Here is a 109152-nt window from a genome sequence, read left to right as displayed (position 1 = left end):
ATAGAGAGACTATATTACTAAGCCACACGTCCAATAGCATTCTTCATTTTTGTGCTTTATTTTGCACGCACCGTCTACCCGTTCAAATGAGGTATATCTCCCTGGAAGGTAAACAATCATAACTCCATATTTCTCACATTTTCATAACAATGGTAAATTATTTCAAAATGATATTTAAATAACTTTCAATGCATTGTATCGTTGGTTGTTAAAGAGTAAAATAAAATACCTCGGTTTCGAATAATTTAAACAAAATTCGATTAATCGTCTAAACGATCGATTAATCGATTCGATGAAAAGACTTAACACTGATCCAGGAACAAACAAAAGTGAAAAGAAGTTTGTACATCACACACCTTTATTTGTACTATCGAGTTGCAAGCACGCTTATAAATGTTAAATATCATGAACATGAAAATAGGCCGTTACATAATCTCCAGAGGAGAAGCAAATAACACAGGGGTGGGGAAGTTCACCTTCCTGGGTTATTTCCCTGGCGCCATGAAGCACCGCTAGAGGCACTTATGCGAGTTGCCTAGCCAACCTTCGCGTGTAGTGAAGTAATTTATGAGTTACTATATAGTGTTGTTCAAGTGCGCTTGTAAATCATTTATTTTGCACACAAAAAAACATAACGTATTTCTTGAAAAACTTGCAAGTTGAGGTGTTTTTGCTCGATGCCAATTAACCTTATCCCATCTGTAAATGGAGTACTTCATCCTTTGGGTTGACATCTATAGGCGCGCTTCGCGTTTCCACGGAAACGAAACGGGAGTGTGTGGTCACATTTCAACGAGGGATTCGAGTGAGTTTGTCTTTCTTAACTCTTAATACATTGCCAGAGATAAGACTGTTGTATAAACAACTATTTTTTCATCGGAGAATCCAACAAGTCCTTTTCGAGATGATACGTGTTCGTGACTGCATCCCACCTTATAACCGAGAAACCCATTACGTAAAGTAAGTAAACTAATTTTATCTTAATTGTTTAAAATATTGTTATTATTTTAAAGCATGTATGGCATGCTGCTATTGATTATCTACTATGCAACTGTATTTGTATAAACATGGTATAAATAAATCTTCTTGAAAACTAAATTTTTGATAACGCTATCAACCTAAATAAACATTCAATGGAAAACACCACAAGTACCTAAATGTCAACCATCGCTGCGTATAATTCAGTTTCGTTTATTGGTACACGTGAATTGTAGTTCCTTAAAGTGGTTATGAAATGGGCAGAAACTGGTTTTAAACAACTTAATTACACCTTATCATGCTTCATTTAATTTTATATTACTTTTTATGGTGCTAAGCGTAACGGCGTATCGTTCATCACATGAAACAAATGTTTTAATAACCAAAAGTTTATAGGATATGTTTCATAACTATGACAAATAACTATACTTCGAAATGCTAGAGGCTTATTGAGAGCTAGTTCAAGAACGACAAGCTACTCTCGGTTAACATTTGAAACTTTACGAAGTCATAGAAATTAACGGATATTCTTTGATGAATTTTGTTTTTGATTGAAATGATTTTATTAAATGGTTGTCTTGACATTTCATTCTCCATTTAAACATAAATCAAGGTCACTAGCCACAATTTAATTCGAGTCACATCTAACTCGCATAACAGGTGACAAGGTGACAACTTTCCAGGAAATTAACATTTTTAAATAAACATGGGTGCTGTAACTCCGACTCAACCATATATTTCATCTACCCAACGCAATAAGGCTCATTTCTTACCTGGATTTCAAACTTAACGGACATCCCGGCCATTTTGAAAATTAGGCTTAAGTCAAAACGGGAGTGGAGGTTATGGCGAAGAAAAAGATTAAGTACATCATTTTTGTACTTATCATAATTGGCAAAGATTTGCCATATCATTCCCTGCACGATCATGGATACAATTCAACTGACGGATATGGTGTCACTAATGAAAGCAGTACAATGTTCGTATCGGCGTCACCCACGCTTAAACCAATCAGAAGAGCCGTTACTAAACCACGCCCATATCCGGAGGTGTCATTCCCGCCGTTTCATTCAAATACGTCGATTTCGAAAAATGATGTTAGAGTTCGAGATCCTTCGTTGTTAGAATGCGCCGGAACTCACCGTTATTGCATCAACAAAGGGTTTAATCTATCGAACGTGAAAGGTTTATATTGTTCGTGCCAAATGGATTGTCACAAGTACGGAGATTGTTGCTGGGATGCGCCAAAACCGGAATTCAAAGGAAAATTTCAGGTTTGGAAAATTGATAGTTTTTTGGTTCAAACGCGATTGCTAATGTTGGAAAAGCAAATAATACTCTAATGTTAAATTATGCATAAGAATAAATACTAATAGAAGTATATAATACTTCTCTTCGAGAGACATGTACCAAAAAGCGGGGTACTGTAACATGATTCTTCCCTACATCATTTTACATTTGGAGTGCACAAGGTTACTAAACCGAATCACATACGCGATAAATAGTTCCCTCGATCGTCATTACTCAATTAGCGCTTAACTATTTGCCAAGGCGCATGCGCTTGTGTGTTTTTGTCCCATGTCAAGACAATCAAGGTTTGGGGTTGATTGCTGAGGATTTAGAACCAAACAGTTATAAAATTCACCCTAGCACGGTTGATGAGCGGGAGAGCAAACAAAAATGGTGCCATGAGCCCGGGAAGAATCATATTACATAACTAAAGTATTAAGAGAATATAGTGTCATCCTTTTTCCATTATCCCCTTTTGATAATACATTACTATTTATGCTATCCTTGATAGTACCACAATTCGACTTTGGTTTAGTTTATTTTTAACCATAAACTTAAATTAATTTAATTTAGGGTAAAGAATACCTTCTTCCGGAATGGGAAAGAACATGCGTTGAAATTCCCACTGGGGCGTTCAACCGCGAATCGTTTTACATGACAACTGGTTGTCCGAAAAATTACACTGACAATGAATACAAAAAATACTGCCAACAAGGAGTCTACCCCGAGAAACATCACGAGATGACCAATCACGAGCTAGTAGTTTGGGTTTCGAGACGACTTCCGGTCATTTCACTGTGGAATAACGTGACGTACGTCAATGTCTTCTGCGCTATATGTAACGACGCAAAGAAAGTGACACCGTGGGAACTGGTACCAGTTAATTGTTCGTACCCCAATGAGACGATGCCTCTTCAAGATTCGTGGTCCGAATTTGCTCAAGCTAACAAAAACCCGTCATTGATGAGCTTAATAAGGTTGGTTTTCATATTATACCAGGAGAATATAATAGAGAGAAGTGTACTGCACAAAGCAAAGTAATTGTAGCATGTCGCTTCTTCTAGGTACTGTTCAATTGTCTACAGAAAACCAGAACCACTAAGCATAACGAACAAGAAAATCCGACAATGCGACAAGGAAGTCAAACAACAATGCTTGTACACTGGAACTACCAACAAAACTTTACGACATCAAGCGAAACAATGCAAGTATTACTACGCCCCTGTTGAAGCCCGGTCTAACAACGTCAAGGTGAAATTCAAGAACAAATTCTGCGCGTTTTGCGCCGGATTTTCGGAACGAGAACTCAACTGCGTTACAGGAGGACACACTCTCAATCGTTTCAAAGCGCCCGGGGTCAAGGTACCAGCCATGGCTTTATTTTTCGACTTCTCTTTGACGTACAGTGGTGATAACCACGACCTTGGATCAAGCATAAGTTGTTTGAATCGAGAAAAGCCCGGAAATTTGCCTGAACTATCAGTTTTACTTGGAAAACACAAGATAACGACCAATTGGAGGAAACGCTGCTTGTTGGGTTCGAGTTTGTACGAAAAAGAGTGTTACTCAGGGACAATCGAACCCACTCCGCCAATTTCGAGGGACAATTGCCTAAGAATTGATAGGATTTTGACCATCGTTTGTTTGGGAGCGTCATTGGTTAGTGGATTTTTTTTCTGAAACGATTTTGCATGGACATTAAAGGGGCTCTAAAGAAGGTATTGGCTGTTGGGTAAAAGTTTTTGAAATACGTCATTGGCACAACGTGACGCCAAGAGATTCAAAGATTCCACATGGAATTCCTTGTTTTCGCGAGATTGCAGCGCCAAATCCCTAAACTAAAACGAACTAAGCTTCTTTGACCACGCCTTTGAAATACGTCAGAGGCACGTGACCGATGAGAGGCGTGGTTCAAAGAAACTTAATCCGTTTTGGTTTAGGGAAATGGCGCTGCAATGTCGCGAAAAATAAGGACTATGTTCCTAGTCACACTCCATACGAAGTCTTTGTATGTGCGTGTGACGTATTTCAAACAAATTTACCCACCTTCGCTGCCTCTTTGGAGCCCCTTTAAAACTAAACAAATCTAAATTCTATGATGATTAACCTTATTGTAAAACTAGGACAATGTTGACTTCCCATTCTAGGTGGCCCTATTGGGAAAATTCATTTGTTACCTGGCTATGAAACGATCTGTTAGTTTGGCCAGTCGTTGCGTTTTACTTCTGGCTGTATCCGTCTTCGTTTATCAACTACTGTTCCTGATGGGCTCAACCGGAGCTCACATTCCGAGCGTATGTCAAGGAGTGGCCATCTCCATACACTATTTCTTTTTAGCATCATTCTTTTGGATGAACGTATTGGCCTACGACGTTCACCGCACTTTTTCCTCGCCCTACGAAATTCAGAAACCGAACGCAAAGAGGAGGCTGATTGGTTACAATTTCTACGCTTGGTTAACACCCGCCTCGATCGTCCTATTGGCTGTGGCTATGGATTACGCGTCCGATTGGGATTGGTTGAAACCGAATTACGGTCAAGGTCAATACGGAGTTTGCTGGATTTCAAATAATCGCGCCTTGATATTTTTCTTCGCGGCACCTCTAACACTACTTTTACTGATTAACTGGGCATTCTTCATCATGGCTTCATTCAAAATTGCTTCTACCGCTAAAAGCACGTCCAAAGCCAGGGAAAATAACAAAGGTACGCCTGCTCAAACATAAGTGCCACCGTGGCAACCCCACACTTAAAACGTTTGCTCTGCACCCCTACCTACAGCACCATAGTCCTCCCAGCATCCTCAGGGGCGTTTAGGTAGGGTCGTACGGTACGGAAACGTAAATGATGCCCCCTCTGTCTTAAAAATAGAAGCTAGTTCTCATACAAATACAATGGCGCTACGCGGCAGCACTTAACCATCACCTACCGAAGGGTAGGGGTGTGCGCGAGGTACACTGGGAGTTTCGGTGCCGCGCGTCATCATTTCGACTCCATCTTACCTCATATAATACTTCCCATCAATTGTAATTCTAAAGGTGATAGGACCGAAGTACGGTGGGTTTTATATGGGCGATTTTGAGTCAAAAATGTCCTATGACCTTTTGCCCTTAGGGACATCCTACCGACTCCCATCTCTAGGCATACTTACTATTGTTAGGTTACTTGACAATATCAATTAATAATTTCCTAATGAATGGTAGGAAAGAAAAAGGAGCGTCTACGTTTGGCTCTTTTCATCAAATTGGCTTTGCTGATGGGTTTGACTTGGATACTGGGGATAATCTCTTCGTACGGCAACAGCGACTCGTTGAGGTACTTGTACATCACGGTGAATGGTCTACAGGGAGTCTTCATTTTTTTGGCTTTCGCCCGCGTCCCTTGGAAGACGGGATTCGAGAGAATCCATCGTTTCGTCGGAAGCATCAACTTGGAGAGATCCTCTTTTAGTCGAGGACACCGATCTTCCGATGACTCGCGAACTACTTTCACGCATTCCGCCAAGGTGTAACATGCGGGACCCATACACCATGATACAAAGTAATCTATTCTAAATCAACGTAAGTTCATAACATATGTTCACCATAAGTTTGTCACTGGTAACTTAGAAACTGGAGCTTGTCATTAAGTGATTGAGGTAGGTAGGTCATAGATTCAGGGTAAAGCGACCCCTGGATTGGTGAGGCGCTGTCAAAGGCTTAGTACCAGCGCCGGAAATAAGGAAAAAATTCTTATAGGACATGTGTCCAGTGACGCCCCCTTTAACTTAAAAAAATTATAGGCCATTGTCCACTGGAGTATGCAAAAATACTGTCGCATCTTCCTAATCAAACCACCAAAAACTACGGAAACTTTATTGGTCAAAATGTCCAGTGACCCCCCCCCCCCTTGTTTTTAGAAAAATTATGGGACATTTTAAAATATTATTCGACAATGTCCAGTGTCCTATGCTTATTTCCGGCCCTCCTTAGTACAGACTAAATAGGAACACGGACTGTAAAACCGTGTGTAGTCAATTCTCGAACTAGTTATCTCGAGCTGTAAGTCCCTCAGTAGCATTATGAAGTATATTTGGTGCCATACTTAAGGAACATATAAGCCTTTGTTTCGAACAATACTCGCTTAAACTTCGAAAGGAACAATTCTTTAAGCAGACGAGAGTCTAGCTTTTCGAAATCTTCGAACAGCTTACGTCATTATCCCGAACAATACAATACTCACTTAAACTTCGAAAGGAACAATCTAAGCAGACGACAGTCTACCTTTTCGAAGTCTTCGAACAGCTTACGTCATTATACCGAACAATACAATACTCACTCAAACTTCGAAAGGAACAATCTAAGCAGACGACGGTCTAGCTTTTCGAAATCTTCGAACAAATTACGTTATATAGAACAATACGCTACTTACTTTGGTCAAATCAACAGCTTATTGCAGATTGAAGTACTAAATCCGTACATTTTAAAGTTGATTAATTGATATTTAAAAATATAATTTTTATTATACACAGCATTCCGTACTTATACTTATTTTCAAAAAGTGAAATTTGGTTTTGTTTTTTCATTAAATTCTAAAAAGTGACTTATTAAAAACAACCAAAAAATTTACAAAATAAAATTAACCATAATATAGTTAACCGTTAATGTTAATTTACATAAAAGTCAAAAATTCAAGTAATAAAGTTTAAAACATATCCCGTTGGTGGTTTTAGTAAGGATGTTGTGGTAATATTAATAATTAATTATGGTTAAATTTACGTTATTTATTTTACACTAAAAAGTAACCCTTTTGGCACTGTCTTATTTATTCCGATTTAGGTTAGAACTGAACTGAACTGAAAATCGAGTTTGCAAAAACGGAAGAAAGTCAAAGTTCAAATTCCGCAGAACGGCAACAAAATAGATTTTTTTGGCCAACTAAGGTTTTCATGATTGGCCACTTACCTATAACTGAAATTAAATTAATATACATTAAAATTAAACTTAAACAACGTGTTAATTCATTTAAAAAAATATCGTTGTACACTATATTAAAATTATTGTGCTATTATCAAGGGCTATCTGTAGTGCAGTGTTTCAGAAATAAATTTCGGTGAGAAATTTAAAGTAACACCTTCGACCAATCAGGTAATTTCCCGCCCTTTAAGGGGAGGGTGAAATGGAAAGTCAAGTGATTTTTTTAATGGGCGTTGTACACTATATTAAAAATATTGTGCTATTACCAAGAACTATCTGTAGTGTTTCAGAAATAAGTTTCCGTGAGAAATTTAAAGTTACACCTTCGACCAATCAGGTAACGTTCCGCCCGTTAAGGGGAGGGTGAAATGGAAAATAAACTGAATTTTTTTTAATGCACACTTACCAAAAAGCTATGATCTCGAGGTGGTTAGTCTATTTGTTAAATTTGACCATAGGAGTTGAGGCAACTTGTTTCTTATTTTGTTCAATGGACCTTTGAGGAATTGACTTGGATAATAAATCATCATCAGCTGCAGCCACTGCGGCGGCATCTTGACCATTATTGACCACCGCTTTCTTTTCTTCCAAAAGATTTCCTTTCGCTTTTCTCAAAACTCGCTTCGTTTTAGACACTAAACAATATTTCAAATATTTATGTTAGATCAAGAATACAAAAGATTTCTTCCACTTGGAATCATAAACAGGTCATTTTCTCTGATCTTTCTGTTTGAATTAAAGGGGAGGAGTGCAGGGCGTATAAAAACAGTCGCCCCTGACGTCATGCAAGCTGTATTTCAATTTAGAAACCACGTGATATTGACGTAGCTAGCTCTACAAATTTCCCTGAATTTTACTAAAAATTATAAATTTTCCCCGAGTTTTCCCTGAAAGTTTAGTCAACAACTTATTTCCCTGACATTTCCAGGTTTGTATGAACCCTGAATAATTTAACATGAATCCCGAGATAAGCCTAACTTCCGGCCATAGGGAATAAGGTGGATTAATGGAATAAAGTGTTAGCTACTCAACCAAGGCTTAACAAGAAGTACCTAAAACATGCAGCCAACTTACATTGTTTCGAAATGGCCTTCTCGACGTTCTCCTTTCGTTTCTGATACACATCTAGAGCTGCCAAGGCTTCCTTTAACTTTAGGCTTTGTTCGTCGTACAACAACCTCAGTTTTTGTAATTCTAGTTCTTGTTCTCGCGCGTCTTGGTTGTCCAAAGCTAAATTATTTTCAGCAGAGATTTGCGCGTTACTTAGAGAAGGATCTGAGGGGGTAACCAAGTCACTTGGTTTCTTTGGCTCCGAGGAAAATCCGCTTAAGATGGTGATACTTCTGCACAGGCACACTTGAAGTTTGTAACAACTGGAATCCACTTCTTTCAGAGTACTTAACTCCAAGCTCTACCCAAAATAGAGGTCAAGTAAAACAGTTCTTAATAGAGCCGGTTTCAAAATTTGCAGGGCCCACCCACAGCCGAATTTCCAACCAAAATATTTATAGGAATTATAGGTATTTTTCATGAAAATATAGGATTTTATAAAAATTATAGGTATTTTTCATGAAAATATAGGATTTTATAAAAATTATAGGTATTTTTCATGAAAATATAGGATTTTATAAAAATTATAGGTATTTTTCATGAAAATATAGGATTTTATAAAAATTATAGGTATTTTTCATGAAAATATAGGATTTTATAAAAATTATAGGCATTTTTCATGAAAATATAGGATTTTATAGGAATTATAGGCATTTTTCATGAAAATATAGGATTTTATAGGAATTATAGGCATTTTTCATGAAAATATAGGATTTTATAGGAATTATAGGCATTTTTCATGAAAATATAGGATTTTATAGGAATTATAGGTATTTTTCATGAAAATATAGGATTTTATAGGAATTATAGGTATTTTTCATGAAAATATAGGATTTTATAGGACGTTTTTCCAGAATTATAGGATTATATAAGACAGTAAAATATTAATTTTTAGTTTTTTTAAAAACTGCGACCCTTTAAACTAAGTAAGAAAAAAAATTTAAATAAAACTTACCTTAGCTGGGCTCGAGTTAATCGTTCTCTGCGTAAGCGTGGCAATCCTATCCTTGACCCTTGCTTTAATACCTTCCAAAATGGCCACACTTTCTTCGACCTCCTTCTTCAACAGCACCAAATCCCCCAACTGACCAACGACAACCAAATTCGACTCGTGCGTCATTGTTGCATTCTCCGACATCATCGTTTTCGTATTAGTCGTCAATGTAGTAGCAGACGAGGTCGTCATTCCTTGACCAAAATGCACGGCCGATCTCATAACACTTTGAACCGAATGAGGGGCAAAATTGCCTTTCGAGAGTTGATTAGGGTCACAAGAAGAAGGAGAGGCACTCCAGCCTCGTTCACGGTTCGGGTCAGATTCGATCCCAAGATCAGGTGAAGAATAAACTGATCTAGGTGATGGCCTCAAATTGATACCTGATACAGCGCCCGATATAATAGTTTGAATCTCTTCGTTGCTGCTTTGGAAATCAGACGCCATGTTTCTCAAGTTACAAGACGCGGTGTCGTTGTCTATGTCTCGTACAGGGACTTCATTGCTGATGCTGGAAAGGGGGATTTTTTTAATGAAGCTTTAGGGGTCACGGGGGTCAAAATATATAGGTGTTAGCCGGCCCTTTCCTGTACTAGTTATGTTAATTTAAACATTAGGAATTCATTATTTTAAGGCCAATTGCACAGCCATCTAAATTAAATACTTTCAGGGGTCAAGGGATCAAATATATTGGTGTTATCCCTTTCCTGTGCTAGTTATGTTAATTTAAACACGGGGAATTCATTATTTTAAGGCCGATTGCACGGCCATCTAAATTAAAGACTTTCAGGGGTCAAATATATTGGTGTTATCCCTTTCCTGTGCTAGTTATGTTAATTTAAACACGGGGAATTCATTATTTTAAGGCAGATTGCACAGCCATCTAAATGAAATACTTTCAGGGGTCAAGGGGTCAAAATATACATCAGGATTTTCAATATACTCTGAATGCATTTAATATCCATGGGCAATTGTTGAGTCCTAAATTTTCTATGACATTTTGTCATAACTACGTCATTAACGCCTTTTCAAACTTAGAAATAGAAATTACGCACTGAAAACCTTTTGAAGCGATCTTATGTGTTTCGCGCCTTTTCTAAAATCACGAATAAATTACGCGACAACCGTCCACAACGCATCCGATTTTTGGAAGAGTCGGTTCATAGCGACGCTTTATTTGAAGAGAGACCAATATCTTGGCCTTTGACGACAAAAAAAGTTAGTCACTTACCATGTAAAGCCAGCAAAGGATCTCGTATTATTAACTTGTCCACCGAGTTGTTCGATAACTCGCGAATGAAGCAGGCTTTCGGAAGAACTTTGAATATCTCGCTCAACAGAGACTCTCGCCAGACTACTGCCCGACTTATGATTGCCTGCAGTGTTGGAGGAAACTTGACCCCATTCAAGGTGCGATGGCGTAGTATTCATTTGGTGCATCACAGGTGCACTTATAAAATCCTCAACTACCTGAACTGGCCTTTCAACAAGCGGATCTATAACAGACAAAAAATGTCTTCAGCCAACGAACAAAAACTGACGCAATTTTCGTTAGGCCTTGGCAAAAGTCACACGTGACTTGGCTAAGTAGGTTTTCGCGTTCCTATCTATCATTGGCTGAAGGCTAAGTAGGTTTTCGCTTTCCTATCTATCATTGGCTGAAGGCTAAGTTGGTTTTCGCGTTCCTATCTATCATTGGCTGAAGGCTAAGTAGGTTTTCGCGTTCTATTTATCATTGGCTGAAGGCTAAGTAGGTTTTCGCGTTCCTATTTATCATTGGCTGAAGGATGAGTAGGTTTTCGCTTTCCTATCTATCATTGGCTGAAGGCTAAGTAGGTTTTCGCGTTCCTATCTATCATTGGCTGAAGGCTAAGTAGGTTTTCGCTTTCCTATCTATCATTGGCTGAAGGCTAAGTTGGTTTTCGCGTTCCTATCTATCATTGGCTGAAGGCTAAGTAGGTTTTCGCTTTCCTATCTATCATTGGCTGAAGGCTAAGTAGGTTTTCGCGTTCCTATCTATCATTGGCTGAAGGCTAAGTAGGTTTTCGCGTTACTATCTATCATTGGCTGAAGGCTAAGTAGGTTTTCGCGTTACTATCTCTCATTGGCTGAAGGCTAAGTAGGTTTTCGCGTTACTATCTCTCATTGGCTGAAGGCTAAGTAGGTTTTCGCGTTCTTATTTATCATTGGCTGAAGGCTATGTAGGTTTTCGCGTTCCTATCTATCATTGGCTGAAGGCTAAGTAGGTTTTCGCGTTCCTATCTATCATTGGCTGAAGGCAAAGTAGGTTTTCGCGTTCCTATCTATCATTGGCTGAATCTTTGAGGGCTCAGATCGGAATTCGTAGGAAAATTAAAATTGCGAAAGGCAGAGTAAAATTTGTCTAATCAATTGGGGTTCTTTTAAGCCTAATATAAGCAACATTTAAAATGAACGCAAATGTATTTGGGTTTCATTAATCTAATAAAATACTTTTATGCAAATTTGAGTCTTACCTTTGGCACTATCTGAATGTGTTTCGTAAGCTTTGATTTTTTCTGACAATTGTTCATTGGCTTTGGTAGTTTTATCAAGTTCCGATTTTAAGCAGTTCATTTCTTCGAGAAGGCTCTGAATTATATTTTCTAGGCTTTGCCTATCAATAGACTCGCCTACAAACGCACAATTAGTTTAATAATAATAATAATAAAAAGCTAGAGCTGAAAATAATTTGATAGTTTAATAGTTAGACGAAACGTACCAGATTCGTCTTTCACGGACCAAATCTGGGGTTCCTTTTCAATGTAACCAACACACGTTTGAGAACTACATTCGGTGCTTGTATGGATTTTAGAACTATTTGGAAAGTTTAATCGTAATCTTAATTAAGTTTCAATAATTCGAAATAGCAACACAGTAATTTCCTAAATAAATAGGGGCCTGGGCCGCTTGACTTGGGACATTATGATATATTTTATAGGATGAACGAAAACCGTAGTATTTACAAGTCTCGAGAGTATTAGTAAAGAATATCACTACGCGCTACGCGGTCGAAATAATTTATGGCCAGGGTCTAGTGGATCCCCTTCGAACTCCGGTTTTGTCTTGGCGAAGGCATTTGTGGACGGGATTTATAAGTGCACTAATAAATCCCGCCCACCAGCCTTCGCAAAGCTAAACCCGGAGTTCAAGAGGAAAGTTAACTTGTAGAGTCCGCGCTTTGTTTTAACAGCTACAATAATCCTTAATATATTACAATACATGCAAAGTAATATACCAATCTGGGAGCACGGCAGTGCTCCCAGCCAAGTCGAGCACTGACATCCTTTTCTCGAAGCAACTCGTGGCTCTTTTAAGCCCACTGTAACTTCGCGATGGGTATAGGTAAAAGTCTGAAATTTTGCTTGCCGCGAGGACTGTCAATTCTAGCTATAGTTTCCAAATTTCAAGTTCCTACCCTATATACTTTTCGAAATATCACAGGTGAAATTTACCTTATTTTGTCACTCACTCACTCACTCACCGATCATCAAAATTCTAAGGTACTTCTAGGGTAGATAGAAACTTAAAATTCAGGATTTAGTTTTCATTTATTTTATAAAGCACAGAAAAATTAAAACATCCCGAAATTTTTATAAAATTGTTCTTTAGTTCTTTATTTTAAAACTAGATGGCGCTGCCGTCTTTTTAACAGTAATAGTGTGTGTTCTTGATGAAAGGACGTAATGGGCCAAAGTTAACCGAAAGTTAAATATATATTAAAGCTAATTTAAAAGAAATGTGTCGTAACTGATGCTACATTCTTATATTAGGATATCGCATACAATCTTTATTGCATATTCTCTGCGGGTCGAAAGGGGTAATTCAGCGTAAATATGGAAAAACGTTAGCGATTATATTGGTAAACGAACTACCACGAGAGGGTCTTCTTTTAATATAACTACCGAAGTATAACGAGAGGGTCTACAAAAAGAAGTGAGATCCTATGAAAAACATTAACATGTACAAAAATGGGCCAAGCCTCGCTTCGTGCCCTTTCCGCCGTAAAACGTTCTGAGATCCCATGTAGAGCCAAGTCTGCCTTTTGTTCTCATTCAATCGCCAATTGAACAATTATGTTATAAATTAAGTCCTTTTCCTAATTAATAACCAATATTCTTTGACTCTATCATTATTATACATCTTTGTTCGTATCAAAAATATCGTGACTTGGCAAGCGCAGGTAATTACCTTATAAACGTGTACATAAGGTTATGCATAACTCACCTAATAAACATGTAAATAGGGTTATGCATAACTCACCATATAATTTGTACATAGGGTTGAGCATGACTCATCTTATAAACTTGTACATATCCCCTATACCATAAACGATTTAGTGAACATCCTTTCGATTATTTTAAAATCGGCAACGATTTAGTGACTTCCTTTTAATATTACTTACCTGCGATTGCCAAGTCACGATATTTTTGATACGAACAAAGATGTATAATAATGATAGAGTCAAAGAATATTGGTTATTAATTAGGAAAAGGACTTAATTTATAACATAATTGTTCAATTGGCGATTGAATGAGAACAAAAGGCAGACTTGGCTCTACATGGGATCTCAGAACGTTTTACGGCGGAAAGGGCACGAAGCGAGGCTTGGCCCATTTTTGTACATGTTAATGTTTTTCATAGGATTACCTTTTGCCGGAATCCTTTGGAATTACGTCCACTTGATCAAGCGTTTCATTTGACTTATAATCCAAGTTTAATCCCGACGACATCGAAGCGGTTTTAAGCCCGATCCCTTTCTGTTTCAAAAGTACTTTAGCATAGGCCAGATTCTTCTTGTATCTCTCGGCCTTTTCTTTCTCATGTTGCAACGCTTGCTTCAACGCTTCTTCATTACTCTCCAGAGTTGCAACCGCAGGTTTATCAACTTCTCCCGAACCACTTGCAACACCTTTTTCCTGCGCATTGGCATCTTTTAGACTTCTGCGCATTACGGCATCATTCTTTTTAAGTTGTTCTTTAGCGGACTTAAGTTGTGACGCCATTTCGCGGCTTTTCTTCTGAATTTCGTTTAAACGTTCTCCCAACAACCGGCAATCATTTTCCAGAGTTACTTTAAGTTCCAGGGCTTCATGTAGACTCGCTTCCAAATTAGAGCGCTTTAAAACCTCGGTCTCATTAGCGGTAATTAAACTTTCGATTTTTTTGGTCTTTTCATCGAGTTGTTTTTCCAACGTTTTCCAACTACGTTCTTGTTCCTTAAATTTATCATTTTCTTTCCGAATTGCGTTTAACTCCGTAAGCAATTGCTCTTTTTCGTTAGCGAATTGCTGCTGCAATTGCGTTAAATTGCAAATTTGTTCTTTGAAATCCCTTACGCGATTATCGTAATCCAATTTTAACTGTTGTTCGAAACGCTCACGATTACTGCCATATTCATTTTTATATTTATCAATTTCCTCATAAGCCTTGGTTAATTCCGCCTGAAATTCTTCGTTTTCATTGGTTTTTAAATTCAATTCATCTCTAAGTTTATTGCAAAGTTCTTTCATAGCGCTTTTATCAGAAACGCTGGATTCGATGGAACTTTTAAGCATTTTATTTTCACCCCATATTTTAGCATTAGCATCCATTTTGGATTTAATTTCCTCGGAAGCCGCGTTAAAAGCATCTTGAACGGAAGCTAATTTTTCTAACGTCGAAGCTAAGTTAAGTTTTTCACGATCTAATTCGTTTTGAAGTCGTAAATTCCAATCTTGAACTTGTTTCAAGTCTTTGAATTTCGTTTCGAGGGTTCGATTAAGCATCGCTACTTGTTCGTCGCGCGCCTGAAATTGTTACCCTCCATTAGCAACACGGCAATTATCTTAATTGGATTAATTTTGAACACGTGGGTGGCATTTGTTCAAACGGAAATTCAAATTAGGTTTGAAACGTTTTGGCCAAAAATGGTGGGATTGTTCTAAAAATACAGAGCCACCTATTTGTGCCCAGCCTGCGAGGGTCAGACTAATACTTTTGCAGCTCTAAAGATCGCAAAAGTAAACAAGGGCAAAGAATCATTTTGCAATACTCCGTGTGGTTTCCAATGTGCTAACTGCTAAGGTAGTACAGCACCCAACAGCGATCTAAGGCTATACAGTGGCTCGCATACACTATAAAGTTACGAAGAGTGCAACATAAACATGAGAAATGCCTGCCCAATTCAATACTCGCGGGATACAGTGACCACGACACTATAGGGTGCCATTTCTAGTTTAGCATACATTTTTTCCTCTTTCGTAAATCGTAGCAAATCAACACAATCATAAATAAACCCTTGCAGCAACAAATTTCACAATTTCGTTTGCAAAAAAACGAAAGCCATCAATTTACTGGTCTATTGAAGGTGTTCCCGATATCTATGTAATTTCGAAAGCAACCTCACCGTGACTAATCGCCACCCAATGAGGGAAGACTTTATATATATATATGTAAACGAAAACTGGTTCTTAAGTCGTAAAACTCGTGGGTCAGGGACAATATATACTCACATGGGACTATCAAACAATGCGAAATTCGACATTTCCCGGACGAGTTTAAAAATGATTCTACACTTCTACAAACTCATATAAGATACGTTGCACAATTCCTTTTAGAACCTGAGCTTTATACTGAACTTCAAAACTGTTCTCATGCCACGATTTTTGAACTAGTTATCGTTACTGTCACTTTTACCAATCCCCTTTACGATTGAAATATTCGTGGAATCGCGTGCACTGCCTTTTCGCGTGCATGACACTAAATAACTAACTGGGTATCAGCGCATAACTATGTTGGTTATTGCACAACAACACGCAGTAAAAATCTTGCGAAAATAATAAAAATTTGTCAAACTTACCTGAAGCATTTGCTTCTTATCTCGCAAACTTTTAACCAGAATTTGAAATAGCGATCTATTGAGTCGCACCCAATCGGGTAGCATTTCGTTAAGTTTCCGCAATTCCTCGTTATAATTGGTGCTGGTTGAACCGGAAATGTTCTTATTAACAGAGTAGCTATTGTTCAATAGATGCTCGACTCCTTGTTTTTGTATGACTTCATTTAGTTCACTGTCGTTGATCGACTTCATCCAATCCAAGGAAGAGCACAGACTTTCGACCAATTGATTGTAACAGTCTCGAAGAGTGGCCAAATTCTCCTGAACTGGTACGGGTTCCGAGTTGGACAAGGAGTGTTTGGTGCTGTGATAGGAAGGTGGTTGTACTCGACCTTGAGCGTCGTAACCTTGACCAGATAGAAAGCCTTCGGCAACGGGTGAAATGTTTTCGTTGTTCGTTGAAATGTTAAGAGGGGAAGTCGCTAGTTGTTTGGCGTAAGTCATCTTTTGAGCGTCTGATGAGAGAAAGTTACTTTAAATTTTAATTACTGAATTTTATGGAAAGGTTGAGTGATATTAGTAGCTAAATATTTTCAACCGAATTTCTCGATTTTCCCAAATTTCCAATTTTCAACCGATTAATCCAATTTCCCAAATTTTCAACCGATTTTCTCGAATTTCCCAAATTTTCAACCGATTTTCTCGAATTTCCCACCGATTTTCTCAAATTTCCCAAATTTAACCTATTTTCTCGAATTTCCCAAATTTTCAACCTATTTTCTCGAATTTCCCAAATTTTCAACCGATTTTCTCGAATTTCCCAAATTTTCAACCGATTTTCTCGAATTTCCCAAATTTTCAACCGATTTCCTCGAATTTCCCAAATTTTCAACCGATTTCCTCGAATTTCCCAAATTTTCAACCGATTTCCTCGAATTTCCCAAATTTTCAACCGATTTCCTCGAATTTCCCAAATTTTCAACCGATTTCCTCGAATTTCCCAAATTTTCAACCGATTTCCTCGAATTTCAAAACATTTTTTAGCGAATTTCCAAATATTTCCAACAAATTTTTAATAATTTCCCACCATGCGATAATTCAATTTAAAACCTAACCATTTTAAACCACGCACTCTAGCAAATGACCAAACAGTTCACAACATCATAAAATTAGTAACTGTACTTACTGGACTTGGGGCTGTTATCATCGTGCAGATTAAAAAACTCCGCGAGTGTTCTCGCAGCTACGTTGACATCATTCATCGTAATCCCCAAGGAATCCATTTTCCCTCCCAGAACCTCAAAGGACTCGAGAATCTGTCCTTCCAGAAGACTGGGCAGCAAGTTACCATTCCCTTCCTTCAACATATCCAACAGTTGAAGAATCAGATGAGGATTTTCATTCTGAAATTTGGCCAATTCGCGAGACAGCGACTCGACGGTGGTTTCGATTCGAAAAACAAGTGGTTCCAAGTCCTTGCAGTTCCCGACACAAGTCGCCTTGTTCCTAAGGCCTGCAAAATGAAATTACAAGAAAACCAATCATTAGATACATTTTAAGGAAGAAATTTAAATACGTTACGATCACCAAGAGTAAATCAAGAAGTACAGATACTACAGAACAATAGACTATTCCATAATTTACTTGCAGAGAAACCAACCTAAAGGGCGGGAGGTAGCCCTATTGGGTTATTTCCTCAGGAGACGACAGACGGAGTTCACTAGCTCAAGATGGTGACCTCCGCGCCCCTGTAATGTTTGCTTTTCTTTTGGATTTAATGGAATGGTCTATAACCGGGTTATTTACCAGCGTTGCCACATAACTATTTCATTAAATCCCCTTACAATTTTCCACCTTGTAGGGGAACCACGTGACCGCGCTTTGCTTTAAACCCAAGGCCAAATTCCTTGCCCCTGTAACCGATTCGCTTACATCCTTTAGACCCAATTTTAAATTATCTGACTTTTGAACTTTTCCAGCTTTTTCCCTGACTTGTGGCAACCCCGGTCTATCTTCAAGGTTCCGTTCCCAACTGGTAGGTAATTACTGTGAATTGATTTTCCCTTGGCAATAAGCCCTTTAGACGAGACGTTTCGAAATTTTGTACATTAGTCTAGACCATTTATAAAGGTCTATAAAGCTTAAATCGAGATTACCCCAATCAAATTACGTCCCGTCTGAAGATGCACTTAACCACAACAACAATTTATCAAAATAAGCTAATTGACATTAATTGTCCATCATTTGGTGTATTTTAAGCCATTTCTGAATGTATTGGCTTGCCATGATTTTTGGTTAATTTAATAAATAACACAGAAGCTTACGAACAATATAAACTCATGCAGCGTGCCGTCGGGTTTTCTATGAAAACCGATATTTACAAACGGTAAGTTATTATTGTAAAAAAATGTTCCAAAAGTAAATTAACAATAAAATAAACATTTTTGTACCTCTGTTCATGGGATTACGCGAGAAAAATTGATAATGTTAAGTTTCATGAAAACATAACATGAGCGTTACTCTGCTTGAATTGAATGGAAGAATATACCTTCCACAATAAATTACAAAATATTTCAATAATTACAGTCCCAAGTTTTCCACGCACGAAGCCCTGTTATTCCTAAAATTCCCTCCCTCCCCCCTAGGTCATAACTTGCGCTTTGGGTCCAGAGAGTGCGCAGAGACCCCCCCCCTCTTGCGCAATTGCCTTTTCAATTAAAAATAAAAGGCCTAACGCTGATATCACAATTAATGATAACCCAGACTAAAATACCAACGCGCTCCAGTTTATCAACTATTTCAACAAGTTGTCTCGACCCCTGAAACGTTTTTGTTAAGGCCTAATGGCAGAGAGCACGTATAAGGAGAGTAAAAGAGGGAATAGGGGTGTTGGTAACTATAACGGCACAGCCCGATATCTCCCTCACGCGCACCTGCCAGACGTCACGTGATCCGTACTGACCGATTTTTTCCCTCTATCGCGTCAAATGCGCATGTGCCGAACTCTAATACCGAGCCACACACTCGGTACCCGTTTTGAAAGGGGGGGGGACTAACTGCCGGAGAATTTGGTCTCTCAGAACCTTCTACTTATCCGATGTATGCAAGCTTTAAATTCAGACCTATTGTGCTCAGCATTTGAGCAAGGATGATCAATGAGCTATTGTGCTCACTGGGATGATTGGGGAGAAATATGCGCGCTAACTGTGAGCAGAGTAAGGCTTTCATGTTGTTTAAAAAAACCGTAATACAAACAGTGCATTTTCAGTAATATTAATAAGTTATACATAAAATCCTTACTCAGGCTTCGTGCTATGGATAAAAACAATCCTACACTAAAGCATGCAAAAAATATTTAAAACATGTAAATAAATAAATAAACGCTATAAAATAAAATAATACACAAAATAATAATAATAATACAGTGCCGGTATATCTTCGTAAAATAAATAAACGCATGGTGCAGCTAGTAAGACGTTTAACAGGTTGCTATAGTATTTACCGACGGCTCCACATCCTTTCAGATGATGCTGATGATGATTTCCAGCGCCTTTATTATGATTGTGTTGTGACCGCGCAAAAATGCACACTGCAGCGCTTTTGCCGTTATCCAACACTACGCTATCGGAATTGGTGCTAGAAGTCGTCGACGCATCGCACTGACGATGCTGGCACAAGTTCGAACCACCACTAACAATTTTAACACTTGCATTGCAGCAACAATTGCAAATATCTTGCAATTTAGTTGCAGCGTGGCAGCAAGCAGTACGTTTTGAAGTCGACTTCTTCGGCTCAAAGAAGGGGTTAATGGAACCATCCATTTCCAACCCGACCCCTGATTTGCTCATAACCGTCTTAGAATCGAGTCCCATTCTTTCCATGGATACAATTCTGTCCGGTTCGGACCAAATATCGGATTCCGATGAAAAATTGTAATAGTAAGGCAACACTGCTGAGCAGTTAACGTTGTGATGGTTGTGGTTGTTGTTACGGGGGAAAGAGGCGTTTCCATCATCATTATCAGGGGGTGATTGGTTAACCTCCATCCAATCAGAACGGTGGCAAGTCAATTGCCGTTCAACAGCGCATGTTTGACCGCAAGCGTAGCATTTATTGTTAATGTTATTTGAGTTTGAAAGTAGTCCGCGAGTAACCGAAACTGAAACTGGGTTGTTATTGTTGTTGTTTACGGAGGATTGTGCTACGTTGTTGCTGTTGGCAACTGGTAAAACTAAGGGGCGTTGTCTAGAACTGGGTAGAGGCGCGTCTTGGTCATTACGTAATCGTTCTCGCAACAAATCAGAGTTGCTAATGCAACAACCGTCATCGCTAATTAGGCTTAAGGGGTTGCAGGAATCGCTGCCATTACTACACGCGTCCGAATTGTTGTTGTTATTGCTGTGGTTTTTAAAGCAACCGGTTGGATCGGGTAAGCGAGAAAAGGGTGACGAAGACCATCTTCGTCTTGCTCGACCGCGATCGGGGTTTTTAAGTAGTTCTGACGATGGACAAGGCTTAGTATTAAGGTTACTACTACAACTACTAGTACTAGTACTTTCTTCCGAGCTAATATCTTTAATAATAACATCTTGGACGTATTCAACGCGTCCGCGTTTCAGGTTCTCACCTTTGTCAGGGTTAGGGGCTCTCTTGGTGAAGAAGGAATCGTTTGATGGGCCTTCATCCACGTCAGAGTTGTCTTTGTTGACGTGTTTGGCATAACTGTAAGAAAATTAACACTATTGACCTAAAATCTGACTGTCTAACTGCGCCATAGACACCGAAAACATAATGGTTAGAAGACGGCAACCTAAAGTGGGGTGTGGCTTAATATGGCTGCTCCCCATTCCTCAAAAATGGTGGCAAACTTGACAGATTTGTACAACTATCTCTTTACCATAGTATCCCCTTTACTATGGATGGTGGTTGGGAGCATGCGTAATCCGAGGGAAATCGATCCACTAACTGTGGAACGACTCAGGTCCGGTGGGACGTTAGAAAATGAGGGAGAGATACTCGGAAAAAAATGGCGGGCGGTCTACGTCAGACGAATCGGGAAGACCGCCCGCCATTTTTCCGAGTATTCCTCCCTCATTTTCTAAGGTCCCACCGGACCCAAGCCGTTCCACGGTTAGGGTACCAATTTCCCTCACATTACGCATGCTCCCAACCATCATCCTTGCCTTTAACACCTTGGCGCAACAACTAGATCCATACCAGTACTGTTTTCTTCAAAATGTTGCCAAAGATTATTTAAAATCGCAACATTATTTAAACCACAAAAGGGGTGTGGCTTAATAAGGCTTCTTCTTATAAGAACTTGACTTATAAGACTATCTCTTTAACATAGCATCCCCTTTACCACCTTAGCCCAACAACTAGTACCGTTTTCTTTAAGAGGTTGCCAAAGATTATTAAATCGCAATAAAGAAAGGTTAAAGGGGAGTGGCTTAATAAGGCTCCTCCCATTTTCGCCGAACTAGGTTTTCATCAGTGACGTTTTCTTCAAGACGTATATAAAGATTATTTAACCCGCAAAGGGGGAGTGGTAAAAGGGGTGTGGCTTAACAAGGCTCCTCCCCACTCCGCCAAAATGTGGGTGTACTAGACTAAAGGGAGTGGCTTAATAAGGCTCCTCCCATTTTCGCCGAACCAGGTTTTTATCAGTGTTTTCTTCAAGACGTATATAAAGATTATTTAACCCGCAAATGGGAGTGGTAAAAGGGGTGTGGCTTAAAAAGGCTCCTCCCCACTCCGCCAAAATGTGGGCGTACTAGACCCATTTATACGCTAATATTTAACATAGAATACACCCCAACTAGCTATATATCATAAAGTACTAAGAAGTATCGAGAAAACGGCCGGACTTACCTGTAATTGACAGAAATATCGGACATGTCTCTATCACGACTGGTTCCGTCACTCTCGGTCGCAGCGCCATCTTTCCGATCCTGAGGCGGTGGCTCATCATTATCAAACATGGATGCCGGAAGTTGTTGAAAGGTTCGTTCCATCAGCATTAAAGAAATACCGCTCTGACTAGCGTCTAAAGTCCCTTCCCCGTTAACCATGGCTTTTCTCAAGGAATCAACGTAAGACGGAGTAAACGAGCCTTGACTTAAAAGTTCAGCGGGATTGTCGCTAGTCAATAATCGGTGTAGAAACTTCTCTAATTCGTAGATGTGATTAAGAAGTAGTTGGTTCGTATCAGTTCCCTGAAAACTCTTGAGGAATTCCCCGATTGAGCTTTGCTCCATTAAGTTGTGAGATACGTCAGCGACGGAGTTGTTCTAAAAATTATAGAGCAACCAGGAATTTTCTTTCTTTACATCGATTTAAGATTCCAATAATTTGACGTAAATAGTGGTACTGAGGGGAATGAGCTACATGGACGTGACGCGTTTATATTGTTTGTCTAAATTGTATGGCCTGCACTGACGACTTATGGCAATATGGTCGCCAAAAACCGAGGTAAGTGATAGGAGGGTGTGACGTAACGTGAAGGTTCGCGTTAGCAGACTATAGACATCTCCATGAGGATAATTATGCAAAAATTAATTCACAGGGTTCTCAAACAACTTTTCGAAAACAGATTTCCCTAATATTTCTTGGTGCAAGTGTTAATAACTGCAGGAGTGGTTTTTGGAGAAATAACTACGCGATTGGGTATTTTTGGTGGAGCAACTACTACAGGGCAAACTTATTCAAGCCTCACAAATTTCTCTTGAGTTCCCTGAATTTTATTAAAAGTACTAGTACTTTCCCACAGTTTCCCTGAATTTTATTAAAGTACTAGTACTTTTCCAGAGTTTCCCTGAATTTTACTAAAGTACTAATACTTCCAAAGAGTTTTTCCCTCAATTTTAATAAAAGTACTAGTACTTTCCCAGAGTTTCCCTGAATTATATTAAAAGTACTAGTACTTTCCCAGAGTTTCCCTGAATTATATTAAAAGTACTAGTACTTTCCCAGAGTTTCCCTGAATTATATTAAAAGTACTAGTACTTTCCCAGAGTTTTCCCCTGAATTTTACTAAAAGTACTAATACTTTCCCAGAGTTTTCCCCTGAATGTTACTAAAAGTACTAATACTTTCCCAGAGTTTTTCCCTGAATATTACTGAAACTTATAATTATCCCCGAGTTTCCCCTGAAGAACTTTAGCCTTGGTCAATTTAGGTAAGTACTTACATGAATAGAAGATGCATCCCAAATAATCGAATTTGCCGGAATCTACAAAGAATAAAGATTATTGTTGACCTAAGCTCAAAACAGAAGAAATCCCTTGCAATTCCTCTACTCTAGCTCTGCACAATTCTTTAATTGAACCCAAAAAGTGTACTGACCTCCTTCTGAACCGCCTTTGATTGGTTCCTCAATATTTCCAATTGGTTCTGAGTTTCCTTGAGTTTTTCTCGCAATTCCATAAGATTGCCTTCTTTGTCGTGAGCATCGTCTACCGTTCTTTGATGCAATTCCTGAAGGGAGCTCAACTCGTTTTTCAGTTTGGCAAGTTCTTGACTTTGTTCATTTTGCATTTGATCTAGGACTTCCGCTTCGGAAAGGATGCGGTTTTTCTCTCGCATTTCCATCTCCATGGCTTTCTTCATTTCGATAATTTCGTTTCGCAACTTAGAGATCGAACTTTGACTTTCTTCCAGGGATTCTTTGGCCAATTCGAATTCTTTTTGCGCTTCTTGAAGTTGAACGTTAAGCCTTTGCGCTTCTTCGCTACGTTCTTGCGCTACAGTGATGATACTTTTGCACCGTTCTTCCGATTCTTTTAGAATGGCGCAGTTTGCCTTAATAGCGTCCTGAAGAGAATTCATGGAGGAAACACTTATCGTTTATCTCAGTCTTTTCTACCGGTTTCCCCGCCCCTCTTTCTGCAAGTAGTCCCCGCCCCTTTTTCTGCAAGTAGTCCCCGCCCCTTTTTCTGCAAGTAGTCCCCGCCCCTCTTTCTGCAAGTAGTCCCCGCCCCTCTTTCTGCAAGTAGTCCCCGCCCCTCTTTCTGCAAGTAGTCCCCGCCCCTCTTTCTGCAAGTAGTCCCCGCCCCTCTTTCTGCAAGTAGTCCCCGCCCCTCTTTCTGCAAGTAGTCCCCGCCCCTCTTTCTGCAAGTAGTCCCCGCCCCTCTTTCTGCAAGTTGTCCCCGCCCCTCTTTCTGCAAGTAGTCCCCGCCCCTCTTTCTGCAAGTAGTCCCCGCCCCTTTCTGCAACTTTAATCAAATTCCCTAACTTTGTTGAAATTCTTAACATTCCTATTAACATTACATTTTGAAATTCCCTGATTTACCCAGGTTTCCTTTGACCCGCGACAACCCTTGTTAGTAAAGGACGAAGCCACACTAACTAACCTGATAAAGACGATCCTTTTCAATAACTGCCTGATGAAGAGACCGCAATTCTTGCTCGACCTCGTGAGAAACGGGCATATCTCTGGTTGGAATGGAGGAATCGAGCTCTCGATACTTCTTTAGTTCCAATTCCAACTCCTCAATACGTTTGTTCTTGGCTTCGATGTTCATGTCAAGGGAAAGATGATTTTCAAAGTCGCCAGTAATCTAAGAAGCCAAAGCACCACGTTTTCATAGTTATGGGATCTTATAGGACGCGTTCCAAGCTATGGGATTTTACAGGAAGTATAAGACACGACAGGATTTTATAGGAAGTAGAGGACGCGTTCATATTTATGGGATTTTATAGGACGCGTTCATATTTATGGGATTTTATAGGACGCGTTCCAAGTTATGGGATTTTACAGGAAGTATAAGACGCGACAGGATTTTATAGGAAGTAGAGGACGCGTTCATATTCATAGGATTTTATAGGAAGTATAAGACGCGTTCATATTTATAGGATTTTATAGGAAGTAGAGGACGAGTTCATAGTTACAGGATTTTATAGGAAGTATAAGACGCGTTCATATAGTTATAGGATTTTATAGGAAGTATAAGACGCGTTCATATAGTTATAGGATTTTATAGGAAGTAGTGGACGAGTTCATAGTTACAGGATTTTATAGGAAGTATAAGACGCGTTCATATAGTTATAGGATTTTATAGGAAGTATAGAACGAGTTCATAGTTATAGGATTTTATAGGAAGTATAGAACGAGTTCATAGTTATAGGATTTTATAGGAAGTATAGAACGAGTTCATAGTTATAGGATTTTATAGGAAGTATAGAACGAGTTCATAGTTATAGGATTTTATAGGAAGTATAGAACGAGTTCATAGTTATAGGATTTTATAGGAAGTATAGAACGAGTTCATAGTTATAGGATTTTATAGGAAGTATAGAACGAGTTCATAGTTATAGGATTTTATAGGAAGTATAGAACGAGTTCATAGTTATAGGATTTTATAGGAAGTATAGAACGAGTTCATAGTTATAGGATTTTATAGGAAGTATAGAACGAGTTCATAGTTATAGGATTTTATAGGAAGTATAGAACGAGTTCATACTTATAGGATTTTATAGGAAGTATAGAACGAGTTCATACTTATAGGATTTTATAGGAAGTATAGAACGAGTTCATACTTATAGGATTTTATAGGAAGTAGAGGACGCGTTCATATTCATAGGATTTTATAGGAAGTATAAGACGCGTTCATATTTATAGGATTTTATAGGAAGTAGAGGACGAGTTCATAGTTACAGGATTTTATAGGAAGTATAAGACGCGTTCATATAGTTATAGGATTTTATAGGAAGTATAAGACGCGTTCATATAGTTATAGGATTTTATAGGAAGTAGTGGACGAGTTCATAGTTACAGGATTTTATAGGAAGTATAAGACGCGTTCATATAGTTATAGGATTTTATAGGAAGTATAGAACGAGTTCATAGTTATAGGATTTTATAGGAAGTATAGAACGAGTTCATAGTTATAGGATTTTATAGGAAGTATAGAACGAGTTCATAGTTATAGGATTTTATAGGAAGTATAGAACGAGTTCATAGTTATAGGATTTTATAGGAAGTATAGAACGAGTTCATAGTTATAGGATTTTATAGGAAGTATAGAACGAGTTCATAGTTATAGGATTTTATAGGAAGTATAGAACGAGTTCATAGTTATAGGATTTTATAGGAAGTATAGAACGAGTTCATAGTTATAGGATTTTATAGGAAGTATAGAACGAGTTCATAGTTATAGGATTTTATAGGAAGTATAGAACGAGTTCATAGTTATAGGATTTTATAGGAAGTATAGAACGAGTTCATACTTATAGGATTTTATAGGAAGTATAGAACGAGTTCATACTTATAGGATTTTATAGGAAGTATAGAACGAGTTCATACTTATAGGATTTTATAGGAAGTAGAGGACGCGTTCATATTCATAGGATTTTATAGGAAGTATAAGACGCGTTCATATTTATAGGATTTTATAGGAAGTAGAGGACGAGTTCATAGTTACAGGATTTTATAGGAAGTATAAGACGCGTTCATATAGTTATAGGATTTTATAGGAAGTATAAGACGCGTTCATATAGTTATAGGATTTTATAGGAAGTAGTGGACGAGTTCATAGTTACAGGATTTTATAGGAAGTATAAGACGCGTTCATATAGTTATAGGATTTTATAGGAAGTATAGAACGAGTTCATAGTTATAGGATTTTATAGGAAGTATAGAACGAGTTCATAGTTATAGGATTTTATAGGAAGTATAGAACGAGTTCATAGTTATAGGATTTTATAGGAAGTATAGAACGAGTTCATAGTTATAGGATTTTATAGGAAGTATAGAACGAGTTCATAGTTATAGGATTTTATAGGAAGTATAGAACGAGTTCATAGTTATAGGATTTTATAGGAAGTATAGAACGAGTTCATAGTTATAGGATTTTATAGGAAGTATAGAACGAGTTCATAGTTATAGGATTTTATAGGAAGTATAGAACGAGTTCATAGTTATAGGATTTTATAGGAAGTATAGAACGAGTTCATAGTTATAGGATTTTATAGGAAGTATAGAACGAGTTCATAGTTATAGGATTTTATAGGAAGTATAGAACGAGTTCATAGTTATAGGATTTTATAGGAAGTATAGAACGAGTTCATAGTTATAGGATTTTATAGGAAGTATAGAACGAGTTCATAGTTATAGGATTTTATAGGAAGTATAGAACGAGTTCATAGTTATAGGATTTTATAGGAAGTATAGAACGAGTTCATAGTTATAGGATTTTATAGGAAGTATAGAACGAGTTCATAGTTATAGGATTTTATAGGAAGTATAGAACGAGTTCATAGTTATAGGATTTTATAGGAAGTATAGAACGAGTTCATAGTTATAGGATTTTATAGGAAGTATAGAACGAGTTCATAGTTATAGGATTTTATAGGAAGTATAGAACGAGTTCATAGTTATAGGATTTTATAGGAAGTATAGAACGAGTTCATAGTTATAGGATTTTATAGGAAGTATAGAACGAGTTCATAGTTATAGGATTTTATAGGAAGTATAGAACGAGTTCATAGTTATAGGATTTTATAGGAAGTATAGAACGAGTTCATAGTTATAGGATTTTATAGGAAGTATAGAACGAGTTCATAGTTATAGGATTTTATAGGAAGTATAGAACGAGTTCATAGTTATAGGATTTTATAGGAAGTATAGAACGAGTTCATAGTTATAGGATTTTATAGGAAGTATAGAACGAGTTCATAGTTATAGGATTTTATAGGAAGTATAGAACGAGTTCATAGTTATAGGATTTTATAGGAAGTATAGAACGAGTTCATAGTTATAGGATTTTATAGGAAGTATAGAACGAGTTCATAGTTATAGGATTTTATAGGAAGTATAGAACGAGTTCATAGTTATAGGATTTTATAGGAAGTATAGAACGAGTTCATAGTTATAGGATTTTATAGGAAGTATAGAACGAGTTCATAGTTATAGGATTTTATAGGAAGTATAGAACGAGTTCATAGTTATAGGATTTTATAGGAAGTATAGAACGAGTTCATACTTATAGGATTTTATAGGAAGTATAGAACGAGTTCATACTTATAGGATTTTATAGGAAGTAGAGGACGCGTTCATATTCATAGGATTTTATAGGAAGTATAAGACGCGTTCATATTTATAGGATTTTATAGGAAGTAGAGGACGAGTTCATAGTTACAGGATTTTATAGGAAGTATAAGACGCGTTCATATAGTTATAGGATTTTATAGGAAGTATAAGACGCGTTCATATAGTTATAGGATTTTATAGGAAGTAGTGGACGAGTTCATAGTTACAGGATTTTATAGGAAGTATAAGACGCGTTCATATAGTTATAGGATTTTATAGGAAGTATAGAACGAGTTCATAGTTATAGGATTTTATAGGAAGTATAGAACGAGTTCATAGTTATAGGATTTTATAGGAAGTATAGAACGAGTTCATAGTTATAGGATTTTATAGGAAGTATAGAACGAGTTCATAGTTATAGGATTTTATAGGAAGTATAGAACGAGTTCATAGTTATAGGATTTTATAGGAAGTATAGAACGAGTTCATAGTTATAGGATTTTATAGGAAGTATAGAACGAGTTCATAGTTATAGGATTTTATAGGAAGTATAGAACGAGTTCATAGTTATAGGATTTTATAGGAAGTATAGAACGAGTTCATAGTTATAGGATTTTATAGGAAGTATAGAACGAGTTCATAGTTATAGGATTTTATAGGAAGTATAGAACGAGTTCATAGTTATAGGATTTTATAGGAAGTATAGAACGAGTTCATAGTTATAGGATTTTATAGGAAGTATAGAACGAGTTCATAGTTATAGGATTTTATAGGAAGTATAGAACGAGTTCATAGTTATAGGATTTTATAGGAAGTATAGAACGAGTTCATAGTTATAGGATTTTATAGGAAGTATAGAACGAGTTCATAGTTATAGGATTTTATAGGAAGTATAGAACGAGTTCATAGTTATAGGATTTTATAGGAAGTATAGAACGAGTTCATAGTTATAGGATTTTATAGGAAGTATAGAACGAGTTCATAGTTATAGGATTTTATAGGAAGTATAGAACGAGTTCATAGTTATAGGATTTTATAGGAAGTATAGAACGAGTTCATAGTTATAGGATTTTATAGGAAGTATAGAACGAGTTCATAGTTATAGGATTTTATAGGAAGTATAGAACGAGTTCATAGTTATAGGATTTTATAGGAAGTATAGAACGAGTTCATAGTTATAGGATTTTATAGGAAGTATAGAACGAGTTCATAGTTATAGGATTTTATAGGAAGTATAGAACGAGTTCATAGTTATAGGATTTTATAGGAAGTATAGAACGAGTTCATAGTTATAGGATTTTATAGGAAGTATAGAACGAGTTCATAGTTATAGGATTTTATAGGAAGTATAGAACGAGTTCATAGTTATAGGATTTTATAGGAAGTATAGAACGAGTTCATAGTTATAGGATTTTATAGGAAGTATAGAACGAGTTCATACTTATAGGATTTTATAGGAAGTATAGAACGAGTTCATACTTATAGGATTTTATAGGAAGTAGAGGACGCGTTCATATTCATAGGATTTTATAGGAAGTATAAGACGCGTTCATATTTATAGGATTTTATAGGAAGTAGAGGACGAGTTCATAGTTACAGGATTTTATAGGAAGTATAAGACGCGTTCATATAGTTATAGGATTTTATAGGAAGTATAAGACGCGTTCATATAGTTATAGGATTTTATAGGAAGTAGTGGACGAGTTCATAGTTACAGGATTTTATAGGAAGTATAAGACGCGTTCATATAGTTATAGGATTTTATAGGAAGTATAGAACGAGTTCATAGTTATAGGATTTTATAGGAAGTATAGAACGAGTTCATAGTTATAGGATTTTATAGGAAGTATAGAACGAGTTCATAGTTATAGGATTTTATAGGAAGTATAGAACGAGTTCATAGTTATAGGATTTTATAGGAAGTATAGAACGAGTTCATAGTTATAGGATTTTATAGGAAGTATAGAACGAGTTCATAGTTATAGGATTTTATAGGAAGTATAGAACGAGTTCATAGTTATAGGATTTTATAGGAAGTATAGAACGAGTTCATAGTTATAGGATTTTATAGGAAGTATAGAACGAGTTCATAGTTATAGGATTTTATAGGAAGTATAGAACGAGTTCATAGTTATAGGATTTTATAGGAAGTATAGAACGAGTTCATAGTTATAGGATTTTATAGGAAGTATAGAACGAGTTCATAGTTATAGGATTTTATAGGAAGTATAGAACGAGTTCATAGTTATAGGATTTTATAGGAAGTATAGAACGAGTTCATAGTTATAGGATTTTATAGGAAGTATAGAACGAGTTCATACTTATAGGAAGTATAGAACGAGTTCATACTTATAGGATTTTATAGGAAGTAGAGGACGCGTTCATAGTTATAGGATTTTATAGGAAGTATAGAACGAGTTCATAGTTATAGGATTTTATAGGAAGTATAGAACGAGTTCATAGTTATAGGATTTTATAGGAAGTATAGAACGAGTTCATAGTTATAGGATTTTATAGGAAGTATAGAACGAGTTCATAGTTATAGGATTTTATAGGAAGTATAGAACGAGTTCATAGTTATAGGATTTTATAGGAAGTATAGAACGAGTTCATAGTTATAGGATTTTATAGGAAGTATAGAACGAGTTCATAGTTATAGGATTTTATAGGAAGTATAGAACGAGTTCATAGTTATAGGATTTTATAGGAAGTATAGAACGAGTTCATAGTTATAGGATTTTATAGGAAGTATAGAACGAGTTCATAGTTATAGGATTTTATAGGAAGTATAGAACGAGTTCATAGTTATAGGATTTTATAGGAAGTATAGAACGAGTTCATAGTTATAGGATTTTATAGGAAGTATAGAACGAGTTCATAGTTATAGGATTTTATAGGAAGTATAGAACGAGTTCATAGTTATAGGATTTTATAGGAAGTATAGAACGAGTTCATAGTTATAGGATTTTATAGGAAGTATAGAACGAGTTCATAGTTATAGGATTTTATAGGAAGTATAGAACGAGTTCATAGTTATAGGATTTTATAGGAAGTATAGAACGAGTTCATAGTTATAGGATTTTATAGGAAGTATAGAACGAGTTCATAGTTATAGGATTTTATAGGAAGTATAGAACGAGTTCATAGTTATAGGATTTTATAGGAAGTATAGAACGAGTTCATAGTTATAGGATTTTATAGGAAGTATAGAACGAGTTCATAGTTATAGGATTTTATAGGAAGTATAGAACGAGTTCATAGTTATAGGATTTTATAGGAAGTATAGAACGAGTTCATAGTTATAGGATTTTATAGGAAGTATAGAACGAGTTCATAGTTATAGGATTTTATAGGAAGTATAGAACGAGTTCATAGTTATAGGATTTTAAAGGAAGTATAGAACGAGTTCATAGTTATAGGATTTTATAGGAAGTATAGAACGAGTTCATAGTTATAGGATTTTATAGGAAGTATAGAACGAGTTCATAGTTATAGGATTTTATAGGAAGTATAGAACGAGTTCATAGTTATAGGATTTTATAGGAAGTATAGAACGAGTTCATAGTTATAGGATTTTATAGGAAGTATAGAACGAGTTCATAGTTATAGGATTTTATAGGAAGTATAGAACGAGTTCATAGTTATAGGATTTTATAGGAAGTATAGAACGAGTTCATAGTTATAGGATTTTATAGGAAGTATAGAACGAGTTCATAGTTATAGGATTTTATAGGAAGTATAGAACGAGTTCATAGTTATAGGATTTTATAGGAAGTATAGAACGAGTTCATACTTATAGGATTTTATAGGAAGTATAGAACGAGTTCATACTTATAGGATTTTATAGGAAGTAGAGGACGCGTTCATATTCATAGGATTTTATAGGAAGTATAAGACGCGTTCATATTTATAGGATTTTATAGGAAGTAGAGGACGAGTTCATAGTTACAGGATTTTATAGGAAGTATAAGACGCGTTCATATAGTTATAGGATTTTATAGGAAGTATAAGACGCGTTCATATAGTTATAGGATTTTATAGGAAGTAGTGGACGAGTTCATAGTTACAGGATTTTATAGGAAGTATAAGACGCGTTCATATAGTTATAGGATTTTATAGGAAGTATAGAACGAGTTCATAGTTATAGGATTTTATAGGAAGTATAGAACGAGTTCATAGTTATAGGATTTTATAGGAAGTATAGAACGAGTTCATAGTTATAGGATTTTATAGGAAGTATAGAACGAGTTCATAGTTATAGGATTTTATAGGAAGTATAGAACGAGTTCATAGTTATAGGATTTTATAGGAAGTATAGAACGAGTTCATAGTTATAGGATTTTATAGGAAGTATAGAACGAGTTCATAGTTATAGGATTTTATAGGAAGTATAGAACGAGTTCATAGTTATAGGATTTTATAGGAAGTATAGAACGAGTTCATAGTTATAGGATTTTATAGGAAGTATAGAACGAGTTCATAGTTATAGGATTTTATAGGAAGTATAGAACGAGTTCATAGTTATAGGATTTTATAGGAAGTATAGAACGAGTTCATAGTTATAGGATTTTATAGGAAGTATAGAACGAGTTCATAGTTATAGGATTTTATAGGAAGTATAGAACGAGTTCAGTTATAGGATTTTATAGGAAGTATAGAACGAGTTCATAGTTATAGGATTTTATAGGAAGTATAGAACGAGTTCATAGTTATAGGATTTTATAGGAAGTATAGAACGAGTTCATAGTTATAGGATTTTATAGGAAGTATAGAACGAGTTCATAGTTATAGGATTTTATAGGAAGTATAGAACGAGTTCATAGTTATAGGATTTTATAGGAAGTATAGAACGAGTTCATAGTTATAGGATTTTATAGGAAGTATAGAACGAGTTCATAGTTATAGGATTTTATAGGAAGTATAGAACGAGTTCATAGTTATAGGATTTTATAGGAAGTATAGAACGAGTTCATAGTTATAGGATTTTATAGGAAGTATAGAACGAGTTCATAGTTATAGGATTTTATAGGAAGTATAGAACGAGTTCATACTTATAGGATTTTATAGGAAGTATAGAACGAGTTCATACTTATAGGATTTTATAGGAAGTAGAGGACGCGTTCATATTCATAGGATTTTATAGGAAGTATAAGACGCGTTCATATTTATAGGATTTTATAGGAAGTAGAGGACGAGTTCATAGTTACAGGATTTTATAGGAAGTATAAGACGCGTTCATATAGTTATAGGATTTTATAGGAAGTATAAGACGCGTTCATATAGTTATAGGATTTTATAGGAAGTAGTGGACGAGTTCATAGTTACAGGATTTTATAGGAAGTATAAGACGCGTTCATATAGTTATAGGATTTTATAGGAAGTATAGAACGAGTTCATAGTTATAGGATTTTATAGGAAGTATAGAACGAGTTCATAGTTATAGGATTTTATAGGAAGTATAGAACGAGTTCATAGTTATAGGATTTTATAGGAAGTATAGAACGAGTTCATAGTTATAGGATTTTATAGGAAGTATAGAACGAGTTCATAGTTATAGGATTTTATAGGAAGTATAGAACGAGTTCATAGTTATAGGATTTTATAGGAAGTATAGAACGAGTTCATAGTTATAGGATTTTATAGGAAGTATAGAACGAGTTCATAGTTATAGGATTTTATAGGAAGTATAGAACGAGTTCATAGTTATAGGATTTTATAGGAAGTATAGAACGAGTTCATAGTTATAGGATTTTATAGGAAGTATAGAACGAGTTCATAGTTATAGGATTTTATAGGAAGTATAGAACGAGTTCATAGTTATAGGATTTTATAGGAAGTATAGAACGAGTTCATAGTTATAGGATTTTATAGGAAGTATAGAACGAGTTCATAGTTATAGGATTTTATAGGAAGTATAGAACGAGTTCATACTTATAGGAAGTATAGAACGAGTTCATACTTATAGGATTTTATAGGAAGTAGAGGACGCGTTCATAGTTATAGGATTTTATAGGAAGTATAGAACGAGTTCATAGTTATAGGATTTTATAGGAAGTATAGAACGAGTTCATAGTTATAGGATTTTATAGGAAGTATAGAACGAGTTCATAGTTATAGGATTTTATAGGAAGTATAGAACGAGTTCATAGTTATAGGATTTTATAGGAAGTATAGAACGAGTTCATAGTTATAGGATTTTATAGGAAGTATAGAACGAGTTCATAGTTATAGGATTTTATAGGAAGTATAGAACGAGTTCATAGTTATAGGATTTTATAGGAAGTATAGAACGAGTTCATAGTTATAGGATTTTATAGGAAGTATAGAACGAGTTCATAGTTATAGGATTTTATAGGAAGTATAGAACGAGTTCATAGTTATAGGATTTTATAGGAAGTATAGAACGAGTTCATACTTATAGGATTTTATAGGAAGTATAGAACGAGTTCATACTTATAGGATTTTATAGGAAGTATAGAACGAGTTCATAGTTATAGGATTTTATAGGAAGTATAGAACGAGTTCATAGTTATAGGATTTTATAGGAAGTATAGAACGAGTTCATAGTTATAGGATTTTATAGGAAGTATAGAACGAGTTCATAGTTATAGGATTTTATAGGAAGTATAGAACGAGTTCATACTTATAGGATTTTATAGGAAGTATAGAACGAGTTCATACTTATAGGATTTTATAGGAAGTAGAGGACGCGTTCATAGTTATAGGATTTTATAGGAAGTAGAGGACGCGTTCATATTCATAGGATTCTATAGGAAGTAGAGGACGCGTTCATAGTTATAGGATTCTATAGGAAGTATAGGACGCATTTATTCTTATAGGATTTTATAGGAATTATAGGGACCCTGTAATTGTTAAAAGGCACGCTTGAAACAATTAAAATTACCGTTTTAGAGAAGGCCACATTGAACGTCTTCTTTGTATTCTCAATCAAGTCCTTGAGATCAGGAGTGATAGTGAGGGCTTCACTCAGTAACTGGTTAAGCGCAGTTTTCAGCCAATCACGATCATGTATTTGGCAAGTATTGTTGGCAACTGAATCTTCCGCGAATGTCGTACAATTTCCTTGACTGGCTAAAGACTCATCTTCCGATGTTGTCTGAACAGTCAATTATTTGCAAATTAATTAGCCTACAATTCTATGGGAAATTATAGGATTTCCTATGTACCTTATCTCTTAGACAAGTTTCGGATGATTTTCCAGTACCAGGGGATTGAGTTCGTTTGTCAAAGTCATTATTGATGTTGTTTAAGTATAACCTGAGGAATACTTGTTATTAAAAGGGACTGTAAAGCGGACATAGGCGGGTGCGTAGAAATGGTTTGAAAAACGTCACAGGGACCACGTGACGCCAAGATACTAAGGTTCCCCATGGAATGGGACTGGACACTTAGTACTTTTTTGTTTCACGAGATTGCAGCACCAGTTCCCTGAAGTGGTTGGTAGTTTTTGCAAAAAACTAATTAAGCTTCTTTGAAGCCACGCCTTTCTACAGTCACGTGGTGCCTCTGACGTATTTCAAATAATTTTTACACACACGTCAATGCCTTATTTACAGTCCGTTTAAAAAGGGTTCGGTATATTTTTGTATTTAGGGGCGGAGTTTACACATAATGAAGGCGTTCCCTGTCTAAAATTAATACTTGGGCGGGGCTTAGATAAACCACGCCCCCAACAAGAGAGGGTTGTCTGGGCGGGGCTCAGCTAAACCACGCCCCAATAAGGCAGGGTTGTCTGGGCGGGGCTCAGCTAAACCACGCCCCAATAAGGCAGGGTTGTCTGGGCGGGGCTTAGCTAAACCACGCCCCAACAAGTCAGGGTTGTCTGGGCGGGGGGCTTAGTTAAACCACGCCCCAATAAGACAGGGTTGTCTGGGCGAGGCTAAACTAAACCACGCCCCAACAAGACAGTTGTCAGGTTGGAGCTTAGCTAAACCACGCCCCAATAAGACAGGCTTGTTTCAAAATCTTCAGATTGAAATCTCTAACTGAATTTTCCGGGTTTTCCCTGACTACATCATTTGATTTTCCCGTTCTTAAACTAAATATTGTCAATTTTAAGTGTATTAATGTTTTAATAAATATCTATTGTAACACGCAAAGCTATATAGTTTAACATTGTTACTGTAATTTCCATAAATTCAAAAAAAATTCCTCGCTGTAACCAAATTCCCAGACCATTAAGGCCTAATTTTTAAATTTCCTGACTTTCCCAAAACCCAATCATACTTACAATGTTTCTTTCAGAAGTTCATTGCGTTTAGTAAGATTAGATTTAGCTTCCTGAAGTTCAACTTGAAGATGAATATTCTACAACACAATAATAATAATAAAAAAACCCAATCAAATTTACACTAACAAAATCCCTAACGGAGGTTTTGGCAGTTTCCCAGTGTCACCAGATCGTTAATGATCAAAGAAACTATACTTTAAGCTTAAGGTAGTGATTTACCTGATTACTTTCAGCGCTGTATCCACCTTTACCCCGTTCTTCCTCCAAATAAAATAACTTGAGCTTTAATTTAAAATTTTCACTCTCGAGTTGAGCTAACTTATCGTTTAACTCCTTAACGTGGTTAATGTTACGGAAAGTTTTAAGCGGGTCGATTGGTTGTAAAGCTATAAGTAATAACCACAAATAATAATAAATAATGTCTTATACTTAAGTCTAATTATATTAAAATTAGTAATTAAGCAACGAAATTAAATTAATCGTAATAATTAAACTTACTAGATTGAATCACGGGACACTGGTTACTTCCTAGAGCATCCTCGGAGGTTTTAAGAACGTTTGATATCACAGAGATAAGGTTTTCCAGTGAGCTGTTAAGTTAAATTTAATTGAAATTAATTTAATTTAATTAACTTTGTCAATAAATATGATACGCCGTTAATGTTAATTAATTAACTTCAAATGAACCCACTAAATAGAGTGGTCTAACACTAATTTTAATCATTTATTTCTTACTCTTTTTCAGACGATGGTTGCTCATCGATTGAAATCATTTTTTAAGATTTATATTATTATTTAATCAAACAAAATAAGTTTTAAGTTTTTAATTTAAAACACAAAGACGGGATGTTCGACCTCACCCATAATCACATAAACAAAAAGGCGGTTAAAAAATTTAAATATATCGTCTGCTTAAATAGAAAACGTTCCGATTCGCTGCTTTTTTACCTCCAAAGTCGTCTACTCAATACCTTTACCATGGAGAAGTGATTTTATACTGGAGTTTTATTGTCTATTTTTTTTTTTATAAAATAACCGTTTGAAGTTCATAAACTGAAGTAACATAGTAGATTTTGAGATATAAACAGGGATAAGGGAGTCAGATGGATTGGAAATGATGATGGGCGACCTGCGGCACCATATCTCTCCCAGTGTACCTCGCGCACGCCCCTACCCTTCCGTAGGCGATTGCTAAGTGCTGCCGCGTAGCGCCATTTTATTTGAATGCGAACTAGCTTCTATTTTTGAGATAGAGGGAGCGTCCTTTACAATTTCGTCCGGCACGACCCTACCTAACCGCTGGGGATAATGGGAGGACTATGGTGCCGTAGGTGGGGGTACAAAGGCAACGCTTAAGGTATGGGGGTTTCCACTCCATTACTCTCTCCTTCAAGATATAAATTTCCCAAATTTTTTATTACCCATAATCACCAGTCTGGGAAATAGCACACTTCCTCTGGTCCAAAACCAGTTTATTAATTGCTTGGACTAGTTTTTTAATTCAAGAAGTGGGGGTTACTGGTCCTCAGGACCAGTTTATTAATTGCAAATCTATAGGAGAACAAAGGCTGGGACCAGTCCGGAGACCAGTTAATTATTTCGGGAACTAGGGGGTCACTGGTCCCAAGGACTAGTTTAAAAAATATCCTTATTTCCCAGACTGATAATCACATAAACACTCCAAAAAGGCGGTTAAAAAATTTAAATATATCGTCTGCTTAAATAGAAAACGTTCCGATTGGCTGCTTTTTTTACCTCCAAAGTCGTCTACTCAATACCTTTACCATGGAGAAGTGATTCTATTCTGGAGTTTTATTTAAATTTTTTTTTATAAAATAAAGGTCTGAAGTTCATAAATTGAAGTAACATAGTAGATCTTGAGATATAAATTTCCCAAAATTTTTATTATATTATTTGAAAGGCAACAGCCAATTTATTTATCTGCGAGTTAGCTATCGAAAATGCTAGGACGACGGTGCTTAAAGTGTAAAAAAAAAAAACAAAAAAACAACGAGTTTATTTTTATAATGGCGGAAGTGTCTCCTTATCAATGTTCGCACAGTATAAAATTCAGCTCACTTTCAAGCTAATAAGGTAATTAGTGAAATGACTGGCAAAAAATGATTAATTTGCGAAAGTTGACGGTAGCTCGCTTTAGGTAGAAGTTCAACAAAATCAACATATGAAGTAAACTATTGCAATGTCCTTGGCTAATTTAAAATTACTAATACGTCACATTACAGTGTCATATTTTTGCCAAGGTTCACAGCGCCATCTCTACAACATAAATTAATTATAACAGACCAGAATATTCGCCGCGGCGGCCATGTTTGTTACCGATTTGGTTTTAACACAAACACTGATTTTTACCATCTTTACTTCAACAATACTTAAGTTCTACTACACTGATTACTAATCGCACTTGAAATGCTAAAATAGCGCACCTCAGGATGTTTATTAATGGTTTAGGCTTTATTTCTAAAATATTTGAACGAAAGATGGCGCTAAAGTATGACTTAAAACAAGAGACATACGAGAATTCAGATTGACAGCTGGCACTCTACAGTCAGGTTTCGACTCTATACAAAATCTTAGAAAGTTAAACCAACTGAGGCGCTTTACCGGTAGACTTCTAAGGATATTTTTTTATGAACTTCTGTAAGGGGATTTAACGATGACTACAGGGATTTTCATAAAACAGTCACGTAATCGTTATAGGAGCTGCAGGAAGGCTAAGGCCGTGTAGGGAATTACGGTAACACGCGAAGAAGCTCTACCTACTAGGGGAAATGAAAATCACTTCCTTCCGCTTCTGTCACTCCATAAAAAAAGAGTAAAGTGATGCGTCAAGCAAATGTCCATGAACAATTTCCGCACAGAACAAAATTAATTACGCGTACCATAAAATGTACATAATGAACAGCTCATGAGATATTTAAGAAAAAATAAATGTGTAGTTAATTTCACCATCTATATGGCCTACCAGGAATACATACAGCTAATTGGAATAATATTGTCCACATACCTCCAACGATAATTTCTATGCGGGTTTTGTAGGCTGGGCCTCATAATTGTAACGTCTTTTTAACTGTCATTTCATTGGTTGGTTTAAAATTATGGTACAAAGCGTAGTTATTGTAACATGATACTTCCCAACATCACAATTAACACTTACTATAGCAAGGTTACTAAACCGAATCACATACGCGATCTAAATAGTTCCCCCTCATCATTACTCTATTAGCGCTGCTTAACTATTTGCCAAGGCGCATGCGCTTGCGTGTTTTTGTCCCCCCACGTCAAGACAATCAAGGTTTGTGGGTTGATTGCATGCTTGGGATTTAGTAAATACCAAACACTTATAGAATTCACAATATAGCACGGTGTAGCGCTACCCATCTGATAGCAAACAAAATGGTGCCATGAGCCCGGGAAGAATCATGGAACTACATAACTAAAGTATTAAGAGAGGAAACAGAGTGTCATCCTTCTTCTATTATCCCCTTCTGATAATGATAAGTGTGCCTAGATGCGTTTAGAAAATGGTACGTACACAATGATTACAATGTGCTGTATGCATTCCTGTTTCACAAAATAAAACGGTATCACCCGAGTGCACTACAAGAGTATAAGTTTTCAATTTGAATGAATAACTTCAGGAAGTGTTTCTCAAAGTTGCAGATAAGACTAATCTTAAATGTTTCGACACGTTCTTCATTACATTTGATAAGATGCATGCCTTGCCCCTTCCTTCCTGTTAACAGTTAGAGTGCGATGCACAGAGAATACCAATAGACCTTTCATGGTCGGGTTCAATAAGCTTACGATTAGGAGTAATATTTCTACTGAAGACCATTTGCGGAACTTCAAAGCCGGTAGGTCTAAATGATTGCGGCTTTTAACAACAACAGCGCAGTTCACAAGAACATCATAAGTGTCTTCAGATAATTGAGATGTTGACTGCACTTAAAATACTGCGATCATAAATTTGACTGAAACGGTCGGTGGTCCTTAGAAAAAGAGGTTATATAACCTTCTTCGACTCAGAAGGGGATAATTGAAGAAGGGTGACACTCTTAATACTTTAGTTATGTATGTAACATGATTCTTCCCGGGCTCATGGCACCATTTTTGTTTGCTCTACCGTTCATCAAACTTCAGATGGGCATTGCACCGTGCTAGGGTGAATTCTATAACTGTTTGGTATTCACTAAATCCTCAGCAATCAACCCACAAACCTTGATTGTCTTGACGTGGGGGGACAAAAACACACAAGCGCATGCGCCTTGGCAAATAGTTAAGCAGCGCTAATAGAGTAATGATGAGTAGGGAACTATTTATCGCGTATGTGATTCAGGTTTAGTAACCTTGTGCACTCCAAATGTAAATTGATTGATGTTGGGAAGAATCATGTTACAATTACAGTCCCCGCTTTGTACGGTACACACACTTCTCTCGAAGAGAAATTATACTATATACTTCTGATACCACCCATAGAACCCAACCACCCTCTATTAAATGACAACCTAACCTGATACAAGTGTTAAACATTTATGGCGTTACGAAGTACAAGAGAGAAGCAAGCCTACCTCTTTTGTTCCTCAACCGAAACTGATCTAGTAACGAGAGGTGGTTCGCTGTAAAAAGCTGGCAATGAGTTCTTATCCAATGGACTCTTGACCACGAAACTGTTTGGAGAAACGCCCCCGTTTTCTATAGTGGCCACTTTATGAGTTTTAAAATTAGTACATCCCGACGAAGGACCGTTTCCGGTAGGGGAATTTGTAGCGGACTTGGAAGACACTCGCGTTTGAGCGCAATTTGGTAGTTGACGCGACGACGTCGGACTACTTGTGAATGACAATGGCCGTGGGTTCCTCCGTTTCTCCAACGGCTTAGTTGGGGTAGTTACGGTATTACTTGAGGTCGTATTTCGTCTTGGTACTTGCGAATTCCCAACACCGTTATTTTTCACAATGGCGTTGTTTTGAGTTCTTTGAGGGCCTTGGCTACTAACGGAGGCGCGCATTTTTCCCGCCAAAACTTAAGAAGATAATACGTAGATTGTAAAATAAAAACGCAACTAAAATAGCGTTGAGAGTTAAGTAGTTTATGGCTTTTTCCAAACGGCGGCATCAACATGATTATGTTCAGCCTTTTTAGAGTCGTAAATGTCATGACCCGGCAGATCAAAAGACCAGCCAAGGCTTAAGTTTTTAAAAAAAGGCGCCAGATTTTAGCGGTTAAAACGAATAGCTGGTAAAAATGAATACTGTTTATCGATTATAGCCAAGGCTTAAATTAAGAGTGAATTAAATGCTGCTAGATTTTTGTGGTTGAAACGATAGCTTGTAAAAATTAATAGACTGTTAATCGACTATAGCCAAGGCTTAAGTTTTTAAAAAAAGGCGCCAGATTTTCGCGGTTAAAACGATATGGCTAGTAAAAATTAATAGACTGTTTATCGACTATAGCCAAGGCTTAGATTAAAAGTGAATTAAACGCTGCCAGATTGTAGTTGTTGAATCGACAGCTTGTAAAAATGAATAGACTGTTTTTTAACAAAGAAAAGGCGCCTAGAGTGCAGGTAGAACTAATTTTCTTTCGACAACAGCAGCTCCAGAAATGAATGTATTTAATATTAGTTTCTCATTATTTAGTTCTTTCGTCGTCTTTCTTATGAGGGGGTATTTTTGGGTAGGCGGTAAATATCTTTAATAGGGAGGTTTTTTCCAGCCTACGCTCTTATCAAAGACAGTTCTTTATATTACTTGCACTCGCCGCCAACTGGCTCGGCTCACGCGTTATGACCAAAAATATTCCTTAACATTAAACAGACCAGGCTGATAAATACTTGAATGAATGTATAATTAATTACTCATTCAATTCTCTGACTATACGAGTTTCATTGACGTTTCCACGTAATAGGCCTTTGAGAATATAATGGATTTATTAAAAGCAAGATATTTTAGATATTATCTGACTTATCCGTTACTTATAGTCACCAATTATTCGGGTTAATTATCTAATTAGCGTCTTGTTCGGTGTCTCAATTATCTACGATCTTTAAGCTTGTTTATCAGTTTGAAAATATAGTAATATTACAAGTATTTGTTCAAGAAATTGTGAATTATCTATTTTAAAAATCAACGAATCTGGGAGCACGGCAGTGCTCCCAGCCAAGTCGAGCACTGACATCCTTTTCTCGAAGCAACTCGTGGCACTTTTAACCCCACTGTAACTTCGTGATGGGTACAGGTAAGAGCCTGAAATTTTGCATGCCGCGAGGACTGTCAATCGTAGCTATAGTTTCCAAAATTCAAGTTCCTACCCTATATACTTTTCGAAATATCGCAGGTGAAATTTACCTTATTTTGTCACTCACTCACTCACTCACCGATCATCAAAATTCTAAGGTACTTCTAGAGGAGATAGAAACTTAAAATTCAGGATTTAGTTTTCATTTATTTTATAAAGCACAGAAAAATTAAAACATCCCGAAATTTTTATAAAATTGTTCTTTAGTTCTTTATTTTAAAACTAGATGGCGCTGCCGTCTTTTCAACAGAATGTGTTCTTGATGAATGGACTTAATGGTCCAAAGTTAACCGAAAGTTAAATATATATTAAAGCTAATAGGAGTAGTAGTTTAAGAGAAAAGTGTCGTAACTGATGCTACATTCTTTTATTAGGATATCGCGCACAATCTTTATTGCATATTCTCTGCGGGTCGAAAGGGGTAATTCAGCGTAAATATGGACAAACGTTAGCGATTATATTGGCAAACGAGAGGGTCTTGTTTTAATATAACTACCGAAGTATAACGAGAGGGTCTACAAAAAGAAGTGAGATCCTATGAAAAACATTAACATGTACAAAAATGGGCCAAGCCTCGCTTCGTGCCCTTTCCGCCGTAAAACGTTCTGAGATCCCATGTAGAGCCAAGTCTGCCTTTGTTCTCATTCAATCGCCAATTGAACAATTATGTTATAAATTAACTCCTTTTCCTAATTAATAACCAATATTCTTTGACTCTATCATTATTATACATCTTTGTTCGTATCAAAAATATCGTGACTTGGCAAGCGCAGGTGTACATAAGGTTATGCATAACTCGCCTTATAAACTTGTAAATAGGGTTATGCATAACTTATCTTATAAACTTGTACATATCCCCTCGACCATAAACGATTTAGTGAATATCCCTTCGATTATTTTAAAATCGGCAACGATTTAGTGAATATCCCCTCGACTTGCTTTTAATATTACTTATCTGCGATTGCCAAGTCACGATATTTTTGATACGAACAAAGATGTATAATAATGATAGAGTCAAAGAATATTGGTTATTAATTAGGAAAAGGACTTAATTTATAACATAATTGTTCAATTGGCGATTGAATGAGAACAAAGGCAGACTTGGCTCTACATGGGATCTCAGAACGTTTTACGGCGGAAAGGGCACGAAGCGAGGCTTGGCCCATTTTTGTACATGTTAATGTTTTTCATAGGATTATCTATTTCTAAATCCGATGAATTATCTATTTCTAAATCGAACGAATTATCTATTTCTAAATCCGGCGAATTATCTATTTCTAAATCCGGCGAATTATCTATTCCAAAATCGAACGAATTATCTATTTCTAAATCCGACAAATTATCTATTTTTAAAGCTCAGGTTATCTGTTTCAAAATATACTTAACATATATTTGTTACAGAAATTACGAATTATCTATATTTAAAACGAATTATCCCCGTATAAAAAGATACAGTTAGATATTTCTAAAAAAACCTTCACGAATATCACAGGTTCAGTCAGTCATATTTCAATAAATTATTCACACACACAGACTTATATTGACTAGACCCGAATTATCCACGCACATCGAATTATCTATACTGTCATAAAATCCATATTTACTTCATATAAATAACTACAACTACAACTACACAAAAAACACACACGGTATAAAAACGATACCTTAAAATTAATTCCCAAACCCGAATTATCCACCTACTTATTACAATTATCCAATGGATAATTCAATTGAAACCCGATAAAACGCGAATACCGAATAACGGAGCACATTTTCGGTACAATCGAAGCACACAACACTGACAGTCTGACCTGACACACTTTCGATTCAAACCGTTCGATTTTTTGACCAATTATCTGCGCACGTAGATAAATCAATTTTTCGGAATTCTATAGAATTTCAGCACTTCTTTCAGTTTAGGTGTAAACTATACGTAATAGTAATTTGCTTAGAAGCCAAATGTTAAATAAAAATGGTTCATGGCCCTCGGTTCTTGGAACTGAAAAAGCTTAAAATTAGACACGATGAACTAAAAGGGACCGCGTGTTCTAACGTTACGTTTTACGCGACTGAGAACAGTGAGAAGAGACGCTGTGCCGCTCTAGCCGAATGCCGAGTGCCAGCAGGGTTGCCAGTAAGCAGCAACGGGAGGATGGAGAGGAAACTAGGGCTGTCGGGGGTCAAGTATAAATGTCGAAATGAATAACGGGATCAACTTATATGCATACCGTTAACTTAAAGGTAGGGTGAAGTGGATAATCAAGTGATATATATAAATCGACTAGCTGTTACCCGCGGCGTCGCTCGCGTGTATTAAGAACTTCCATCAAAATGATATAAAGAATGGGTAGATTTTACTGATTTGACTAATATTTTTGTAGCACCCTAGGAGCGAAGGCACTCGGCGTTGCCCGTCAGCCCCTAGGGATGCATTTTTTATTACTTTTCACGCGGACATTATTCCATAAAGAAGGGTTTTTAAGTTTTTGGCCGCGATTTAAAAAGATGGCAACAAATCGAACGCAAAAGACCATTCAGCCCATCTATAGGTTAAAGTAAACCAGTGTACTAAATATTTGCGAAATCGGTTGAAACGCGCGGACTTTGTTGCATAGAGAAGATGTTTTTCCATTTCTGGTCGCCATTTATTAAGATGGCGGCGGATTGGAAAAATCTTTCTTAGTATGCGCCTACTGCTTATGCGTAACGTTCCTGCAAATTTTCAGACTTCTAGGGCAAGCGGTTTGGGATGGGCGTTGATTATCAGTCAGTCAGGACTTTGATTTATATAGATATAGACTAAAAATGGTTTTATTTATTTATTTCAATCTCCCTTTGAGAAAAGATTCGAGTGTGTTTAAAACTCGAACTTTATCTTTCAACGCTAACTCAGCGGAACGACAAAAATAAGATTTGTGAAAATGCCAATCTTGATGTCTAAAGAAAAGGTTTTCCGTTTTGAAATTAAGTTTAAACCGAGATTCACACGGTCTATCAACTGAATTCAAGCGTTGAAGAAATGCACAATTTTATACTTGCAACAAACAACAATTAACCTGTACTAAAAATCAACGCCTTAAGCCTTACATTTACCAGGAATAAATAAAGCTATTAGGAATAGTGTGTAGCCATTTTTACTCAACGTACCTTGGCGGATTTTAGTGATAAGAGAAAGACAACCCCGCCCTCTGACAAAATTTAAATTCTGTAGACGTTGAAAGTTAAAGGGAGGGTGAAGTGGAAAATCAAGTGATTTTCTATCGATTCTTCTACATATTATAAGACCAGTCTGCGTAGTGAAACATCCCCTGTAGGAGATACCAACTCCGAATGATTTTAAAATTCAAATTAGGTTGAGATTTTATGGATAACTTGAAATAAGCACCTCTGACCAATCGCGTAACGCCCCGCCTTCCAGTTAACAAAATTTCCCACGTGGCACGCTTCATGCCGAATGAAATTTATCGCGAGATTTGATAAAATTTGCACGTGATGTGATAATCGTGGCGCGAGACATAGAACGTGCCACGAGAATTTTGTTAATAAAAAGGCAGGGCGTTACGCGATTGGTCAAAGGTCCTTATTTCAAATTATACTTAAAATCTGACCCTAATTTGAATTTTAAAATCATTCGGAGACTGTATTTCCTGTAGGGGATGTTTCACTATGCAGACTGGTCTTATAATTAGTATTAGAATCGATTAAAAAAATCACTTGATTTTCCACTTCACCCTCCCTTTAAATATTAACTTGAGATTTAGCTTATTTAATAGATCATTTAATTAAAAATTACTATCTTATCGATTTTAAGGGATTCAAAGAAAATACCAGCTTCTAAATTTCCCTATACCTTTTTAAGTACTCCGAATTCATAGTGAAATTGAGCTTTATGCGTGACCCCTAGAGGAATATAATCTCTGTTCCCGCATCACCCTCATCTGGGAGCAAAGCATCCTTCCTCATCCCAACCTCTACCAGCTCCAGCTCGAAGCGTTCTCTTCCCATCCCATCGTAACGATCCGTACCACCAACCAATCCATATACTATAGACGCCCGCAGCCAGCACAAGCAAGTACCATACCCAAGTCTCTATCTCTCCCTCTCTCTTTCTCTTTGGCGTCTATCTATGAGGGGATCCTGGAGGCGACCTTTACAGTTAGAAAAACTTGTAAAGATACAGTCTCATACTATCATTAATTTTTTTGACTCAATTCTAAAGTCATCATACGGTATTAAAGGCACAGTTATAATAATATATAAATTTTTTTCTACCAATAATTTTTCACTTTTTCTCTTCTATGGAAGGCGCCATTGAGTATGGAAATTTGAGTGGTTGTTTTCAAGGTCATATTTATTGTTCGCGTATGAAATTTTGGGATTCAAATTGCCAAATTTCTAACATTATCCCCGAGAAGTTTTTGCCAATATCCCTGATTAATTTTTGACCAATATTCCACATTATTTTTTGGCCAATATTCCACATTATTTTTTGGCCAATATCCCTGATTATTTTTTGGCCAATATTCCACATTATTTTTTGGCCAATATTCCACATTATTTTTTGCACATATTCCACATTATTTTTTGCACATATTCCACATTATTTTTGGCACATATTCCTGATTAATTTTTGGACCTTATCCCTGATTAATTTTTGGCACATATTCCTGACTAATTTTTGGACCTTATCCCTGATTAATTTTTGGACCTTATCCCTGACTAATTTTTGGACCTTATCCCTGACTAATTTTTGGACCTTATCCCTGATTAATTTTTGGACCTTATCCCTGATTAATTTTTTGGACCTTATCCCTGATTAATTTTTGACCAATATTTCACATTACTTTGGACCTTATCCATTATTAATCTTTGGTCCATATTGGTTATTAATTTTGGACCTCATCCGTGATAAATTTTTGGACCTTATCCCTGATTACTCTTTGGTCTATATCCCTGATTACTTTTTGGCCAATATCCCTGATTAGTTTTGGCCAATATCCCTGATTAGTTTTGGCCAATATCCCTGATTAGTTTTGGCCAATATCCCTGATTAGTTTTGGCCAATATCCCTGATTAGTTTTGGCCAATATCCCTGAATAGTTTTGGCCAATATCCCTGATAATATTTTGGCCAATATTGAATATTCAGCATCAATTTTTGACAACATCCCTGACCAAACTTTTGGCAATTTTGCTAATAACACAAACCGATGTTTGCCAATATCCCGGACCAATTTTAACATTGCTCGACAATGGTTTGATAGACCAAAAGAATTCCCTGACTTATCCAGCAGATTAGCTAGATTTCTCATATATTACCCAAATAAATTGAAACAGTAAAAGTCTGTAGATAAATCAACAGATTAGGCACCAAAACTAAAACTTATCGAGCTCTACAGATTGCTTTCATTGGAGAAATATATCTTTTAAGGATTAACAGTAACGTTACGTAATCAGTATCAATTTACAGGCGTTGATTTGATTACAAACTAGCGGCAGTACGGCACTAGTCCTTTAAAACAGTGTTACGTTAAGTCTTGTTTACAAAAGGCCCCAGTTTCTATTTTGGGAAAATGCGACGAGAAAGAAACTCTCTCCCAAGTTTGACGTAAGCAAATACACACGCTCGCGTACTACGCTACAATGTTTAACGAGTTTGAAACAGTAAGTGAAAGACCTTAGACATCTTCAAACGAAATAGACGAAAGAAGATCACTTTCTTAGCAGTTGCAAGTATTACTTTCATTTAAATAAACAATCTTTCTTCTCTTTTAGTTGTGAAATTTCACGTAAGGTTAAAGCAATAAAATAAATAACAGAATTACAGAGGATTATCTACTGTTACCGTTACATGATTGTACCATGGATATGTATAAATATTACCGTGTTGTGGATTCAAAACTAAGCCACCAAATACGCGATACAGTCGCGGATGTGAGACGCCTGTAAATTGAGGGGGAAATAGCTGGATCACGTGGGGGAAAAGGAACGAGGGTCTATCTCTCCGGAGGAGGCTCCTGAGTGGTGCGTTTGAAATATCGCCCATGCGCAGAGAGAAAATAAAATACGAATTTCCCTCTAACTCATAAGGTTGGGGGGGGGGGTTAAAAATCATATTTTATCTCTCTGCTAAACTGGCGCCTAAGAGAAATACTGTAACTTTGATGGGGATCCATAATACGTTAGTATTTATACATATCCATGATTGTACCCTTCTGTTTTCGTACTTAAAATTTGAAAGGTCAATTCTTAATCAAATTATTGTCATTAATAAATAGACAACTCCTTAATTAATTTAATTATGTTATGTTCATCAAAGACCAAAGAAGAATTAATAGAAAAAGTGAGTAAGTTAAGTAAGCAGAGTAAATGAAAATAATCACTATTTCGAGTAGACTTGTCGTAGGCGATTAATAAAAGTTAATTTAATTCCCAGACGTTTGACATTAATTTTCCAATTCAATTCCGGGAATGATTTTTCTAGATTTTCCAGACAATCTCTTAAGTAATAATAAAGTCATTCTTTTTTTTTGGTTAACTGCTAGTCTATGGTTCCAGAAAGTCGACGTCTAGGAATTTCGGGAAAATAGATCGATAATGAGGTTTTCTATCAAAGATTTTTCGGGTCAAAGCATCTGGATTGGAAGCATCGTGGAAACGTTTTTTAAAAACAATTTGCAAAATTTGGCGAAAAAAAATTGGAACTGAATATGTATTTGCATTCTACACCATAAAGATATTAAGAAACCAGGGATAGATTTAATTTTAGAAGTAGGAATGGAGAACAGAGTAAGTCCCGGACCCCCTTCCACGTGACAGGGGGGATTGCGACAGAGGTAAAAAGGAATTACGTATTTTTCGCCGTCACCGTCAGCAACGTCATCAAAACGTACTGTTTAAGTGAGCAGCCAATAAGATAATTTAAACTTTTCATTACATTACGTGTTGGAGGGAGGGGCTCTATGCTGCGTGGTCTATGAGTCGGAATAACTGAAGTAAATACTAACCGTTCCGTTCTCCATTCCTACTTCTAAAATTAATCTATCCCTGTTTAAACCAATGTTTATCGTAAAACTTTAACTGGGAAGAATCATGTTTCAAACATAACTAAAGTACTATGAGGATACAGAGTGTCATACTTCTTCTATTATCCCCTTCTGTTTATAACTAATCTTAAAGAATTTAATTTGTTTATAATGCACCCTAAAAAGACTAGTATTTGGCGAGTACTGTACTCGGCAAATAGGTAATGTGTGAAGCCGCCTTAAGATTTGAAAACCGAAAAAAAAAAACGCAAAAATTATTCTGACAAAATGAACATTGCTAATTTGCTATTCCGACTAAGAAATAAACTTTCTCTGTACTAAAACTAAATTGTTTTTATTTATTGTGTAAACTAGGCCTTCCTAATAAGGGAAAATACCAAGCCTCCCACGCTCGTAAATAACAGATCGGGGCTAGAAAACACAACACAACAGTAAATCGCCCTATAATTGAAGCAAAGGTTTATAGATAAAAAACCAAAAGTGTACTTCATTGAAGCTTCCTCGCGCCGTGTAATGTGAACCCCCCTTTACCCTCATAATAGTGTCGACCCCCCTCTGAGTATGATAACCTTCACAACCGTAGGCTAGCACAGGGAACACGCGAGAATAGGCTTAACATAGTTGCCGGTGCTGGCTCTAGTACCAAGAATTAACGTTAGGATCGCCACCAGAGTAAAATTTTCTATAAGCCTTTGACCTCAAAAAAGTATTCTCTAATCCACCTTATTCCCTATCGCCCGGAAGTTAGGCTTATCTCAGGATTTGTGGAGAGGAGTAACGGGAAGAAATTAGTCTGTCGTCTGCTACAGTACATATTTTTGGCTTTTCTAGCAGACGACAGACGAATTTCTTCCCGTTACTCCCCTCCACAAATCCCGAGCTAAGCCTAACTTCCGGCGATAGGGAATAAGTTGGATTGGTTGGTTCGTGTAGGGGTTGAGAGGAGGGTCGTTTGTTTCTCTTTTTACTTGGCGTCTACAGTCAAAAGTAAGTACACTTTTGGTTTTAATCTATCAACTTTTGCGTGTAACGGTCCTTGAATTTTCGCCAATTAAAATGCGCTGTGCCGTCGGCTTTTCCTCAATTAACGTTTTATCAAAATATAAAAAGCTGTACTCTTAGAATTTTCTAAGGAAACGACTAATTAAACTTGGAGTGCTAATTAACATGCGCGCCTGAGTACAATTAAAAGTGGAATGTTTTAGGTTAATTTTTAATTATAAAAACACAACAATAAGTACCAACTAACAAATTAAAATAATTGTTAATTGAAAACTGGGTTATTTATAAGCATTAGTACTTAATTGGTGCCACTATCGTCTTAGCAATTCCCACAATAGTTGTGAAAACAAGTGAATTAAGAAGGAATCTATTTACTTCAATTTATGAACTTCTAGTGAATACGGATGAAAAAATTTCCCTAATACACTTTCCCATTCTGCTAAGCATTTATGCATCCTTGGGATTTGACTAAAAGTTGTTGTTCATCTCTAATGCGTTAATACGTAGAAACCTTGGTACAATATACTTTAAAAACCAAGCCTTAGCCTTTTGACTAATTCTCTACTAGACCTGAACAAAAATATGCCTGACTCGGTAGTTGCTATGGGAACATTTGTTTGGAACTGCGTAATTGCTATTTTGCTCAGTGGGGGATGACATGTGACCTCGCGGTAAATAACATCGTTAAATCGCAAATTAAAATTGTTATGTTACAATGTTACGGTACAATCATTTAAATTTTTAAATAATATTGGGTGTATATCAAGGTGTAGTGTGGTGTGCACTAGAGAATATTTTCAAAAAATAATAAAGACATTTCTTACCTGCTAGGATTTTCGGTATCATCTAGTTCTTCCATAATTAGTTCACAAATTTGTGATAATTGTTCTGAAGATGAACTAATACCGTGTCGAAATTTATTCCATGTGACACAAAATACTTTGAAATACGAATTTTCCGCCAAATAGTTCTTCCACGATTTCAAAACAAAACTTCCGTTGCCGCGGGCCTCGTTCTACATTTTGTAACGTCTGCTTCATTTAAATAGCATGGAGTGAAAAACACAGGAGTAGAAATGCTTTCCATCATTCATTCGTGAATTTTTGAACATATATAAGCCTACAAATAGCAAAATTTATATAGGAAATGATAGTTGTTCAGTAAATATTTTTATTAAAATTCTGTACAATTTGAAATGAGTTTTTAAAAATGAGAAAATGCTTTTAAAACTATGTGGCTTCTTGAGCAGTCAGCACAGCACGGTTCAAACAACTCCAGCGTCGTCTGCTTCTGCTTCTGTTTCATGTATAAGCCTTTGCTAATACCGTTCCATGTGTTTTAAATAAGTTTAACTTTGAAACAAATACATTACGACTGCAATTAAGATTAAAGTTTAATTATATCTGCTTAGCACAGTCACAAAACTTCATTTCACCAATTATTTTTCAAAGATCAAGACTAATAGAACCTAATTATAATCAAATTTGAACTCAAAACATAATGTACTCGGAACTGGACCATATTCTCGGTTTAAAGACTGACTACTTACCAAACTCCGTCATATTATTATCGGATGACTTTGATTCAGACGGCAGCTTCATTCTAACCCATTACATATCCAAATACCTAAAATCTAACGGCAACGTTTTGTTAATTAACAATCTCCATGGTTTTAATCATTACCATCAAATATGTTTAAAATTTGGCTTAAATTTGAAATCCCTTCGAGAAAGTGGTCAATTTTGTAATATCGATCTATTGAAACGTTGTTACGACGAGACAACGAGTAGCCAAGGCTTAGAAAACCAGAGTAGCCAAGGCTTAGAAAACCAGAGTAGCCAAGGCTTAGAAAACAAGAGTAGCCAAGGCTTAGAAAACAAGAGTAGCCAAGGCTTAGAAAACAAGAGTAGCCAAGGCTTAGAAACAACAACGAGTAGCCAAGGCTTAGAAACAACAACGAGTAGCCAAGGCTTAGAAACCAAAAAGTCTAACTCTAAGAACGAGACATTAAAAGAACTATACTTTGAAATTAGAACAGCGGTACAAACTCTGAATGCAACAAACGAAAACATTCTGATTGTTATTGATAATTTAACTACGTTTATCAATTTGGATTATAATCACAAAGACGTGATCAACTTTGTCAACTATTGTTCAAGTTTAACGGCAGACGGCAAAAATTCCTTGCTAATTAGGGCTACAGTCTCGTCCGATGATTTAGAAGAAGATCTATTCGCTTTCAAAGCAACGTATCATAGAGCCAATGTCAGAGTTAAATTAGCAGGATTGTCAACTGGGTTTAGTCGTGACGTGATTGGCAATATGGAGGTTGATTTTGATACCGAAGTTGACAGCAGACTCTATCAATATAATTTTCAGAATTTCAAATTGAAATTGTTTCCTTATGGGTCAATGAATACGATTTTGTAAAATTTTGAGAAATAATAAAGTTATTTTGTTGTTTGATCGCTTAAAGCTGTGGTTTAGTTCAAATAAATGCCACTAGATGCTCCCAGAATCGCCCTCTAGGCTTAGCAAAGGCTAGTTTTAGCTCCGCCCCTTTGAGTTTTGATTGGTTCCTTCCCTTGGGCAAGGTAAAATTGGGTGTGCCGAAAATTAACCATCATCACAGGAGTCAACATTTGCTTAATTTAAAGCAAGTCTCCGTGGTGGTTTAGTTCAAATAAATGCCACTAGATGCTCCCAAAATCGCCCTGTAGGCTTAGCAAAGGCTAGTTTTAGCTCCGCCCCTTTGGATGAGTTTTGATTGGTTCCATCCCTTGGCAATGTAAAATTGGTGTGCCGAAAATTAACCAGCATCACAGGAGTCAACATTTGCTTAATTTAAAGCAAGTCTCCGTGGTGGTTTAGTTTAAATAAATGCCACTAGATGCTCCCATAGTCGAGGGGTTTGGGACCAGGGCCGGAAATAAGGAAAATTTCTTATAGGACATGTGTCCAGTGACCCCCACTTTGACTAGATATTTTATAGGACATTGTCCATTGGAGTGTGCAAAAATAGTATCGCATTTCCATAGTCAAGCTATCAAAACTTCGGAAAATTTATTGGTCAAACTGTCCAGTGACCCCCTTAGTTTTTTAAAAGGTTATGGGACATTTTAAAATTTTATTGGACAATGTCCAGTGTCCTGTGCTTATTTCCGGCCCTGTTTGGGACCACTAAGCCATAGCCCACTCGATCACGCGACTCTATGCCTAAGCTTAGCAAAGGCCAGTTTTAGACTTTTAGCTCCACTCTTGTAGAAGAGTACTGATTGATTCAAATTAATACTTGAATGTTAACAAAAGCAGACAAATTTTTTGTATAAAACATTTAATGGAACAATTATTTTAACAAAATTCATGATAAAATGGCGATATTTCACAAATGAACAACATTTTGCTTCATCAACAAAACGTTCTTTTATTGGTAATAGAGTTCCAGATTCATTCCATCGTGAATTTCATCTGGCAATCTTAACTAAGGATAATAATTCCTGTGTTCATCTATAATTTTCTAGCATTAAATAGACTAATGGCACCCCATGTTATTTCCCCATAGAGCTTAATACAGTCGAAGGCAGAGGACTGCCATTACTCTATTATATGAAAGGATACAGTCTTCTAGTTTAATGTGGTCCTTGAAGATGGTGTACCATTTTTTTAAGACAATTTTGTCCCATCTTGTTCCAGTTTGAGCTGCAATTAATTTTTTCAAGTCTCCTATTGTGTCATCTGAGCTGATTTTAATTGTATTAAGGAAATTATATTAAAATGTTAATTTTTAATTACTAATTAATGTTTTTAAGGTTGTAAATGGATCGTTCTAGTAAAGACTAATGGCACCCCATGTTATTTCCCCTAAGAGCTTAATACAGTCGAAGGCAGAGGGCTGCCATTATCCTAAAGGATACTTGCACTTGACGCGAACTTTTTTACCAAGACGATCGTTACACGTGACTTCAATCATTATTATACAATTTTAAGCTAACGAACTGAGGACTCTGGTTGATATTACTAGTTTTTATTGGACTATAATACCGATTTATGTTCAAATATTTGAAACTAAACTCGATTAAGTTTAATGAAACAAATGTATTTCAGTCCGGAGTTCCAGACTCCAGTACTTTGTTGTGTAGTCTGCTCAATACAGCGTTCAGTGATGTATTACAGAACAACCAGAAATAAAACGTTTTCGCAATCGTAAAACAATTCGGTTCAAGGTACTGAACGCCGTCTCAGCTTTGGGTATAAATTCCCCCATGGAGTAGTATTATTGGAGTAAAAATAGGCTTCGCTATGTTTTTGATGGGTTCGAATTTTCGAATTATGGAGCAAAATTAGAGATTTTCACGGGGAAATTCACGCAACGGAATTCGACGCCAGGGCCGGAAATAAGCACAGGACACTGGACACTGTACAATAAAATTTTATAACGTCCCATAATTTTGTTAAAGCTAAGGGGGTCACTGGACAGTTTGAGCAATAAGTTTTGATAGCTTGACTATGGAGATGCGAATCATGCGATACTATTTTTGCACACTCCATTGGACAATGTTCTATAAATTTTCCAGTCAAACTCAAACAGGGGGTCACTGGACGCATGACCTATAAGAAATTTTTCTTATTTCCGGCCCTGATTCGACGCACGGCTATGGTTGGACAGAACTCAAGCCCGCATAGAAATTAACATATGGAATATAGGGGGCACAATGATTCCCATTAGCTGTATTTATTCCTGTCAAAACAAAATTACTTTAAAAGTTTCTGTCGCTTTCGTGTCGTGTCGAAATGTTCGAAACTACGACGTCAAAAGCAAAACAGTCCAAAAATGAGCACCTGTTACTTTCTCCGATCAAATGGTTTCGAAACTGTCTCTAGTTGTAGCATAACTATTGTTTTGGGTTCCCATGCTCTATATACCAATCCGTTAATGGATTTCTATCGGAATAACAAAATAACGTGTCCGCAAACTATTATTGTATTTTTGTCTGGGGTTTTTTTTCGAATTCCCCAACATAAATTTTAAAAAAACTTCGGCACTCCCCAGCAACACAAGATTTTATGACACGTCACCAAAATAATTTTCACTGTAATATTGCTCATACAAAAATATAGTAACATAACCAAAATTTGTCAAACGTCTATTTAGAAATACCAGTAGGTTGAAGTTCAAACGTATCACACCATTTGACCAATACCTGTAGGATTCCATAATTTTGTTCTACGTGCAATTCGATTAAATGCCATTTCTCTCCTCTGTGTACACATTGACCTAATACTGCGCTTATTGTCATCAAGTTCCTATTTCTTACAGTAGTCTGCTACTACGAACTCACTCGTGACGTCACGACCTCCTATCTCCAGCCTAGGTTTTAGCGACCATATTGTCATAAGTCGTCAGCTCAGGCCATACAGTTTAGACTACCAATTTTTACGTCATGTCCCCGTAGCCCCTCCCCTTTCAGTACTACTATGTATAAGCGCTGCAGCTTGCTGAGATTCGTTATCTTGTTTTCCTTCTGAATGGTCCTCAACTTCCGGTACATCATCTTGTCCGATTTGGCTACTGTCTTAGGCTGAGTTTTTTTGGGGGTACTTTGAATTTCGGTTAAAATACATAAAGCGAAGGAAATAGAATCCAATGGTGGACCCGCTACGCCTCTGTGTGTTAGTTTCTCTGCAAGCATTTAATGGAATGGTCTTTATTTATTCAAGATTCGACCTTAAAAATCCATTGTTTTGAAGGACAACAGGTGTTGGGTTTTATCGTTTGAACATTCGGTAGTTTTCTCACAAAATTGATTTGGAAGATTGGAAAAGTCATTGCGGCCAAACTGTTTAAATAATGCTTTGTTGACGCACATCACCAAGTTTGAAAAGACAGTAGAAAATCTAGTAATGAAACGCTCCGCCTTGGTGTCAGATAATCGATAACATTCGAGTTCAACTCTCAATACTCGCATCCAGCGATTTAGTTCGAGCCAACTCTTGCGACTCACTGACTAACCTCATTGTCAAAACACAAGTTACTCTTGCGAAGATCGGGATGAGTCGTTGGGACTTCTACGAAGGGTCCAGAGTTCGCTTTGCAACAATTGATGTAAGAATTTTAAATTAAAGAAATTAGTGTACCTGAACAATAATTAGTTTCAAGAAACACTAAGGCTGGGTAGAAGGTGGTAGAACCGAATTTCAGTGAAACTGTTCTAAATGCGATTTTGAGTCGAAAATGCAACGTCTGCATCAAACAAGTCATGATTACAATGTTTTACAGTGATCCCTTAAATTTATTTAAGAAATTGTAGGTCAATGCTTATTTATCCCAAAAACTCTCCAATCATAACTTGTTTACCGTGACCCTTGTTACGAAAGGTCATAGGAGATACATTTTCGAATCATAATCGCATTTCGGTTCTACCATTCTTTTGGGAACGAACCCCTTGTGTATTTTACTCTATTTACGTAGTTAGTGTTTTTCTTGGAGACAAGTTGGAATGATTACTTTGAAGTTCAAATTGAAGGTCATATGCGAGAGGTCTTTCATCGTATTGTACAAGCGTTAAATACTAGGTATAACTTGAAATAGGTTAGAATTGGTACATCATTTGTGTAAATTTTCTTATAATTACATAAAACATGATAGCTATACAATATATCAAGTGCTGGATAATCAAATTGGAAAGAAAAAGGGTGATTTGTACACTGGGCTGATAGGAAACCTTTACAATAATGTAAGCCTTAAATCTACAAATTGTAGCCATAAACTCTGTGTCCCAAACAGTTGAGTCTATTTACAGCAGTGACCCTTCACACTGAAAATGTAGTTTCCTTTTAAAAGTTATATTGTAGCACTCGTTTGTCAATCACGTCTTGCGCTTTGTTGCCACGAACACTGTCCCAATACTCGTTAAACTAGACTATTTACGCACATTCGAATTTAGTAACCCTACGCACTGAAAATTTAGTTACCCAATTGCATTTTGAATATGTGAGCGTCAACCCTAGGGATGGGATACGAAGGTTTAATAGGGACTTGGAAATTCGGGCTTAACTTCGCCCCCAGCACCATTATGGTATGTTTTTTAACAGGATGCATGCTATATAAGCCCTTCCTCCTGGTATGTTTTTTAGCACTAGTGTAAGGTAGTCTGACGTTGCATGACGTAATACTGCCAAGTCCCTATTGAGAATTACGGCGTTGCTTCTAGCACACGTTTAGTACTTCTTAAGTCAAAATCAAAAAATAATCCTTAATAACATTGACAGCAAACGGACATATCGCTTTGTCCCATACCGGTCACTGTCGATAACGTTGGGATTTTGGATTTCACTATACCGGTAATAATTCAAAAATGGAGCATGCTTTCTGGACAACCTCTACGAATTGAAACGCATTTATTGGCGGCGTTGTACATCTTCGATTATCAGGTTTGCAAGTCCCTCTATTCATTGTTTTCTTTTGATTCGAAAAATCATCAAAGTAATGAACACCCAGCATATTTCGAATGAAACGAAAAAATGCTAGTTTGGTCCTTTCCTCCAATGTAACGAAATATATTTGAACAATCATGTTGTTGCAGACATGGATTTACTTGATAGCGACTTTCTTCGCTTTGCCATTATTTGGAACAGCTGCCAGAATTCTAACTGCCGAATTATTCTACAAACGTGCTAAATTTTCTCGACTATATCTTGGATATTTGTTTTGGTCTCATACCATCTTGTTTAAGCAACGTGAGTAGTTGACTGGTTTTCGCAATAGGACCAGTCTTTCTTCAGAAATGGCAAGCAGATACTCTATTAAACTAAAGCAATAGACGGTTCCATAAGTTCCAAAAGAGAAGCAAACACCATAGGGGCGGGGCCACCTTAGGTTATTTCCAACCGCTAGAGGCAGTGAGAGTGCGCTAGCCTCCCTACGCATGTAGTGAATTCGGGCTACGTCTGACGTTGCCTCTTGGTACCACTGAAATAACCTAACTCCCGCCTGTGTGTTGGTTTTTCCTCAAGTAATTATTGGAATGGTCTATTGTTCTGTAGTATCTGTACTTCTTGATTTACTCTTAGTCCATTTTATACTCCCTTAAACGCAACACATGAAAATCAACATTCACGTACCTACTTGTACTTGTTAAACAGCACCTTTTGACGTAAATTTGTAATAGCTTCGTTTATTACATTATTTAAAGCGTGTTCTATTGAACCTCATCCGATTTCGAAACGAGTGGCTTATTTTCCATGGATTTTGGCAACTTTTCTTTTGACCTCATCGTACACCGGAATTCTTTTGTCTAAATTAACGCTACCGGAACAACCTCGCCATATTCGAACGTTGACCGATCTTATTGGACATTCAGGAATTGAAATATTTGTTCTAGTGGATACGCCCGTTGAATCGTTGCTTGACGTAAGGGTATCGCATCCAACAGGAATTTACATAGATTTCTTGTACAAGTTCTACTTGAATACTAACGTACTATGGATTCCAAAGTAGGCCAAAAATATGGCCAGTGGCCACCAAATACGCGTGAGATGATTGCAAATCGAGGCACAAGTAGCTTGGTCACGTGCGTGGGGAATGGGATTTATCTCTCCCCGGAGAATCCAATCCTGAGTGGTGGGTTTGAAATTTTGCCGATGCGCAGAGATAAAAAATATGAATTTTCCCGTTCACTCACAAGGTTAGGGGGAGGGGCGTTTAAGTCATATTTTTTCTCTGCTAAACGGGTGTCTGAGCAAAATGCCTCGTGGAACGTATTAGAGATGGGAATCCATAATACCAATACGTTAGTATTTCAACGTATTCATGGTTCAACAGGGATATTTTTTAAAACCATAAACCCCGACACAAATATTTACTAAGTTGAAATTGCTATATAAACTTAGAATCCAAACAATCCAAACATGGTAGCGATCCAGCCCCAAGTTAGAAGATTCAAAAACTTGGGTATGTCTGATCAATTACTGCCTGAACTTATGGATGGCGTCACTAAAGTTTTCGACGGAGAAGCCGTAGCCATCGGCCTGGAAGACATGATACTCCAAGGATCCCGATATTTTCTAACGGCCAGTGATGATTTGAGCTCATTCTATTTGTCGCCTGACAGCATTCTGGACGAAATCTATTCATTTGCCTATCGAAAGGATCTCGATTCTGATATTAAAGACAAATTTGATCGACTGTGAGTTTATGCGCTTACAATGCGTCATGTAGGGTCGTGTCCAAAAACTATATTTTGAAGTAGTAGTGTTACTATTTTCTGGAGTAGTGATTGATCAAGGTCAAGTGACTGTAGGCGTGAAACAGTCTAAGCCCATTCGGCATTCCCAATGCATTGATAACTCTACAAAATTCACGCATGCCCAGTAGATTATGTACATTACAATCCGTTATGTAGGGGCGGGGTCTATATCAAGGTTATCTTCCATCAAATAGAACTCTGTCTACTGGGCATGCGTGAATTTTTTGGGGCGTCGTCAGTGCATTCGGAATGGGTATCGGTATTTCAGTCAAATCTATTCTCCAAGTCGTGTCACATGACATTGCCCAATCACTACTACAAGAAATTGTAACACTACTGCACCAAAATGTAATTCTAGACACTTCCCAACATAACGGATTGAACTTTCACCCCGTTAACGTAACTCAATCGTTATTCGACAGAATGATGGCGTATTCGGGATCCGGCATCATTCCTCGTGCCATTTTGGAGCACACTTTTGTGGCGAAACAATGGCAAACCAAGTTTGATACTGACGATCTTGACGTCGAAGAACAACCGTTGCAATGCAAATCTCTGTATTTCGCTTTTGGGTTCTGGTGTGTTGGCTTGATTCTCTCGTTAATGAGCTTTATCTACGAAATGAGTTTTTACGTCAAAGCCAGGAATGGAAAGTGCGACAAGAAATATTTTCAATCTAACAGGAAACCCACTAAATTCACTAAATCAGATTCGCAACACTCGAAGGAAACAAAAATATACAATAGCTTTACTCTATCCAACTACGGAATTTATTTGTAAAAACATGATTGTGTAAAACACGTTTATTTCCTGGCTTAACTCAGAAGTAAGACGAGACTAGAAGTAAAGAGCTCTAGCATTGGTAATAGATCCTGGCACTAGTGAACAAATTTGAGGATTTTATGCCGCTTCCATCGCGCCTACACTAGAGAGAAAAAAATTGGTCGAGTTCCAAAAACATTTCCTACCCCCTTCCCCTCAACCTACGGCAGCGGAACACGGACGCGGGTGCTTGAATCTAGTTCGGCCGTCTACCGCCACGAGCGTCTCACGATTTGGAGAGGGAAATTCAGAAACCGCTACCAGAGGGCCAACCGTTGGTGTCTTATCAAGAAGATTCGCTTTTGCCGAGTGAAGAATTTGGTTACCTCGATCCTTCAAGTCTCATCTTACTTCTGCTTAAATGCTTAGGATGTAATTCTTATCTGTCTCTATTTAAATTGTACCCCAATGTATTTCAATTGCACTCCTATCATTAAAAGTATTTTAGAATTATCTTAATGTTTAAGTTGACATAAATAAAATATTTGGAGGTCTGTTTTCACGTGTTATGAGAGCGGGTAAATGGAATTCGCCAAAGTGTTAGATACATTACTGTAATTCAGTTTTAAATATATGTAGTGCACCAATATTTGTAATATATTATATTGTTTTAGTAGTTTATTCCATATTGCAATACCCAACTGTTTGATGTCATGAAAAATACCAAGTTGTTTTTCACAGAGGCTCATTATATTTAATTGCACGAACTGAACCGTTTACTGTAAGAACGTAAAACGCATTTGAATAAATAAAGTTTCTTAAGGTTAAGTCACGAAATACTTAAACACGGTCAAAGAATTCACGTTCAAACTCAACTTATTTTCCGGAAGCAATTCAGCGACCTTAAGTTAATTTTTTTTTATAATAGAAATAATAGTTTAGCCAGGAAAGCATAGAGTTCTTCTACTTCGAATCTGGACCTTTCTGCTTGAATTAAAGGGAAGGAGGTGTAAAACCTGTCACCCATGACGTCATGAAAAACGTATTTGAACTTAGAAACCACGTGATCTTGAGGTAGCTAGCAACCTTTGCGACCACTGCTATGAGCGGCGAACCCGAATGTAAACATGTTCTCTTTGTATTTTCTGAACGAGTAAACGTAGGGAGGACGGTTGTCCTATATATGTGAATAGTCAATGAAAAACGAGGAAGGAGGAACTGGCGGTTTGACAAAGTTTTAAGCCCTTCCCCTTACGTTCAATCAGATGTTAGTGTGTTAGTGTGGGGTTTATGACTTCTTAAATATTCCTAGTAGAGGAAATCTACGTATTCTTGGTTAAAGTTACAGCTACACCTTTTAATACCACTTTAGTTATTTATAAACGAATTATATTTCTGGAGTATTTTATTAGCGTCGGATTCAGTCTTAGAAAGGACTGAAATTCTATTTGCGAAAAGCGACGCTCTACGCTGATGCTATTAACTTCTTACATTGCGCCTGGAATTAACCCGAGATTTCACGGTTGAAATTATACGTAATGACGGGTTTTGCAAAATAAAAGTTTCGCCGTAATTGCGCTGGAGAATCGATTTCACTGTAATTTATGCGGAAGAAATTGCGCTTTCATTTACCAACTCTTAAAGAGCTAAGATTAACTATATTAGCATAAGCAGAAGTATATAATACTTCTCCTCGAGAGAAGTGTACATGATCCTGGGAAGAATCATTTTATATAGGATACAGAGTGTCATCCTTTTACTAATATCCCCTTCTGGCATAAATAACATTATGAGATAAGTGGGACGTTTAAGCAAGCAAAGCATTTATTGTTTAAAAATTTTGAAAATAGGTTCATGGGAAATTATTTACATTAAAAATTACATAAGAACGAATGCTATTTGTTTGTGTTACTTCTGAGGTGCGCACACGAATTGCGTCAGGTGAAATTTTTCCCATGGATATTTTCATATGGGGGGGGGGGTTATCAATTACATTTAATTTGCTTTCAAATTAATTAATTTATAGCTCCTCCCTTTTACATTTACACGATGGACGATTTTATGAAGTGACAGGCAAGTTAGATAGTAAATATGATTTGGTAAGCGAAGGTCTGACGTATTGTAGGCGGAGTTTATCCCGTATTGCCGTTTCCCCTACAATTATTATTGATTAATTGAAGTAAAACTCCATTCGTTGAGATAAAATCTTCTCACTTCTACGTCGCCTTTTCCTTAAATTAAACAATTAATATTTATTATACATAATAACAGCATAATAGGGAACCATTGTTCCCCATATATCACATGTTAATTTCTGTGTGGATTTTGTTAAAAATAAAATGATTTCTCCCATTGTTACCTGTATTTCGGTTTGAGATAAAAATAGCCAATTCCGAGTTCGATAATAAACGTTGCTAAAGATAGCGAAATTCCCAGGAATGTTAAGAAAATGATAGGGCTTAATTGCGACAAATCCATTGATTTGATTTCGATGTAATTTTGTCCTAATAAACTTTGAATATCGTTTCTAATGAAGGATATCGCCAATTGACGAAGACCCGCTTCGTTTACTCTCAGGATTCTAAAAACAAAGTGTGTTTAGCAACCCAAATCAATTTGATATAATCAGAAGGGGGTAATAGAAGAAGGATGACACTCTGTATCCCGTCTTAATACTTTAGTTATGTAGCATGATTCTTCCCGGGCTCATGGCACCATTTTTGTTTGCTCTCCCCTGCTCATCAAATTTCAGATGGGTAACTACCGCACCGTGCTAGGGTGAATTCTAAACTGTTTGGTACTTAATCCTCAGCAATTTCTTGACGTGCGGGACAAAAATCCACAAATAGTTAAACGCTAATTGAGAAATGTTGAGGGAACTATTTATCGCGTATGTGATTCGGTTTAGTACCAATACTCCAAATGTAGAATATGGAGTTGGCAAAGGGTTGAAAATATTCCCTACTAAGCCAATCAGGAGCTATCCCCCACTAGCCTTTCACCCTGTGAATTAAGTTTGTGGCCATTTTGGTGGAAAGGGGAGGAGTAATTTTAAGCCACACCTCACTGGCAGCCCCCAATTATGTTGGGAAGAATCACGTTACATTTACCCCCGCTTTTTGGTACAGTACACGTCTTATGCTTACTTTACGTTCAAATTGTCAATCAGTTTGTGTCCCAAGGCGCGTCTAATAAGGAAGGCTGTTTGAAACTTATTGAAACGTTCTTTGCCCAAGTAAAATGTCCTTTCGTCAAAATCGCCGGCCGACATTTTTGTAAAGGACGAGACCAGCAGTTCCTCGTAAATAAGTACCGCATCTCCTTGTCCAACCATTGACAACGAATTCAAAGCGCTCATATGATCGATGATGCCTCCATGTACCCTACTTTGTTCTAGAACCCTTCTTTCAATCTCATTGTCCTATTAATTTGAAAGAGATTTAATTAATGTGAAACGGATTCGGGATTAATTTTATACTTCGTATTCGGCTTGAAAAGCGTCAACGATTAAAGGTTTGATTTTAGGGTATTTTAGTATATCTTCGATTTCCTCTATTCGGTTTGGTTGTCCCTGAACCGTGATCTGGTATACCATGAATGAAGCCAGTAAACGGGTTACTATCAGCGGAAGAATTAACCATACACCGAAGAGCAGTTGACTCGTTGAACCTTTCAATCGACTTGGTATCACTTGTGAAAGGACAATAGAAATATGCTTTTGAACGATAGAATTGATATGAAGCCAAGAGTAAATCCGTGATTGAAATCAAAACAAATCCTTATACGGCGAAATTCCATACAGGTTTTTGCAATCAATGTCAGACGAGGGGTCGGGCGCTTTGGAGAAAGCCTATACGGGATTTCGAAATCAAATTTGATTTCTTCGGATTTCGTTTGATTTCTTCGGATTTTGTTTGATTTCAAAATTTTAGAAAAACCAACGGATATCGTCGGATTTTCGTTTTCATGAACTTCGCGATTTCTTTACTGATTTTGTGATTTCTTGATTTCTTAACTGATTTCTTGATTTCTTAACTGATTTCGTGATTTCTTAACTAATTTCATGATTTCTTAACTAATTTCGTGATTTCTTGATTTCTTAACTGATTTCGTGATTTCCTTTCTAATTTCGTGATCTCTTAACAAATTTCGTGATTTTTTAACTGATTTCTTCATTTCTTAACTTATTTCGTGATTTTTTACTGATTTCGTGATTTCTTAACTGATTTCGTGATTTATTTACTCATTTCGTGATTTCTTTACTGATTTCGTGATTTCTTTACTGATTTCGTGATTTCTCTACCGATTTTGTGATTTATTTACTGATTTCGTGCCATACCTTTACTATAAATTTCTAAAAAAACTCTACCTCAATTTACTCTTGGTCGACCTTAACAAAAGATGTTCGTTTTCTTACCACCAAAGACCATTGGTACTGTAAATAACCACAGTTGTGAATTGTAACTAGTGTCTTTATTTCTGAGAGATACTTCGGAAAGTTTCTTATAGAATTTTTCAGAATAGAGTGAAATTCTGGAGATAACCACGATGGAAATAATCGAAATGACTATTACCTAAAAATTAGGAAAAAATGTTTCATCATTGAAGTAAATGAATAATTAACAGAAGTAATAGTGGGTATTTTACTATTGGGTGTACGAGGTTCATCAAAGCGAATACATTATTGGTGTGTCCCATGGGTGGTCCGGACACTATGGCCATTTCTCCTTCCATAAAGGTGTGCGAGAAAGTCCAGCATTCGGACACTGTTCTCAGTGGTACTGGCATTACCCATAGATCCAATAGCTAGCGACGTTAAGGAAGAATTAAAATTATTTTCATATTTAGCTTTTTTTTTGGTCAGTTGGTCAGTTATGTTAAAATTCTTACTCCCTGCCATCCTAATTGGTCATAAACCACGGCTTCCTTCCCATCAAGTATTTTTTCCAAGTCAATTTGGGTTACGTTGACACTGTTAAATAGATTTACGCAATGTTTAAAATTAAGAGTCAATTAAATCTGGTTTAACTTTACCTGAATTCAGTATTATTTGCGAACAGGATATTGGTAATATCACCCATCACTAACGGGTCATCTATGGTACTGGCACTGAACTGGTTTTGACCGTATGCCATCCAATTTGGAACCTTGGATTAACGGATTTAAATTAGAATAACTAATTGCGTAACCAAAAACTCGTATTTACACTTACATCAAGGTAAACAGTATTCAAAATTAGGGCCATGTTTGAATTTCCTACACCTTTTCTTTCCAATACGAGATGACAACTCAATTATAAATTTATCAGTTTGAATAAATATTTATTAAAACTGATTATTCACATTGAAATTGATTTTGAGCACCAGGTAAACTAAGCCTAGTTGCAGTTTTATGGAACAGGTTTTCGTCCTTGATGTTCTGGTTACCCGTTACGTTTGTGAAGAATGGAAACTTAACCAACAGAGAGCTTGCAGGTTGTTTATTTCACTGGGCATGCTTTGCGAAAGTACTTAGTTAAGACCACAAACCGCAGCAACAGTTTACTAAAGCGTTTAAATATAACTAACGAAATTGCAAGGTTAAAAAAAAAACGTACAGTAACGATTTTTCTTCAACGCTTTATCAATGGCATATAGAAATAATAGAACGTGAGGCAGAAAGGAGATCAACGTCTGAGTGGAGTAAGGAGGATGTATATGATGGGGGGGGGGAGATTCGGAGTCAGACAAAATTCGTGTAGTCCCCCGTTCATAAAACGGTACTGTGCCGTTCCCCGGTTACCATGGTTACCACTACCCTCTCACGGCAAGAGAGTTCAAGTATTCTTGCTCTAGCCTCATGAGCTTGTTTATAATTTTGAATATCCCTCGTTTATACACAACGATCACGTGACGCTCGCCTTTACCAACGGCTTGCGCGTGGAAGTTGCGTGCCATTGCATGCGGTATCAGTCTTGTTTTTTTTACTAGTCTCTCCTCTCATACATCCTCCTTGACTTGAGTGAAACAAAAACATATTTGCTACCCCCACCAGGTGGAAACTCTCGTAATTAGTACAAGGGCAAACTTAATTATATTTACCACTAGTTTTGCATTACAAAATATATGATTATTAATATTCAAGAACCAAATATAATTTCGTTGGAGAGAAATTAAAAATGATGAGGCAATATTAAAGTAGAGCACTGATTGGTCGACTTAAGAAGTTAGAGAGAGAACGAGACTTCGCTTCGTAATCAAAATACAGGGCACTTGGGAAGACTTTCAAAAAATTCCAGTGTTTCCCTCTCTGTTATTTTCTATTTGCTTTTGGATTATTGAAGTGTATGAGCTTGAAACGTTTTACTCAATTAAGAAAACGTGACTAGAAGGCAAATTTTGACAAGGGAAAAATATGAAGCTCAGTGAGTGGCTCAAATAGATTTTTTAGCGAAGCTGTGTCAAGAGTTATCGCTTTTCTGACTCCTGAGTATATTAGAATAATTCGTTAAAGATTGGCATGCTTTGAACTCATTTTTACTTTGCGTACTTTGATGTCGCAAAAGTATTAGTTCAACCCCATCTGGCTGGCAAATGAAGAGCCTTTCACGAAGTTATTTATAATTAAAACGCTTTGTAAAATACCTTAAATTCAAATACCTCTATAATTCGAAATCTGCATATTCCTGATAATAACAGTAATTAAGCCGAATGTCCAGACAGCTTTTGTAAAATATTATTTGGATTTTTTTTAATTTAAGTGTTCTAATTGTACGTGACTAATGGAAATTCAAGAATTTTAATTTATTTGTTGTTATTGAGAAACCTCTAGGTTTCATTGTCATGTCCCAATTTCAGCCGGTTTGGATAGAGTCATTATGGATCAGACTTTATAAAAACAAATTGACTCGATCTGTCGGCTGTAATGATATCAAAAGCGGCCATTTTCAATTATCTAAACTTTAAAAGGAAAGGGTTACACTAGAGTTGTTTAATTTTATTTATATATGATTTATAGACAGATATCAACTCGGTGATTAACATCATAGCTACAAAAATTAAATTAGTAAATTCCACTATAAGCCTTGTACAACGAAAACAAAAATTATAAGGGAAAGCGCAGATATATAATAAAGACAAGTAACACCTTATCATTAAGTTCAAACGACTACTTTCTTAACTATATATTGCATTGCGTATTCTTACGCCTCAACTTTCCCCTCAAAAATCGAATGAGGTTAGAAATAAATACCATTAGTTAAGTTTGAACGTTTTTAATGGACTTCTAATTACAACAAACAGTTAATTATTTAGCCTAGAATCTGAATATTTGAAATACAAAGGTCGTATTTAGTAATCGTAAACGGGTATTTTTCCTTCTGGCAAGTTTAAGAGATATCTCCAGACTATGTTTACGTTACTCTATGGGCGTTAACGATGATAATTGAGGAAAATTATGTTCGCTAAAGTTGTGTATCAGTTATTTATTCAATTTAACCAAATCATTAACGAAAATTAGAAATGGATTACGAGTTTATAAGAAATGAATTTGACTCTATCTTGAGTACAAACTCCGCGAGTCGATCGATCAGTTGGTCTTTCCATCAGACAACAATCATGTCGCTGAAGATATTACTTTTCGCGTTTGAAGTAATTCATAAATTAAGGGCATTTATATCGTCTCTGCTTAAACTTATTCCATTACCGCAAATTTGGGATTCCTACCCAAATTACGGTTTCAAGTCGGTCTTCGCCTTTGGTCACGTCAGATTTCTAAAACTATTTCCACCCGTTAAAGACATCACCACTACAACTTGTGAGTAATAGACTTTTTTAAATAACTAGTTTCAGAAGTAAGATGAGACTCGAAGTGAAGGGCTCTAGCATTGGTAGTAGATCCTGGCACTAGTGAACAAATTTGAGGATTTTATGCCGCTTCCATCGCGCCTACACTAGAGAGAAAAAAATTGGTCGAGTTCCAAAAACATTTCCTACCCCTTCCCCTAACCTAAAGCCGTGGAACACGGACGCCTGTGCATGAATCTAGTTCGGCCGTCTACCGCCACGAGCGTCTCACGTTTTGGGGGGAAAATTCAGAAACCGCTAGCAGAGGGCCAACCGTTGGTGGGTTATCAAGAATATTCACTTTCGCCGAGTGAAGAATTTGGTTAGCTTAGTACTTCTAGTCTCATCTCACTTCTGTTAGAGTTTTAGATAGAGTAAAAATACTTCACTGTGAATACCCACTAAACTTAAAATTCGAGTTTTATCGGTTACGACTTTATATTTCACTCCCATATTTCACAGACAAAATATTTGTGATTTTTAGTCGTGGAAAATCTGCGCATCGCTGATAATGGATTCTTCTATTTTTAGATTTCTTGGAAACCCTTACGGGAATGGCTACGTTATTTCGTCAAGAAGGACTTTTTCATTTCAATATATTCAATAAAAAAATCGTAGTATTGGTTGATCCAGATTTAATTAAGGTAAGGCCTGTAGCGTATGGGGCGACAAATTTGGTTCGACCTCGCTAACTCCCGCCGAATTGACCACTTATTTCTAGGTTATACTAACCAGCAGCAAAGAAATCAGCAAAGCCGACCTTTACAAGATATTCCACATGTTTTTAGGCAGTGGTTTAGTAACGAGGTAAGATTTAAAAAAAAATTTACTTCCCATGATCAGAGAGAATTTATGATAGGGAGTCGAAGCTCTTGCCCTTGACAGTGCTATTTACAATGTAGCTCAAACAAGTAGGCTGCGACGCAAAACTGGCCAGGTAAATTTCCGGTCACATGACTCTCTTTAATTTTAAACTTTTCCCTCGATCACTGTTGGTTGTACAATTACCCAGTACGGGTTCGCGATTTCGAGTGCGACTGGCGCCATTTGGAGTTATTTTAGTCAGACCGTTCCCTTTCCCTAAAAAGGTAGTGTCCATCTCCCCTAGACCCTCCCGTAACATTCTAGACCCACTCTAGAGGGAGGGACCACAAAAAATAGTACCGGAAATAGACCTGGCTAGTTTTGTTGATCACGTGATTTTTGAGCTACATATTATTCCTCAGTTTCTACTCCCTGTTATAAATTCTCTCTGCTATGATTAGGTAAATTTCAAGAAAGGAATTTAAGAGACTATTTCGGAAATTACATACAGAGAATCCAACACATTGGGGCGAGGCCGCCATTTGGGGTATTCTTCTCACTCTCGCCAGGAAGCACCGCTAGAGGCAGTGCGAGTTGGCTAGCCTTCCGCTTCCGCTTGTAGTGAACTTGGGTTCCCTCAAGCTTTGCGTTTTGGAGAGAGGGAGAATACCCCGATGGCAGCTTCGCTCCTGTGTGTTGAGTTCTCTGTATGTAATTTTTGAAACGGTCTATTGACGAATTTCCAGCACGGGAGATCTTTGGAAGAAACAGAGGAAACTGCTAAATCCGTTGTTTCATCTTCGGTGCATCAAGGAGTTCGTTCCCATGATGAACAAGCACGTCAAAATGATGATCTCACAATTTGAAGAAGACATTTCCAAATCTGATTCCGATATTTTAGACATATCGGAGTCAGTCGAGAAGTGCACATTTTACATAGTAATTGGTAACTTCAGAACCTTTTGATATTTAACATTGAAGCGATATACCGAAAAAGTAGTTACAAACTAGACATATTTTAGTTTGAAAAGTGTCGCGTGACCGTGGACAAGCAATTTTTGCGACCGTGCATGTTGCAGTGAACTTAGGTTAATGGGTCTCATTTATTGCCCCTTTGCAATTTTGAGTGTACAAAACAGGCTCTTATCAAATTGGACCTAATCCAATGTCCCATTGGGCCGCATCCCATTAGACCGAATACCGCCAAAATGTGAAAGTTCATTTTCATAAAATTTGGGGGAAATTGCAAGCCCTCAATTTTAAGATTAGTTAAATGTTAGTTATTTTATAATAATAATTTACTTTTTTAATACCTTTAGTTTTATATTTTGAAAAAGGTCGTTCTTTTAAAGTATAATATTATGGCACCTGAACTTTTCATTAAAAAAAAGTGTAATATTTTTCATTCTGCCACCACAAAATGCATCGTTTAACCAAAATGAAAATTTAATTTTTATTGCGATATTTTTTAAAGTCAACCCTCACATTTTGGCGGTATTCGGTAATGGGACATGAGCCTGTTTTGTACGCGAATGTTTGAGCTTTCCTTGAAAAATAAAGCCAACAATAATTATTTGTTCTTATAGACGCTGCTACTGACGTAGACTATCAAAGTAACAAACATCTTGGCGATATCTTTTTCAAAGCCATTAAAAGGTACCAACAAGAAAACTTAATTCATTCCACCATAAACCCAATTCCTCTTGTAGATTTAACTAGTAAGCCACAGCTTTCCCTAGTTTAAACTATTTTGTTCTTCATCTGAATTTCATTTATTGTAAGAAGGATCAAAAATAGGTTAATGTTACATAAGAAGAACGACGTAGCGAATAGACCTGTTTCAAAAGAGGACTGAGGATGCCAGTTTTAGAACCTTGCGCCCAAGTATCGTAAAGTTAAGACTGAACATCTAGTATGTGCATCCAAAGGAGATAGATGGGGCTTCAAAGTCCCTTTGTTTGATTCAATATCTAACGCCTTTGTTGCCCGCATACCAGATCTTCAATTATATTTTGGGCTTTAAAGACGCGGATACGGTGGAAGAAAAGTTAAATGTTTAGTTCACAGCAATTACAATTATACAGGAATTAGAAACAGGGAGTTAATATAATTTTACGTGAGGAACAGTTCAACAGTTCAAGAATCTCCAAAAACCAATCAGTTCTCAAGCGCCTAATTACTATGATTTAACTAAAATATCATTAATTTTTTAGCATAGAAGAAACCTTAGGTTACCGGTTAATTCGACCATGGTTGATGTCGGACAACATATTCAAAATGACAGCAAAGGGAAAAGAAGCCATAAATGCTTTTAAAGTGATAGATGAGACGTTCCAAGTAAGTAGACACTTTTTGAATTTCGGATTTGACACATTGCGAACAATTAAAACCACGAATTCATTCGCAGACGGAGACGACGAAACTTAAGGCGAATATGGAAGAGCCCGACGATAACGTTCGAAGCGTCAACTTCTTGGATATCATTCTACAATTGCTCGAGAAAAACCCCGAATTAATGAGCAATAAACAATTGCGAGACGAAGCCCTTACTATTGTTGCGGCGGTAATAAATAACATAATGCCGCTTAAATGGAAAAAGGTTATATTAAATTATTTTCGTAGGGTTTCGACACCAGCACTACCGCTACAATATTTACCCTGTACATGCTCGGTCTTTACCCGGAGATTCAAGAAAAGGTCTACCAAGAGTTGACGTCCGTCTGTGGAACGGACATCGAAAGAGACATTGAATACACCGACTTAAAGCACTTAACTTACCTCGAAAAAGTCACGAAGGTTAATTTTAGATCAATAGCTAAAGCGACTGCATTACAAGTTTTCCAATATTAAGTGAAAGCCAACTTAACCCTTTGCAGGAATCGCTAAGGCTGTGTCCTCCACTTCCTTTCATTGCTCGCGAGCTAACAGAAGACTTACAAATGGGTTCGTTTTCAGCTTACTAATTTTTATCTTATTAGAATTAACATTAATATGTTAATTCAATATTTTACCTTTCCCCTCGCAAATGAGTGATTAAAAGTCTCCTTCTCTATTTTTAGAGAACAGATCATTTGGCTTTAATCCAATATCATTTATATTTCAAAACATTTAAATAAATTAATACCATTGCAATTTTAGGCGAGAAAATTCTTAAAAAGGGTACGACGTGCGTCACCTTGATACCAGGCGTTCATCGTGATCCCAGACATTTCCCAAATCCAGAAGTATTCGACCCCGACAGATTCAATCCGGAGAACAGCGAAGGAAGACACCCATTTGCCTACATCCCATTTGCAGCCGGTCCCCGCAATTGCATCGGTTCGTCAACACCTTTCGTTCTATAATTACTAATAAGTTCGTTTAATTTCAATTGTTTTTCAGGACAACCATTCGCCGCGATTGAATTGAAAATATTTGTAATTAACGTTCTTCGCCATTTTCGAATCACTTCCAAATTACCGAGAGATAAAGTAGTTAATGAATTTGGTTTTGTCACAAAAATTCATAAAATGCCCCTCCATTTCGAGCTCAGAAACCAGAAGAATTGAAAATGTTTATTTCACATGTTCAATTTATTTTTACATTAACAAATTTTTACACTAATATACTTTACCTAGTAATTAATGACAATTAAATGCACGTTTATTTTTGTAAATACACGTGCTGAAATGTGTTAATAAACACTCAAATATTAATTGGTCTGAAATTATATTAAATAATTTGGGAGATAAATACAGCATAAGTAGTAATGCTGTCCCGACTAATAAACGCTATATTCAATCTCAAATATTATCACGTTAAACAAGGAAATTAAAGTATTTAACGAGTTGGCATTTTGTGAAACGCGTGAGAAAATATCTGTAAGTGCGTGACAATTTTAATTCAATAGAGAAAGTGAAAATATGTGTTTTTTAATGTTTTATTGAAAATAAAATTTTATAAATTATTATAAACATACCTTCTGTTATCATCGATGTAAAATGCTTTACTTTGTTTTTGTCAAACATTAGCCATGAATTGGACTATTCCTATACGTTCATCGATCGGCTTATAAATTATGTTCAAATTATCTTTACCCATATCTTTAATATTAGCTGGTAACGTAGCATAATGACAGAAAACAGATTTTAAGCTATGATATTTTGTTGTATATTTTAATTACAAGGGAATACTTTTAACCAGAGACGATACAAATATCACTAATTTATGAATCACTTCAAACGCGAAAAGTAATATCTTCAGCGACATGATTGTTCTTTGATGGAAAGACCAACTGAGCCATCGACACTTCGACCCACGGTGTTTATACTCTGGCTCGAATCGAATTCATTTATTATCAATTGTTGTCAAACCGTTTAAATTTGAATTTATTGTTGATTTACAATTTTAGCGAACATATTTTTTCTCAATTACTACTATAGATTTTATAACTCTCTTAAATATGCCAAAGTGAAAACAAACGATTACAAGTACTACTTACGGGCTGTTCATTTTAACACGTGGCTTTACAAAAAGACGAGCATTTGTGGTTAATTATTTCTTAAGGGTTTAGTTATTTGTCAGTGAAAAAATAAATTGAACAAGTGAAATACAATATATAAAGATTTTCAACTATTCTGGATTCTGGGCTCGAAATGGAGGGGCATCTCATGAATTTTATTGAAAACAAACACATTAGGAATTACTTTGTCTCTCGGTAACTGCGAAGTGATTCGGAAATGCCGAAGAACGTTAACTAAAAATACTTTCAATTGAATCACGGCGAATGTTTGTCCTGGAAAGCAATTGAAATTAAAGTTATTAATTATAAAAAGAAAGGTGTTGACGAACCGATGCAATTGCGAGGACCGGCAGCAAATGGAATGTAGCAAAACGGGTGTCTTCCTTTGCTGTTCTCCGGATTGAATCGGTCGGGGTCGAATACTTCTGGATTTGGGAAATGTCTGGGATCGCGATGAACGCCTTGAATCAAGATGCCGCATGTCGCACCCTTTTTGAGAGTTTTCTTGCCTAAAATTTGCAACAGAATTAGTTTATATAAAAGGGTGAATATTTTGAAATATGCTTCGTAAACTAATGAGTAGTGGATTAAAGTCGGTGTTCTGTTTGTAATTTTAGATTCGGAAGAAATATTGGCTTGAGCCACTTTGAGTTTTGCCATGGAAACCAACCCAATCACAACTTTTAAAATTCTACGCAAGGGTACTTGGTAAAATATTTTATAATCAATGTGAAAAACTGAAAATCTTAGAAGTAAGAAATAAATATATAGTTCCAAAGTTCACTTGCAAAGGAGTAATTACCAATAACAAGCAGAAAACGAACCTATTTGCAAATCTGCCGTAAGTTGGCGACCAATGAGTGAACCTGGAGGACACAGCCTTAGTGATTCCTGCACAAAAATAAATTTTATTTTACTTGAAATTGTAAAATTTGTATTAAGTAATTTGCGTCTATATTTAATAAAAAATAACCTTGACGACATTTTCGAGGTAGGTCAAGTGTTTCAGGTCGTTGTATTCAATGTCTCTATCGATGTCCGATCCACATACGGAAGTCAACTCCCGATAGACCTTTTCTTGGATCTCCGGGTAAAGACCGAGCATGTACAGGGTAAATGTTGTAGCAAAAGAGGAGCTGTCGAAACCCTGCCAAAGTAATTTAGTATAACCCCCAAATTTAAGAGCGCTTTATTGTTTATTACCGCTCCAATGAGAGTTAGGCATTCGTCTCGAAGTTGTTTATCACTCATTAATTCGGGGTTTTTCTCGAGCATTTCTAGAAGGATATCCATAAAGTTTACGCTTCGAACATTATCATCGGGCTCTTTCATATTCTCTTTCTTTTTCATCAACATCGTCTTCGAATGAATTCGTGGTTTAGTTCGAAATGTGTCGAGTTCGATTTTCAAAAAGTGTCTACTTACTTGAAACGTCTCATCAATTACTTTAACTGCGTTTACGGTTTCTTTTCCCTTAGCTGTCAATTTGAATAAGTTGTCCGATTGCAACCACGGTCGAATTAAACGGTAACCGAAGCTTTCTTCGCAACTATATTAATGAATATTTTCTGGTAATTATAAAGTATGCGCGTTTTGGTAGAATTAATATATTATGGGGTTTATTTGACTAATGGTTGGAAAATAATTTCCAATAGCCAAAAATTTTAACCACTGTTTGTCTTCGGAAACCATTTTGAAAATAAAGGGGAAGGGAAAGCTGAGTGGTGTTCAATATGTTAATTCTGTTTGAACGGAAAGATGTCACAGTTGAGGATTATATTTTGTTAATTGAAAAAAGAAAAGATTACCTTATTATAGCTTTGAAAAGGACATCTTTGAAAATATTCTCATTTTCATATTCATGGTCAGAAACCGCGTCTATAATAAGAAAACGAAATTACACCTTACGGTGTATTATGCCACCTATATTTTACTGAATTTCGTAACTTTTTGGTCTGTGATAAGCACCCATAATCAAAGCCTAACCTAAACTAAACATAGCAGGAAAAAAATTTGTTTAGCAGTGAATCATTCTTAAATAATAATGCAATGAGTTCCCCGGTTGATTTCATAGAGTAGCGCATCATCTGCAATACAGACTTTTAAAGGGATAGAATCGATGTTTTGGCTACTAATGAAAAGATTTCATATTTTAAAATCAGATAGAACCTAAAATTACGTTTTCAAAAATATATATATATTGATACTTTTAATAACTTAACTATTTTTAATTAATTTTTAAAAGTATTGTTTTTTGGGACTGCTCCGATCACTACCCCCTCCTGCGTCGTTTGGCAAAAACACGGTTGAAACATCTACCCACCCCTCCATACGCTCCTCTTATTTGAAGATATGGTAGCTTTACGACTAACAGTAGTTTTCATACTATTTCACTTGTGGATCACAAATAAACTTGGCCTTAACTTTTATTTCGATTTACGTGTTTTGAGAGGCGTGAAAGAAGCTAAATAGTTTCATAGCAATTAAATCGTTTAAGTAAGAGGTTTAGCACATTTAATTTGAAAAATAAATCTTAAAAGCTTGAATTTAGGGCCACTTAGAATAAAAAAATCGATCATGGAAACTAAGCCTTTGCCAAAATGTCGTAGAAAGTGCGTTGTTTTTGACTGTACCAGGAGCAGATGACAAAGGAGTCTCGGACGCTAGCTTCCATAATGTAGAGGGCAATGGGATCCGCGAACGTCACGGTTATTAACCAAAATCATTACGCCAGTGCCACCACTCGTAGGAAATTTGAGCTTTATTTTCCAACCAATAGCGTGGCTGCAAAGTCTCGAAAGGAGATCTGGGAAATAGCGTCTGGAAACTCTTTTTAAAAATACGTATCGTCTGCTTATAATTAGCCTAGGCTTAACGAGTATTAGAGTTAAAAAATGGATTTCAACGGCTTTTTAATCTTTTTTGGGACTAAAATTGATAATGAAAAACCCAGCGAGTAACGTATGTACACTATTAAAAAACTAAAATGTGTTTCAGTGCCAATTTTTTCTAAATTTCTTCTTGAATTAAATGATAGCTACAAGAGGTTGGGAAAAGAAATCACTCACGATCTTATAAAACCCAAAAAGTAAGAGACAGTGATTTCGTTTCCAACCTCTTGTAGCAGTCAATTAATTCATAAGAAATACGGAATATTTTGGCCCTAAAACACATATATTACATTGTGTTTCGGCATCTTTTAAAACCTTGCTTTTATCTTTTGAAAACCCGACCCCAATCATTCCAGTGGGCACAGATTGTTAATTAAGCCTTGGCTTACCTGGGTTTCTCTGCTAGTTTGGACTTAATTTGACTATTTAGTAGGTTGAAGTCACAAAATGTAGTCTTATCTTTTATCTTAATACCAACGGTTACAGCTGTTTGAATAAAGTAATTATATTGTGTATATTTATGTCGCGATCGGATAAGACGAACCTCAGTATCCACCGTTAGCCCGTTATTACAAAAAAAAATTCCCAGCAGACTTTGGTGCCAGATATAGTCCACCAAAAACATCGTCTGCTATAATGTCTGATAGCGCCTCTATGGCAAACGATACCGCTACAGCTGTGACGTACGCGGGTGCCATTGCCCTCTATATTGTGGAAGCTAGCGTCCGAGACTCCTTTGTCATCTGCTCCTGACTGTACCAATACAGACTCGGACAAATCTCTGTCATTTCATAGTCTACCAAGTAACGAATTATCCGAATTTGAATTTTCCTCACTTGACTCACGAATTTCGAAAGATTCAACCGAGTCTAAACTATCGGATTCTACTACAGAGTCAGGCCCGTCTGATATTTCGGATTCCGAGCTACGACTCGACGTCGACGATGACATTTTCTATTTGGCTCCTGTAGCAGACGACGAAAAAAAAAACTACTATCCTCAACTTGAGTTCCCCTCTATATCCTATTTCCAAACAACCAATGAATGAGTGGACGTTAGCAACGTCACTAGGGTAACAAAACAAGTTGGACGGTATTCGCGGCTAGTTTGAATTTCAAAATATCTAACGTACTTTTCTTAATTTTAAACGTTTTAATTCGATTTTTTTTTTGGCACACATAATTTTAGGCACATTTTTTTACCTAAAACTGCCCTCATCTTGTACTAGTCGGAAATCCTTGATTCTATCCCTTTAATAAAATTGTGCTCTCCTTTTAGTCTTTCTTCTCTCCACAAATAGCGTTCCGTTGCATTTTTACATGAAATAAAGCGTGGGAAAATTTGCTTTCTCTCGCCTCTAACCGTGAGAATAAAACGATTTCTTCACATTTTACCGAGTGGGTTGTAGTGAAACATTTCATTCCTAAACATGGGATAGCATTTCTAGTCGTTCTCAAGTCTTACGTTGGTAGTAGAAATTTTTGTTAAACATATGTATGTTAACCCGGCCAGCTCAGCTCGACTCGTGAACAGTCTTAAGTAGTGACATACTTATGGAACGTATCTTATACGCTTATGACGCTTATGGTAAAATTTGGTATTTAAAATAGTCTATTACTCACAAGTTGTAGAGGTGACTTCTTTAACGGGCGGAAAGAGCTTTAGAAATCTGACGTGTCCAAAGGCGAAGACCGACTGGAAACCGTAATTTGGGTACGAATCCCATATTCGCGGTAATGGAATACTTTTAAGTACAGACGATATAAGTTCCATAAAATTATGAGTCAATTCAAACACGAAAAGTAATATCTTCAGCGACATGATTGTTGTGTGATGGAAAGAACAACTGAGCGATCAAAAACACTTGGACCCGCGGTGTTTATACGCAGGATGGAGTAGAAATAATTTCTTATTAACTCGTAATGCATTTCTAATTGCCGGCTCGATTTCATAAATTGAACTTTTAATTCAGGTAAAACATGTTCGCTTAAGTTGTTTACCGTTATAAATTCATTTGAACCGGGTTAAGTTCAGTCAGCCTAAATGAAAACTGTCTCTCTCGGGACTACTTGATCATTAATAAGCAGCCTCAAGGGCGTAATATGAATAAATTAAAACTTTGTTATATAATTTTTCCAAACGGTCTAATAAACCCTTTTTTTTAACTAGTCACCTAAGAGTAGGATGTTTCTTACTAACAGAGTGTTTCGATTCATGACATGAATATTATAACAAGATATATATATATATATGATTAATTAATGTTTTCGCGTGGATCTACTTCGGCAAAGAAGCCGTTTAGCCATTGTAAGTTCGACAAGTGAAATACAATACATAAATATTTTCAATTCTTCTGGTTTCTGGGCTCCAAATGGAGAGGCATTTTATGAATTTTTGTGACAATATCAAAACCAGGAATGACCTTATCTCTCGGTAATTGGGAAGTGACTCGGAAATGGCGAAGAAAGTTTGCTAAAATTACTTTCAATTCAATCGTGGCGAATGGTTGTCCTGGAAAACAATTGAAATAAAATGAAGTTATTAATTATAGAAAGTGTTGACGAACCGATGCAATTGCGCGGACCGGATGCAAATGGGATGTAGGCAAATGGGTGTCTTCCTTCGCTGTTCTTCCGGTTGAATCTGTCGGGGTCGAATACCTCTGGATTTGTGAAATGTCGGGGGTCGTGATGAACGCCTTGAATCAAGATGCCGCAAGTCACACCCTTTTTAAGAATTTTCTTGCCTAAAATTTGCAATGGTATTACTTTATCAATGATATATAGTCCTAGTGGGTTAAAGCCAAATGCTCTCCTCTGAATTTTAGACGTAGAACAAATAGACAAGGAGACATTTAATTAGTTCACTTGCTTCTCTACAAGTTTGGCAAAATAGTGAATTATTAATGTTAATCTAGTAAGAAAGAAATTAGTAGGCCTGTGCGAGTCCAGTTTTTTACGGTTCGAGTCGAGTCTCGAGTCCTAAAAAAAGCTCTTATAGAATCTCGAGTCGAGTCTTTTAATTGGTTTCGAGTCCTCGAGTCCTTAAGTCAGCTTAAGAACTAGGCTTCAAGTCCAGTGTCGAGTCCTGATAAATTATGTCAAGTCCCGCTCGAGTCCTATTAAATTAATTCTATTAATAATAACTTTATTATAATTTACTTAGTTTAATTTTACATAGTTAATCATACAAGAATTATAATAAATTAATTTCTAATAAGGATAAATTTTACTCACAAAGTATAAATTTCACGACGAAAATGACGCGGAGTAACAATAATTTTAACTTTTGGTTCTGGTTTGCTTAACTCCTTTAGCTGAAGTCAAATTTTTGTCCAATCACCGGTCCATTCTAAACTTTAAATCGATTAAACCCCACTAGATGCAGCACTCCACTTAAAATTCCGGGTCACCGAGTAAATATTTTTGGACTTGATAAGGCGTCCAGTCTCGGTTCGAGTCCTCCTCGAGTCCAATAGTGAAGATTTTTAAGGACTCGAAATAATTTTCAAGTCCTAAAATTTTGATTTTCGAGTCTCGAGTCGAGTACTCGACTAGAGACTCGATCGAGTACTCGCCTTCGTTCGAGTACTCGCACAGGCCTAGAAATTAGTAAGCTGAAAACGAACCTATTTGTAAGTCTTCAGTGAGTTCGCGACCAATCAACGGAGTTGGAGGACACAGCCTTAGGGATTCCTGCAAAGGGTTAAGTTGGCTTTCACTTAATATTGGAAAACTTCTAATACAGCTTTAGCTGTTGAACAAAAATTAACCTTCGTGACTCTTTCGAGGTAGGTCAAGTGCTTTAAGTCGTCGTATTCAATGTCTCTTTCGATGTCCGTTCCACAGACGGAAGTCAACTCTTGGTACACCTTTTCTTGAATCTCCGGGTAAAGACCGAGCATGTACAAGGTAAATATTGTAGCGGTAGTGATGGTGTCAAAACCCTGCGAAAATAATTTAATATAACCTTTTTACATTTAAACGGCATTATGTTATTTATTACCGCTGCAATGAGAGTGATACATTCGTCTCGAAATTGTTTATCACTCATTAAGTCCGGATTTTTCTCAAGCATTTGTAGAATTATATCCCCGAAGTTCACATTTCGAATGTTGTCGTTGTGCTCTTTCATATTCGCCTTCTTTTTCGCTAATTCCGTCTGCAAATGAGTTGGTGATTTTCTCACGATTGGTTTCGCTTTATCGTATCAAACAGTATCAAATTTACTTGGAATATCTCGTCAATTACTTTCATTGTATTTACGGTTTCTTTTCCCTTAGCTGTTAATTTGAATATGTTCTCCGATATTAACCATGGTCGAACTAAACGGTAACTGAAGCTTTCTTCGCACCTAATGTTAATGGCATTTTTAGTTAAGTCATAGTAATTAGTCGCTTAAGAACTGATTGGTTTTTGGAGAGCATTGAAAGTTCGAATCTCTCCTCACTTAAAATAGAATTATCACACGCTTGAACTCTCTGTTACAAATCGGAACCTCCGAAATGATCTAGACCCGTGCATGTCGAGTTTCATGGAGAAAATATTTTTACCCTATATGTGTACTAGGTAGGTGGCGCTTTTATTACCGTTGCGACCGGGGCCTTCCATAAATTATCGATGATACTTTAGGGGCCAATTATAAAACATTTATGAAAGAGAAAGGTTTCACCCTTAAATTAACGTAATTGGTTTAGGGTCTTTTCACTTTTTATTGACAGGGGTCTTCCTTAAATTATCGTTGATATTTTAGGGGTCAGTCATAAAATTTTTATGCTAGAGAAAAGTTTCATCCTATAATTAACGTAAATGTTTTGGGGGCTGTTCACTTTTTATTGAATCTTTCGGTTAGATTGTATTGATGACAACAAAATAAATTATTTCAATTAAAATAATTCAGTAAGAGTAATAAAAACGTATAGTTACAATCCGCGACCTTGGCCCAAATACTTAAGCAGTCGACAGGGTCACGGGGTTGAACTTTGTTTATTTTAACGGTAATATAAGCGCCCCCAAGCGTGAAACCACGGCGAACTAAATTGGTTAAAAAATATTCTGGCTTCGCGACACGCATGGGCCTAGTTCATTTCGGAGGCTCTGGTGGAATGAATAAAGTTTTCCACTTGGTACCTTTTAATGGCTTTGAAAATGAAATCTCCAAGATATTTGTTACTTTGATAATCTTCGTCAGAAACTGCGTCTATAAAAACAAATAATTAACTTCGCCGCATCGCTTCAATATCAAGTATCAAAGGGCTCTTCATTTACCAATTATTATGTAGAATGCGCACTTCTCGATTGATTCCACTATATCTAAAATATCGGAATCAGATTTGGAAATGTCTTCCTGAAATTGAGAGATCATCACTTTGACGTGTTTGTTAATCATGGGAACAAACTCCTTGATACTCCCAAGATGAAATATCGGATTCAGCAATTTCCTTTGTTTCTTCCAATGATCTCCTTCCCTGGAAATAGATCATTTCAAATATGACATACAGAAAACACAGGCACACAGGGGCAGGCGGCCATTGGGGAGGGGGGGAATATACCTCGCGTGCTAGGCGGAGCACGAGTTCACACCAGCGGAGGGAGGCTAGCCAACTCGCTTTGTCTCTAGCGGTGCATGCTTCTTGGCGAGAGGGAGAAGAAAACCCCTGTGTGTTGGTTTCTCTTTATGTAATTTCCTAAATAGGCTTACCTCGTTACTAACCCATCTCCAAAAAATATATGGAATAACTTGTAAAATTCGGCTTTGTTGATTTCTTTGCTACTGGTTAGCACAACCTTGAAAAAAGTGGTTAGTTCGGCGGAAGTTAGCGAGGTCAGTTCTAAATTTGTCGTCACACTTGGGAAATTTCCTACCTTAATTAAATCTGGATCAACCAATATTACGCCTTTTTTATGAAATAAATTGAAATGGAAAAGTCCTTCTTGACGAAATATCGAAGACATTCCCATAAGGGTTTCCAAAGCATCTAAAAGTTGAAAGATTTTTCAATTAGAAATGCGCAGACTTATGGGGGCTGAAACCGTTGTACTCACAAGTTGTAGAGGTGATTTCTTTAACGGGTGGAAAGAGCTTTATAAATCTGGCGTGTCCAAAGGCGAAGACCGACTTGAAACCGTAATTTGGGTACGAATCCCAAAATGGCGGTAATGGAATACCCTTAAGCAGAGACGATATAAATGTCACCAATTTATGAATCACTTCAAACGCTAAAAGTATTATCTTCAGCGACATGATTGTTTATTGTTTGATGGAAAGACTAGTTGTGAAGCGATCAACACTTCGACCAGCCGTCAGGATGGAGTCGAATTCATTTATTATTCACTCGAAATGTCGTTAGTGAACCGGTTAAATTTAATTTTTAACTAATAAAAAACTTTAGCAAACAAGTTTTCCTGAATTACCATATACGTGTATTTAATTACAAATTGGAGAATTCTCTTAAACGTGCTGAAAGGAAGTAAATGATTATTTTCGCGTTTGAGACGTTTAAAAATAATTAGCGTTTCTTAAAATAACTTAACTAGAATTAAGATAAATTACTGACGATTAAAATAAATTCATTATTCCTAAAATCATTTTAAACATAGCTTTAGTCGACGTTTGAATTCTAGCGTATGCCTCTTTAAATTTTTTTTTGGAAATTTAGGGTATGTAAGGCAATTAATTCACAGTAATAATAAGAAAGCCCGCAATTGCGTGAATCGTTGATGGAAGCCCATAAATTGGAGGGCTAGACGTTTCTCGTAACCTTAGCCAATCACCGCTAACGATGAAAATGGAGTAGAACCCAATATTGATTTCTGCGAACTGCGAACGCGGTCCGGATACTGCGAATACGTTTGCTCCTATTTGCTAACAGCGAACGCGGTGACAGACACAAACACACACACACACACAGACACGTCCAGTGTAATACCTCTCCATGAAGTCAGTGACGTCACCGCCACTCGGAGAGGTAAATACTGAATCAGATCTAGGGTCTAGCCACTCTAAAATAGAATACGAGCTAAAGAATGTAAGTTATTGCCCGATCAGACGTAATTTTGATCATGACCCTTGGTTCTCATAAAGGACTACGTGTATTTAACTTCCGGATCACTCTGAACCGGTAAGCCTCTTCATACAGAACATGAAACAAAACGGCAATTTCAATCGTATTTATCTAGGCATGGGCCTTGGGTCTCTTCACAATTCGGTCTAGTCCGAACCGACTAAACATCCATGGAAGGAAAACAACTCGGCATTACACGATTTTATTTACCATTTTTGAAATATTTCAGATTTTTGAAATTAAAAAAAAAACTTTCTTAATAGGCTTAATCGTCTCACATTCTTGTACTGTTAAACTACCAAAACCTGATTGAAATTAAATTAGAAATAATTTATTCCTTTAAATATAACAGGAAAGAATTATAAGTCGGTTTTTAGTTTTCTTTAATACCTGCTTATTATTTTGTTTGTAATAAGAATAAGAATTAATTTTAATCATTCCATCCTTGGAGCAAGGCCATTTTAGATTGCGTATTTTATTTCATAAACAAAACGCTTAAGAGAATTCTGAAATTTACAATTAAATAGAAAAGTTCGATGGTAATTGAGGAAAAACATGTTCGCTAAAGTTGTATATCGGTTATTTATTAAATTTAACTGCTTTATCAATCTTAATTACTCTCATTATAATATTCATATTAAAGTTTACCGTTTATCTAACACCATATCCCATACGTTTTATTTTAATTCTATAAAATAGATCAAGATTTTATTTTATTTAAGTAGAATGTGAATAGGTCTATTCATAAACTCTTTTGTAGGAGGGTAGAACCAAGAAGAAATATACTTATAAGAAGGCCTAAATCAGCCTCTGGTGCTCGCGTGATACTCTATAATCCCCCTTCATTTTAAACAGAGGTGGGACTTAATATTTTATCTTACACTATGTTTTCCACCTTCTATCTCTTTTACCTTTATCTTAAGCCTTGGTTGGTTTTTTTTGGAACTCACGAACTCATAACTATAGTACACCTGATTCGACTTAGAAATAATTACAGAACGATTTTCACGTAGAGACACATGTTCCAAATCCATCGAGTTAGGTTCAAAAAATTTTACTATGTTGTTAATGGCAATTAAAGTAAAATTGTTTACCGTTTCATCACCGCGGGCAGCCTCCATTTTCTGCTTACTTTGCTCGAGTTCTTTTTCTCTACACTGAATACGTCATTCTCGTCTGTATGACCTATACCCACGCAGTTCAATGGGAAATGACGGACATGAAAGGGGTGGGGCCAACTTTTCCACTAACACCTGCGTAAGAGTATAGGCCTATGTCTGTCGAATGGTTTATTTCTTCTTGGTATAACTAAGGGACTGAGACAATCTGAGCTCTGTTGTCCTTATCATTAAAATGTGGTGTTATTTATACAAGAATTCTGAGAAATCAGGAAACGATATCGTTTATTTTAGTTAACATCTTTATCGTTCAGGATAGTAAAAATTATATAAGATCAATTAATTGTTTTGAGTGGATCTACAAAAAAATGTGCTTTCTTTATTAATTACTTTGGCAAAGTAGACGTTTAGCCATTGTTTGTTCAACAAGTGAAATACAATACATTGGTACTTTCAATTCTTCTGGTTTCTGGGCTCGAAATGGAGGGGCATTTCGTAAATTTTTGCGACAATATCAAAAGCAGGAATTACTTTGTCTCTCGGTAATTGGGAAGTGATTCGGAAATGGCGAAGAACATTCGCTAGAAATAATTTCAATTCAATCGCGGCGAATGCTTGTCCTGGAAAATAGAAGAAATTAATTGAAGTTATTAGTTATTGAAAGAAAGGTGTTGACGAACCGATGCAATTGCGGGGACCGGCCGCAAATGGAATGTAGGCAAATGGGTGTCTTCCTTCGCTGTTCTCCGGACTGAATCTGTCGGGGTCGAATACTTCTGGATTGGGGAAATGTCGGGGGTCGTGATGAACGCCTTGAATCAAGATGGCGCACGTCGTACCCTTTTTAATAGTTTTCTCTCCTAAAATTTGCAATGGTATTATTTTATCAATGCTAGTGGATTAAAGCCAAATGCTCTCGTCTAAATTTTAGACGTGGAACAAATAGACAAGGAGGCTTTTAATTAGGTTATTTTCAAGTGTACTTGGTGAAATAGTGAATTATTAATGTTAATTCTAATTAGATTATAATTAGTAAGCTGTAAACGAACCTATTTGTAAGTCTTCAGTTAGCTCGCGACCAATCAACGGAACTGGAGGACACTGCCTTAGCGATTCCTGTAAAGTGTTTAGTTGGCTTTCACATAATATGGGACAAATTGTCATACAGTTTTTTTTGCTGTAAAACAAAAATTAACCTTGATGACTTTTTCGAGATAGGTCAAGTGTTTTAAATCGGCGTATTCAATATCTCTTTCGACGTCTGTTCCACAGACGGAAGTCAACTCCCGATAGACCTTTTCTTGAATCTCCGGGTAAAGACCGAGCATATATAAGGTAAATGTTGTAGCGGTAGTGCTGGTGCCGAAACCCTGCCAAAGTCATTTAGTATAACCTTTGTACACTCAAAGCGCACTTAGTCGTTTATTACCGCTCCAATGATAGTCAAGCATTCGTCTCGTAGTTGTTTATCGCTCATCAATTCGGGGTTTTTCTCGAGCATTTCTATAAGGATATCCGCGAAGTTCACACTTCGAACGTTATCATCGGGTTCTTTCATATTCTGTTTCTTTTTCATCATCATCGTCTGCGAATGAATTCGTGGTTTTGTTCGCAGTGTGTCAAGACCAAATTTCAAGGAGTCTATTTACTTGAAACGTCTCGTCTAATACTTTAACTGCATTTACGGTTTCTTTTCCCTTAGCTGTCATTTTGAATATGTAGTCCAATTTCAACCACGGTCGAATTAACCTGTGACTGATGCTTTCTTCGCATCTAATAATAATGATATTATTATTTTTGGCGCTTAAGAACTGATTGATTTCCGAATAACCTTGAACTGTCGAACTTTTCCCGCTTAAAAATATATTTAACTTAAACTGGAACTCAATGGTCCTTATTCCTTTTAGGTAACTGATGTTTCTTACTTTAGTTAATTATGTAGTTTTCCTCTCAGTGTATTTAAATATTTAACTTGCCTTCTACCACCTCCATCTTTAAACCCAAAATTCAAGGGAACATCGGTTTGTGGACAACAAAGACGGTAGATATGGCTTCAAACAAAAACGGATTTATGGGATAAGAACGTCGGATCGTAGCTTTAGCCTCTAGTACCATCCTCGCATACTTTATTGAGAAACTTCGTCTGCTTATATTTTGACTCCACCCACAAATTCGATCTCTAGAAGTAGCTATATACAGAATTTGTGGGTGGAGTCAAAATATAAGCAGACGAAGTTTCTCAATAAAGTATGCGAGGATGGGGAGTGAATTCGCTAACTCCGACGTTCTTATCCCATAAATCCGTTTTTGCTTCAAACAAAAGGACTTTAGTGGACCGATTACTTTGAAACCCCATCTATCGTCTTTGGATCCACCTACCAGATATTCCGTCTTAACTATATCAAGCAGACGATAGTGGGGCGCAAGGTTCTTAGATTGGCATTCGCTTTTCAAACGTCCACGTTCTAATTACATTAATCCGTTTTTGATCCTTCATATACAATTTGAACTTTCAAGCAAGAATAATAGATAAAATAGGCAAAACTGAGGCTTCCGAGTTAAATTAGAAGACGAATTGAATTTATGGTGGAATCCATTTGGCACCTTTTAAAGGCTTTGAAAAAGATATCTCCAAGATTGTTGTTCCTTTGATAATCTACGTCAGTAACAGCGTCTATAAGAACAAATAATTAATGTTGACACTATTTTTAAGGAAACTTCAAACATTTTGTGTACGAAACAGGCTCATATCCCGTTGGACCAAATCCCATTAGACCGAATACCTCCAAACTTAACCCTAACCTTACCCTAAACCCTAAATCTTAAACCGTAGTGGCTAGTGAACGTCTTACTTTAAATATACTTGCATTCTACTAACTATTACCAGAAGTGGTATGAGACTAGAAGTGAAGGGCTCTAGCATTGATAGTAGATCCTGGCACTAGTGAACAAATTTGAGGATTTTATGCCGCTTCCATCGCGGAGAGAAAAAAATTGGTCGAGTTCCAAAAACATTTCTTACCCCCTTCCCCTCAACCTAAAGCGGTGAAACACGGACCCTGCTCCTTGAATCTAGTTCGGCCGTCTACCACCGCGAGCGTCTCACGTTTTGGAGGGGAAATTTCAGAAACCGCCACTAGAGGGCCAACCGTTTGTGTTTTATCAAGTCTTTTCACTAATGCCGAGTGAAGAATTTGGTTAGCTCAATACTTCTAGTATCATACCACTTCTGCTATTACTTTATTGTTATCCGTCCTGGAACTTTGAACTACGTTAATAATATGAATATCATTAGGGTCAGCTGCCCTAATTTGGAACAGCTCTAATTTGGAACACTTTTCTTAAAATCGTCATAACTTAAGTTTGAGGGCTTCAAATGAATAGTTTAAGGACTCATTTTGAAGACTTAAATTCCCTCTATCCATAGAACACGGGTTTAAGACTCTATCATAAAATCCAGAGAAGATACAAGCATAATTAGACAACCTCATATTTTGCATAATTATTTTTTTCCAAAATGAAGGGAAAGTTCTCTCATAGGTCTCGGGAAATAAGCTTTCACGGCCAATGGGAAAAACATAGGCTTACGAAAACAATTCCATTGAAAACTTTGGATGTTTTTCTCCAAATTAAACACTTTAAACGCCAGTTCAGGCCTAAAAATTATGGAGAAAACTCGAATAGAAAATATGTCTTCATTTGCCTAAAATGGAACACCCCGGAACACGGAGATTTACTCTATCTTTTTACATCCATAACTAATGTTTTACTCACTAAAGGACAACAAAAAGACCTTACAAGATGCGTTGATTCATTACCTGTCCAATAATGTTTGTCCCGTAAGCGTAGATTAAAATGCGGAAAAGATACGGGAATTATTAGCCCAGTATCCAGATTTAGTCATAAACGTGATGCCAATTTTAGCTGATTTAGCATGTTTGGCCGAGTGATATTGGGTTTAACTATACTTCCAAACACCGTATCATGACTCACTTGATGTAAAATGTAGATTCGACAACTTTTTTGCCACAAAAACATAGCAGTGTAGTTTACTTTGATTTAACTTAGTAATTATTTCCTTTGAAATACCGTACATAAGCGTTAGAGTGCATTTAATTTACAATTTTTAACCGTAATGAACTGACAGCGCGCCAATTTTTAAAGCTTTAAGCAGATGACACTCGGTGGCCTTTAAAATATATGTACAGGTATAAAATGGTAAGCGTTGGTTGCTAGATGGTCGTAGCATCGCTAACAAATTATATTTGCTTAATATTTGTTACAAAAACTTGGATTTTTTGTATTTAAATAGGGTGTTCCAAATTAGGACGGGGTGTTCCAATTTAGGACGGGGGCGTTCCAATTTAGGACGGACCGTTCCAAGTTAGGGCGGAAATCGACCTTTTCTAAAACCCATTTTGCTGGAAAAGTACGCGTCTTAGCAATCTGAAAATGGGTGCAATAGATCGGCAATAGTTCAAACTTCATGTATTGGTCTGCTTGTTCACTTCAGTAACTTATTTGGTACTGAAAAATCTGACTTTCCAAAGAGCTTGAGAAAGTGTTCCAAGATAGGGCTACTGACCATACCAAGAAATATATAATGATGCAACTCGTAAAAGCTCGCGGAACCTAAATGACGGTTAAAAGTTTTCTGGCAGATCAAGATCACTCATAATTCCAAAGCAAAGAGGGGAAAATAAATGAGACCAAAAACGGATTTATAAATCCGTTTTTGATGAGAGCCATTTCCCTATGTTCACTTGCAACTGTCGCGGAAATTATAAAGTCCATGGTTACGCGTCACTCTTCAAACTAAATATGTCCAGGTTGTAATTTAATGATGCTCTGCTTCTATTCGGTACCAAAGACTCAAAGAGTTCTCAATTTACCCGCAATTAAGTAGAATGCGAACTTCTCGATTGACTCCGATATGTCTAATATATTGGAATCAGATTTGGAGATGTCTTCTTGAAATTGAGAGATCATTATTTTGACGTGTTTGTTCATCATGGGAACGAACTCCCTGATACTCCCAAGATGAAACATCGGATTCAACAATTTCCTCTGTTTCCTCCAAAGGTCTCCATTGCTGAAAATTTGGCAAATAGACAAATTTTATACAGAAAAACCAACACATAGAGGTGAGGCCGCGATGCCATAAGGAACCCGAGTTCACAACATTCGGAAGGCTAGCCAACTCGAGCTCGTAAGGGAGAAGTATACCCTAATTTCGGCCTCGCTCCTGATTTCTCTGTATGTAATTTCCGAAATGGTCTTTTAAATAGCTTTTTTCGATTTTTGCCTGATCATAAGAAATGCAAATACTTTTTCACATTTACCTCATTGTTAAGCCATATCCTACAAATATGTGGAATAACTTGTAAAATTCGGCTTTGTTGATTTCTTTGCTACTTTTTAGCACAACCTTGAAATAAGTGGTCAATTAGGCAGGGGTTAGCGAGGTCAGTTCCAAATTTTGTCACCCCACTCGCGAAAGGTCTTACCTTAATTAAATCTGGATCAAACAACATTACGATTTTTTTATTCAATATATTGAAACGGAAAAGTCCTTCGTGACGAAATATCGAAGACATTCCCATAAGGGTCTCCAAGATATCTAAAAGTTGAAATATCAACAATTAGAGATAAACAGACTAAATACGTCGGAGTTTCAGTGCCGGGCATAAAACAAATTATTACCCGTCAATTTTCAGGTACAACTCATTTCCTTACAGTTTGGAAATAAAACATTTTTATTTTCTTATCGATTACTTTTTAAAAACCTTAAACTTATGCTGCTGGCCCATTGAACCGATTATAGCCAAAATGTGAGGTTTTATCATCATAATATTATCCATATTACTTAACGATAGATAAATTTTAAACGCAGTTTTTACAATTGGAATTATAAAATGCATTATTTTACTTTTATTTTTTAACAGAAATACCATTGTTTTAATGCACTTTTTCATATCGATAGTGATGTTCCAATGGTCAAAGTTTAATAGCATGACTATATTGTGGCATAACCGAACCAAACCTAACCCTAACCTAATCAACAAGAAAATAAAAATATTTTATTTGCAAACTGGGCGGAAATGTGTTATGGTAAAAAAATGGTAAACTAAAATTTTGATGTATAAACTGTGCGCAAATGGGCCATAAAAAGTGTGCAGAATTGAGCTATGATTCTCGAAAATTGTGCGGAAATGCGCATCTTCGACTTTATTGTGCTTAAATAAAATTAATATTTTTTTACGTTATCTAATTAGGATGTGAATTTCATCGCTGATGTTATTTAACTGGATAATCACGGCGCATTTTGAAAATTGCAATCTATTTATAAATACCTACATGTATTGGTCTCTAATAGAACATTTTTTCCTTATTTAAATACATTTTTAAAAACGTTATACTTACAAGTTGTAGAGCTGATTTCTTCAACGGGTGGGAAAAGCTTTAGAAATCTGAAGTGACCCAAGGCAAAGACGGACTTGAAACCGTAATTTGGGTACGAATCCCAAATTGCCGGTAATGGAATAAGTTTAAGCAGAGACGATATAAATTCCATCAATTTATGAATCACTTCAAACACGAAAACTAAAATCTTCAGCGACATGATTTAAGTTTGATTGAAAAACCAATCGTACAGCGATGAATACTTCGATCCGTGGTTTTTTTAACTCAGGATGGAGTCGAATTCATTTATTGTAAACTTCAATATTTTGTCAAACCGGATAAATTGAATTAATAACTAATTTCACTCAATCTAGAACATTTATATTCTAAGAGAGTGGTAGCTCTTTAAAGGGAGGGTGAAGTGGAAAATCAAGTGATTTATTTATCGATTCTTCTCCAGTCTGTATGGTGAAACATTCAGGAAATACTGTCTCCGAATGATTTTACAATTCAAATAAGGTTCAGATTTTAAGAACAATTTGAAATTAGGACCTCCGACCAATCGCGTAACGTCCTGCCTTTTTGTTAACAAGATTCTCGTGGCACGCGCCATGTCTCGCGCCACGATCGTCACATCGCGCGCAAATTTTATCAAATCTCGCGATAAAATCATTCGACATGGAACACGTACCACGAGAATTTTTTTAACAAATTGGCAAGGCTTTACGCGATTTGTCGGAGGTCCTTATTTCAAATTATCCATGAAATTTCAATAATTGTAATATTAAAACCATTCGGTGTTATTTCTTGGATGTTTCTCTATGCAGATTGGTATTATAATTAGTAGAAGAATCGATAAAAAGCCACTTTATTTTCCACTTCTCCCTCCCTTTAAGGTGTGATTAAAATTTCAAAGATATCCTTCAAATAACTTTTCTTATAAAGAATAGTTGTTAACCTTGGGTGGTTTTCATTTGCAGAAAAAACAAGTTGGGAAAACCAAAATATTACCTCTCCGTGTCAAGAGGTCTACTACTACAAACGTATTTACCTAGATATGGAATTATTTCACTTTTTTGAAGTAAAAATTTACGAAATATTGAAGCAGTATTCCAAACATAGCGAATGTACAGTAAAGCAGACGACATTTTACATCCAATAAGGATAAATCTTGGACACATGGAAATCAGTCAATGGGGAAAAGAACAGGAAATGAAGTCTACGCTTCACCTGTTTACCCTATATTCTGAAAGCTACATTCACAACTGGTTTGCAGTGTAAACACTATCGTCTCGTCTCACCTCAACAATATTCTTAGTTTGCCAACATGAATGTTAACGTTAAATAACACCAAAGCTAAATTGTAGCTAGACGCACTAATAGTCAATGCGCACCATAAAGAGAATAATAAGTCTGTAGTTACTAGCCGTTTACCATTAGCCCTTTTACTAACCTTATTATTATTATTTAAGAGTGTATTTAACTTTCGACTCACTCTGAACCGTTGATGTCTGTTCATTTCAGACACGAAAATCAAAGCCAATAGTTTACTTCACCTCAGGCCTCAATTATTTACTCTTTGTTTCACTAAGCCTATTGCGGATAATACTTGTTATACGCGCCTGAGTCTAGATCTTAGTTTTCTTCATGAAATTACTAAACCAAGGATTATTCTATATACAGATGTAGTATAGCTTACGCAATATATAAACAGCCATTTCAAATAACAATATTAAAATAAATCTTTGGAATATCAAAATGAAACAGAGCTTTAAAGCTACAAAAGTACTAAATGCATCATAATTACGAAAAACACTTCCACATATTCACTTTATATTATGGAAAAAGGGAATATTAAGGTTCTGTATGATTTCTTAACACATCAACACAAGGCTAACTGCTAACGCGACGCACTAGTGTAACAATGGACGGACACACACAGACAAAAACATAGACTGCTTTTTAAATCTTTCCGTATTAATTTTGAGTTGAGAAACAAGATTATCTTTAATATTTAAATAAATATAATTATTTTTAATTATTTTAATCTTTAATTATTAACATTAATAATAGTTAAATCGTTTAAAATAAAGTTATACCTATTATCTTCTCAAACTTTTCTAATATTGACGTTTAAAGTGAAGGGTACCCCTCTTGCCCGCTTTCTTCAAATTTTGGGGTATATATACGATTCGTTTCCATTATAATAGTAAGGAAAAAGCGCAATTGCGAAAACCTTTGGTGGCCGATCCCACCTTAGGGAGGCTAGACGTTTCTCGTAACCCTAGCTGATCGCCGCGTATATCCTAAAACCAAACGATGATAATGGAGTAGAAGCCAATGATACAGATTGGTGTCTATGTGGAATAGACGGAAGACCAGCGGATGGTGGTGTTAGAAGCCAATGATACAGAATGGTGTCTATGTGGAATAGACGGAAGACAAGAGGATGGTGGTGTTAGAAGCCAATGATACAGATTGGTGTCTATGTGGAATAGACGGAAGACCAGTGGATGGTGGTGTTAGAACCCAATGATACAGATTGGCGTCTATATGGAATAGACGGAAGACCAGTGGATGGTGGTGTTAGAAGCCAGTGTAAGTGCGGACTGGTGTCAATGTGGGATTGATAAAGAATAGAAGATGGTGGTGGTGGAAGCCAGAAAAGTACCAGACTGGTGTTCATATGGGATGGACGAAGACCAAACATGGTGGTGTGAGAACTCAAGTATAGAGTAGCCAACGGAGAGAAATACAATTTTCCAAATTTCTGTGAACTGTCAATGCGGTCCGGAAATTGGGAACACGTTTGCTCCGATACGCAAACTGCGAACGCGGTCACGTGGGTGTAACAACGGACAGACAGACAGACACACACACACACAGACAGACAGACACGGCCGTTACAGAACCTCTCCTGGACTACGTCACACGGAGAGGTAAAAATCGCTCATTTTGACTAAAAATTGGAAATAATAATATCAAGACTGAAATTACAGATAAAAATTAAATATGTCTTTGTCGACAAGGATGCGAAAACGTGAAAAATAAGCGTTTTTGATAAATTCCCTCAGGTACAAATATTCCAATTTTGGTTCAATACTATTGGACCAATTTCCCATTTCCCCCTGGGGCGCTTTCGAAAAGTGGGGAATAGCTTCAAAAGACTGCGCTAAAAGAAAGTGTACCTTGCTAACTTTTCTCCGATACTGAGTAGCAAGCATTTTTAAACGATTTGAAGGCTAAATATGAGGAGAATGTGAAATAAGCCATAATCCACAACGGATCCTTTGATATGATTTTCCGTTTCTAATTACATTCTGCCAAGGTGGTCTTATATCTTTCCCTAACGACTAAAAGTGCCTTGACAAAATTTTCCTGTCTGTGTGGACACTTAACGCCTTTGAAATGTGATTTGTACAATATTTTATTTAGAATATAACTCTTTTTTACAATTTTCAAATTTAATAAAACAATACTTAATTTCGGATTAATTAAACCATTTTGAAAATAAAGGGGAAGGGGAAGCTGAGTGGTGTTCAATATGTTAATTCTGTTTGAACGGAAAGATGTCACAGTTGAGGATTATATTTTGTTAATTGAAAAAAGAAAAGATTACCTTATTATAGCTTTGAAAAGGACATCTTTGAAAATATTCTCATTTTCATATTCATGGTCAGAAACCGCGTCTATAATAAGAAAACGAAATTACACCTTAAGGTGTATTATGCCACCTATATTTTACTGAATTTCGTAACTTTTTGGTCTGTGATAAGCACCCATAATCAAAGCCTAACCTAAACTAAACATAGCAGGAAAAAAATTTGTTTAGCAGTGAATCATTCTTAAATAATAATGCAATGAGTTCCCCGGTTGATTTCATAGAGTAGCGCATCATCTGCAATACAGACTTTTAAGTTACCAATTATTATGAAGAAAGCGCACTTCTCGACTGACTCCGTTATATCTAAAATCTTGGAATGAGATTTGTGAAGGTTTTCTTGCAATTGAGATATCATCATTTTGACGTGTTTGTTCATCATGGGAACGAACTCCTTGATGCTCCCAAGATGAAACAACGGATTAAACAATTTCCTCTGTTTCCACCAAAGATATCCCGTGCTGGAAATTCGGCAATACAATTGCTTTTTTGAATACATCGCTATCATAAGAAATTTAATAACTTTTCAAACTCTTACCTCGCTACTAAGCCATTTCCTAAAAACATGTGAAAAAGCTTGTAATGCTTGCTTTTGTTGATTTCTTTGCTACTGGTTAGGACAACCTTGAAATAAGTGGTCAATTGATCGGTAGTTAGCGGGGTCAGTCTCAAATTTCTTGCCACTCTTTGAAAGGGACCTTACCTTTATTAGCTCTGGGTCAACTAAAAAAAGCATTTTCAGATTGAAAATGTTGAAATCAAAAAGTCCTCCTTGACGAAATATGGTAGCCATTCCCATAAGGGTCTCCATAAAATCTAAAAATAGCAGAATTAATCTCTTATAAGGGATGCAGAGATTTGTCACAACAAAAAACCACAAACATATTGGCTGTGAAATATGGGGGGGGGCTCTGCAAGTAAATACCATGTTTCATTAGTGTTGCAAATGCAATTTACAGGGCCAATCTCTCGATACTACTTTCAGTTCTAAATTATATTTGGAACATTGTTCCAAATTCCCAGATTGTGTGAGCACGATAGTATACCGTCAATTGCTAAGATGTTTAATATTGCGAATTCAAACGTAGGACTGTTCACGATATCGAAGCAGCTCTGGGTCGTGACGAGCGAGCCGAGCCGACACTTTGGCGGATCGATTAAGGAGCGAGCGAGCTTTTTTAAGGTCGAGCCGACAGGCATCGAGCAACTACGACTCGCGGGCTTAGTTAATAAAATTGTGCTCTCCTTTTAGTCTTTCTTCTCTCCACAAATAGCGTTCCGTTGCATTTTTACATGAAATAAAGCGTGGGAAAATTTGCTTTCTCTCGCCTCTAACCGTGAGAATAAAACGATTTCTTCACATTTTACCGAGTGGGTTGTAGTGAAACATTTCATTCGTAAACATGGGATAGCATTTCTAGTCGTTCTCAAGTCTTACGTTGGTAGTAGAAATTTTTGTTAAACATATGTATGTTAACCCGGCCAGCTCAGCTCGACTCGTGAACAGTCTTAAGTAGTGACATACTTATGGAACGTATCTTATACGCTTATGGTAAAATTTGGTATTTAAAATAGTCTATTACTCACAAGTTGTAGAGGTGACTTCTTTAACGGGCGGAAAGAGCTTTAGAAATCTGACGTGTCCAAAGGCGAAGACCGACTGGAAACCGTAATTTGGGTACGAATCCCATATTCGCGGTAATGGAATACTTTTAAGTACAGACGATATAAGTTCCATAAAATTATGAGTCAATTCAAACACGAAAAGTAATATCTTCAGCGACATGATTGTTGTGTGATGGAAAGAACAACTGAGCGATCAAAAACACTTGGACCCGCGGTGTTTATACGCAGGATGGAGTAGAAATAATTTCTTATTAACTCGTAATGCATTTCTAATTGCCGGCTCGATTTCATAAATTGAACTTTTAATTCAGGTAAAACATGTTCGCTTAAGTTGTTTACCGTTATAAATTCATTTGAACCGGGTTAAGTTCAGTCAGCCTAAATGAAAACTGTCTCTCTCGGGACTACTTGATCATTAATAAGCAGCCTCAAGGGCGTAATATGAATAAATTAAAACTTTGTTATATAATTTTTCCAAACGGTCTAATAAACCCTTTTTTTAACTAGTCACCTAAGAGTACGATGTTTCTTACTAACAGAGTGTTTCGATTCATGACATGAATATTATAACAAGATATATATATATATATATGATTAATTAATGTTTTCGCGTGGATCTACTTCTGCAAAGAAGCCGTTTAGCCATTGAAAGTTCGACAAGTGAAATACAATACATGAATATTTTCAATTCTTCTGGTTTCTGGGCTCCAAATGGAGAGGCATTTTATGAATTTTTGTGACAATATCAAAACCAGGAATGACCTTATCTCTCGGTAATTGGGAAGTGACTCGGAAATGGCGAAGAAAGTTCGCTAAAATTACTTTCAATTCAATCGTGGCGAATGGTTGTCCTGGAAACAATTGAAATAAAATGAAGTTATTAATTATAGAAAGTAAAGTGTTGACGAACCGATGCAATTGCGGGGACCGGCTGCAAATGGGATGTAGGCAAATGGGTGTCTTCCTTCGCTGTTCTTCCGGTTGAATCTGTCGGGGTCGAATACCTCTGGATTTGTGAAATGTCGGGGGTCGTGATGAACGCCTTGAATCAAGATGGCGCAAGTCACACCCTTTTTAAGAATTTTCTTGCCTAAAATTTGCAATGCTATTACTTTATCAATGATCTATAGTCCTAGTGGGTTAAAGCCAAATGCTCTCCTCTGAATTTTAGACGTAGAACAAAGAGACAAGGAGACATTTAATTAGTTCACTTGCTACTCTACTTGGCAAAATAGTGAATTATTAATGTTAATCTAGTAAGAAAGAAATTAGTATAAGCTGAAATCGAACCCATTTGTAAGTCTTCAGTGAGTTCGCGACCAATCAACGGAGTTGGAGGACACAGCCTTAGGGATTCCTGCAAAGGGTTAAGTTGGCTTTCACTTAATATTGGAAAACTTCTAATACAGCTTTAGCTGTTGAACAAAAATTAACCTTCGTGACTCTTTCGAGGTAGGTCAAGTGCTTTAAGTCGTCGTATTCAATGTCTCTTTCGATGTCCGTTCCACAGACGGAAGTTAACTCTTGGTAGACCTTTTCTTGAATCTCCGGGTAAAGACCGAGCATGTACAGGGTAAATATTGTAGCGGTAGTGATGGTGTCAAAACCCTGCGAAAATAATTTAATATAACCTTTTTACATTTAAACGGCATTATGTTATTTATTACCGCTGCAATGAGAGTGATACATTCGTCTCGAAATTGTTTATCACTCATTAAGTCCGGATTTTTCTCAAGCATTTGTAGAATTATATCCCCGAAGTTCACATTTCGAATGTTGTCGTTGTGCTCTTTCATATTCGCCTTCTTTTTCGCTAATTCCGTCTGCAAATGAGTTGGTGATTTCCTCACGATTGGTTTCGCTTTATCGTATCAAACAGTATCAAATTTACTTGGAATATCTCGTCAATTACTTTCATTGTATTTACGGTTTCTTTTCCCTTAGCTGTTAATTTGAATATGTTCTCCGATATTAACCATGGTCGAACTAAACGGTAACTGAAGCTTTCTTCGCACCTAATGTTAATGGCATTTTTAGTTAAGTCATAGTAATTAGTCGCTTAAGAACTGATTGGTTTTTGGAGAGCATTGAAAGTTCGAATCTCTCCTCACTTAAAATAGAATTATCACACGCTTGAACTCTCTGTTACAAATCGGAACCTCCGAAATGATCTAGACCCGTGCATGTCGAGTTTCATGGAGAAAATATTTTTACCCTATATGTGTACTAGGTAGGTGGCGCTTTTATTACCGTTGCGACCGGGGCCTTCCATAAATTATCGATGATACTTTAGGGGCCAATTATAAAACATTTATGAAAGAGAAAGGTTTCACCCTTAAATTAACGTAATTGGTTTAGGGTCTTTTCACTTTTTATTGACAGGGGTCTTCCTTAAATTATCGTTGATATTTTAGGGGTCAGTCATAAAATTTTTATGATAGAGAAAAGTTTCATCCTATAATTAACGTAAATGTTTTGGGGGCTGTTCACTTTTTATTGAATCTTTCGGTTAGATTGTATTGATGACAACAAAATAAATTATTTCAATTAAAATAATTCAGTAAGAGTAATAAAAACGTATAGTTACAATCCGCGACCTTGGCCCAAATACTTAAGCAGTCGACAGGGTCACGGGGTTGAACTTTGTTTATTTTAACGGTAATATAAGCGCCCCCAAGCGTAAAACTACGGCGAACTAAATTTGTTAAAAAAATATTTTCGCTTTTTGACACGCATGGGCCTAGTTCATTACGGAGGCTCTGGTGGAATGAATAAATTTTTCCACTTGGTACCTTTTAATGGCTTTGAAAATGAAATCTCCAAGTTGTTTGTTACTTTGATAATCTTCGTCAGACACTGCGTCTATAAAAACAAATAATTAACTTCGCCGCATCGCTTCAATGCTCTTAATTTACCCATAATTATGTAGAATGCGCACTTCTCGATTGATTCCACTATATCTAAAATATCGGAATCAGATTTGGAAATGTCATCCTGAAATTGAGAAATCATCCTTTTAACGTGTTTGTTCATCATGGGAACGAACTCCTTGATGCTCCCAAGATGAAATATCGGATTCAGCAATTTCCTCTGTTTCTTCCAATGATCTCCTTCCCTGGAAATAGATCATTTCAAAAATGACATACAGAAAACACAGGCACACAGGGGCAGGCGGCCATTGGGGGGGGGATATACCTCGCGCTGAAAAACAATGCTAGAGTTCACAGAACGCGGGAGGCTAGCCAACTCGCTTTGTCTCTAGCGGTGCATGCTTCTTGGCGAGAGGGAGAAGAAAACCCCTGTGTGTTGGTTTCTCTTTATGTAATTTCCTAAATAGGCTTACCTCGTTACTAACCCATTTCCAAAAAATATGTGGAATAACTTGTAAAATTCGGCTTTGTTGATTTCTTTGCTACTGGTTAGCACAACCTTGAAAAAAGTGGTTAGTTCGGCGGAAGTTAGCGAGGTCAGTTCTAAATTTCCTACCTTAATTAAATCTGGATCAACCAATATTACGCCTTTTTTATGAAATAAATTGAAATGGAAAAGTCCTTCTTGACGAAATAACGAAGACATTCCCATAAGGGTTTCCAAAGCATCTAAAAGTTGAAAGATTTTTCAATTAGAAATGCGCAGACTTATGGGGGTTGAAACCGTTGTACTCACAAGTTGTAGAGGTGATTTCTTTAACGGGTGGAAAGAGCTTTATAAATCTGGCGTGTCCAAAGGCGAAGACGGACTTGAAACCGTAATTTGGGTACGAATCCCAAAATGGCGGTAATGGAATACCCTTAAGCAGAGACGATATAAATGTCACCCAATTATGAATCACTTCAAACGCTAAAAGTATTATCTTCAGCGACATGATTGTTTATTGTTTGATGGAAAGACTAGTTGTGAAGCGATCAACACTTCGACCAGCCGTCAGGATGGAGTCGAATTCATTTATTATTCACTCGAAATGTCGTTAGTGAACCGGTTAAATTTAATTTTTAACTAATAAAAAACTTTAGCAAACAAGTTTTCCTGAATTACCATATACGTGTATTTAATTACAAATTGGAGAATTCTCTTAAACGTGCTGAAAGGAAGTAAATGATTATTTTCGCGTTTGAGACGTTTAAAAATAATTAGCGTTTCTTAAAATAACTTAACTAGAATTAAGATAAATTACTGACGATTAAAATAAATTCATTATTCCTAAAATCATTTTAAACATAGCTTTAGTCGACGTTTGAATTCTAGCGTATGCCTCTTTAAATTTTTTTTTGGAAATTTAGGGTATGTAAGGCAATTAATTCACAGTAATAATAAGAAAGCCCGCAATTGCGTGAATCGTTGATGGAAGCCCATAAATTGGAGGGCTAGACGTTTCTCGTAACCTTAGCCAATCACCGCTAACGATGAAAATGGGGTAGAACCCAATATTGATTTCTGCGAACTGCGAACGCGGTCCGGATACTGCGAATACGTTTGCTCCGATTTGCTAACAGCGAACGCGGTGACAGACACAAACACACACACACAGAAACGTTCAGTGTAATACCTCTCCATGAAGTCAGTGACGTCACCGCCACTCGGAGAGGTAAACACTGAATCAGATCTAGCGTCTAGCCACTCTAAAATAGAATACGAGCTAAACAATGTATGTTATTGCCCGATCAGACGTAATTTTGATCATGACTCTTGGATCTAATAAAGGACTACGTGTATTTATCTTCCGGCTCACTCTGAACCGTTAAAACCTCTTCATGCAGAACACGAAACAAAACGGCAATTTCAATCGTATTTATCTTGGCTTGGGCCTTGGGTCTCTTCACATTTCGGTCTAGTCCTTACCGACTAAACATCAATGGAAGGAAAACAACTCGGCATTACACGATTTTATTTACCATTTTTGAAATATTTCAGATTTTTGAAATTAAAAAAAAACTTTCTTAATAGGCTTAATCGTCTCACATTCTTGTACTGTTAAACTACCAAAACCTGATTGAAATTAAACTAAAAATAATTTATTCCTTTAAATATAACAGGATCACGTCGGTTTTTAGTTTTCTTTAATACCTGCTTATTATTTTGTATGTAATAAGAATAAGAATTAATTTTAATCATTCCATCATTGGAGCAATGCCATTTTGGAATGCGTATTTTATTTCATAAACAAAACGCTTAAGAGAATTCTGAAATTTACAATTAAATAGAAAAGTTCGATGGTAATTGAGGAAAAACATGTTCGCTAAAGTTGTATATCGGCTATTTATTCAATTTAACTGCTTTATCAATCTTAATTACTCTCATTATAATATTCATATTAAAGTTTACCGTTTATCTAACACCATATCCCATACGTTTTATTTTAATTCTATAAAATAGATCAAGATTTTATTTTATTTAAGTAGAATGTGAATAGGTCTATTCATAAACTCTTTTGTAGGAGGGTAGAACCAAGAAGAAATATACTTATAAGAAGGCCTAAATCAGCCTCTGGTGCTCGCGTGATACTCTATAATCCCCCTTCATTTTAAACAGAGGTGGGACTTAATATTTTATCTTACACTATGTTTTCCACCTTCTATCTCTTTTACCTTTATCTTAAGCCTTGGTTGGTTTTTTTTGGAACTCACGAACTCATAACTATAGTACACCTGATTCGACTTAGAAATAATTACAGAACGATTTTCACGTAGAGACACATGTTCCAAATCCATCGAGTTAGGTTCAAAATATTTTACTATGTTGTTAATGGCAATTAAAGTAAAATTGTTTACCGTTTCATCACCGCGGGCAGCCTCCATTTTCTGCTTACTTTGCTCGAGTTCTTTTTCTCTACACTGAATACGTCATTCTCGTCTGTATGACCTATACCCACGCAGTTCAATGGGAAATGACGGACATGAAAGGGGTGGGGCCAACTTTTCCACTAACACCTGCGTAAGAGTATAGGCCTATGTCTGTCGAATGGTTTATTTCTTCTTGGTATAACTAAGGGACTGAGACAATCTGAGCTCTGTTGTCCTTATCATTAAAATGTGGTGTTATTTATACAAGAATTCTGAGAAATCAGGAAACGATATCGTTTATTTTAGTTAACATCTTTATCGTTCAGGATAGTAAAAATTATATAAGATCAATTAATTGTTTTGAGTGGATCTACAAAAAAATGTGCTTTCTTTATTAATTACTTTGGCAAAGTAGACGTTTAGCCATTGTTTGTTCAACAAGTGAAATACAATACATTGGTACTTTCAATTCTTCTGGTTTCTGGGCTCGAAATGGAGGGGCATTTCGTAAATTTTTGCGACAATATCAAAAGCAGGAATTACTTTGTCTCTCGGTAATTGGGAAGTGATTCGGAAATGGCGAAGAACATTCGCTAGAAATAATTTCAATTCAATCGCGGCGAATGCTTGTCCTGGAAAATAGAAGAAATTAATTGAAGTTATTAGTTATTGAAAGAAAGGTGTTGACGAACCGATGCAATTGCGGGGACCGGCCGCAAATGGAATGTAGGCAAATGGGTGTCTTCCTTCGCTGTTCTCCGGACTGAATCTGTCGGGGTCGAATACTTCTGGATTGGGGAAATGTCGGGGGTCGTGATGAACGCCTTGAATCAAGATGGCGCACGTCGTACCCTTTTTAATAGTTTTCTCTCCTAAAATTTGCAATGGTATTATTTTATCAATGCTAGTGGATTAAAGCCAAATGCTCTCGTCTAAATTTTAGACGTGGAACAAATAGACAAGGAGGCTTTTAATTAGGTTATTTTCAAGTGTACTTGGTGAAATAGTGAATTATTAATGTTAATTCTAATTAGATTATAATTAGTAAGCTGTAAACGAACCTATTTGTAAGTCTTCAGTTAGCTCGCGACCAATCAACGGAACTGGAGGACACTGCCTTAGCGATTCCTGTAAAGTGTTTAGTTGGCTTTCACATAATATGGGACAAATTGTCATACAGTTTTTTTTGCTGTAAAACAAAAATTAACCTTGATGACTTTTTCGAGATAGGTCAAGTGTTTTAAATCGGCGTATTCAATATCTCTTTCGACGTCTGTTCCACAGACGGAAGTCAACTCCCGATAGACCTTTTCTTGAATCTCCGGGTAAAGACCGAGCATATATAAGGTAAATGTTGTAGCGGTAGTGCTGGTGCCGAAACCCTGCCAAAGTCATTTAGTATAACCTTTGTACACTCAAAGCGCACTTAGTCGTTTATTACCGCTCCAATGATAGTCAAGCATTCGTCTCGTAGTTGTTTATCGCTCATCAATTCGGGGTTTTTCTCGAGCATTTCTATAAGGATATCCGCGAAGTTCACACTTCGAACGTTATCATCGGGTTCTTTCATATTCTGTTTCTTTTTCATCATCATCGTCTGCGAATGAATTCGTGGTTTTGTTCGCAGTGTGTCAAGACCAAATTTCAAGGAGTCTATTTACTTGAAACGTCTCGTCTAATACTTTAACTGCATTTACGGTTTCTTTTCCCTTAGCTGTCATTTTGAATATGTAGTCCAATTTCAACCACGGTCGAATTAACCTGTGACTGATGCTTTCTTCGCATCTAATAATAATGATATTATTATTTTTGGCGCTTAAGAACTGATTGATTTCCGAATAACCTTGAACTGTCGAACTTTTCCCGCTTAAAAATATATTTAACTTAAACTGGAACTCAATGGTCCTTATTCCTTTTAGGTAACTGATGTTTCTTACTTTAGTTAATTATGTAGTTTTCCTCTCAGTGTATTTAAATATTTAACTTGCCTTCTACCACCTCCATCTTTAAACCCAAAATTCAAGGGAACATCGGTTTGTGGACAACAAAGACGGTAGATATGGCTTCAAACAAAAACGGATTTATGGGATAAGAACGTCGGATCGTAGCTTTAGCCTCTAGTACCATCCTCGCATACTTTATTGAGAAACTTCGTCTGCTTATATTTTGACTCCACCCACAAATTCGATCTCTAGAAGTAGCTATATACAGAATTTGTGGGTGGAGTCAAAATATAAGCAGACGAAGTTTCTCAATAAAGTATGCGAGGATGGGGAGTGAATTCGCTAACTCCGACGTTCTTATCCCATAAATCCGTTTTTGCTTCAAACAAAAGGACTTTAGTGGACCGATTACTTTGAAACCCCATCTATCGTCTTTGGATCCACCTACCAGATATTCCGTCTTAACTATATCAAGCAGACGATAGTGGGGCGCAAGGTTCTTAGATTGGCATTCGCTTTTCAAACGTCCACGTTCTAATTACATTAATCCGTTTTTGATCCTTCATATACAATTTGAACTTTCAAGCAAGAATAATAGATAAAATAGGCAAAACTGAGGCTTCCGAGTTAAATTAGAAGACGAATTGAATTTATGGTGGAATCCATTTGGCACCTTTTAAAGGCTTTGAAAAAGATATCTCCAAGATTGTTGTTCCTTTGATAATCTACGTCAGTAACAGCGTCTATAAGAACAAATAATTAATGTTGACACTATTTTTAAGGAAACTTCAAACATTTTGTGTACGAAACAGGCTCATATCCCGTTGGACCAAATCCCATTAGACCGAATACCTCCAAACTTAACCCTAACCTTACCCTAAACCCTAAATCTTAAACCGTAGTGGCTAGTGAACGTCTTACTTTAAATATACTTGCATTCTACTAACTATTACCAGAAGTGGTATGAGACTAGAAGTGAAGGGCTCTAGCATTGATAGTAGATCCTGGCACTAGTGAACAAATTTGAGGATTTTATGCCGCTTCCATCGCGGAGAGAAAAAAATTGGTCGAGTTCCAAAAACATTTCTTACCCCCTTCCCCTCAACCTAAAGCGGTGAAACACGGACCCTGCTCCTTGAATCTAGTTCGGCCGTCTACCACCGCGAGCGTCTCACGTTTTGGAGGGGAAATTTCAGAAACCGCCACTAGAGGGCCAACCGTTTGTGTTTTATCAAGTCTTTTCACTAATGCCGAGTGAAGAATTTGGTTAGCTCAATACTTCTAGTATCATACCACTTCTGCTATTACTTTATTGTTATCCGTCCTGGAACTTTGAACTACGTTAATAATATGAATATCATTAGGGTCAGCTGCCCTAATTTGGAACAGCTCTAATTTGGAACACTTTTCTTAAAATCGTCATAACTTAAGTTTGAGGGCTTCAAATGAATAGTTTAAGGACTCATTTTGAAGACTTAAATTCCCTCTATCCATAGAACACGGGTTTAAGACTCTATCATAAAATCCAGAGAAGATACAAGCATAATTAGACAACCTCATATTTTGCATAATTATTTTTTTCCAAAATGAAGGGAAAGTTCTCTCATAGGTCTCGGGAAATAAGCTTTCACGGCCAATGGGAAAAACATAGGCTTACGAAAACAATTCCATTGAAAACTTTGGATGTTTTTCTCCAAATTAAACACTTTAAACGCCAGTTCAGGCCTAAAAATTATGGAGAAAACTCGAATAGAAAATATGTCTTCATTTGCCTAAAATGGAACACCCCGGAACACGGAGATTTACTCTATCTTTTTACATCCATAACTAATGTTTTACTCACTAAAGGACAACAAAAAGACCTTACAAGATGCGTTGATTCATTACCTGTCCAATAATGTTTGTCCCGTAAGCGTAGATTAAAATGCGGAAAAGATACGGGAATTATTAGCCCAGTATCCAGATTTAGTCATAAACGTGATGCCAATTTTAGCTGATTTAGCATGTTTGGCCGAGTGATATTGGGTTTAACTATACTTCCAAACACCGTATCATGACTCACTTGATGTAAAATGTAGATTCGACAACTTTTTTGCCACAAAAACATAGCAGTGTAGTTTACTTTGATTTAACTTAGTAATTATTTCCTTTGAAATACCGTACATAAGCGTTAGAGTGCATTTAATTTACAATTTTTAACCGTAATGAACTGACAGCGCGCCAATTTTTAAAGCTTTAAGCAGATGACACTCGGTGGCCTTTAAAATATATGTACAGGTATAAAATGGTAAGCGTTGGTTGCTAGATGGTCGTAGCATCGCTAACAAATTATATTTGCTTAATATTTGTTACAAAAACTTGGATTTTTTGTATTTAAATAGGGTGTTCCAAATTAGGACGGGGTGTTCCAATTTAGGACGGGGGCGTTCCAATTTAGGACGGACCGTTCCAAGTTAGGGCGGAAATCGACCTTTTCTAAAACCCATTTTGCTGGAAAAGTACGCGTCTTAGCAATCTGAAAATGGGTGCAATAGATCGGCAATAGTTCAAACTTCATGTATTGGTCTGCTTGTTCACTTCAGTAACTTATTTGGTACTGAAAAATCTGACTTTCCAAAGAGCTTGAGAAAGTGTTCCAAGATAGGGCTACTGACCATACCAAGAAATATATAATGATGCAACTCGTAAAAGCTCGCGGAACCTAAATGACGGTTAAAAGTTTTCTGGCAGATCAAGATCACTCATAATTCCAAAGCAAAGAGGGGAAAATAAATGAGACCAAAAACGGATTTATAAATCCGTTTTTGATGAGAGCCATTTCCCTATGTTCACTTGCAACTGTCGCGGAAATTATAAAGTCCATGGTTACGCGTCACTCTTCAAACTAAATATGTCCAGGTTGTAATTTAATGATGCTCTGCTTCTATTCGGTACCAAAGACTCAAAGAGTTCTCAATTTACCCGCAATTAAGTAGAATGCGAACTTCTCGATTGACTCCGATATGTCTAATATATTGGAATCAGATTTGGAGATGTCTTCTTGAAATTGAGAGATCATTATTTTGACGTGTTTGTTCATCATGGGAACGAACTCCCTGATACTCCCAAGATGAAACATCGGATTCAACAATTTCCTCTGTTTCCTCCAAAGGTCTCCATTGCTGAAAATTTGGCAAATAGACAAATTTTATACAGAAAAACCAACACATAGAGGTGAGGCCGCGATGCCATAAGGAACCCGAGTTCACAACATTCGGAAGGCTAGCCAACTCGAGCTCGTAAGGGAGAAGTATACCCTAATTTCGGCCTCGCTCCTGATTTCTCTGTATGTAATTTCCGAAATGGTCTTTTAAATAGCTTTTTTCGATTTTTGCCTGATCATAAGAAATGCAAATACTTTTTCACATTTACCTCATTGTTAAGCCATATCCTACAAATATGTGGAATAACTTGTAAAATTCGGCTTTGTTGATTTCTTTGCTACTTTTTAGCACAACCTTGAAATAAGTGGTCAATTAGGCAGGGGTTAGCGAGGTCAGTTCCAAATTTTGTCACCCCACTCGCGAAAGGTCTTACCTTAATTAAATCTGGATCAAACAACATTACGATTTTTTTATTCAATATATTGAAACGGAAAAGTCCTTCGTGACGAAATATCGAAGACATTCCCATAAGGGTCTCCAAGATATCTAAAAGTTGAAATATCAACAATTAGAGATAAACAGACTAAATACGTCGGAGTTTCAGTGCCGGGCATAAAACAAATTATTACCCGTCAATTTTCAGGTACAACTCATTTCCTTACAGTTTGGAAATAAAACATTTTTATTTTCTTATCGATTACTTTTTAAAAACCTTAAACTTATGCTGCTGGCCCATTGAACCGATTATAGCCAAAATGTGAGGTTTTATCATCATAATATTATCCATATTACTTAACGATAGATAAATTTTAAACGCAGTTTTTACAATTGGAATTATAAAATGCATTATTTTACTTTTATTTTTTAACAGAAATACCATTGTTTTAATGCACTTTTTCATATCGATAGTGATGTTCCAATGGTCAAAGTTTAATAGCATGACTATATTGTGGCATAACCGAACCAAACCTAACCCTAACCTAATCAACAAGAAAATAAAAATATTTTATTTGCAAACTGGGCGGAAATGTGTTATGGTAAAAAAATGGTAAACTAAAATTTTGATGTATAAACTGTGCGCAAATGGGCCATAAAAAGTGTGCAGAATTGAGCTATGATTCTCGAAAATTGTGCGGAAATGCGCATCTTCGACTTTATTGTGCTTAAATAAAATTAATATTTTTTTACGTTATCTAATTAGGATGTGAATTTCATCGCTGATGTTATTTAACTGGATAATCACGGCGCATTTTGAAAATTGCAATCTATTTATAAATACCTACATGTATTGGTCTCTAATAGAACATTTTTTCCTTATTTAAATACATTTTTAAAAACGTTATACTTACAAGTTGTAGAGCTGATTTCTTCAACGGGTGGGAAAAGCTTTAGAAATCTGAAGTGACCCAAGGCAAAGACGGACTTGAAACCGTAATTTGGGTACGAATCCCAAATTGCCGGTAATGGAATAAGTTTAAGCAGAGACGATATAAATTCCATCAATTTATGAATCACTTCAAACACGAAAACTAAAATCTTCAGCGACATGATTTAAGTTTGATTGAAAAACCAATCGTACAG

The 109152-nt window shown here is 36.5% G+C and overlaps 13 protein-coding genes across 24 annotated transcripts; 4 read left to right on the top strand and 9 right to left on the bottom strand.

The window, feature by feature from the left end:
• Positions 1–575: 575 nt before the first annotated feature.
• LOC149678286 (uncharacterized) lies at positions 576–7217 on the top strand. 2 transcript variants are annotated; one of them, XM_089836280.1, is made up of 7 exons: positions 576–960; positions 1639–2252; positions 2842–3245; positions 3333–3927; positions 4416–4974; positions 5472–5808; positions 7086–7217. In XM_089836280.1, the coding sequence occupies exons 2-6, from the start codon at positions 1824–1826 to the stop codon at positions 5777–5779; spliced, it is 2295 nt and encodes a 764-aa protein (XP_089692406.1). In that variant the 5' UTR covers positions 576–960; positions 1639–1823; the 3' UTR covers positions 5780–5808; positions 7086–7217. The 2 variants fall into 2 exon arrangements, with proteins under 2 accessions (XP_089692406.1, XP_089692405.1); XM_089836279.1 differs by having other exon boundaries at positions 5472–5828.
• Positions 6744–51838, bottom strand: LOC149678285 (uncharacterized). 4 transcript variants are annotated; one of them, XM_089836278.1, is made up of 21 exons: positions 51634–51838; positions 36943–37034; positions 36664–36830; positions 36445–36521; positions 35381–35471; positions 35098–35310; positions 24517–24723; positions 23510–23977; positions 23355–23396; positions 22037–22455; positions 20793–20887; positions 17352–17678; positions 16187–16680; positions 13996–15134; positions 12068–12162; positions 11823–11978; positions 10559–10823; positions 9289–9838; positions 8298–8634; positions 7630–7858; positions 6744–7217 (listed from the first exon to the last, which is right to left on the bottom strand). In XM_089836278.1, exons 1-20 carry the CDS (start codon positions 51666–51668, stop codon positions 7659–7661), a joined length of 5469 nt encoding a protein of 1822 aa, XP_089692404.1. In that variant the 5' UTR covers positions 51669–51838; the 3' UTR covers positions 6744–7217; positions 7630–7658. The 4 variants fall into 4 exon arrangements, with proteins under 4 accessions (XP_089692404.1, XP_089692401.1, XP_089692402.1 ...); XM_089836275.1 differs by lacking the exon at positions 51634–51838 and adding an exon at positions 41034–42593; XM_089836276.1 differs by lacking the exon at positions 51634–51838 and adding an exon at positions 41034–42593 and having other exon boundaries at positions 6744–7211.
• Positions 51839–52098: 260 nt separating this feature from the next.
• LOC149678284 (elongator complex protein 6-like) lies at positions 52099–53284 on the top strand. Its single transcript, XM_089836274.1, has 2 exons — positions 52099–52724; positions 52779–53284. Exons 1-2 carry the CDS (start codon positions 52310–52312, stop codon positions 53237–53239), a joined length of 876 nt encoding a protein of 291 aa, XP_089692400.1. The 5' UTR covers positions 52099–52309; the 3' UTR covers positions 53240–53284.
• A 905-nt stretch (positions 53285–54189) lies between these two features.
• ubl (Ubiquitin-like protein 5) lies at positions 54190–54959 on the bottom strand. Its single transcript, XM_089837114.1, has 3 exons — positions 54724–54959; positions 54428–54549; positions 54190–54277 (listed from the first exon to the last, which is right to left on the bottom strand). The coding sequence occupies exons 1-3, from the start codon at positions 54777–54779 to the stop codon at positions 54234–54236; spliced, it is 222 nt and encodes a 73-aa protein (XP_089693240.1). The 5' UTR covers positions 54780–54959; the 3' UTR covers positions 54190–54233.
• Positions 54960–55090: 131 nt separating this feature from the next.
• LOC149678282 (glutamate receptor U1-like) lies at positions 55091–61327 on the top strand. The gene is made up of 8 exons (XM_089837113.1): positions 55091–56912; positions 57279–57382; positions 57456–57543; positions 58079–58240; positions 58393–58546; positions 59002–59219; positions 59699–59994; positions 60477–61327. Exons 1-8 carry the CDS (start codon positions 56859–56861, stop codon positions 60832–60834), a joined length of 1434 nt encoding a protein of 477 aa, XP_089693239.1. The 5' UTR covers positions 55091–56858; the 3' UTR covers positions 60835–61327.
• Positions 61328–62948: 1621 nt separating this feature from the next.
• On the bottom strand, positions 62949–66061 carry LOC149678281 (uncharacterized). Its single transcript, XM_089837032.1, has 9 exons — positions 66029–66061; positions 65851–65963; positions 65707–65788; positions 65464–65622; positions 65234–65390; positions 64295–64506; positions 63963–64237; positions 63176–63397; positions 62949–62970 (listed from the first exon to the last, which is right to left on the bottom strand). The coding sequence occupies exons 1-9, from the start codon at positions 66059–66061 to the stop codon at positions 62949–62951; spliced, it is 1275 nt and encodes a 424-aa protein (XP_089693158.1).
• A 2254-nt stretch (positions 66062–68315) lies between these two features.
• On the top strand, positions 68316–73642 carry LOC149678280 (cytochrome P450 4V2-like). Its single transcript, XM_089837031.1, has 11 exons — positions 68316–68610; positions 69171–69283; positions 69361–69446; positions 70190–70389; positions 71030–71099; positions 71657–71780; positions 71851–72006; positions 72066–72239; positions 72320–72386; positions 72582–72761; positions 72825–73642. Exons 1-11 carry the CDS (start codon positions 68316–68318, stop codon positions 72989–72991), a joined length of 1632 nt encoding a protein of 543 aa, XP_089693157.1. The 3' UTR covers positions 72992–73642.
• A 145-nt stretch (positions 73643–73787) lies between these two features.
• Positions 73788–78657, bottom strand: LOC149678279 (cytochrome P450 4V2-like). 3 transcript variants are annotated; one of them, XR_016366054.1, is made up of 9 exons: positions 78458–78657; positions 75753–75822; positions 75370–75493; positions 75148–75303; positions 74918–75091; positions 74769–74835; positions 74274–74453; positions 73924–74217; positions 73788–73855 (listed from the first exon to the last, which is right to left on the bottom strand). XR_016366054.1 is itself a non-coding variant. In XM_089836271.1 (8 exons), the coding sequence occupies exons 1-8, from the start codon at positions 78654–78656 to the stop codon at positions 74051–74053; spliced, it is 1137 nt and encodes a 378-aa protein (XP_089692397.1). In that variant the 5' UTR covers position 78657; the 3' UTR covers positions 73788–74050. The 3 variants fall into 3 exon arrangements, 2 of the variants coding, with proteins under 2 accessions (XP_089692397.1, XP_089692398.1); XM_089836271.1 differs by having other exon boundaries at positions 73788–74217; XM_089836272.1 differs by lacking the exon at positions 78458–78657 and adding an exon at positions 77672–78393 and having other exon boundaries at positions 73788–74217.
• Positions 78658–78777: 120 nt separating this feature from the next.
• Positions 78778–85073, bottom strand: LOC149678278 (cytochrome P450 4V2-like). 5 transcript variants are annotated; one of them, XM_089836268.1, is made up of 12 exons: positions 84993–85073; positions 82880–83003; positions 82700–82812; positions 82536–82621; positions 82103–82302; positions 81965–82034; positions 81065–81188; positions 80841–80996; positions 80608–80781; positions 80464–80530; positions 79402–79581; positions 78778–79346 (listed from the first exon to the last, which is right to left on the bottom strand). In XM_089836268.1, the coding sequence occupies exons 1-12, from the start codon at positions 85017–85019 to the stop codon at positions 79180–79182; spliced, it is 1488 nt and encodes a 495-aa protein (XP_089692394.1). In that variant the 5' UTR covers positions 85020–85073; the 3' UTR covers positions 78778–79179. The 5 variants fall into 5 exon arrangements, with proteins under 5 accessions (XP_089692394.1, XP_089692391.1, XP_089692392.1 ...); XM_089836265.1 differs by lacking the exon at positions 84993–85073 and adding an exon at positions 84810–84979; XM_089836266.1 differs by lacking the exon at positions 84993–85073 and adding an exon at positions 84810–84979 and having other exon boundaries at positions 79420–79581.
• A 296-nt stretch (positions 85074–85369) lies between these two features.
• Positions 85370–87776, bottom strand: LOC149678277 (cytochrome P450 4V2-like). Its single transcript, XM_089836273.1, has 7 exons — positions 87621–87776; positions 86666–86789; positions 86446–86601; positions 86213–86386; positions 86066–86132; positions 85697–85876; positions 85370–85636 (listed from the first exon to the last, which is right to left on the bottom strand). The coding sequence occupies exons 2-7, from the start codon at positions 86723–86725 to the stop codon at positions 85470–85472; spliced, it is 804 nt and encodes a 267-aa protein (XP_089692399.1). The 5' UTR covers positions 86726–86789; positions 87621–87776; the 3' UTR covers positions 85370–85469.
• A 7170-nt stretch (positions 87777–94946) lies between these two features.
• On the bottom strand, positions 94947–96879 carry LOC149678276 (cytochrome P450 4V2-like). 2 transcript variants are annotated; one of them, XM_089837112.1, is made up of 5 exons: positions 96667–96879; positions 95783–95895; positions 95618–95703; positions 95341–95540; positions 94947–95107 (listed from the first exon to the last, which is right to left on the bottom strand). In XM_089837112.1, exons 1-5 carry the CDS (start codon positions 96863–96865, stop codon positions 95034–95036), a joined length of 672 nt encoding a protein of 223 aa, XP_089693238.1. In that variant the 5' UTR covers positions 96866–96879; the 3' UTR covers positions 94947–95033. The 2 variants fall into 2 exon arrangements, with proteins under 2 accessions (XP_089693238.1, XP_089693237.1); XM_089837111.1 differs by lacking the exon at positions 94947–95107 and having other exon boundaries at positions 95137–95540.
• A 107-nt stretch (positions 96880–96986) lies between these two features.
• On the bottom strand, positions 96987–102500 carry LOC149678275 (cytochrome P450 4V2-like). The gene is made up of 12 exons (XM_089837030.1): positions 102291–102500; positions 100372–100495; positions 100192–100304; positions 100049–100134; positions 99621–99820; positions 99498–99567; positions 98597–98720; positions 98373–98528; positions 98140–98313; positions 97996–98062; positions 97616–97795; positions 96987–97556 (listed from the first exon to the last, which is right to left on the bottom strand). Exons 1-12 carry the CDS (start codon positions 102498–102500, stop codon positions 97390–97392), a joined length of 1671 nt encoding a protein of 556 aa, XP_089693156.1. The 3' UTR covers positions 96987–97389.
• Positions 102501–102850: 350 nt separating this feature from the next.
• LOC149678274 (cytochrome P450 4V2-like) lies at positions 102851–105257 on the bottom strand. The gene is made up of 7 exons (XM_089836264.1): positions 105102–105257; positions 104147–104270; positions 103927–104082; positions 103694–103867; positions 103547–103613; positions 103178–103357; positions 102851–103117 (listed from the first exon to the last, which is right to left on the bottom strand). The coding sequence occupies exons 2-7, from the start codon at positions 104204–104206 to the stop codon at positions 102951–102953; spliced, it is 804 nt and encodes a 267-aa protein (XP_089692390.1). The 5' UTR covers positions 104207–104270; positions 105102–105257; the 3' UTR covers positions 102851–102950.
• Positions 105258–109152: the final 3895 nt, after the last annotated feature.

Source organism: Phalangium opilio, unplaced genomic scaffold (assembly GCF_054372755.1).
Source record: "Phalangium opilio isolate 3A_F unplaced genomic scaffold, DU_Popi_V2 ptg000042l_1, whole genome shotgun sequence".
Classification (NCBI taxonomy): domain Eukaryota; kingdom Metazoa; phylum Arthropoda; class Arachnida; order Opiliones; family Phalangiidae; genus Phalangium; species Phalangium opilio.
The sequence above is the reverse complement of the archived record's forward strand: the minus strand, read 5'-3'. Positions and strand labels throughout refer to the sequence as shown.

Excerpts from the sequence above, each read along its gene's own strand:
- LOC149678286 (XM_089836280.1), top strand. The coding sequence starts at position 1,824 with ATGGCGAAGAAAAAGATTAAGTACATCATTTTTGTACTTATCATAATT. Across the intron at positions 3,246-3,332 it reads TCATTGATGAGCTTAATAAG|GTACTGTTCAATTGTCTACA; the intron begins GTTGGTTTTCAT and ends CGCTTCTTCTAG. Across the intron at positions 3,928-4,415 it reads TTTGTTTGGGAGCGTCATTG|GTGGCCCTATTGGGAAAATT; the intron begins GTTAGTGGATTT and ends TTCCCATTCTAG.
- LOC149678285 (XM_089836275.1), bottom strand. The coding sequence starts at position 41,473 with ATGCGCGCCTCCGTTAGTAGCCAAGGCCCTCAAAGAACTCAAAACAAC. Across the intron at positions 35,311-35,380 it reads AAACTTGTCTAAGAGATAAG|ACAACATCGGAAGATGAGTC; the intron begins GTACATAGGAAA and ends TTGACTGTTCAG. Across the intron at positions 9,839-10,558 it reads TCCTTTGCTGGCTTTACATG|CATCAGCAATGAAGTCCCTG; the intron begins GTAAGTGACTAA and ends CCCCCTTTCCAG.
- LOC149678284 (XM_089836274.1), top strand. The coding sequence starts at position 52,310 with ATGTACTCGGAACTGGACCATATTCTCGGTTTAAAGACTGACTACTTA. Across the intron at positions 52,725-52,778 it reads AGAAAACAAGAGTAGCCAAG|GCTTAGAAACCAAAAAGTCT; the intron begins GCTTAGAAACAA and ends CGAGTAGCCAAG.
- ubl (XM_089837114.1), bottom strand. The coding sequence starts at position 54,779 with ATGATTGAAGTCACGTGTAACGATCGTCTTGGTAAAAAAGTTCGCGTC. Across the intron at positions 54,550-54,723 it reads AAAGTTCGCGTCAAGTGCAA|CTCAGATGACACAATAGGAG; the intron begins GTATCCTTTAGG and ends AATTAAAATCAG. Across the intron at positions 54,278-54,427 it reads CCACATTAAACTAGAAGACT|ATGAAATTCACGATGGAATG; the intron begins GTATCCTTTCAT and ends TAAGATTGCCAG.
- LOC149678282 (XM_089837113.1), top strand. The coding sequence starts at position 56,859 with ATGAGTCGTTGGGACTTCTACGAAGGGTCCAGAGTTCGCTTTGCAACA. Across the intron at positions 58,241-58,392 it reads TGTACATCTTCGATTATCAG|ACATGGATTTACTTGATAGC; the intron begins GTTTGCAAGTCC and ends ATGTTGTTGCAG. Across the intron at positions 59,995-60,476 it reads AAAGACAAATTTGATCGACT|AATGATGGCGTATTCGGGAT; the intron begins GTGAGTTTATGC and ends GTTATTCGACAG.
- LOC149678281 (XM_089837032.1), bottom strand. The coding sequence starts at position 66,061 with ATGGCCCTAATTTTGAATACTGTTTACCTTGAT. Across the intron at positions 64,507-65,233 it reads AGTACCAATGGTCTTTGGTG|TGATACCAAGTCGATTGAAA; the intron begins GTAAGAAAACGA and ends TCCTTTCACAAG. Across the intron at positions 63,398-63,962 it reads ATTGACAATTTGAACGTAAA|AATCCTGAGAGTAAACGAAG; the intron begins GTAAGCATAAGA and ends CTTTGTTTTTAG.
- LOC149678280 (XM_089837031.1), top strand. The coding sequence starts at position 68,316 with ATGGATTACGAGTTTATAAGAAATGAATTTGACTCTATCTTGAGTACA. Across the intron at positions 69,284-69,360 it reads TTGATCCAGATTTAATTAAG|GTTATACTAACCAGCAGCAA; the intron begins GTAAGGCCTGTA and ends ACTTATTTCTAG. Across the intron at positions 71,781-71,850 it reads TGATAGATGAGACGTTCCAA|ACGGAGACGACGAAACTTAA; the intron begins GTAAGTAGACAC and ends ATTCATTCGCAG.
- LOC149678279 (XM_089836271.1), bottom strand. The coding sequence starts at position 78,656 with ATGTCGCTGAAGATATTACTTTTCGTGTTTGAATTGACTCATAATTTT. Across the intron at positions 75,092-75,147 it reads GCCTAACTCTCATTGGAGCG|GGTTTCGACAGCTCCTCTTT; the intron begins GTAATAAACAAT and ends TTACTTTGGCAG. Across the intron at positions 74,218-74,273 it reads CGGTCCTCGCAATTGCATCG|GACAAACATTCGCCGTGATT; the intron begins GTTCGTCAACAC and ends ATTGCTTTCCAG.
- LOC149678278 (XM_089836265.1), bottom strand. The coding sequence starts at position 84,932 with ATGGATTTGGAACATGTGTCTCTACGTGAAAATCGTTCTGTAATTATT. Across the intron at positions 82,622-82,699 it reads TTGATCCAGATTTAATTAAG|GTTGTGCTAACCAGTAGCAA; the intron begins GTAGGAAATTTC and ends ACTTTTTTCAAG. Across the intron at positions 80,997-81,064 it reads TAATTGACGAGATATTCCAA|ACGGAATTAGCGAAAAAGAA; the intron begins GTAAATTTGATA and ends ACTCATTTGCAG.
- LOC149678277 (XM_089836273.1), bottom strand. The coding sequence starts at position 86,725 with ATGACAGCTAAGGGAAAAGAAACCGTAAATGCAGTTAAAGTATTAGAC. Across the intron at positions 86,602-86,665 it reads TATTAGACGAGACGTTTCAA|ACGATGATGATGAAAAAGAA; the intron begins GTAAATAGACTC and ends ATTCATTCGCAG. Across the intron at positions 85,637-85,696 it reads CGGTCCCCGCAATTGCATCG|GACAAGCATTCGCCGCGATT; the intron begins GTTCGTCAACAC and ends TCTATTTTCCAG.
- LOC149678276 (XM_089837111.1), bottom strand. The coding sequence starts at position 96,865 with ATGTCGCTGAAGATATTACTTTTCGTGTTTGAATTGACTCATAATTTT. Across the intron at positions 95,704-95,782 it reads TTGACCCAGAGCTAATAAAG|GTTGTCCTAACCAGTAGCAA; the intron begins GTAAGGTCCCTT and ends ACTTATTTCAAG. Across the intron at positions 95,541-95,617 it reads GGAAATGGCTTAGTAGCGAG|CACGGGATATCTTTGGTGGA; the intron begins GTAAGAGTTTGA and ends CCGAATTTCCAG.
- LOC149678275 (XM_089837030.1), bottom strand. The coding sequence starts at position 102,500 with ATGGAGGCTGCCCGCGGTGATGAAACGGTAAACAATTTTACTTTAATT. Across the intron at positions 98,063-98,139 it reads ACCTCGAAAGAGTCACGAAG|GAATCCCTAAGGCTGTGTCC; the intron begins GTTAATTTTTGT and ends AACCCTTTGCAG. Across the intron at positions 97,796-97,995 it reads CACTGAAGACTTACAAATGG|GCAAGAAAATTCTTAAAAAG; the intron begins GTTCGATTTCAG and ends TGCAAATTTTAG.
- LOC149678274 (XM_089836264.1), bottom strand. The coding sequence starts at position 104,206 with ATGACAGCTAAGGGAAAAGAAACCGTAAATGCAGTTAAAGTATTAGAC. Across the intron at positions 103,614-103,693 it reads ATCTCGAAAAAGTCATCAAG|GAATCGCTAAGGCAGTGTCC; the intron begins GTTAATTTTTGT and ends AACACTTTACAG. Across the intron at positions 103,358-103,546 it reads AACTGAAGACTTACAAATAG|GAGAGAAAACTATTAAAAAG; the intron begins GTTCGTTTACAG and ends TGCAAATTTTAG.